Genomic DNA, 122,511 nt, shown 5'->3' on the forward strand with positions numbered 1-122,511 from the left:
ATCAGAAATAACATATTTCGTTAAGACCTTTTACAGCTACAAAAAGAATCTTCATTGGAACTTAGAAAAAAATGTGAGTTTTTTTCAGACAAAAATGTTTCAGACAAAAAACATTTGTCCAGATATTTGAACACATTTATATAGATTAAAAACTCCATGTCAGCTATTTTACAGCACCACTGATTACTGTCAGCTGAGAAAGAGCAACAGAATGTACATACATGTCCATCCTGATGGAGATATATATATATACATGTGATATATACTATATGTGATATATACTTGTGATACGATATATCAGCCCAGTTGCAAATTAGTAGAGCAACGTGCCATATTTATAATTCTTTTCATGACTAGTCTCACAACAGCACAATCCTTCACGTCAAAATCTAAAGCCCTAAAGTATATATTTTCAGTGTGAGCATAATCTGTATGCACCTTTCACATACTTTCTCTTGTCATTTTTAGCTACTGTGACTGCAGACATAGAGCTGCTTCCCAGGCGCTCATTTTGCTGCAGTATTGACATTTCTGTGAGGATGTCACCAGCAAGTGCTGCACAGTGAATGCTCACTTAAACCCTCGTCAGCTGAGGTTTACTGTCAGCTCATGCTAAAGGCGAAGTGGAAGCATGAAGGAATTATTAATGGCTCAGGTAACAATAGATTCAACACAGCCGGCAATGGCAAAAGTGGTGATTTTTGCAATTTTAAAATATTTTTAAAAATCAGTTTCTGTAAAGGGCTAAGGATTGCAATTTTAATCATTAAAACAGAAACAAACAAACCAAACCAAAAACAAAACAAAAAACCCCACAAAACTAAACAGGTTTAGATCAGATTCATGTCCTAACAGAACACAATAGCATGTGCCTAACTTTATGCATGAATAGTTCCACCAGTTTCAAGGAACCTGTTAAGTTTATTTAGTGTAAATATTTTTTTCTTCCAGAATAAATTTCACATTGCAGGGATTTTTAACATGAAATTATGTAAAACTAATGTGTTTTCAGCAATTCACATAAAGTGTATGTGTTCACACAGCTTTATCTCCTAAAATAGTAAAAATACAGGCATCAAACCTGCTGACATTATTGCAATTTTAAGGTTTAAGTGTGTAATTGTGTACATTAATTAATCAATATCTGTTATTTTAAAAGTTCAGACTGTTTAGTCACAACAGCTGCCTATCAGACAAAGTAAAACAGCCCAAGTTTTAAATTTTAAAGTATAATCATAAGAATATCTGTAATTTGAGATAAAGAAAACTTTCTGAGTAAAGAATTAATATGAAATTATTTTATAATTTTGCTTAGTGTGACATGAAGCCAACTGAAGGGCAATAAGCAGGTCACTCCACCTTGATCCCAGGACACACACCTTAAAAGCAACAGTGTCCCATCTCTCTTCCATCCTCCAGAGTGCAAACAATATGACTTGCTCTTAGCGATACCTGATAACAGATATTTATTATTTAGCATGAGCATACTTTTAAACATTTTGGTAGCAGTTTATTTCTGCTACTTTATCTTCAAAAATTTGTCCTCCTACCTCCCTCCTTTTGGCAGAACTGAGAGGGAATACAAGTGGGGCGTCCCCCAGATAACAGGCTGGATTCTACTTCTCTTTGCTTCAGAAGATAACGTGTCCCTGAAAGTTAGAGTAATAGCTGCTTCTAAATGTATTGCTGCCAGGGATTCAGTTATGGTGGTTTCAAACTCAATTTGTGATGCATCCACACTCCTCGCTTGTGAGCTTTTTGTTCTTGCTTTGCTTCAGGTGATTGTAATTTCTGTGTCAGGGCTGGCTGACACAGTCCAAGGACACGATCAAAATAATACAACTGCATCTAAAAAGAAAAAAACAACAGCAAGCAAACAGAAGGAAGCGGAAAAGAAAGGTAAGAGCACTTTCACCTTTATGGTCTTCTACTCCAATGAAAGAATTGTTAATAGTCTATGCCAATCAATATTTCTCAGGTCCCAAACAAATTTACGGTATGTATGCTCTTAATCAACAACAAATACAAAGTATGAATTGCCAGGTTACACCTCAGTGACAGAGATTTAAATCAACACTTTTAAATCACCTTTCCACTGGGCTGTGAGTTCTCACCCTGGCTTACCTGGCTGATGACAGTTTTTTAAGCCATAAAAAATACTTTCACATTTCTAAACGCAGAGGAAAGAACTCATAAGCCTGTAGGTATACACAGACGACATTATTTTCCGAAGTGAGACTCATTTCAGCATCTAGATGTTCCACACTTACTAAACATAAGGCCTTGTTAATTAAGGGACCCTAAATGCCAAAGTGTTTTAGAAAATCCTGGTCGTATAGCTATTCGAGATTAATCAATTATTTTCTCTTAGTTTTATGTTGATATTGAGTGGTAAAGTCGAAATTACAAGTGACCATTTTTTGTCCAATTTAGAGGAAGGGTGGAAAATGAAAAGCGCTCTGGTGATTCAGCATTCTTGTACATGACAGATTTTTAATGTTCTTTTAGACTCTTACTATATAATTGCTACTTGGACATTAATTTATTCTTCACAATCACAACTGCCTCATGTACAGCATTTTAGCTCCAAATAAGGCTTAAATTCCAACATTATCAGAACATCTGTTTTACATATTTTGCCTGAATATTTTTTGTTTGTATACAGAGTGTATACATGTTCTGTCATTGCTGACAGAACATTTTATGCTCTTATTCCCCTCCCCTTTCTGCTTCGAAGGTAAGAACAAATATTTAATTGCATTTCTTTCCTTTCTTGCCTTACTGGGATGGATAACCTAAACATTTTTGAGTAGTCCTGTATATGAGATGACTTATGTGAGAAACAATTATTTACATCCATAAATGTTTTGCAGGTTCTATCTCTTAATCTTTTTAATTAGAGACCATAAAGACTTGGGCTTGCTTTTGGTTCTGTAAAAAGTAGTGACTTTATTTGTGATACTGAATCTCTTTATACGGATATGTGAAGGGGAAAAGAACACGCTAAGATCCTAACCAATGTGAAAGCAAAATCTTACTCCATGTACTTCTGTGTTGCTGAGCATAGTAAATAGAAGACAAATTTTATTACTTCTCCTAAACCAGATTTTACTAAGCCACACATAGAAGCAACTATTGCTACAGAAGAGATACCTGATCCAAATGAAATCCCCCCTGTGGAAACAGAAAAGGATACAAAAAGCAACCAGCGAGCTGCAAAGAAGACTGACGGGAAGGCAGCAGTAGCAGAAAAGGTTCCACAGCCCACAGAAAGCTTGGAGAGGCAGGGAAAGCAACCACTGGAAAAAAAGCCTTGAGTAAACCCTGCTGTTCTCGAGTGAAGAGTGTGCTCTTGTTATGATCTGGATAATACGTTCAAGCTGAGATTTCGTGGGTGGTAGACTAGTCACAATATTTTAAAACAAAAGTTTATTAGTGTTTTATTTCATAACAGTTGTAATGCTTCATAACTTTAAATGCATGGTAGATGGGCACTTATGTCTCAGTACCAGATTAGGTGCACTGCAGTCACTTGAAAGTATCTTAATCATGATCTGTGATTTTAATTACTAAAAAATGTCCATGATAAGCAGAAGTTATTAAAGCAAATCGTGTCCAGAATGGATATATTTACTACTCTAAAAGAATGTTGATATCAGTTATGTGGATCTGTTAATTGATATTTTTAAGCCATCACAGCCTGAGGCAGACCCCACTTACTTTCTCAAGGAAACTGTACATTCAGTCCTCTTACTGCCATGTGAGCTGTACCTTTCACCATGGCCACAAGGGAAGATCTCCAGAAACAGAAACCATCTCCTATGGATGCAGGGCGCCATAAGCAGGGGTTTTTTTTTGATCCATCTTTCATGCATACCTGTTTCATCAGATGGATCAAGATGCCATCTCACCATTTCTTACCACCGACACTCACACGACTGCTTTTCACTCCTCTCCACTTCATCAGTTCCCTCCTGGCCTCGGTGAGGTACTATGGATATAACCCATAAATTATCAGCTGCCCCACATGCTCATTCCTCTCCACCCCTTTTTGCTACAGCAATCATATTTCTGCTTCCAAGACCTGCTAAACCCAGTTTCCTCCTTCCCCTCAGCAACTCAGCCCAATGTTATCCCTTCTTCCCCTTGCTAGGATCAGACTGTCTGGGTTCTTGTAAAAGGGTCTAGTTTCATGGTGCATGTAAGTGAGGAATACTTACAAGCCAAGAATCTCTGCTTTAAATCATTACTATGCTCATTCACATCCATTACTGTGTTCACTCACATGTTTATGTACTGAAGATATACAAAAATATAACTCCTTTGTGGATGCTTAGATACCTTGGAAGAACCAGAGTTTAAGCTGAAAAACAAACCAATAAAAATAAAGGTCAGAATTTATTTTGTCAATATGCAAGCTGAGTTCAACTTTTAAGTCACCAGAAATTATTAAATACATGAAATAAAAATAAGATAGTTTAATTACTAGCAAAATATTTTTATTGATTTCAGCTCTTGGAAGGCTCAATCTTATTATATTGGCTTTTTCCAGATGGATTATTTTTGAAAGATTACTAAACACTGCTGATATTTCTAGGGTGTTAGATCTATGAAAAATGTAGAAATAGTGAAAACACAAGAAATATCCGTTTCTAATCCATCTTTATAAAATTGTTAGCATTAGAAAACAAAGAATAATCTCATTGATGTTTCAATGTGTAGCACCTGAGGCACTGACATCTCTGATGGAAGAAACCCATTTAATTAATTAATTTAATTTAATTAAAAACCCAGTAGAATTCCAATACGGTTCCATTCGCCTCTTTAAAACCAACAGAAAGATTCCTGCTGCAGGAAGTACTACTTAGAGAGCTTATATGGAGGCCATTAGAGTAAAAACATTTCTGTAAACAAGGTAAAGGATTTATATAATTTGGATGGGCCACCCCGAGTGACAGAAATATGCATGATGCAATAGAGAAAAAAAATTATGCAAAGCAAAATACTTACTGCTACACAAAGAAGTGGTGGAAGAAAGTTAAAATACAGACTGAACTAAAACCATCCTACTAGACTAAGGTACGGTTTGACACAGAGAGCTTGATTCAGTACTATAATACATTACATCCTGTTCTACATCTGGTTGTTATAGATTAAATTAGTAGAAACCTGGAGTAGCACAGCAGCGAATGACGGAAGTGTAGGTCCTGTACATAAACGCAGGCAGGAGCATTTACATGGTAGGAATATTTTAAATGAGACCTTTAATACATGTAGGTTCTCATGCAACTGTTACAGAAAATTATAAAAATCTACAGATGGGCAACTACATCAGTCTGCTAGAGAGTAAGAGAGTCTAGCCTTTCAAAATGTTATGAAGCTGCAGGTTGTTTCACAGAACTCTTAACCGCACTTTGCCGTGGTGATTATTTCAACCTGCCTGACCTCTCTAAAAATCCATCACTTCTCGCTGCTTCTTCAGGTTGGGACCCTGTCTCCCACAAACTTCAATGGCAGCATGTAAGTTATGTATAGAACAGACGGCACCACTGAATGCCTGATCCAACTACTGCAAAATGCCACAGGGGTCTTTTCACTGGTTTTAATAGAAAACAAGCCAGATCTCAGAAGAACACTCTAAAAATGTCCCAAACCTCAGACTGCAAAGCCCATTTTGCTCACCATAAGGTCAACAGCAGATCTCTCTTTGATGTCATAGCAGAATCAGGCGGTAACTTTTTCTTAAAAGAAAAATTGGTATTTTCCTGATATTTCAGCTAAAACCTACTGGAAATACTTTTTAAAATTTAAACTAAAGTTTTAGTGTAGTTTTTTTAATTTTAAAATTTGGATGGTTCCTCAAAAGCTGGAAATGCAGTCATATCAGTATTGTTCTACTGAAAACTATTTGCTATCCAGAAGCATAATGTTGTTATACATGGTAAATGAAATACACAAACACACACATCAAAGATTTTAAAAAACCTTTCTTTTTTCCATTTTATTATTTAAGCTGTAATTGTTCACAAATGTATAACAAAATGTTCAAGATTAATATTAGCAGAATTGCTGAGTAAAGTTCATAATGCTACCATGTTTGAATTTTTTTTTACAATCTAAATGTATAATTTATATTCTATTGTTCCATGAGAACTATGAAAAATTGTTTCAGCCTCTATCCATTATATAATGCTAGAATGCAAATTCTTTCTGAAGCAACAAAATCTCCTATCAAACATACAGAATAATTTGACGACATTCAAAATCAGACACTGGTTGCAATGTTTATCTGAAGTACAACTTCTGGAGAGCATGTTCTTTCTTACCTACATAGTCCATTCTCGCATGCTTTACTCTTTATATTCAAATTTATAACTCTATTATAAATTCATATCCTGGTGTTATAACAGCTGTATTCAACAATGTGAGAAAATGTTGCATTAAGCTATAATTACAAAGGGTGATTTTTGAAGATGAAAGAAGATGTGGAAAATAGGCTTTGCTTTCCACTGTGGTAAAGGCATTGGGATTCCAGGTGTCCTTGAGTTCTTCTGAGAATCAGTTCTGGATTTGTTAGCCAACTGTTGAGGAAGACCTGTCTGTGGGCTGAGACTGATAAACTATAATTTGACAATATATAAAGCCATAATCTTTGAAGCAGCTAGTTGCAAACATCCTTAAACTAGCATAGAGTGCACCTCTGCTCTGGATGCCTGAACAGTAACTACAAGGTGAATGCATTAACTATACGAAACATCAGAAACAAATCTTTCCACACAAGTCTGGTGCTGTTAAAAGGATAGTAAGTTTTAAGAACTGAAGTAAAATGTTGGCCAGCTAAAAGGGCAACAAAAGCTGTAAAGAGAAAAATGTTAGAGAAACATCTCCATTCCATGAGGCCTTCTGGAGATGAAGGCACTGTGAGAGAGATGGTGAGGGGATGAGATCGATGGCAACGAGAGGAAGGAAGGAGGCACCAGATTTGGCTGCAATTTGCTGCTGACTTTTTCCCTTGTCTTATTTCCCATTCCATGATGCAAGATGTCTTTCCTGTAATCTTTTTCCTTCTGCACATTTTCAAATGCAACACCTTTCCTTCCCTCTTTCCCCACCTTGCATCTACTACCATCCATCCTATTTGATACAGTCATTTCCATTTGCTGGTTCATTACTCACACTAACAGGAGTGGAATAAAACCTCCTACTTAACTAGGCTGTGATTTTGGAAAGGATAAGGAACCTCTCAACAGGAGACCTGAAACCATATCATATCTATTATCAGAAGATGGTTTGTGAAGCACCTGCTAATGATTGACAAAAGATGAAGAAATATTGCTCACATGAGCCTTGATCTGAATGCGCTGACTTAACCAAATACCCTAAACCTACAGACAAGTCCATCAACTACAGTGAGACTATTGGTGTGCTTAAATATTTTGGTGGCTCAGCGTATAGTTCCTTACAGCTCTGAATCCTTGCTATTAACTTCCCTCATTTTTTTTTAACTGCTAAATGGGATTAAAAAGATAAACTAAACTAAATGCTTACATCCTGTCATAATGCTATTCTGATCTCAGAGAAGTTATTGTAACACTCCTGAGGACATGTGTTAGTCATGACTAAGATGCAGAGATAAGGAGTCTCTCAGGTTTACGAGGGGTAAGACAGAGTCTAAACAAGAATAATACAAAAAATAGCTTAAGGATATCCTGACTGCTGTAATACGAGCAGGGGTGGTGGTGGGTATGGAGTAAATGACTGCTCCAAACAATAGTTTCTGGGTGTTGTATGCACACAAAGAGGCAAAATGACATAACAATTTCTCATCACTGATGTCAGCTTTTTTTGCCATGCCTAGCACCCTGCATCCTCCCAAACCTGTGAATTACCCCATATCCTAACCTGCCGGAGACCCTTCGTCCTTTCTTGCCCAGCCCTAAGCAGGCTGCCTCTCCCACACACTATTGCTGCTAGACATGATCTGGCAGATGAACAGCTGGAGAGCCATCGATTTATGTATGGCACTAAGTAACACGCTTTCAAATTACCTCCACCTAAGGGAAAAAAAAAAGGGCAGTTGCTCTCATCATGCCCTCCCCTGTCCCTGATGGGGAAAATAATAGTGACGTTTGTGGTCAAAAGGCAAAAAGCATGCAAATGGGGTGGTAGCAGGTTTCCTGTGGCCTGGAGGCCCTCGTTTAACTACTGCTGAGTTGTGGTTCAACAAGGACTGTAAATTATGCACAGATGTAGGGAGATCTCAGCTATACTGCTGCGGTGTGTAACTCCACACAACCAGAATGGAAACAAATCTCATCTGATGTAGCTGTGGAAAACACAAGCCATATTTATAGCTTGATTATAATCTATGTTTAAGTGCAAAAGAGTAGAGAATACAAAGGGAAAATACTGAGGGCTATCTACTTCTGCAGCCTTCTGATTGTCTGGAGATGAAAATTTTGGAATGGAAAAGGTTACCTAAAGGGAAAATACTGTTTTCAAGCAAATGCTTTTTAATCAGAAGCGCCTATTCCAGGTCTGAAACAAGAAAGTGTGACATCAATTTATTATCCCTTTTCAAGTAAAGATTTTTCTGCCACCTAAGAAGCTAGCCTGCTTTCGGATTAGGCTTAATTTTATAATAGGATCTAGTTTAAAGTTGGTATTTGAGGACATATGATAGATTTAGCCCCTACCTCTTATCTCCCTGTAAACGGGGCTGTCTGGTTTTGGAAAGGAGAATCCCCTCGACTGAAAAAAAAAATGCTTGCTGTAATGACCAGCAAAGATAAGATCACAGGAACACAAATAAAAATATCTTGTTAGAGCAACCACTGATGTGGTTACCCTCAAAAACTAAGCAACTAAGATGCCAAATAAGGATCTCTGCAAAGGAGGGAAATGATCTATTAGCTGAAGGGCAGACTGTGTGTTTGTGACAGATGTTATGCTAACATGACTAGGTAATTATTATTACAACATTACATTCAAATGGGAGGCCTCTTCAGAAAACTGCTGCAACTGGAACATGGTTGTGCTGAAGGGCGGAAAACTGCTCCATTAGTCCCTGTTGCAGCCATGTATCCTGAGTCCTGGGAAGTGTTCCAAAATTGACTTGGAAATTCTGACAATAGCATCATCAAAATGTGCAGGCGTGAAATTCTTTTTACATACGTAAAATATAGTTGCCCTGAAATATATTTGCCCTGTCCATGTAATTCTGTGTTTGTGTCTTCTTCCATGAACTGCTTTCTTTGAAAATCCAGCCTGCATGTTATGCAGAGATAGATTTTTTTAGTTCCATGCTCAAAGGGATTTAAATATATTATTTGCAAATAAGCAAACCCAATGACTATAATCTTCTAGGCAGCTTGTCCCAGGAAGTATACATGAATAAACAGATCTTACCTCTTTGTAGGACTGGTACAAAAGATTGTCAAGGATCTTTTTAGAGTTAGATGGACTACCACAGTAAACTTTGTCTATACACTAACGTGCACGCTGGCATGTTTTTTGTCAGTTGCACTGAATACGCTGCAAACTACCCTGATTTCTTATACGACGATTATAAAAAACCTATAAGAAGGCCCAAAAATGGCTCTAACACCAAGCAGGGCAAAGCCAGCTTTTAACAAAACTCTTGTCAACAGATCGGCAGATGAAAAAATAATCGGTAGACAAATAAAAGTCCAGTAAAATAAAGAAGTAGCACAGACAGCGATAGAACACTTAATGCACATCCATGAAACCCAAACTGTATTTCCACGTATGCTACTTCTTTCTTCTTTTCCCCTTTTTATACTGCAAACCGTTTGGGGTGAGAATATTATCCTGTTTTAGTACACGTTATGTCTCAGTATCATCCGGAGCCCCTGAGCAGTAGTGTCACACAGGTAAATAATAACGCATCACGAAGCCAAGCTCAGCGAGCAGCGGCGTGAATCACACAGGCAATGGGCGATGATGCTGCAATGAAGCTGCCGACCCGGAACGCACACCCGGCCTGGTGGACTTGTTTTGATTTTGCAATCCTACACTTTCATTTTAAAAAAGAAATAAATACACAAATGATTTTCCTTCCACCTCTGGGTGGACGGGTAAGTTTCAGAAGCAGGGTGCAGTGACAGATGCGTAAAGGGGCAAACACGCTTTCGAAGCCATTCCGCCAGGAGGTGTCGATTCGCAGGCACGGCTCGGACTCGGGATATAAATAGCGCCCACGGGCGGGAGCCGCGTCACGGCGGGTGGCAGCCGGGATGCGTCACCCGCGCCGTGACCGCCCCGCGGGGCCGGACCCACAGCGTGCCGGGGGAAGAGGACGGGGGACGAAGGCAGGTCCGCCGCCCGTACCCCGCCACAGCCCCCCCCTGCCCCGCCCCGCCCCGCCCCCGCCGGCACCGCGCACACCGCGGCCGCCGCTACGCGCCCCGCAGCGCCCCCGGCCGCCCGCCCGCCCCGCGCACGCGCGTCCCTCCTCCTCTTTGTCGCCCCCCCCCTCCCCGCCCCCGCCGCGCCGCCCCAGAGGTCACGTGGCGCCCGGGGCGAGGCGGGACCGCGGCGCTGAGGTGGCGCGTGCGCGCGCCCGCCCGCCCTCCCACTCTCCCGCGCCGCGGCGGCGCGCTCCCGCAAGCCGGCGCCGGCGCGCGCGCGCGTGCGTGCACGCGGTACACCAACGGCCGGCGCTTGGCGCAGTTCGCACCCAGCACAGCGCCGCTCCCCCGCCTCATCCGCTTCCCCGCTCCGCGCCCCGGCTGTTCCCCTCCGCTCGTCCATCCGCCCCACCTGCCGCCGGCCCCGCCGGGCCTCCCTCGAGGTAAGCGGGAAGGGGCCGCTGGTGCCGAGTGGGCTTTTGGGGAGGGGGCGCGCACGGGGGCGGAGTGTCTGCCCGTGTGAGAGAGAGAAGTGCGGGAGGGCGGGGGAGGTGGGCGCCGAGCGATCCCGGACGGCTGCGGCGGAGGATGAGTGGTGGAGGGCCTGCCGCGCTGCCGGCCCGGCCTCGCTCCCCTCCCCGAAGGGGGCTCCGAGTAGGGCCCCGAGCAGCGACCGTTGAGCTCCCCCTGCGCCCCAGCCGTGGCTGGGCAGCGGGGCGGGCTGGCCCCTGCGCCCCCAGCCGCTGCCCTGGGTTCCCCGCAGCCCAGGCCGGCGGCAGCCGAGCTGTCCCGGTGTGCGTGGGGGGAAAGGGGAGGCATCCCCTCCCATCCATCCCCTGGCTGCCAGGTGTGCTGGGTAGGTCGGGGTGGGCGCTGCGGCTCTGCCTGCGCTCCCGGCCAGCGCGGGGTGACCCCTGAGCTGCCTTCCAGCCCGGCGGTGACAGGAGGGCGGCGTAACGGCTGAAACGGCGGTTGGACCGGCTCTGCTTGGCGGTGCTTCTCTTAAAATGTTAAAAATCGCGACACGTCCCTTGCTGCCCCATAGTTCCTTCCGTTTTACGGATGTGCGTTTCTTAAACTCCGGCTGTTAAGTTGCGTACCTGCGGGGCACCACTCCTTTGTGTTTTCGGCTCATCCCTGCTGGTGGAGGGAGTATGAAGTACCTGCATTTTTTGTGTATGTATTTCAGTTTTTGCCACCTTCTCGTCTCAGTTGTTTTGTATGAACTGCATTTTTCCTCCCGTTAAGTGGTTACTGAGTCCATGTAGCAGACTCAATGATTTTTAATAGAGCGAGACAATATGCTGTTTAAACGTGTGCATTTCCATCCAACAACATGATGTAATAGATATACCTGCGTTTTGGCTGCACTTTATATGTGCACATCATCTGAACGTTGTTGTTTTGGTTTTTTTTCCAAACAAAATTCCGTTGTTGTTACAAGAAGGAATTTGTTAGCCGTTTCCCATAATGATACATGGTATTATTTAAGATGTCATCAGAGAAGATGATAGACAATCCTACAGGACTCAGTTGTTTGTTTGATTTTTCTCTGTTTGGTTTTGGTTTTTTTATACTTCATAGTAGTATTTCTCAGGACAATTTTTAATACTGAGCTGTTAACATTTGCAAAATATATTGGAAGAGAAAAAATGTGTAGGAGTATACACATTTAAAAAATGTACAGATATTCATTAGTCAGAATGAAAAAATCATAAGTCACAAAATACCTTCACCTTGTGTTACTGAAAATGTGGACATGTCAGTCACTCAGTAGATGCGTAACCATTGTTTGTATACATACTAGGCAACTAGCTCCAGCCAGGGCCATCAGTTCTGCTTTCTCTCCTAGCCTCTGCTATAGTTTCTTTGCATCTCAGAACATACAAGAATGTAAACAATTTTCTCATCTCCTACAACATGAATCAAGGAAGATCTCTTTATTTTATTTAAGGGAATGATCTGTGAGGTGCTGTATAAAAATATATTACTATTATATAGTAGAATATTTGACTGATAAGCTAAAGCTAAAAAGTTTCCAAATGAATTCAGGATGTCAGGAACTTTGAATGAAATTATGTATTATCTAGTAGTAATCTTAATTACAATAGTAATAAATAGATAGTGCTGAAATGCTCTTGTAGCGTAACTTCTCAGGTAAGTATATAAAAATGTTTGTGTTTTAAATGGCCTGTAAAAGAGGTGGTGTTTGAACTTGTCTTTAATCAACACTTTGGTTTGTTACAAAATTAAGTTTAGGTCTTCGTTTTTTATTTACTTGGAAGACATACATGTAAAATGTTCCAGTTCTGCAGTACAAAGAACTTTTTATCCTTCCTACCTACTTCTAGCATTTCTTTCCACTAGTGTGAAGTCATGATCAATTATGGGGAAATATAAATTGCACTTATTGCACTTGACACCTCCTTATGTGGTGCTGCAGAATAGGCTGCCTCTGCGCTACATTCTTTATGGCTTGGTCTCTGCCCCAGAGAACCTGCAATCTAGATCAGATAAAGCTGAAAGGATTTTGTTCAAGATCACATTGGGAACCTCTGTCAAAGCTAGATGTTAGATTGGTTGCATTTGTTTCTTCTTGAAAGATGCTTACATGATTAATACTCCAGATCACAGTTTTCTTTAGCAGTCTTTTACATCTTAAGTGCAAGACATTTAAGAAAACAGACAGTTCTTCATGATCTGTGTGTAATCATAGAATATCTGTGCTACTTTTTTTTGTAAAGTAGCTTTGGCTTATATATAAAGCAGCTTTTAATCATTGCTAATATAATGAATTGCAAATGCATTGCACGTAACTGTCTGAAAAGGGCTGCATGTTACATATATTCACAGTGAAAAAGCTTTTCCCAAAACAGTCATCGATATGTTTGTGATCAAATTCAGGTCTAAAGCATATGCATGAGATGTCTTCATCCCATACTGGGCAAATGCTGAGAACATACTATAGTAGCATACTATATCTCAGCGATTTTTGCATCTGACAGTGCTGACCAGGAGTACTTTCTTCATGAACCTTTGATGTCATTGAAGTTGCATTTTAAGGATCTACAGTGACACAAAGGTTGTCACCTCTGCAAATATCTCACTGTTGTATAGGTTAGCAGAGATTTTTTTTTTAATTGTAAATAAAATTATCCGGTTCAAGCATAGTAAAAATGTCGCTACTGTTGCAAAGAATGTTTTACTTAAAAACAAGTTTATTCCACTTAGCTGCCATCTCATCTTGGTTGTTACAAACACTCTAGTATGTAGTAATATTAGTGCTTACATTTCATTTTGTACAGGTAAGCTGATTTAATGTGAAACTGTCACACCAAGTCAACCCAGATTGTGTCTGAGGACGGAACTTAAGCACACTTTTGGGGGATTTTTTTTTTTTTTTAATTTTGATAGAAATCTGATTTTTGTGTATATGTGTCTGTACTTCAAGGGAATTTCCAAGGAAAGGTTGCTAGCTTCCCCTTCCTAGTTATGTATTTTATTGTTACCAGTTTCTTTAAGCTTTGCAGTAATTTGACAACATCCATGAACTGCTAGAAGTTGTCCTGAGTGACTCTTTTCCTAAAACTGAGGGACACTTCCTCATTGCTGCTATCTGTACTCAGTGAACGGATAAGTTCTTAATTGAGGAACTGGTTCATTTCTTTATCCAAAGTGATTAAGTTCAATACCAGAAATATAAATATGCGAAATAATAATAGAAAAGTCTCCAGTGGACCAAGTGACATTTTTGTGTTGGTCTATGTGGCTGAACTCAACGCATGGTAAGCCAGTCTGAGGCCACATCTTTTGGTTTACTTGTCTTTTTTTAGACTGCACAACTGTCTCCTCAAGAAATGTGCTGCTGCTTGATTGATAGTTGTGAAAGGCCTTTTAAAGGAAATATGTAAAGGATTCTTTGCAAAATTATTTCAAAGAGGTGCTTCCAATAATGAATTGTAGCTGAGATTCCATCATAAGTGGAAGTAATTGTCCCTCACTTGGCTAAAAATAGAGTTTAGTTTGTGATGTAAACTGAAATATGTTTAAAAAAACTCACAAACAACTTAGTGATAACTTAAAGCCATTCATTCTCCAAATGAAAAGTGTGCATATTAACCCAAACAAGAAATCTGTGATGCTGCTTTACAGGATTGTCATGTCCTGTATAGATGGTGCAGATGTGCTATTGTGTGCTAGGGCTGAACAGATAGATCCTTCAGGCAGATGTGGTCTTCATGTTCATTAAAACTCAATAATGCAAGTAAATTGTGTTTGATGAATAAGTAAGCATATGCGAATTTGCTCAGCTATATTTAACTTTCCCCTTTCCAACATCTAGTGCTATGAATACCTTTATGTGGAAATTCTGTAAAACTAGTGGTTTTACCTTATTTTCTAATAAAATAGGCAAATCTTATATGCAAATTAAATTTATGGATAATGTTCTATTTTGGTACATGTTCATCAATTCAACAATATGGAGAGTCTATCAAATAAAAAGAGATTTCTTGTTTACGTAAACGGTATTTAAAACTTTTTGTGTATTCCATATATACATTTCTCAGAATAAGTATATTTCTGTTTTTTCTTGTCAATCTGAGGATATGTAGTAGTCTCAGATCTTTTATTCATGTATCCATTCTAAAGGTAACCAAATTATTCGCCACTAATAGATCAGGATGCATTTCACACTTAAATATATTACTGTGTTCTTTAACTTTTAAATCCTGGAAGGTTGTAAGAAAATATAAATACACCTGAGGCAGATTGGTACCCGGAAAGAAACTTTTCTTAAATGGAGAAAACAGACAGATAAGGATTTCTTATTAGAGAAATGGTTAGTGCTTTCTAGAAACATGGAGAAAAAGCTTCATCTGCTTTCTGTCATCTTATGTAAAAATGAGATAGATGGAATTTCTGTTCAGAAACTTTGGTTTCTGTGGTATGTGTCTAGAAATAAGATCAACCAAGGATGATGTGGCTGTAGAAGAGTCTGTGCTGCTGGAAATAGACATGGCAGGCACATGTGTGGGATATACCCATGCCAGTTCCAAAGGGGCGTGCTCTTGGATTAGCCAGTTACTTCTTTTCAGTACCTTGAATGAAGTTAAGGTTTTCACGTGTATAAAAACTCAAATTAGTACAAGGAAAGATGCCATCATATCGGAATCAGATGATTCATAATAGATCATACAGAACTGTTGAGACATTACAAAGGGGCCAAGTCCAAGTAAACTGCGGATTTCCTTTCTTGCTTTTTTTTTTTTTGATATTAAAAAAATGCTTAAGCTGCCTGGAAAATATTCTAATTTGAATGGCTTTTGACTTCACCTGGCAGGAGATATTAAAAACATTGAATTTACCATGTTATACCATAGATGGAAAGCTGGATATTTGATTTTATTAATTTTTAAGCACCAGTTTAGTGGGCAATTCATTGCTTTTGTATTGCTGGTGTTTCTCTAATACTGGTTAACTGCATGGATTCTCGTACTAGGCTATTATTACTTGTGATAAGGTTTTTTGCATTATTTTTCTTTTTTTGGACAGCTGGGAATTGCAGATAAAAGCAGGTAACACTGTCTTTTAGTCTTTTTCAGCATTTTTTGAGCAGAATTTCATTTTTACATGCACATAACTTTGCTAAAATGGAAAATTTAATTCCAAGTTATATGTTATTCACCTTCAGCCTTTATACGGAAAATTTTAGCAAGTGTATTCATTGTTTTATAAGGAGTGAAACTTGATGGTGTTTCCACTGTACTAGAGGAAAAACTAGCTGTTTTCTCTCAGAAAAGTTCTTGTATCTCTTTCAGAAGGGATCTGAGGCAGATGGCCTTCATTCAGTATGTCATCTGTTATTTGTTTGTAAATTTGTTTTAATTCAGCAAAGTTGTTAGCCTTTGTATTAGGTTTAAAAGTCTATATTGAGAATGAATAGACTTTTGCAGTTAAAAGTAACTAAGATGCTGTATTGAATGTATTTTACCACAAGCTGGGATGAGCAGAACTTTATTTCCAGTTTCAGTAAGCAGATGCCTCAGACCAGGGCTAAGATCAAGAACTTGAGCACAAGAAAGCATTTTCAGTCCCACTCTGATTTTTGTAATTTCCATAGCAGAATTTGGAACTCTTCCCCTTTGTTTGCACCCAATAAACAAAGTGTGAAAAGTGCATGAAAATAAAGAAGTGTAGTGAAATTTAGGAATTGCAGTTGAGGCTTGGGGAGAAAGGGCCTTTTCCAGTGTCAGGATGGGGTGTAAGACTGAGAATTGTGGTGTTTAGGTCTTAGTTGATAATAAATAAAATTATTTGGGGCAGGATGGAGTGAAGGAGACATATGGGACATGAACAAAGGTTGTCCCATACTTGGCTGTATCTATTAGGATGTGTCAATTGGAGAAGGCTTTGTCTCATTCATTAGTCTTACCAAATTTATCCTGATCCCTGAGTGAATTGTGAAATCGTGATTGTATACTGATAGCAGCTCATGTCTATAGGATATCTGCTTCTTTCCTTGCAGAACTTAGAATGACGTGCTGATGAAAGCTGGGGAAATGTCCTGTAGCTGTGTTCTGTCCATGCTTGTTCTATGGTTCCTATACAGTACAATCGAATCACTTAAATGTAATTATCACAGGCAATCAGGCATTTTTTTTTTTCTAATGACGATCTGAGATAAGTAAATCTGATCAGCAGCTATGAATGTAGCCTATGGAAGCAATGTTTTGAATATGCAAAGAGGTAAAAAATGGAGGGAAACTCTGCAAAATCAAGTTTTAACTGTGCTAAAACCTCCTAATCTCCTGCTCTGAGTTTTCCATTACATAGGTGAAAAAATAAAACAGCATCTCTGGGATGCTGTAAAACTAAATGAATGCAATCAAGTATATTGCAAAGGTTACTATAGAAGAGTGTCATTCAAAAATGGAATCATGCTTCCCATCAGGGATTTTGACTAAAGAACAATGGGATAAAACATGTAGACCCACAAAGAGCAGAGGAAAAAAACCAGAACATATGATGATGACTGATCTTTGCAGTATTAACTTGCATGAAGCTACTGAAAAAATTCATGCTCTTTTTGAGGCTACACTACAGTGAAATCTACCCACACCAAAGAACTGGATTAAGGTTGCATGAAAAACATTGCTTCTAATACTTCCAAATTTGGGGTGTTTTGATTTTCAAAACTAAAGCTAATTTTCCTGTGTAAATTGCAAGTAAATGACATAGTACTTAAACTTACTCAGATGGAATTACATGTTATTTAACTTATTAATATTGAGAAATAAAAGACAAGGAGGCTTACTAAATGTGCAATGCTTGTTACCTGTCTAAATCTTACCTTACTGCCTGTGCAGTGACCACAGTTTTATCTGTATTCTAGAAAGGCTGTCTTCTAAAATGCGTTCAGAAGCTTGGAAGAAAATAATATCATTTGAAATGATGAACAATACTGAAATAGAATATGTATAACAGAAAATTATACACAACCCCTCCCCCCATAAAGCTAAGTCAAAAGTGTTTGAACAGAAGCAGTGTCTTACAAAGCTAGCTATGAACTGTGCTCATAACTGTATTTTTTTTTACCATATTTTAATGGAACATGCATGATAAAGGCATGATGAACAAGCAGAGGAAAACTGAGTGTCTAGTAGTTCTTTATTCTCTGAAAACACTTGTCATGTCTGCTAACAAAACCAGTAATTTTTCCTGTGAAGAGCCACATTAAATATGATTTTTTTTCGGTGTATAGAAAAGGGCCCAGAGATAGTAGCAACTTATTTCAACCTTACTCCAGATGTAGCAATCCCAACACTCAATTTAGGAGTTGATCAAGACTGACTTAGTTTTGGCCTCAAATGTGGTTCATTAATTATTTTGGAAACCTACGAGCCATTTGGTTGCATCCAATAATTTGATTGATTGTCCTTGCATCAGAGCCTAATGCATAAATTCACGAAACTTTGAGGACGATAGTGTGTAGAATCCTAGATTATTTTTTAGTTTGTAATTCAAGCAGTAGTCCTTCACAAGCTTCAGTAGCAGACACAAAGTAACACTGTGGGGATGGGGAAGAGATGCATGGGTTTAAGGGAATGAGAATGTGAATGTCTCTCCCAGTCAGGGATAGAATTATTTCCTTACACTATTACGGTTCCTCAGTTATTTCACCCAGCCATGATGCTGTGTAGAGAAGTAAGGACATTTCAGAATTCCTCTGATCAAAAATTAATTCTTATTTTTAGTCATGAAGCTGGGTATACAATAAGCTTGTATGCGTTGTCCACACACCCAAATTTTATTGCTTTAACAATTCAGTTTAAAGAAAGTAGAAAAATTTCCGCAGGAAAATATGTTTATTTTGATGTGTGGTGTTTTTGTGTGGTTGTCTGTTGTCTCTTTACTGTTATAATGCAATTTCAAGAAGGATGGTGCGAATAGCCCACAAATACTAGACCCTGAAATGTCATCAGATTTGTCCTATCAAATGTGACTAGCTAGCCCAGCGAACTATCAGCAGAGGGAGCAGGCATATGGAGTGGCAGGAGCCATTCCTGAATTGTGTGTGCACTGGCTGAACTGGGACTTTGAATGCTGCTACAGGTGGTAGAGTTGCAACAGTGGGCAAAAAGTCTCTGAGTGAGCTAATGTAGACTTTGCTTAAGAATCATTAACTAAATCCCTGTTTCTTTTCGTGGGAGCTTCAGCTAAAGTCACGTGACCAGATGTAAAACAAGATCACTACCTATCTGTGCAAACATATTGCAAAGTCTGCCCATGTTATTGCTTATCTCAAAGAGCGCAAGGGGGCTGTGACATTTCAAGCAAAGCTTATTGGTGAGGGAGTTTCTGTGTGAGGTTTCTTAAAGCAGCACTTCCTTTTTAATCATAATACTGCGTGGGAAAGTATACCAAACATTCTGCTCTTAGAGACCAGAAGATTTTACGTGATTCTTCTGCTTCTATGGAAAGAGAAGAAATGCTGATACAACATTCTGTTATGGCTCTAAGCTTTGCCTTTACCTGTGCTTTGGAAAGTTAGTTTCCCGTTTTCTGAGATGCATTTCTCAGAAAAGGATGGTTTTGAAGATGACTTCAATAGAAGTGTTGTTGCTGCCCATGAAAGGGTTCCTTCTGGAATCTTGGTGAGTTTGACAGATGTATTACTACATATGGGTTATATAATTTCTTATAGCATAGTTAAAATACGTTAACATTGACTGCCTGTATTTAATAGTACATGGAAGACTTTAATTAGGCATTCAACAGACTGACTTTGTTTTCTGGTTTTATTCCATAAGTGCTCTGGGCAGTACTAGGAGCCATCCTAAACCCCAATTAAAATCTTTACTTAGGAGCAAAGATGTTTTCGTTTGCTTGTTTTTGCTTATTAGACCTGATGCTACAGTGGTCCTGTTTCACAAGCTCATTTTTTTTCCTATGAGTCTTTTCAGGGTACAAAATAGAAACTAGTAAAACACTTGCTGAAGATTTTCTCTGGCTAAGCAAAGCTCCTGCCTCATAAATATATGTACATGCAAATATAGGCAAGATGAGATAAATTGAGGGAAACCATTGCTATGCATGTTTTTATTTTGCATTTCTACCTAATTTTTTGAAACAAATGCAGGTTCTTTACTGCTACATCATGTGGCATTAGACTGTCTTTTAGTCCTATAAACATGCCTCAAAATAAATGAGATGTATATCTATTCTCTTGTAAGCTAAGATCTACATTTAAGTAACTTTTTTTTTCTGCAGTGATAGTTAAAATTCATGCCCTCTAAAGCTGTATCTCTCTAGAGCAATCTAATAGCTTGCCTTTGAGTAACTTACATTCTTCTTTTTCTGTTGTTCAACTGGGCATTTGTAGTGTTAATGTTCATATGGGTGCACTATATAAAAGAGGTTGGCTTTAAGAATGCAAAAAACACAGTTTACCCTTGCTAAAGCAGTACTCCAAATGCACAGAAAACACAAATTTCTGGACAATCTTTTGATTATATCTTGCATTTGCCTATTGATATTACTGAATAACATTAAAAAACTGTTCAAGAAAACGTGTTGGTTTTGTAGCAGCCAAAATAACATCTTTGTTAATGATACATAGATATAATTCCTGCCCACAAAATCTCCTGCTCAGGTTTTGCTAATGTAAGCATTTCCTGGTGATGGGCTTTGAAAATTTGGCTATATATCATGTAGACCATATTAGATACTTAATCTGAGCTGTAGTACTGTTCAATCATTATTTCTGAGGGTCATTCTATTCCTCATTGCTGTAAAATGAGGAGGTCAATATGCAGGGCAAATTTTAGTTTAATTGATTTGAGTATTTTGTAGATGGAGGCACAGAATCTTAGACATCCAAAGTAGATATTTTCTTGTTTTGAATTTACCTTTATGCTGTCTCTCTCAAATTTCAGTTTCTGTCTTTTGCCACGTAATGGCTTCTTGCCAGAAAAAATCTTTTTTATGATAGAGAACAGAGAGATCTTTTCCCCCATTCCAGTTACAGTTGCACTTAGCTTAGTAGTGTTGATATAGTCAGCTATAAGAATTCTTGCACACTAGGTAGTATCGCATAAACATTCAAAACCCAATCTCTCTGGAGCCTCAAAAATGACAAAAAGTGTTTTTCTGCTGGGAGACCTTGGGTACGGATAGCCTTTTAATTTGCTATCCTGGAAGAATAAGCAGTCGTGAGCTACATTAGCTTTTATGCAGAGTTCTGGAATTTGACTGCATTTGAGATAAATTAAACATCTCATGTTTCTCAGATATGGATTGAACTTTATTTCTATTTGATCTTTTGCTTGCTACAGTTTGAACCTTCTTAAATAACATGTTTATCTTACAAAGTGAACCATTATGTTGAAAGCTGAACTACAGCCTGATAAACAATAATGTGAACTAGTTTCTGATATACAATTTTGTTTCCTTACAATGCACGAAACAATGTTTGTGTTAAGACTTGGATCATAAAAAGCTTCTTTCCTTATAAACATTATTTTTAATACTCAGTAGGTTCAAAAGTTCTTAACTTTTTCACATGTAAGAAGTTATTCTGTTTGTGTATGATTGTAAAAGTGGCTGTGCTGCAAACTACAGAAATTAACTTTTGCTACAGGAAAGCAAGGATACATGTAAAATAGGTTAATATTTCAGTCTTGTGGGGTTTTTTTGATGATTTTCTGTGATTAAACAAGGTCAGTTAGCATGTATGTGAGAAAAACTAGATTATTTGTCAACTGAACTCAACTCTTAGCAGTTGGTGTGAAACTCTGATCTTTTAAGCAGTCACTACTTAAATGGTAGAGAATTCCTTGCTAATGTCGGCTTTTCAAGTCCTGTTCACTGAAGTGAAATACATGAAATGGAGACTCTCTTAAGGACTTCTATTCTTGGTTGTACCAAACATTTCTTTTAACAAATTCAGTCTCCTTGGTGACATGAAATCAACTTTTCTTTGTAAGCCAATACCAGAGACTTCTCTTGGAAGTGGCCAAGGTACAGCCATGAATGATAATTACTGTGTGTTAGAGAATTTTTCCTGAGATTGAGAATAAAAATTGAGTGTCTTTGTAAGGGAAGACTAATTGCTTAGACAGTAAAGCAGAGATATTGCTGTCTTTCTGTCTTGGGTTAGAGTTCCATGAGATGCAGCAAATATCTCACTTGTTAGAAGGAAGATGTTCAGTTCCCTGCTCTAGCTGTTTTTTCCCTAGCTCTTTGGTGCTGCTGTGTGCCTCATGGTCTCTGGTGTTTGTCATGTTCTTCTTCATGAGCTAATGTAATTTACTAACCCACTGAAAGAAACAACAACAACAAAATAGGTAGACTTCTGCCAGTTGTCAGTGAGCTAAAATCAGCTCATTAAGAGGCTCAGATGAGGAAGGGTTGAAGTGAGACCTCCCCTTTTTAGCAAGAGTGAGCTATTATTTCATTAGCAAGCAGTTGATTTTATAGTTACACATGACACTACTTAAAGATGAAACTGAGTTTTATTGATCACTAATGTTGATAGGGAGTCCATTCTGATAATCTCATTAGTTACTTAATGACAGTCTGTTCTTTTTGTCTTCATCAACCATATTGTACAAAAGCTACGGGAGAAGATTCTCTAGCATGTTACCTAGTATAGTAATTCTGTGGATAATTTCTACACGGTTTTAAATCTGGATTGGAAACCCCCCATTTTCCTTTTTAAGTCTTATGGAGAAGAAGGAATTTTTTTCAAAAATCTTATATGATTAGGTAATCTATGTTAGGCATGAGAAACCTGAAATGGAGAAAATACTTCTGCAGCAGTTCTAAGTCTCTGAAAGTAGTTTTAGATTTCCTGCAGGTTTAGCACTATATTGGTACTGTTAGATACTACAAAAGTAGCTTCCTCTTGAATAAATGCAATATATCCCATATTACTGTAAGGAAAACTTCGAAGGCTCAGAACAGAAATAATTGATTAATTACCAAAATAATGGAAGCAGAATCAGGAGGAAGAACTCTTGTGCCATATGGTTTTGTTCAGAGGTATTAAGAAAAATCCTAAACCTTGTTCAGAGGCTAATAAAAATAGATTAGCAAATAGATAAAGAAATTCACTGTAGACTTTTTTTGGTAGAAATATTATCCCAAAATAGATTTTTTACAATTTAAGCCTCGTTACGTGTGCGGTGTTGTGTGTTCTGCTTGTTTGCTGTGGCTCTTTGTTCTCCCAAATAATACACTTACCTTCAGAGGCCTGCAATTGCTTGGATGTATTGGAAATGAGTTGGTAGCAGTCTTTTGGGTGGGAGGCAGGAGGCAGCAGAATGAGGAAGGGTTGCACTTCAGTTTCCATTAGGACACCTTAATGGTTTTTCGTCCTCTTTCTATTAAAGCTCAGATGTTCTGAGAAATCTTTGGACTTCATTTCTTGTTGACAATCATAGTTCACATTGTATTCTCAGTCTGAAAGACATGGAGTCATTCAAAATTCGTTCATTTAAGTATTTTTTAAGGATTAGACAATTACAGTGTTTGGTAAGTGGTGCAGTGTGTTCTTTGCTTATCTCGTTTGACTGTAGCATGATCTTCTTGTGTCCATCTTCCTTTCCTTGTATTCTGTCCTGGACTCCCCACTCTCTTATAGTAAAATTGCTTCACCTAGACTACATATTGTTCTTTTTAAATTTTCTGATGTCAGGAGTATGAACAACAACAAAAAACCCGTAAAAGATTTGTCTTGTCTTGACAGAAACTTGGTGAAATTTGGGGAAAGTAGTTAGTGGGTAAGATAATTCTTTACACTAAGCCAAGTTTACACATTCTTCCAATATATTAAGACTTGTTTTTCACATATGTAAATGTACTATTTGGAATTTAGTGTTTATTCTTTAGGTATAATTTCTGTGAAAATAAGGGTTGTTAGCTGGTAAGTCATCTGCTTCTCATGGAGAAGCGTGTTCAGGACAAGGTCATGATGCTAGTTACATTGTGTTTTCATAGAGCAAACTTTACTTCAACAGCTGTTTTAAATCTAGGTACCTACAAGCTTCATTAAGCTGTTTAGAGAAGTATACATAACTATAGATGATACTTATTGTAGTTTTAATTAATAAAAAGTTAATGGGAGAGTCTCAGTAACTTTTGAGTAGCTGGCATCACCTACCACAGGTAAATCTTGCCTCAGTTTTAACTTCTGAAGATCAGTGGCAGTTGTTTTGAAGAAAAGTTTTTACAGACTTGTTACTTGTATGTTGCAGGAGGTTTTAGTACTTATTTAATAGCAAATAAATTCACTAGTGGTGTGCTTTCCTTACATGGGAAGAAAACTGGATTTCTTCCATGTTTGTTTTCTTCACACTCATTCTCAAACTCCTCTGTCTTCCATTAGAACTTTCGGTAATTTCTTTAGGTGACTCAGCCATTTTTAAAACATACAGCTAAGAAGGAAGAGTTACATGTAGTACAGTCTACATAACTTTTCCTGACTTTTAAGAATTTTTTTTGGCCTCCCTCTTCAGTAGAGAATCAGGTATATTAAATAAGCAGTATTCAGAGAATTCATTTGTCTTTTTAGCTTATCTGAGTTATCACTTGAATCTAGGCTTTGAGGTTTAAAAATGACATGCTTCAAAAGTTGCTTTAATATGCTTAAATACTCATAGATTCAAGTTAAACTATTAAGAATATGTTTTATAACTCTAGAGACTATTAGCAATATAAGAATTGGCTCAAAATGCTTGACTCTTGAAGGCATTTGTGTAAAGCTTATTACAATAATCAGAGTAATTGATAAAAGACATTGCATATCTATTTAGATTTTTTTAAAATCAATTTTTAAAACTTTCAAGTTTTAAAAATGTATTTACTTTTTTTTCTTTTTCTCTTTTCTTTCCCTTAGTCTCAGACTATGAACTACGTAGGACAACTTGCAGGGCAAGTCCTGGTTACTGTGAAGGAGCTGTACAAAGGCATTAATCAGGCCACCCTTTCAGGATGCATTGATGTCATTGTGGTCCGGCAGCAGGATGGTACATACCAGTGTTCTCCTTTTCATGTCCGATTTGGGAAGCTTGGTGTCTTGCGCTCTAAAGAAAAAGTGGTAAGTTCAGAAAGCGGGCCAAACCAAAGTTTTGAATACCAATGCATTCTATTTTTCCCTCCCCCGCTTCCTTCCTTTCCCAGCACCCCACATACCCAGTTAGCAGGCTGATTTAGTACAGAGCAGTTTCTCATATATGCTGTACAGAGTGATAGTTTTGGAATGCAAAACAGAACTTCCTGTGGTAAACTCTGCATAAAAAATATTGTGAAAGAAAAACTTTGACAGCTCTTAAGCTATGCAAAAGAGTAATACAAACATATAGCCTTCACAGTCTTAAAATGTTTACATGGCTATTTATTTACTCATTTAAGTATGCTGGGAAATAAATGCATAATGCCATTTATCTGATCTCTGAAGTTGCAAGCAACTATTTTTAGAATGTCTGGAGGACAAATAGAGCATGTGTTAAGGGCTGGTGACTTATCATAAATATTATTCCTTGTTAGTTCTGTTCAAGGCTGATATGCAGTAGAAAATACAGTTATTGATATCTATAAGCAAAGAAAAACTGAGAGTGAAGATTCATTCCTGTGTGGGTGTATTTGAAAAAGAACCTAGTACAATTCCCTGTCCAGCCAGTGTGAAACTGTGGCACTGCCAGAGCAGATTGTCCTGCTGTCCCCTTTCCATTGGCTTTAATAATTGTGCTTAGGGGAGTGAAGTGAATTGAGCTGTAAATTTGACTGAAAAAGGAACCTGTTGTGAGGGGACTTTACTCTTAATAAGGGAGTACTGTGTATGGCAGTGTTACCTGTGGATGTGATACTAAAAGATGGATTGATTTAAACAGAGCATAAAAACTCAGGATTATAGGCTGCTTTTCTAAGAAGTGAAAGGACACTGCAGGAAACTACCCCATCTTTATATTTTGATTGTAAAAGGATAATAAAGTACAACTAAAAGAGAGTTAAGGTTTTTTTTTTTTGCTAACAGTCATACTGGGAGTTACATGCACTAAAGTTGTAAGTTTATCATAGCAACACAGGCTAGCAGCAGTTTTCTTATTTCTTTTTTTGTTTTGATTTCCCACTTGCTAGTGTTTTTCATAATGAGCATGCTGATGACAGAAAGTTGATTTTTTTTTTTTTTTTCCTTAACAATTCTGCAACAGCCCACATTACAGTTTTTCAGTGAGGTACAAGAGGGACGGTATAGCTGTACTTTTTAATGTCTAAGCAAGCAAGATACACTTCCAAGAGGAGTGGTCGGAAACTTGAGCTTGCTAAATGTCTTTAATGACACTTCTGAGAAGGTGAGCTAAATTTTAGTGGATTTCAGCTTCTGGTTACCTCTAAAGAGCTGTTGAATAGTAGAGACATGTACTCTTGGTACCTGTTGTACTAGGCTGTCAGTGTAGTTCTCAGCTTTTGCTTGGGTAGATGGCTGCTGCTTCATGCTCCCTTCGTCCCTGGAGTTGCCATTCTGCATTTAAATATTCTCTTAATAGTCAGTTGAATGCTTATTACTGTGTTCCGTACACATTTTTCTCTGGCATATTATGAGGCTAAGATCAATTGGTAGTCTCAAGATGTATGGGAACACAGAATATGTATGTCTGTGCTTCAACTCGATACTTAAGATATATACTGAAGTCTCCAGAAACCAGCATGAGGTATAGGTACGAAAATTAGAGATTTTTGTCTGACTAAATCAGCATAAAGGGAAGGTTGAAAAAAAGAAACACTAAAGTTGTTTTGTTTTCTTTTTTTGAAAACTCATGTTACAGAATTGGAAATTCAAGAAAATATTTTAAGAATGAACTGTGTTCAACGGTGAAATAAATATGATTTTCAGATCAAAACCATTCAGGTTTGTGGGGAAAAAGAAAAGCTGTTATCATAAGGATTTGGGTATAGTCTCCATGCGTGTTTGGTTACCTACCTGTAATTTATCATCTCCTATGACTGGGTTTCCTTGGCTAATGGTTTTATTCTCATAAATGGGCAAATAGCAGAGTGGATTAGAATACTGTGGATACTGTCTTTCTTAGCACTGTGTTGGTGTTGTTTTTCTTGACACTCAATGTGCTCATCTTAAAATCAGTCCTCTTTCCTTTTTGACTGGACATTTCATATTATGATAATTATGAATAACTTGGCATATTCATATGATAATATTAGCTGTATAGCTTCAGGTGTCATTTTTTTAATTTTCTCTTGGCGGGAAACTAGAACTTGAGTAATATATATATATTGCATATCTGATAGCAAGTACAGAATTTAACTTGGTCTCCTTTTGACAAAATATCTAAACTATATGTAACCTGAAACATCATTGGCATTGTCTGCAGTGAGGCAAGTCCATTGTGTTTCTAGCTGATATTTGTTAGATTAATTAGCTAGGCTAAATGCAAATATACAGATACCATTACATAAGCAGATTTACTGAAAAATAAGGTAACTTTATCTGAATATTGAACAGATTTTGGTTGGAAAAAAATGAGATGGAACTTAACTGGATGCCTAAGATTTCACAAAAAGGAGGAAGTAAAATAGTTGTATCTTGATTTTAGAAACACATTTGTTTTTTCCTTTGATTTTGTACTTGTGGGGAAGGGTAATCTCTCCCTCCTGTGCAGTGTAACTGAAATTAAAGTTCCTTTTTATGATAATAAAAACATTCTTCCTCTGAAAGCACTATGGTTGCAGAACGGTTGTGGTCCTATATAACCATAAACTCACAAGCAGGAAAATCTGAAACGTTGATTGAGTTGCAGAAATAATCGTGGTAAATCTCTGTCCCACTGAACCAAAGGCAGCCTTCTGGAGGCTTCCAGTTTGTTGTCTTGAACTTTTGGTATTCGGGACTCAGATTTGTACCAGGCCCCAAATCAGGCTGAGCTTTAAACATATGAACATGAACAGTCTCGATCACTCATGAATCTTCCAGGAAATAAAGACTAGATCAATGGTTATTATTTTGCTTCTAGCTCTCCAAATTAGTTGAACAAGATTCCGTCTTCAGATGCTTTTTTTCCTGTAGGTGTTAGAGTGTCTGCCAGGAGCATGATGTATTTTGGAGATTAACGAAGTAAAGAACATTGTTATAACAGACTTCATTCAAAAAGCAAAGGGAGGAGAAAGACATGGTTATACAATGGAACAAAGTTTACTCTCAGAGCAAAGTGAGGTCAGCGTTTTCCCCTATGATTAATTATTTACAGCTATTTATTGTCTCTTTTCACAGATTGATATAGAAATTAATGGCGATGCTGTTGATCTTCATATGAAACTGGGTGACAATGGAGAAGCTTTCTTTGTACAGGAAACTGAGGAAGAAAATGTAAGGGACTCGTGCTTCATGATGGCTACAATGCAGTATTAACAGAATAATGTCTTAAAATTGCTTAATATAGTGTTGTCAATATTGTAAATTTCATGTAAGCTAGATTTTCTGTGACTGAATCTTAACCTCACTTTCATTTGCTGCCAAGATGCTTCGTGTTTTGTACAATTCTGCTACCAGTGATAGTAAAGTAACTAAATATTTTTTTCAAATTAGGGCATTATTTGAAAGATTTACTGTTGGTTTTGGTTTTTTTTTTAATGTGTTTTAGTATATTCATTTTTCTTGACTACAGTTATACAGATTGCACTGCCTTATAATAATTTTTGCCTTAAGTTCTTATAACTTGTGTTACTGACCTCTGTACTAATACAGGTTGTCTATTTTGGCATATTTTTAATTTGTCGTATAATTTTTAGCATAGTTTTTCACTATTTTAGCTATGAAACTTTCACCAGTTAGCAGTAACTTCTTTGGCTTGGGAATACTTCTTGTATTCTAATACAGTAATTAATTTCCCAAGAACCTATTCCAGCTGGAAGCTAATGAGTCTCTGATAAACAGGAATAATGTTTCATTTCTAGTCTGATTTCCTAAGGATATGGCACCTATGTAATCATAATATTTATCAGTCTTGAACTTTGTTTTTGATCACTTTTGAATCTTTTGGCATTTTTCAGCAAGGCAGAAGGAAATAAGTTCTAAATACAAAGTTCCAAAAGTTTTGAGGAAAATAGCCAGAGAAGAGAGAAAAATATTTTGTTTGAGTGAAGTAAAAGACAAAGTGTTAATTTCCTGTTGCTCTTAGGAATCAGAATGTTTCAAGGAAGTGAGCTTAATCTACTTTTTAGTTTAAGGCACTACTTGTTTACTGTGATGGATCAGAAGCTGCTCTGATTTTGAAAGGAATTAAATATTATTCAAACTGGAAGGAGAAAATAAGCATTAAGACCTTAAGTGATAATTGGGTGAGAGAATCATAACATTTAAGAGGAAGGAAGGTTGGGTTCTGTTTTAGCATACACAGTGATTAAAATCAAAACTGAAAGCAGTTTTCTATAAGTGTAGGCTGTGTCAGCCATTGATGAGAACTGATCAGTCTTAAGACTTTCAGAAAGCAAGGATGATAACCACTACCTTTGTCCCCAGTACAATGTTTTAAAGAAGCTATTGCACTTGCTTAGATATATTTTTATAACAGGAGTGCCTTATCTGTGTGTAATGTGTTCTGGAAAGCTGGTAGTTCATACTGAAACTATAGATCGAGTTGGCTACAAAGCAAAGGGCTAAGTTTGTGCTTTTAGACACTTTTTCTCAGTATTTCTGCTACTGATCAACATGTCCTTGTGGTCACCTCTTGAAGCTACACTTAAGATATAAACGATAAAGCTCTCATCAAGTTCTTGATGCATCCAGAAAGGTTCTTTCAGGTGGTCAGTTTTTGCTGTCTTCACATCTTGACATTGAAAGGTAACACTGCATGCCTCAATTCATGTAAATCAAGCCTATTATAATGTAACTTTCAGGCATAATTTTTCAGCCAGTTTCCTTTAAACTTTTCCTCCTTTTTTTTTCTTTTTAATTTTATTTTATGTTCTTATTCTGGATTATTTATGACTAATTGTATAGGATATTAACTTTATTTTAGGTGCTATGATTTTATTTGGAGGTTTTTCCCAATGCAAAATCTGTGTGTCATTAGTGCTGCGTAAGGCCGTATTTTGTTCTCCTTTCTTCACTTTACTTAAAACCAGTGGAACAAAACTTGGTCTGTAACTCTTAACTCAAAGGATAAATTGAATTTACTCTTAAATAGTAGCAGTTCAGACTTTGAATGCACTAAAAGCAGTATCATTGCTCTGGCTCTTTCTGATAACAGTGCGGTTCCTGACTAATCTCCTGCATAAGAGTCCTGTAAAATAACGGATATCTTGTATTTAGTTCTGTTCTTACCATGAAATCAAGCCCATAACTTTTTCTCCCTGCTATGCAAATACCGTTCTCTTCAACTTCATTGTCGTCCCTTCACAATGTGTTTGTTTCAGTCCAGGTGTCAATGTCTTTAAGTTCCCTGTTATGATGTAAATAAACAGTAGGCAGTTGATTGATAAAGCTTTTCTTTCATTTGAATTGTTCATTCAAAGGGCAGTGAGTTGTAATTGATTGAGGGTTGTTTGGGTTTTTGTTCATTTTAACTTGAGTAAATTATAGTTGAGGTTTTTTTTGAAAGATACTTTACAGAAATAGTGTCTGACATGGATGACAAGACTGAATGCACCCTCACAAATTTTGCGGATAACTCTGAACTGAGAGGAGAAGTAGACAGGACAGAAAAAGAGCCACCACATAGAGCCACCTTGGCAGGCTGGGAGACTGGACTAACAAGATTCGCACAAGGTTTAACCAAGATACATGTGAAGTCCCGTGTCTGGGTTGGAAGAATCCCACACAGCAGTACAGGCTGGAGTCCAGCAGGATGAAACACAGCTCTGTTGTAAAGGCTGGCAGCGTGCCCTGGCAGCAATAAAAGCAAATGTGCCCTAGGCTGCATCAGCAAGAGTAAAGCCAGCAGATGGAGGGATGTGGGATGGTCTCACTCAATCTAGTATTTTGTTAGGCCAAATGTGGAACGCAGTTCTGGTCTACCAAATTCTGGTCTCCCCAGTTCAGGAGAGACATGAAAAATTGGAGGGAGTCAAGTGGAAAGCCACAAAGATGATCAGAGTGTTGGAGAAGTTGACATAGGAGGAAAGATTGCTGGAATTGGCTGTGATCAGCCTGAAGAAGGCTCAGGGAGATCTAACCAGTCTTGCAATACCCACAAGGTAGTTATAGAGCAGACAGAGGTGCTCTCTTCACAAGGATGCCTGGTGATAAGACAAGAGACAAAGGGCACAAGGGGGAAATTCCAGCTGGATATGAGAAAAATCCTTCACTATGAGAACAATATGGCACAGCAGCAGGTTGTCTAGAGAAGTGGTAGATTCTCTCTCACTGGAAATACTCAACCTTTGGCTTGACAAGGCCCTGGATAACCTAACCTGGGGCTCTGCTTTCAACAGAAGATTGGACCAGATGATCTCTGGATGTCCGTTCCAATCTACACCTTTCTGTGAATCTGTTTTGACATAAATATGACAGCAGTGGATTTAATTTAGCCTACTTTTATTACCATATTTACTAAGCATGGATAGAGAAGGCATGCTCAAGGGCAGATAATTTCAAAACATTCCTCTGAGTGGGTATTTGTTTTGCTAGCAAAATCAATTGTTTATGTCTGAATCTGTGAAAATACTAACGTTCATTTTTCTGAACTTTTTGTAATTCCTCTAGTGAACTTGCTTCCTTTCTGGATATCAGCTTTATACCACTGGGCTATTCTATAGTTCTTTGTCTAAATATAGATGCAAAGATTAATCTGTAGCCAACAACTATACTATATGCACAAAACAGAATTAAAAAATGATCTTTTTTTTTTGTTTTTTAGGAAAAAGTTCCTGCACATTTAGCAACATCTCCAATACCCACTGAAGACCAGTTTTTTAAAGACACTGACAATCATTTGAAATCAGGTGAAAATGAGAGGACATGTGCAAACTCAGAAATTCCGCACACTGTGGAAACAGAGATTGTATTCACCCCAGGTTCTGTGAAAAAGAAAAAAAGAAGAAGAAAGAAATATAAACAAGATAGCAGGAAGGAAGATCAGATCTCTTCTACTGGGACAGAAGAGATTTTTGAAATGGAAATAAGCTCAGATGATGAAAAAAGTGTTCAGCCCCTAAGGTAAACCCTCAAATACAAGCTGACTGCTTTCACTGTTACCACTGAAAATGTAAAAGGTGACTTGTACCTTTCCCCTATGAAAATAATGCATAAGTTTCCATAGGCTTTTCCTCAAACAAAACTCCAAAGCATTATCTTCCACATCTTTACAGAATCCTTCAAGTTTGGCCATTTTTGTCATCAACATGAAATCCAATTAAGCCCATTCTGGTTAAGAAGTGGTGTCATGAACTGCTGTGTGACTGAGAAGTTGTTTCTGTGTAATTTCTCTGAGGCAGAGGGGTCTTGTAGTGTGTTTGGTAACCTCTATGTAAACGGCAGTGTGGAATGCCTGTAGTACACCACATCTGCATTTGACTTCTCTGTAACTTGGTGTTTAGTAACTGAAAACTACATAAATGAATGCTCCTTCACATTAGTAAAGAGAAGTCTTTACATTTTTATAATCATAAAGAGAGAAAAAAAGTCAGTCCTGCATTTTGAAGTGGATAAACTATTTAGTAAAATGGAGCTTGTGGTAAAGTGGTAGCATATACTAATAAGCTGAAGGAGCTTATATGCCTAATAGGAAAGATTATAGTAATAGAAGAAAGCCATCAAGCTTAAAATCCAGGAAAGGCTTACGCATCAGTTTTATGTGGAAGTTTCTTAGGCTGCTTAACAAAAGAAGTAGACTTAGGTTTTAGACAAAGCTAACTGCTTTATTGAACAGCATTGCTGTTAAATGTAGTACTGTCTGAATAAATTCAGGATCTGGTCCGGGAATTTGAAGAATGGTTTAGTATAAGATAATAAAGTATAACTGAAAAAACTCCTTCAGTATAGGTCTTCAAGGGAGTCTCAAATTTAATAACTACCAGTCAAAAAGGTTAGTCCAACGGAAGAACATGAATCTGTTATCACACCTATGACCAATAAAATGCACACCAAAAAAAAGGGATTTTAAAGTGTTTTCTAGAATCTGTCGCTTTCTTAGTTCATTTGTCTTATTTTTTCTCTGTCGTATTTATGTCAATGAATTGTCCTTTAGATATTCACTGCACTGTTTAACTGTGGGAATTGGCATTTTGTTTTACTTGAGATTTTTCTTTTTTTCTTCTTTTTTTCCAGTCTAAGAAAAGCAAGATCTTTGTTCAGTCTTCAGTATGAGAGTATTAAGACAATGATAATTTGTCATAGTGAAACTATCAAAACCAAAAATAACCATCAAGTACAGGAAGAAAGAAAACATAACCAATTAATTATTTATTCTTTAGTACATTATTACAAATGTATGAAGAATTTAGGAGTGTCACACCAATAATGGCTGTTTTCATCCAGTGTTTAGAATTCAAATTGCTATTTTAGCAATTATCTTAATTTGACTAGAGATGAATAAAAAATTGTAGGCTTGACTGAAATGTCAAATGTGTAGTCATAGCTGAGCTGACCGTAGTGTTTCCATAGAGGTTATCCTGGTTTTATTTTTTGTACCCTTAGAATGAAAGATAGAAAAGGCTATTTATAAATATAGAAACAGAAACAGCAGTAGAAATGATTTCTCAGTCAGAGAAGAGCGTTATGAAAGGAAAAAGGTTTTGTAAAAGAATTTTGTTTTCTTGTGAATAGCAAGTAAATGTAGGACTGAAAAAATACATTGTAGTGGAAGCCCAGAGACAGTAGCTTTGTAGCTGTGTGTCTCTTAGTGGAGTTCATAGACAGTCTTACAAAAGGCTTACACTGTTTTCTTCCCAGCTAAATATATGGTTGTGAAAAAATGTTCATAAGCTTTCTTTTCACATCCTGTGGGGATGTAAGTTGATATGAGCAGGTTTGATTTGGTTTGAGTTGTTGGTTTTTGGTTTTTTTCCAGTTATAAATGTGTAGCCCTGAGAGAAAAAAAAAAAAAAAGGAACTCAACTAACTGTTACTAGACGTAGCTTCAGATTTCAAAGTGAAACTGGGGAAGGAAAAGGGAGGCTAATGTTCTAACAGGAAGGTCAAAAATTCAGCCACAGATACCAGCATGTAATGTCTTATCTAGTTCTATTCTTATGAAGTGGAAAACAAGCAGTTTCCTCCTCCTTGGGAAATCCATTTCCAAGTGTTTATGCAACTTTTTAAAAAATGTCCTTTGTCTTTCCTATTAATAGCTATGATTTAGATATGTTAGTAGTGCTTGACTTCCCTAAAATAATATCAGAGGGCCTGAGGTGTTACAGTGTGTACACTCAGACATAGAGGGCTTTATTTCTACAGTGCTAAGGGTTTTAAAGAGTTAAAGAAGTTATCTGTTTCTCAAATCTTGTATATTTATTTAGACCATGTATGAAGTGGATAAGGATGAGAAGAAGCGGTAGCACTGTTTATAAATGTTGCAAAATAAATAGAATTGATAGTGGAACTCAAAGTTGCAAGTTGATGCGTACTGATTTTCCCCTCTTATTTTCAATAATCTTTGGCTGCATTTGGATTTTTAACCTTAGAGATCAGATTTATCCAATTTTGGATGAAATTAAATGAAATTTTTGTAGTCTTCATATGAATTTATTTGGTGGCTAATTCCCAGTGAATAAAATCTGTTCAGTACAACTAGTGTGTCATCCTGCCCCACTCTGAAGTCATAATATTGAGGACCTCTCTCTAAGAATTTTCTAGTGTGATTACTTAATTTTTCAGTAATACCTTTCTCCTCTTTTGGAGATACTTAACACTGGATACAAGCAAAGATAGTATGAAATGTATTTCTAGCACAGCTTGGTTTATGAATACAAAGGATGTACAGTCTCTGTGGCTCTCATCTCAATGCAAGCTGTCATCATTGAGTTTCATAAGAATAATAATACTAAATAAGAAGTGGAGCTATTAAGATATTTTAGGGTTTAGCATAGTCTAGATGGTCTTCTAAATGAAAGGCTCGTGTAAATGAAGTTGATTAGTGTAACTGCTTAGGGTCTGAGTAAGCGTGTAAATTCTAAATAATTATGTATTTTAATAGATAATGTTAAAATATTTTCTTTTCTCCATCCATAAGAGAAATTAGCATTAGCATTCCAAAAGAAGTCCAGTGCAACCGTGCTGCTAATGGAGGAAAAAACCTTTTCTTTTTTCTTTCATAATAATGGCTTAAAATAATTTGTATCGCATTTTACATTCAAATTCCAGGCTTATCTTCATTGTATTCTATCCAATGCATAGCTGTGATGCCCTTGATCTAACCTCAAGCAAGTTAGTTGTATCCTGAGAATAGCTATTTATTCAATTAAAGTCAGAAAGTTGTAAAAAGGTCTGAAATGCTTATGGTGGAAATATTTAAAAGGGAATTCTGTGTAAAATACAGTGCATGCCTGCTTAATGGGTCTTACTGTTGGTTGGGACAAACCCCTCGGTTCAGAAAATCAGCAGCACTTCTACTTAATTGTTGTTGGTTTATGTCAATTTGTAAACCCTTGGTTAAATTTTGAGGCTAGTACCTGCCCCTGTTTTCTTACTGGTTTTAATCTGTAAAATGTGAGGTCATAAAGTGCATTGTCAAAACTACATTTTCGATTGAACTTTTTCAGTGATTCTAATGTTTATGTTGTAAAGGTTATGTGTAAATCTTTATGTTCATCTTTGGAGTTTGGTAATATTAGCATAAATGGCATCACTCTATACAGATAGCTATTGTGACTTCTTCAATATTAACTTACTACATGTCAAGAGTAGTAGACTTCTAAATTTGCAATATTTTCAAGTATTAATAATAGTTTTTATATGCATTTTAAGTTATATACAAGTGTGTTGCAAACAATGAATTCTTTAAGTTGTATACTCCTTTCTTTTGGTCTTTGATTTTTAGTAACATATAAGTAACTTTTCTAAATGAATTAGTAATGAAGATTTCTTAAAGCTGACTTAATGTCTCATGTATCTCCACAGAGGATCCTCAAATTCATCACCAAAGAATGAAGAGCAGAAAGAATCTTTGATCTATCACTCGAAGGATCATTACCCCTTATCTGATGGAGATTGGTCCCCCCTGGAGAAGTAAGTCACTTAGTAATGTCATAATATGTATAACTATGAATAATTATAAGTAAAAAATAATGTGCCTTTTTATTTATTTTTCCCCCTGATCTGTAAAACTATCGAACATGCCTAACTTCTGTGATATCGAATGCAGCATTTGATACTTACTTAGAACTTTGGGAACTTTCTTCTCTACTGTATGTGTTAAACAAAATCTGTGTCTTTTTCTCCTGTTTTTTTGGTCACTCAAATGAAAAAAACAAACAAACAAACAAAAAAAGCTTTCTTATTAAAATTCACAGCTGAAGAAAGAAAATGCTGTTAATAAGATTTTCATAGGTTGAGACGGGTATGGAAAATGCATGAATATGTTCCCTACAAGTCACCCTAACATAAGGAGCACTTGATATGCCATAAAGCAGAAGTTAGAATTTGCCAGGTGAAATTACTCGGGGTAAAGCTACGTCCTAGACTTGAATCATATTCCACTTCAGAACAGAAGATTTGCTAGTTACTGGTGTTCTTGATATGCCTGGTTACCCAGACATACCAGAAACAGTGTCATTTGAGTGTGGATTCTTAGAAATGACATAGTATAGCTCACCAGTCAGTTTTCAGTTACAGGGACTAGGGCATTTCTGTTTATACATTCAAACTCTTCTGTTTCTGATCTTCATACTCTTGCATTCAGTTCCTACATTTTTCAAGGCTTACCCTTTGGATTTCACCACTCTAACATCAATCTCTATTTGCATAAAAAATCATTCTGTCCATATGTGGTGGCACTTTGAGGCAAGTTTTCTTCTTTTCCTGAACATCCCATAGGGAAAGGCATATATATAGCGCATGGCATGCTGAGCAGCATCTTGATGCATCTTCTCTCTTTGAGTGTCTAGTTTTACCGCTTTTCTCTTTACCGAGGATTCCACGTCATAGCAGATACATTCACAGTGTCAGTGAGGGTTACTGTTCAGCCTTGTGTGATATCCATTGTTGCATGTCAACTATTCAGTGCACAGGTACCTGTTCTTCTGTATCAATAGATGGTAGTGCAGAATAAAAGAGATGAAGCTTCAGAAAGTACTTTTTGAAGTGCATATAATCTCTGCTTTGGGTGTTTCCAGGGCTGTGACCTCAATAGAGTCTGAATGTACCACACCATGCTCAGTGCTGCTAACCCCAGTGCACAGCTTGGTAATGAACAGAAGCAGTTGGACAGGAAATCCCATTATCATTCCTTTTTATGTTTTGGGCTGACAACCACATCCTCAATTGTACTTGATGAGAGGCAGTCTTCAAATGTTCCCCAAAGGCTTGTGGTTTGTGACTGAAAAGCAGTCACTCTGTTTGACCTTGAGGATTGACATGGTATTGTGTAGATTATATCAGCTAGATAACTGTAACATAGAGGCTGATGTTACCTGGAGTTTTATAAACTGAAAAGGAGCATAGATTAGCAGGCTGTATCCGAAGAGATATGATTCATGCCTCTCTTCTTGTTTACATATTTAGGCGATAGTCTGCTCTAAGAACTTGTTTGTGTGTCATGTAAGATACCTAGGCTCTTTATAGTTTGGGGTTGTTTTTTAGCAAGGAGCTCTCCAGTATAGACTCAGTGTAACAGAAATTAGCGATTTTTCCTTTCCTTCTTTGGAGGTGGGGAGTTGAGTGAGGGATTCTGTCTCACATGAGCCAACTAGGAGAAGAGAAATTTTGCATGAAATTACTCCTCTTAAACCACCAAAGAACGTTTCTATAGTGTAGCCATTGTACAGTGGAAGAGTAATAACCTCCCTTTTGGAGACCTGGAAAAAACTAACTGCCTTTTAGTTGAGTTTGGTCGTCTTGCTCTTCAGAGTCCTTGCAGGGAGCTAAGAGAAGCCCAAGTCTTTTCAGTGAGGCCAGGTTGGAAGGAACTCAAAAGATGATTGGTCCAACCTTTCATGGGAAAGGGAGACTAGATGAGACTATCTAGCACCCTGTCCAGTCACAAACTGAAAACGTCTTGTGACGGGGGCTACATCCCTGGGAAAGTTGTTCCAGTGAATGGTTAGTCTCATTATAAAAAAATTTATTTCTTATATCAAGATGAAACCTACCCTGCTGCAACATGTGCAAAGACAAGTGGAAAGTCCTGCATATTGAATGACGTAACTAAAGACCTCAGTACAGGCTCGGATCTGTGCGGCTGGAGAGCAGCCTTGCTGAAAGGGACCTGGGGCTCCTGGTGGAAGAAGCTGAACATGAGGCAGCAGAGCGCTGCTGCAGCACCAAAGGCAAACTGGATCCTGGGCTGCATCCGCAGGAGCGTTACCAGCAGAGATAGAGATGTGACCATTCCACTTTACTCAGCACTGGTCAGGCTGCACCTGGAGTGCTGTGTCCAGTTCTAGTCCCTACAATTCAAATCCAAATATTGAGGTTAATATCTACATTAAAAAAAACCCAAAACAACAACCAAACAAACAAAAAAAACCCCAAACACCAAAAACCAACACACACGTATACAAAAAAATCCAGTCTGAATGTCAAAATGTAAAAAGAGCCGCATTTCTATAATGTGCCCTGTTTAAGAAAGGATAGACTTGGACCTGTCCTGACACTAAATGCTATTTCAAAACAAGCTCTTGTGTTTCCTCCCTAAGATTGTAAGATCAAAATGATTTTGAAATCACACCTTTCTAGCATTTTGTAGAGTGAGTTCTTCTGGCTTAAAAGTAGTCTTGGCTAAAATAAATTTCAGAGGTCTGTTTGTGAATTATGGATAATAACTGCTGTAGGAAAAACAGGCTGGAACTTTAAAAGGTGATGTAGTCCAAACATATCTGAAGGATGTTTTCAAGCAATCTTTCTTCCTTCTCATAAGCTATCTTGTTAATGTTGTTTTCCCCACATTGGGAATTTGTGTTGTTTCGTGCTTTTGTGATTTATGTCTGCAGGACTTTTATTACTCAAGTCTTGGCATAGCAAGCTTAAATGCTATGTTTTTAAAGAGGAAAGGAACTTAAAGCTCATTTCTGTCATACCTTCAGATAAACTTTTTACTTTGTTCTGTTTTGTTTGAAAAATGGAACATGGGCTGAGTGGAGAGCTATACCTACACTGCAGATATAGTGAAGGAATCTGTTTAGGGTGATTGCTGTTTAAGTCCTTTAATGTGATTTTGGTTTTAACCTAATTTCTCACTGTCTGAAGACCCTCTGGGCTTCTTGCCATGTTGCCGAATAATTGAAGCTCTGTTAAGCTGTAGAAAACTCTACAATAGCTGCACAACAAATGCATTTTAAACACTGTAGCTTTCTTTTTTTGTTGTTGTTGTTCTTGTTGATTTGCTAGCCCTTTCTCTGAGCCAGTCTGCCCTAAAAGTGATTCAGAACTAGAAGTTAAACCTGCTGAGAGCTTGCTCAGATCTGAATCTCACATGGAATGGACATGGGGAGGATTCCCAGAATCAACCAAGGTAAATTTATTTATTGTCTCTAACTTTACAAACTGAGTTTTGGCATATCTAAAATAGTGTCCGAAGAGAGAACTGGAAATCTGCTGCTGTTCTTCAGAATAATTCAGCTGAAATAGGAAAGTAGCACCCCCTTGTGGCTGGCTGGTAGTCGGATTTGGTGAGTTCAAAAGCTGGTCAGCAAAGTAATTCCAGAAAAGCTAGCAGTAAAAATCTGAAATGTTTGAATTTTTAGTTTGAAACTGAAGAAAGCAACTTTAGAAATTAATTTCCTTTATTTTTGGCTAAGTTCTAGTTCATTCCAGAGGAATTGTGGCCTTAATATAGTAAATTTGTTATCTAATAGGACAGCTGGTGACAAAAGCCCTCGTATGTGCACATTTATGCTTTTTTCTTGCCATGGTTTGGTCAAGTCAGAGCTTCCTCTATGCCAGTTTCTTTACTGAACTTGTAAATAAGCTAGTATAAAGCTCCTGTTGCAGGGAACTTTGCAAATAAGGTAAGACACGTTCTGTGTTGCTAAAATACATGTTTAATTTCTTACTCAGTTTGCTTGTGACCAGGACTTGTACCATGAGTAAAAGTTCAATGTTTAGAACAGAATAAAACAAACATGTGAATTGAAAGGATTGACAAGAGTTTTGTTTTTCAGATAAGCAAGAAAGAGAAACTGGAACATCCCAGAACAGCTACCATTACTCCATCAGAGAAGACTCATTTTAGGGTCATCCTCAGGTCTGACGAAGTTGAAGATTATGATAATGTGAAAGATTCTGTCTGTACAGTGCTGAAACCTGAGCCAAGAACTCATCCTCTTCTTAAGCAGATGGATGTTAAAGATTCTCTTGCTTCTGCAATCACAGAACCGCAAGATCCCTTGCCATTAGATGCTGATCATAATTCTAGACTGTTGGTGGACCCTTTACCAGAAACAAAGTCAATAGCAAAAATTGACTCTCCTTCAAAAAAGAAAGGTATATAATAAAGTGATTCTTTCCTTCAGTGTGATCTACCAAATTTGAAGCCATAATGGAAAAAGTATAAATATGCTTTTTCATTTTTTCCTATTTGAAGACTTATATGAGTAAAGCTATAATTAAAATCTTGGATTTATAAATGCCACAAGTGAATCTGAATATTTTACAATTATGTTTGTACTTAATGTATCTGGATAGCTTCATTTTAGGAATTTTAATTGTTAAAATTAACAGGTGTGCACAAGCGAAGTCATCATCAGGGGCCTGATGATATTTACTTGGACGACCTAAAGGCTTTGGAACCTGAAGTTGCAGCGCTCTACTTTCCCAAAAGGTAATTTTGAATTAAGGTTCTGCTATATTGCAGTTGCATTATATGAGTTATGTGTATGATTTAGTTGTTTATGAACCAGTTCTAGTAAAGAGAATTGGACTTCCAGTTTCTAGGCTTTTGTGGAGTAATCGGTACTGATGTCATTGTGCAAATCTGTTTCTGGTTTGACAAGAAACACATTGAAAGATCACATGGGAGATCATTACTGAGAGGTTTCATCTTTGTGCAACCTGTATGTTCTGCAAATGTAGAGGGAGGGGAAGTTTAAACTGCACACTCCTTTTGCACCATTACTCTATTTTGTTGTGTTGCTATGTCTAGAAAAGCACACATCAGTTTGTTTTTTTCATGCCCTGTTGTAGTGGTTTAACCCATCAGGCAACCAAACACCACACAGCCACTTCCTCACTCCTGTCCCCAGTGGAATGGGAAAGACAGCTGAAAAAAAAAGTAAAACTCATGGGTTAAAATAAAGACAGTTTAATAGGACAGAAAGGGAAAATACTGCTATTACTACTACTACTAATACAACTACTGCTAATAAAGAATTTACAAAATAAGTGATACACAATGCAATTGCTCACTACCTGCTGATGGATGCCCAGCCCAGCCCTGAGCAGTGATCACCCCTACCCCAGCCAGCTCCTCCAAGTTTATATACTGAGCATGACGTCATATGGGGTGGAATATCCTTTTGGCCAGTTTGGGTCAGCTGTCCTGGCTGTGTCCCCTCCCAGCTTGTGCATCTCCTTGCTGGCAGAGCATGGGAAGCTGAAAAGTCCCTGACTTAATATAAGCACTACTTAGTAACAACTAAAAATAAATGTCTGTTATCCACATTATTCTCATTCTAAATCCAAAACACAGCACTGTACCAGCTGCTAGGAAGAAAATTATCTCTGTCCTAGCTGAAACCAGGACAGTGTGCGCCCCTTACTCGAAACCATCTAGGTCATGCCCAGGTCCCGCACTCTCCAATATATTCCAATTAATCACCACCACTTTGCCTTTCTTTTGATATACACACACATATCATTCCATCAGTCCATGGGCCATCCCTCTAAAATGGCCGTTGAGTTCATTTCGTCCATGACTTTGGGCTCCATCTGTCATGAGTCTTTCAGGGCAGGAGAGATGGTGTGTGGTATTGGATTGTTGTATGCTGAAACCAGCTCTGGTTCCATCACTGCTGCACTTGTGTGGTTCTGTCATCAGTGCTCTTTGCTCGGTTTCATCAAAGTTCATTCTTTGTTAATCTGGGTGATTCTTACCATAATACCATTGATATGGCATATAGCAGCCATAGTAATGATGACATACAGTATTATGTAGCAATTAACATTATACAATTCAAATTATTGGCTATTCTCACCCCAAATCAAATCCCCTTAAGGTTCATACACATTGGACTTCCCCATCCTTCAGCATTACCCACCAAGTGCACCCAGGTTCTTGAGCAAAAGCAATCCCATGGATGAGTTTGCCGTTGCCTGAGGCAGGAGTCAGCCAGACTGTCGTCTTCAACATATTTTTTTATGTGCATTACAGGGACTTTATCCCCTTCTACAGTACATAAAAGTTTTGATAGGGCATGGCCAGCTCAATTGGCAGATCCCCTAGTGTTGATTAACCAAGTGGCCTTTGCTAAATTTGTATCCCAATGTTTGAAGGTCCCACTACCCATTGCTCTCAGTGTAGTCTTTAACAATCCATTGCATCGTTCGATATTCTTGGAGGCAGGTGCATGACAGGGGATGTGATACACCCACTTAATGCCATGCTCTTTGGCCCAAGTTTCTATGAGGTTGTTTCAGAAATGATTCCTGTTGTCTGACTCAATTCTCTCTGGGGTGCCATGTTGCCATAGGACTTGCTTTTCAAGGCCCATGATAGTGTTCAGGGTGGTGACATGGGCATGGCGTATGTTTCCAGCCATCCAGTGGTTGCTTCCAGCATTGTAAGCACACAGTGCTTGGCTTGGTGGGTTTGTGGGAGTGTGATATAGTCAATCCACCAGTCCTCCCCATATTTATATTTCAGCCATCATCCTCTATGCCACAGAGGCTTTAACTGCTTGGCTTATTTGATTGGATGGATGTACTCTTCAATGGATAAAGAGCTGGCTGGATGGCTGTACCCAAAGAGTTGTGGTGAATGGAGCTAAATCCAGTTGGTGGCAGGTCAGGAGTGGTGTTCCCCAGGGCTCAGTATTGGGACCAGTTCTGTTTAATCTCTTTATCAATGCTCTGGATGAGGGGATTGAGTGCAGCCTCAGTAAGTTTGCAGATGACACCGAATTAGGTGGGAGTGTTGATCTGCTGGAGAGTAGGAAGGCCATACAGAGAGATCTGGACCAACTGGATCGTTGGGCTGAGGCCAGTTATATGAGGTTTAATAAGGCCAAATGCCGGGTCCTGCACTTGGGTCACAACAACCCCAGGCAGTGCTACAGAAGAGTGGCTGGAAAGCTGCGTGGCAGAAAGGGATCTGAGGGTGTTGACTGACAGCCGGCTAAACATGAGCCAGCAGTGTGCCCAGGTGGCCAAAAAGGCCAACAGCATCCTGGCTTGTATCAGGAATAGTGTGGCCAGCTGGACTAGAGAAGTGATTGTTCCCCTGTACTTGGCACTGGTGAGGCCCTACCTCGAATACTGTGTTCAGTTTTGGGCCCCTCATCGTGAGAAAGACATTGAGATGCTGGAGAGAGTGCAGAGAAGGGCAGCAAAGCTGGTGAAGGGTCTGGAGAACAAGCTTGATGAGGAGCGGTTGAGGGAGCTGGGGCTGTTTAGCCTGGAGAAAAGGAGGCTGAGGGGGGACCTTACCGCTGTCTACAGCTACCTCAAAGGAGGTTGGAGCATGGAGAGTGTTGGGCTCTTCTCCCAAGTAGCAAGTGATAGGGTGAGGGGAAATGGCCTCAAGTTGTGCCAAGGGAGGATTAGATATTAGGAAAAAAAATTCTTCACAGAAAGGGTTGCCAGGCATTGGAACAGGCTGCCCAGGGAAGTACTGGAGTCACCATCCCTGGAGGTGTTCAAAAGGCATTTAGATGAGGTTCTTAGGGACATGGTTTAGTGCTAGAGTTAGGTTATGGTTGGACTCAATCCTGAGGGTCTCTTCCAACCAAAATGATTCTATGATTGCAGCACGTTTCACATTCATGGATAACCTGTCCAGTAGCAGCTATGGTCAAGTCCCCTCCTCAATCACAAGTCTATCTACATTTTGCATCCCTTCCTTGATGGCCTGAGGTGTAATGGGCCCACTGAGCTATAAATAATTTACTGTTATGTTGCCAGTCCAAATCCACCTGAGCCACTTCAGTCTTGGCAGCCTGATCCACTTGCTTTTTGTTTTGATGTTCTCCAGTGGCCCAGCTCTTGGGTACACGAGCATGTACATAATGAACTTTTACAACCAGGTTTTCTACCTGGACAGTAATATCTTGCCGCAGTGGGGCAGCCCAGATGGGTTTGCCTCTATGCTGCCAGTTGCTCAGCTTTCATTGCTGTAACTACTCCCACAGGGCATTTGCAACTGTCCGCAAGTCAGTGTAGAGAGAAAGCACTGGGCATTTTTCTCGGTCAGCAGTGTCTGAAGCCAGGTAGATGGCTTTCACTTCTGCAAGTTGGCTCAATTCACCTTCTCCTTCAACAGGTTCTACAACTTGTCTTACAGGACTCCATACAGCAGCTTTCCATCTCCAGTAGTATTGTGCTATACAACAGGATCCATCAATGAACAGGGCATTTTTTTTTGGCTTTTTCTGGTAGTTTATTATACAGCGGGATTTCTTCAGCCTCTTCAGCACCTCATCCTCCAGCAATATTCCAAAATCTTTGCCTTCTGGCCAATCTGTGATCCAATTCCATGATTCCTGGGTGACTGGGGTTTCCTGTTCAAGCCTGTTGTGTGATCAGTGTGACCTATTACTCCATGTAGCATGTGTTGCATGGTGTATAGAGGGGACGCTACTTTTGAACATCCAGCCCAGCGCCAGCATTTGGGGTGCCAGGAGGAGCTATGCTTCAGTACCAACCACTTCTGAAGCAGCTCAAACCTCTTCTATGCTGCTGATATCTATTTTATTTATTTATTTATTTATTTTTTGGTTGGAGTATAGCGAGCCTCAGATCCTCTGTATCCCTGACTCTGAAACCCGAGGGGTCAACCTCGAGCCTCCCCTGAGGTTTTCTGCTAGAGGCTCCAGGAAAGGCCATTCTCCACAGCCTTGGTGTGGAGCATGTTTTTTACATCTTGCCTGACTGGGACTGGCCCAAGGGCTACTGCATGAACTACCTCCTGTTTAACTTGTTCAAAGGCTTGTTGTTGCTCAGGGCCCCATTTGAAATTGTTCTTCGGTGCTTGTTGCAGGGGCTGGAGTAGCTGCAGTGCCTTGTCACCGGGATTTGAGTAGCCACAGTGCCTGTCTCCTAAAATACACCCCAAAAGAATGACTGTCTAGGAGGACCTTTGTAAAAGTACAGCTTAATAAGGAAGAAGGGTCTATTGGTTTATGTTAAAACTAAAATTTTAAACTTTTCAGTACTTATTGGTTACATTACTTGGGGTCAAACTAATAACTCTAACCTTAGATGACAACAAGATAATTTTATTTTAAAATGTTTTTCTATTGTATTTTTTCCAAACAGTGTTCTAAAAGCATCGGGCAATGTCCTTTTTCCTTTTATTCTTATCCTACAGCTTTCTGGTGAAGATTGAGGAGCACAGCATTGTGCAAAAATAGAATGTACGGGATCTTCTCCTCATTTAAATCAATTTTGCTGAAAGCAAGAGAAATGTAATTATTTCCCAGGTTAGGTGAATGTTAGGAGAACTGGAAACTGCCAATCTGCCAGTATTATGAAGGGTTGGGAGTGTGTGTGTGTTTGTGTCTGTTCTTTGTTTTGAATTTATGTTGTAAAATGACATAGTACTTAAATGCAACAGCAAGATGATTTTTTTTTTTTAGTAGCGTGTTATGTAACTTAAAAGTCTATACATTTTTTGGAAGTGAAATACTTAGTGAAAATGTGGACTTCTTTTCTTTAGTGATTCCGATCCAGGCTTCAGGCAGTGGACAGAGTCAGATACCCTTTCTGGTTCCCAGTCACCCCAGTCAGTAGGAAGTGCTGCTGCTGATAGTGGTACAGAGTGCATGTCTGATTCTGCTATGGACTTGCCTGATGTTACGCTTTCGCTTTGTGGAGGTCTCAATGAAAATGGAGAGATTTCTAAAGGTATGTGAAAGACTAAAACATAAACGGTAATCAAGCTCAGGCAGCTAAACAAAGTGGCTTGAATGATCAATTTCCACCTTGCAAACCTTTGGCTTATTATTAGCTCACGTTGACAAAAGGGAATGGATAATCTTTCGTTTTCTAAAATTCTCAAGCATCTGCCAAGCAGAGATAGCAGAACTTAACCTCAAATTAATCAAAAGCATTTGATGTCTTGAGAAGCTTTCTGTCTCCTTTTTTGCACTACACATTGCATATCTGACCAATTACTCTTCTTTCTGGCTGGAATTACTTGCTTAGTCCTATATAAATATTCATAATGCGTATTCTTTCCAATTGCCTGATAATTTTTCTTTATTAGTTGTTTGGGGGTTTTTTGGTTGGGTTTTTTTGTTGTTTTTTTTTTTTAAAGTGATTAAAAAAACTTTTACTATTGTGTTGGACTATCTTTTCCTGTGTTCTTTGTTTCCTATCCTAAACATTTGTTAACCTTTAGCTTTTTTACCAGCTGATTCTTCTGATTTAATGCTCTGGTTAATTTTAATATTGGAGTTCTATGCATTTTTGAGGGAACTTCTAGGAGCACCTAATTTTCATGAACATGTACTGCAAATTTTTTTTTTAATGGTCATCCAGTCTCTAATGCATCAAGTGAAATTTAAATGCCTCAAGTCAAATTTAAATGAAATAAAGGCTCAGAACAGCTCTCTTGGTAATGCAGTAGTAATACTGAATGTGATTAAAAAAATGATGTCTTCCTTGCAGGGGTCTTGTACTAAATAATGAATTTCTGCAAACCTGTATATTCTGTAGTCATGAAAATGCTATTAATAGTTGGTGATTTAAAAAACCCCGAAAAGTTGACAACATCCTTCTCCCTCCTCTTTTAATTTAGTATGTAGGCCCCTTACCTGTCATAATAATAATAAAAAAAACTTGCTTAGACAAGCATGGCTCTCTTTTTCTAGCCTGCAAGCTGAATTAGTTCCTTCCTTCCTCCTCCTTATCCTCCCTCTTCTAATTTTCTAATTCTCGTTAATGTGACTGTTGAAGTAAGTGGTATGAGGCCTTCCCTGTCACTGAGGAAGCAGCCACAAGGCTCTTGATGGGCCGTATTAGCGTATCTTGAGTGATGCCACAAGATCAGCAATGATTCTAAAGTGACAGAAGGCATTTTCCTAGATACAAACTAATCAAACATCTTGGGATTTTATAGTATTATTTTTAACTAAAATCTGCTTCTATTGCAGAAAAATTCATGGAACATATTATTACTTATCATGAATTTGCTGAAAACCCTGGACTCATAGACAATCCCAATTTGGTAATAAGGATTTATAACAGGTAAACTCTCTATATCATGTAATTAGGTCAGATCATCTCATTTAAAATCCATCCTTTAGATCGAGTGCGTTTCTCAGCTTCCATTGCAATTTGTGTTTCTGGTGGATCTGTGTCTCAGTCTCAAAGAGAATGATTTTGAACTGAAGATTTGCATTGAATTTAGTTTTAGCTGAAGTGAGATTTTTTTTTTTCCAGCAATTACCACCGGTGTTGAATTGTTTAAAGTCTGCTTGCAGAAAACTCTAATATTAGTTGTTGGCAGCAAATATGTATTTTCATCAACGAAAGGGTAGTTTGCACACTGATATTTATTGACCTCTAGTCAGATTTTGTAATATCTTATCAATAACGTGTTTTAAAACAGGTATTATAACTGGGCGTTGGCTGCTCCAATGATTCTGAGTTTGCAGGTGTTTCAGAAGAGTTTGCCCAAGGTAAATAGATACACGTATAGTTTTTAAAAAATATATTGCGCGTAGTAACACATTGTATCTTTATGTTGTTTTTCTATACAAATTAAAAACATGGCTAATTTTTCAGGCAACTGTTGAGTCTTGGGTCAAAGAAAAGATGCCAAAGAAGTCTGGAAGGTGGTGGTTCTGGCGCAAGAGAGAAAGCATGACTAAACAGGTAACTGAGACCTATTTTTCCTCTCAGCTGTTAAAAAAATGAAAAAGCTTTTATTTGCCAGAAGTGCCTCAGAATGCCACCGTTGTAGCTCTGTGTCTCTGGCAGCTGAGAGTTACTCAGTGTTGCAGTAGCCGTAGCTACTTCTGTATGTTTAGTCTTAAATACCACTTCTTTATTTGCTGTTACTAGTTGCTTCAACAAAATTTATTGTATTCATCTGTTGCACAATATTCTTAAAATACTTTCTTCTAAGCCATAAGCAGTTGTCAGAGCCTACTCTTCAGTCACTGCTGTATGTTTTAAGAATGTATAAACAAATATTATAAATCTGTACTGCATCATAGATGTTATGCTGAGGCACCCCATTTTAGACTAAACTAAGTTTTCTAAACCTCAAGTATGTGCCTTAAATTTACTTTTCCCCAAAAAAAGTGAGTTTTACAAGCCTAGAGGTTGACAGCTCCTTTAATGCTAAATTAATTGTATTAAACTAGTACTTCTCAATTTCAAGCATGCAGAGTTTTGTTTCCTGAAATAATAAAAAGCTTTAATAGATCAATTATTCATAAGCATCCTTTTCTTAAATCATTTACAGAATGAGCGGTTTTGAGACTTTATAATATACAGGGTATTTCAAAAAGATGGACGCAATTTGAAATCACTATATCTCTACAACCGTGAACCGCCCATGAATGAAACTCTCACAGTCCGTACAGCAGGTGGATGGAACACAGAGCATTTATAAAAAGGTTACCAAAACTTGATAACTCATGAAACTGTTTGTAAATTTTTGTGTAATTGTAACATGTTGGGTCCATCTTTTTGAAACACCCTGTAGTTTATGTACTGTACTGATAGGTATTTGCTTAAGCGTGAACTGTGAATTAACTCGGATCAGTTTAAAATGCTTAAAATGTCTATATGTTTTTATTATCATGTTGCTTTAGATACCGGAGGCAAAAGAGGGGAAAACTGAGACACAAAGAGCACATGAACTGCCAGCAACTATAAAAGAGCAAGTTAATAGTAGGTGTGTTCCTGCCTGAAGACTATTTTGAGGACTGAATAAGGCCCTTCTTTTTATCTTTTTTTTTCCTTTTTTCCTTTTTTTTTTTTTTTTTGGGTTGAATAATTCAGTAGGAATTTGCAATGGGAAGAAACATTTTCCTCTAAGCTACTGAAGAGAAACCAGATGTGTCTGGCAAACAATTCAGCAAAATAATGTGGCAGCAAACATTGTAGGAACTACAAATACACTACAATTACTTCCTACATCCTATTGTGTTTACTTCTTAAATTGTAACATAACTGACAGAGTAACAAAGACATATATGGTAACCTTTAGCAATGGGCCAGTACTCTGTAAGTATAGTGGTATTGTTTCTGATATACTGTTTGTCATTCCTTTTTTTTTTTGTAAAAGCCTAATATTGTATGAATAATTTAAACCATGTGGATTTTTTGTAACATTAAATAATTGAAACAATAAAATAGCATTATTTACAGTGCACAAGTTGCCCAAGATTGTGGTTGAAAACTAGCAGTGTTTAGCACAAAACTGTCCTAGTCTAGATAATTTAATCCCCATACTCATATTCTCCCATGATTTTACAAAGATACTTCTAAGTGTTGTTGGTGTCTTAAGGATTTAAGAAACTAAACATATCGTGATTGAATACTTCAGAGAAATTAAACGTTGCTTTTAATCTTGAAATCTCTAATCAGCAGAGAAATAAATCTGTGAATAAGCTTAAAAGGTGAGCTACTCCACTAACTTATCACCCACAGTTTAAATTATACAGTAGCCATGGCAGCTTTTTTAAAAAACAAAACAGTTACTCATTCAGTATCCCTTTTCATCTGCAGTTTACCCCATTCATCAACATGGGATTAGTGATCACTTGACACTGTGTCTGTACTAAACTCCTCATGCATGGAGCCATCTAGTAATAGTACTATTTAGAGCTACCCCAATACTAGCATGCATTACAAGTCTGATTTGTTTGTTGGCATAGACGGGCTTTATCTGGGCATTCACTAGACCATGGACTTTGTTAATCTGTGCTATCAGGCTAGTAGCAAATCTTCAACATAAGCAGAAATTACTCTTGCATAAGAATCTTGCACCATTAAGGGAAGATGTTTTGTACCTTACGTTTGTTCTGTTTGATGTCATGTTAGGCCTCCAGAAGATGATTCTTCTAGTGATGAAGCATCACAGGAGTTGAAGGAATCCCTGAAAATAGATTCTGCCCCAGCAGAGCATCCAAGCCATGGGAACATTACGTCGTATAAGAAGTCACTTAGGCTGTCTTCAGACCAAATAGTAAGTGGCACGCCTTTCCTGTACATAGGGTGCTTCATAATTCCACTCTGATTCTAAAAGTTGGACATTTTATACTTTTTAGAAATTATGTATAGGTACATTTCACAAATTGAAAAGTGATCTTCAGGTTACTTTTCTAGCAGTAGAAGGAAGGAAGGGGGAAATCTAAAATTTTAAAAGGAATTAAAAGTATTTTCCAGTGCTACTGTGGGCAGCTTCAGGGAATTTTTTATTTTACTTTTTTCTGTTGTGTTTTTTAGGAATCTCTGTTTGGATTAAAAAAAAATAATTTCTCACAAAGTTCTATAATTAAACTTCTATATTAAGGTGCTGCCAAAAAAGTGACATTGACTTCTGTAGTTTGGATATCCTGGCATCTTAACAGTCTAATAATATACATTTAAATTGGTATGCAGTTTATTCACTGCAGTCTAACTTAAAAGTTAGATCTGCAGATGTCTAAGTATGTGGTCTTCATCAGGGAAGAATTTTGAGGAAAGCATCCACGAAGTAGAAGATACTGTTGCATACTATAACAAAGTGGGAGTTACATTTGATAGTACTGTAAGTCACTGTAACTGCAAGAATTAAAGTAGCAGAGAGTCAAATATCTTTTATTAACTCTGCAGTCAGTGCTGCTGTGAGCAGATACAGGAGCTATGGACAAATACATGTACTCAGACAACCAGACAGACTTTACCAGCAAAACTGTGCCAGTGTTAAACCATGGTTCACTTTTTGATGAGTTAATCAAAATAAGATGAGGTAGAATATACCAGCCATTTTCTGTAGCTTGTTTATAATTCTAAAAATTTTATAGTGAGGGCAACTTATATTTTCAATTATTTTCATTTATTCTAAAGGCAAAGTTGAAACTCAGAGATGGCCCTAACGATGTTGTATTTAGTATTACAACCCAGTATCAAGGGACTTGTCGTTGTGCGGGTACAATATATCTCTGGAACTGGAATGATAAAATCATCATATCGGACATTGATGGAACGATAACCAAGTAAGTATCACTGGCTTTTTTAAAATTTCCTTTGATATTTTTATCTTGCTTATCCTATCCTTTTCAAAATAAGATAAACTTGATTTAAGAAGACTATTAAGGGATGTTCATTAGGCGTCATGAAAAACATTTGATGCTTTGATTTTTTTTTTTAATTTAATATTTTTATATATATATAATACATATATTATATATTTTATATATGTAATATATATTATATATTTTTAATATTTTTTATTTTATTTATTACTTGAATTTACAACAAACTAGAAAAGGTCTTTTAAAAGAACAATGTTTACCATATGACTGTTGCCCTTTCAGTGAGACTTCTCCAGATTTCGCAGTCACAGGTTAACTTGGAAACTGACTTGTGCTGTATGGCCCCACTAATTGCTCTGTCTGGAGCAGTTACAAATTCTCTTTTGAAATGGTTAGGACCTTCTCTAGAGATATTTCTGTAAATACTCGTTACAAATTGTATATTCATTAGTGGTTGTCTTTAACAAAACTCATATACTTAGTATGGGCTAACTCTGATTTTGCTTTTAGGTCTGATGCTTTAGGACACATCCTCCCTCAGTTTGGCAAGGACTGGACTCATCAGGGCATTGCAAAACTCTATCATTCCATAAATGAGTGAGTATGTGATCTATGAAGCAATTAGGGTTTTCTGGAATTTGGTTATTAACGGGCAGGTAACTGGATTGTTGTTAATAATTACGCAATCTATTACAATTCGTTGGTCTCAATGTTGGGAAGTGAGCTACTTCCATCATTCACAAACAAAACTAAGTGTTTTCCCCAGATATATACCTTCACAGGAGTGGAAGCCACCACTTTTATTAGTTCCCTTCTCAAATGTTTGATTCTGCATTTTAGTTCTTAAACAATGTGTGTAATATTGTGAATACACAAGAGAACCATAATATCAGTAATTTCTTAGTCATGCATATGTCTGTTTCCACCAGCTTAGGTTGATCATAGAGCCTATTACCAACATGGTGCAGTGTAAGTTCAAGCCTAAATAGTATCCTTACAATGCACAAATATTTTGTGTTTTAAGAAGTTTGCTACCAAACTCGAGCGAGTGCTCCTTAGGATAGATTTCATGTTCTGAAACAAGCCCAATGAACAACTTGCCACTGCCACAAAGGGAAGGTTGGTGGCCTGGCTCAAGCTTTCTGTCACTTGGTTGTGCTTCTGACGTAAGCTGATGCAGTTCAGTAAAACAGTAGAAAAGTAATTCAGCAAAACGGCAGTTTCCCCATCCCTTCTCTGGGTTAGTCGACTGACCACGCTTACCTTGTGATATGCAAGAACCTGCAGAGGCAGCCCCTGTACCTATGAGAGGGCAGGAAGGAGAGGAAAGATGACTTCCCCCTCGCAGCAGTTGGCTTAGTTCAAAAGTGCTGTGAACAGCACCCTTATAAATGTATTGTTCATCTAAGAGGTATATAGCCTTGGAATATTTATATCCAGTAACTTCAGGCAGAACAAACCTATGTATTTCCCCCCCTTTCAAATTTGGTCCTTCATTTAGCAAACTGTTTTTCAGAAGCATAGTGATGACAGAAATATAATACTTGCTACTGAGGAATACAGGATGATCACTATTAAACAATTCATGATCCATTTAAAATAATCAACTTTTATCTTTGGTTTTAAATTTAGAAGTCTTCCTAAAAATATTGGGTCTTGGAGTCTTTTGTTGACCTTCACTTTGTTACATAGAGCTAAGTTTCATCTGTGGCCCCTTGCAGTCTATGGGAGAGAACTTGAATGTTCTGTATTCAGTGCATAATAGAAAAGTAGATTTGCAAGTATTTGCCAAATTGAATCAAATCTTTGAAAATACACATAAACACTCAAGCCTTTTGTGCAGGCAGTAACTGTGTACAAATCTGTATAACAGACGAACATACAAATGTCTGCAGGAACAATTTAGGGGCTTGAGGAATGCGGCTTGGTATCCATTCTTCACTCTGCGCTGCAAATTCTGCCAGCAACCTGAAAAAATCCAACAACCAAGACGAGATCTGGCATCCAGTATTATGTGATGCAAATAATTTAAGTCATTGCTATCATCTTACAGGTGGTCTGAAAGAAGCTGGATAAAACGAACGTGGCCCTTAGTTAAACACAGTCTAATCCATCTAATTGTGTCATTTTAGTATTGCCATCCCTGTTCTTTTTGTACTTCCTGTTTCTCAGTTTTGGTTGACTCATGTATTTAAGCTACTATGTGCCTTGCAGATTTTTTACCAGTGGAAAAGTCTTTGTGTGCGCAACGCACTGCAACAAGTCAATACCTAAGCTGGTGCCTCTGGACGTTGCTATAACTGTATACTTACATTTGCAAAGGAAGTCTTCAGCAGGAATATGAACTAAGTTGACAATTATTTTCTAGAAATGGCTACAAGTTTCTGTACTGTTCCGCCCGTGCCATTGGGATGGCAGATATGACCAGAGGATACCTGCACTGGGTGAATGACAAAGGAACGATTCTCCCCAGGGGCCCTCTCATGTTGTCCCCCAGCAGTTTGTTTTCTGCCTTTCATAGGTAAGCATGTGGGATTTCATACATCCATTCCCTCCCCATCTCAGAGAAAGCAGCACATGAAAAAGATTTGGGATGCTGACCATTACAGCTGTAACCAAACGTTCCACTCTATGCTAGGTTTGCTACTGAGACTTGGCGTCCCTCTAGCATTCATTTATAAGCTATTTATTTTGTCTGAATTTCACTTGTAGTATTCTTCTGTTTCTGTGGGCACGTTAGAAGTGGCTACAAAACCCAAAATATCAGTCATAGAGCAGCTCATTTTCTCTTTTCATCATTCCTCTCTAGTCCATGACTGATTACTATTAAGTTCTGTTTGTATCAGTACAATTTCGTCTTTTCAAGTCTAGCTGCAAGGATTGTAGTGCAGTGCTACTATGCAAGATAGAGGGAAAAGAAGAAGAGCTGGGGAATATAGACTGTCGTAGTAAATGATCTTGCGATATTGAGAGTACTCCATACGTGACTACTTAAAAAGCAATGTGGAGTTTTGCTGTGGCTCAACTCAGGTCATCTTTTGAACCAGCCATAGTCTACCTGTTCTTGATGGACAGAGCTAATAGTGAAAAAGTCTTTTTGGTTTCGCTTGTTGTTTAGTAAAAACAACTGATTCATGGCTAGCAATGGCAGCAACTTCCCTTAAGGTCACTAATAGGCCTTCTGCACTCTTTTGTCAGAGGCAGGAGTTGTAACAAGCTTAGGTGTACTTGATTCGGTCTTCTGATTCAGATGGTCATCTACAATAAAAGCAGTTCACAAGCTGCATTCACAACAAGGAATTTCATCCCATTTACTTAGCCTAGGCACAAGTTATTCACCTATCTTTTTACCATGGATGTTGGAAAACAGCAATTGTTTTACTCTTTTTATTGTCTCTTGTATCATTCTTGGAAAACTACTGACCAATGTCTATATACTATTAATGCTAGCAACAGGAAGCAACAAGAATGTAAATATCAGATAAATGGGGGAAGGACGACACCCTCTATCAAATCATGATTTAGAATTTGACTGTTGAAATTTTATTTTAGGGAAGTAATAGAAAAGAAGCCTGAAAAGTTCAAAATTGAATGTTTGAACGATATCAAGAATTTGTTTGCTCCCAGTAAACAGCCTTTCTATGCTGCTTTTGGAAACAGGCCCAATGTAAGTAGCCCCTTTCTAAGTAAAGGTTAAAATGCATGAAGTACACGAGAAGCAAAAGAAATAGGCTTTTCTTTTTGTGTCTACTTAAATCTGAATAAGGAAATAGGACACTGGTGCTTTTATGGGTTTGGTCAGGAAAATCCACATGCAACCTTAAATAAAAGCTGCTAGAACTACTTCTATGAGAAAGGTTACAAAGATGTGTTAGTATTCTCAGGATTTTATTAAATATGTGCCACCTCTCCATATTGTTTTTCAGCATTTTTGACAGCTTTATAACCTAAGGGTGTTAATTCAATGCTCCTCAGTCTCGAATCCCTTTTTGTATCATATGGTTCCTGTATTTTCTCTGCAGATAAATGCTATTGTAATTGAGCTAGAGAGAGAGGGTATTCTAAGAGGAATATTGTCACAAGGAATAGTATTTTATGGTATAGATTTTTTGCATGTTTGTGGTCCCAGGCTTGGGAACAGGAATTAAGGGGCTGGGAGTGGGGGAATGTTTTGTTATGGTGTGCTTGGTTTTTGTTTGGTTGGTTTTGTTTGTTTTTTTTTTTTTTTTTTAAGAGGCAGTTTTACTGTACCCTTTTTGGATCAGCTTTTCTAACTCATTCAAGGAATTGTTTGTTATGTCACATTCAATAAGGAAATGTTGAAGCATATGCTTTTGTTCATGCTTTTTGCAGGATGTATATGCCTACATGCAAGTGGGAGTTCCAGACTGCAGAATATTTACTGTGAATCCAAAGGGTGAACTGATCCAAGAACGGACTAAGGGAAACAAATCTTCGTAAGATCATTTTTGTTATTTCAGCTAAAGAAAGTATTTAGGAATGAGATTACAAAATAATTGCAATTGTGACCATGATTCAATCTCCTATTACATACAACACATGAAAATCTTACTTGCCAGAGACTTACAGCTTTGGATACTTAACCGAAACTTTTCAAAAAGAAAAGTAAACTGGTGAAATAAAATTGAAAATAGCTTCTGCAGTAGTGATGCCCTATGTGACTATACCTTTCTGGTCTAGACTTCTAAAGCTCCTTTTGGCTGCAGTTGAACAGTGACTAGACTGCTAAATAATGGTCTTTCTTCTTTTTTAATATAGGTATTACAGACTAAGTGAGCTCGTGGAACATGTGTTCCCATTGCTTAATAAAGAACAGAGTTCTGCATTTCCATGCCCAGAATTCAGCTCCTTTTGCTATTGGAGAGAGCCTCTTCCTGACCTGAACATGGATGACCTGATCTGAAACGTACGTCTCACCCAGAGTTGGAATTTCGTATTCAGCTACTCAACTTCAGTTTAAATGTGAAGAACTTTCTTAACAAAGATGCTAGTTTATATACTGGTACCATAAGTCTTACTAAAGAAATCACTTTAACTCTGTTGGTTTAAAACAAAGAAAATGCAAAGCTACTGTCTGTTATTTTTTACGTGTGGGGTTGGTTGGTTTGTTTGTTTCTTTATTGCTTGTCTTCATATACCTGTGCTAAGGCACTTGAGATTGGCCTGTCATTGATGGTCCTGGTACCCAAGTGCTTCAAGGCAACTAAATGCTGAGGTAAACTATGACTTTGCATTTTCATCAATATTGACCTTATTGTAAACATAGATTTTTTTTTTTTTTTTTTAATTAGTCTTAATAGTATATTTTCTAAAATGAAGCCAAAAAGTGTATGGAAACTGCCAAATAGAATGTCAGACCTGTTAATTAAAAACATGGCCTAATGTTCAGATGGGCAATTAGGCCATTTTTAAAGAGCCAGAACCGAAGACCAGTGTGCTCTTTCTTAGCTAGAATACAGAAAATGTGGAGACTTTACTAGCCTGACAGACTCTGAAGACATAAAATTCCTCTTCAAATGTAAATACACCTTTTGTTACATGTACAAGTCTGTACTTGTACAATTCACACTCTAACTCTGTTTATTATTTTTTTACATAAAATGCTTAAATGTGTTAAATTTCCATCAAGAAGAATCTTGAACATTTCTGTAAGAGTTGGGGAGTTGGCATTTTTATTTCCTTTTTCAACACAGAGATGATGCATATGTGTATGCTGTGTAGGCCAGTAAAACGTATGTACAGATTATATTCAGGGAATTGTAATACTAAAAAAACTATGTATTTAATTTTTTAATTGTCTACTGCAGGTCTTTCCAGAATTCTGTATTGCAGGTTTTCAGTATCTGGAAGGAAATGCAGCTCAATAGTGAGATTCCAGGTGTGAGAATGGTTAAATGCTGCAGAGCAGAATAATTTTTTTTTTTTCTTTTTTCCTTTTTATTTTTTTCTTGTTAAATTTTGGGTTATTCATAAACATTATGCTGGTCATTCCTCAGGTTAAGATCTGAGCTTGTGAACAAATTGCATTCCAAGTCTAGTGTTTATCAGCTGTAAAAGCAGCTAGTATTTCTCTCTCCAAAAATACTTGAAGGCAAAGGTAGTTCTGCTTTTTGAGTTAGTGACTTTAACCTCCTTTGGACAAATCTATGGTGAGAATGTATTATTCCACCAGCCCAGAGGGCTTAAGGAATGCAGTCATTTCAACATCAGTCCTGGGCTTTCTGGGCGCATAGTCTTTTCTGTCACTCCTTAAGCAAGTTCCTGGGGCCATGCACTAAAGACCCTTCCAGGGGCAACATCCAGAATTTCCACCAGGCTCCAGGGCGAGCTCTCCCCCACACCACTCCCAGTGGGGACAGGGACGTCTGCAGGGAAGCGTGAGTGATCTTCAGAAGGCGTTGGTACCTACTACCCGGCATTCCACCTGCTGAAGTGCCTATGCCGGGGCTGCTTTTCTCAGAAACGCCTCGGGCAGGCCCTTCTGCTGCAGCTTACTTGGGCTGAGTGTAGCTCAGGAGCTCTGTGTCTCACTAGCTGCAAAACAGGGTTTTACACCCCCTCTCCAGGAATATTTTCTTTATCAGGCTGAGTGTCTTAACCCACAGTTCAGGTTAACACCAGCTAACGCTAGAGAGCTGGTGAACTGCTGGGGGGGGATAACTTTTACATTACTACGTAAATGAAATGACTTTTTCTAGGGTATTCCTGTGTTTATAAGACATTAAATAAAGAGTGGGGGCACGTAAAATCAGCATGGAACCTGTCTTTCGAAGCAGGAGTGTTAGAGTGGAAAGAAAACACACCTGTCTTTCATGGTGTGCCATGCGTGTCAGTGAACTGAAGGGCATCCTTGCTCTTTTACAGAGAGAACGATACTTTCTGTGACTGTTTCAGCAGATTCTTGGTCTTGTCAACAATCTACTCAGTATTCCAGTGGATTTCACAGGGTGCAACTCAAAGGATGTTTTGCTCATGCTGCTTTTTTTCTTCTTTTTTTTTTTTTTTTACTGTCAGAAGCTTACAAACATAATTCCATGTATTTTTGGTTCCTTTTATTCCACAGATTTCATTAGAAGCTGAAATTTTCATGATCACCAAGTGCTTTGAATATCAATGGGATTTGAGCTTTTAAGTAACTTCAAGACTTTAAAATAAATAAGAATCCAACATGACAAAGTATTTTTAATTACAAGATGAAATATTCTATCTCAAGATTTTATTTTACATAAAGGGAGTGAAGCTGCCTTTCCTGAAACAGTCCTTTGTGGATGTCAAAATTTTCTTTACCATGCTCAACTTATTCTTGGTGGCCTCGGTATTACACAGGTTTTTCTTAAAAAAAAAAAAAGCACTTCATGTAACTGGGATGAGTTTCCAAATGGGGGAGAGATTGTTGCCAAGGTTTGGCTCTATCTTTCTTAGTTGTTTTTTGGTGGTTTTGTTTTGTTTAACTTAGTTAATTTTTTCTTCCATTCCATTAATTTTTTCAGATTGTCATAAAGATAAGCTGTGGATTTTAAGGTGGTGACTTGAGTAAATGAGCAGTGTGGAAAAATAGTATTAAGTATATCTCCAAATGCATATACTTTAAGCTGGTATGAATGTGGGGAACAGCTCCTCATTCTGCTGACCTGTTATTTTGCATTATAGAGATGCCCAAAAAGTTGCTTAGCTTAAAATTTTGCTTTTTTTGCTCTGTAACAGCTACAGTTTGGGTTTTTTGATAAAATGTGAAAGTGTTTATGAGTATTTCTGATATGAGTAGGGCGAGGTTTTTGTTTAGTTTTTCTTTTCTAAATCTGGCCTGTATTTGAAGCTTTTCACATTGTTTGTTAAACCTGTTTAGGGACAGAATATGGGGGCACTGTACCTGTCACTGCATACCAATGGAATTTGGACTGCTGGGCACTTTAGAAAAAATATCTCATTACTATCAAACCTGTAGGCTTGTGCTGCAATATTAATATGAAGTGGAGTAAATAAGAATTATGCATTGGCCTGTCCTTTGTTACCTTAGTCAAGAGAAGTGGCCTGAAACTAATGTCTGAGAACAAGCTGTGCTGTACTTATTTAAAATTAGCGCAAGCTAAATCATTCTTTCTGTGAAAGAGGAACTTCTAAGTGTGTGTGTCTGTAGGCGCACGCACACCCCTGTTAAGACTGTGTTGTTGAAGATGCAGATCCTCTTAGCATTGGAACCGTGTCAGAGGCTGAGTCAATGATACTTATCTGGGAGTACACAAGGAATATTGCAATTCAAAACTTGTCAGTGACTTGGACATTACCCATTTCTATAACGATATAAAGATCAGTAACTTCAGTGGTACACATTTCTGGATTTTTCTTTTTTTTTTTCTTTTTTTTTTTTTTTTTACTGTACCAAGCATGTTTGTACTTCAAAAGGATGGGCACTCATCCCTAACAGTACACAATGGCATGTGCAATCTTGGCTCGTGTATCCTTAGCTTCCTGTCATCGGTATACTCCTTCTAAAATTTTTTTTTTTCAACTGGAAAAGTTTTAACACTTGTGTCAACTCTGTTGTGGAACTTCTGAAGCAAACTCTGAATCTGCTTATGGTGAAGACAAAAGAGATGAGATTTCATGTTAATATTTCATACAAGTCTTCTAGAAAATGCTGTTGTATGAATGCAAGTTGTTTAAATTACTGTAATGGTAATTCAGAATGAAACATCAAAAATACATAAGGAATTTGAGATGCCTTTAAGTGTCACTTTTGCCTGAAGAAGTTTTAGTTTCCAAAGTTAAATTCTGCTGAATAGAATGGAATTGTTGTTTCGGATTTTTTTACAGTGTTAATTACTTCCAGATGAAAGTTAAAATGCTGGTTTATTTTGAGGGTGGGAAAACTCTCTTCAATAATTTGTTTCGTTTTTTTGTTGAAGATGTGAAATACTTGATTGTTAAACAACTCAATCACTAATAAGGTAGTGTGTTTAAAATTGTCAAATCTGTGATAGACCAATACAGTGGTTTTTGTTAAGACTGGACTATCTTGGGTACAGTAACCCACACTTCAGTGCAATGTTTATGGATGTTCAGAACAATGTTATCACAATAAACAAACTTAAACTAATAGGTTTCTTCAATTTGTACTTGGAGATTCCATTCTTGTATTGCTAATTTAGTAAATGTGGGTTTATTTAAATTGTACTCATATTTTATGTGGAATTCAAGTTGCTGTTCTGAGGACTATGATACCTTTGCTTTCTCTCACACTTGGTTTATTTTTTTCAGAGTATTTATACAACTGATAAATAATTGCTGTTATTGAACTTACATTGTGTGCCAGTACCAATATTGGGTTACAACTATAGTGAAGAGCAAACATGGATTAATAATATAGAAAATCAAGTTACAGATGCATGACTTGGGAATACACAAGCTGCCTTGAAGAAAATCTTGTAATGGTATACTTTGAGCCCTTCTAAATCTGCCCTAATTTGGAGTTTTGTCCTAATTCCACTCAAGTTTACTTTTTAAGGACAAGAGTATTGTCTTTCATGACAGCTGTTAAATTGCTTGAGGCAATTATTGTAAGACCATCATGAAAAAGGGGCCTCAAGCTTTCAGTAGAAACTTATTGTTCCTAGGCTCTTGCTGATTTTGGTAAATGCAACTAACTAGCAGCTTACTGTAGAAAATCCAGCCGTTTCAGCCAGGTATAAAAGCGTGACAGATCTGCGTGAAAAGTGTAAACGATGTTGCACCTTTTGATCCTCCCTTTCTGTTGGGTGTCCCCTGCAATGCTGCTCACACGTTACACCCTTCTCCTCACAGCTGGGGCACTTCACTCCTCGCACTGCGCTCTTCACTGCCCGTCTTTCTTTCACACCCAGGTCTCAGTACTTGTTTGTTGTGCGCAGTGAGCGACTGTGCCAGTGCAAGCTGACAGCAGGGTGGTGTCTCCTATGTATGCCACGTATTCCCATCTGTTGCAAAAGCCATTTCTGAGGTAGTGGTGTTTCTCTTGTGTCCATCGTACCGTAGTGGACTCCTGATGGAGTAATCTTGTTCTTGGTGGATGGATTTTTTCTGTCTTGGAGCAATGTTCTCAGGCATGTAAAGAATAGAAAAAAAGAATCTCGGTTTCCATGAGCAAGCGCTTTCCTGTGTGTGTGCAGGGCACCGTTTCTAGAGTTCGGTCACGCAGTTTGTGCACTGAGGGCCCTGCTGTGTGTGCAGCCTGCACCATCCTGGTTGGGAAGCACGTGTGTGCTCCCACCTGCAGCTGCCGGCTGAGCTCTTAGACCAGGGGTGAGCCAAGCTGTGAGGCAGCCGGCTGCACAGAAGGGTGTTCTGGGCAGGTGACAGTTCAGAGCTTCTGGAGGTTTCACTGTGGAGCACAGCAAGGGCTTGTCAGGGTCTCCTGTCTGACAGGGGCGGCCACTGTTGTGCAACACATTTTCTAAACATGATGATACCCTCTGCTTTTTCTCCTCTCCCCTTGCCCGAAACAAATTAATAAAACCACGGTGATGTTTCTGCCCCACACCAGAGATGCCCTGGTGCGTGGTGGGAGCAGCGTGGCTCCATGGGAGAACAGATGTTGAGCTGCACAAGAGCGAGCACTTGAGTTAATGGCTTTCATGTTTAGTACTTGGAACACAACTATCAGTGAGATAATTACAAGCGATGCTAAGCCACCTCCTTGGGAGTGCTGCAAGAAGCCTTTCCTTGTAAGAAAGGATACCAGATAGATACGGTTTTGACTAAATATTCATCTTTAGTCTGAATTCATCCGAATTCTACTCTAAGGACTGGGTGGCTGCTGGTCTTCCCCCAGCACTGAGAGCTGGTGCACCTCATTTTCTTCATAGTCGGTTCTTTTGTTCCAGTCTTTCCCTGCTTTCTCCTTTTCCTTCTTTCTACCTCACTGTTCTGTAATCTTATGTTCCCCACTTCTGCTACTTCATGTGTACATGTTCTGGTGAGAATAAGAAACTCAGCCTGAACTGTTCAGCCTAGAACTGGCTTAAAGGGTTGTGGTGAATGGGGCAACATCTGGCTGGTGACCGGTCAGCAGCACTGTTCCTTGGGTTTCAATTTTGTTCAGGATTTTTATCAGCTATCTGGATGCAGGAGTTGAATGCGCCATGAGCAAGTTTGCTGATTTTACCAGACTGGGGGGTGCTGTTGACTCTCCTGAGGGACAAGAGGCCTTGCAGAGGGGTCTGGATAGATTGGAGCATCGGGCAATTATCAACAGCATGAAATTTAACAGGAACAAATGACAGATTCTATGCCTGGGATGGAGTAATGCCCAGCACAAGTATAAACTGGGAGAGGAGTGGCTGGAGATCTGCCCTGCAGAAAGAGACCTGGGGGTGCTGCTCAACATGAGTCACCAGTGTGTGCCCTGGCAGCCAGGAGGGCAAACCCCATCCTGGGGTGCATCAAACACGGCATCACCAGCTGGCCAGAAAAGGTGATTATCCTGCTGTATTCAGCACTGGTGCGGCCTCACCTGCAGTACTGGGTGCAGCTTGGGGCCCTACCGTTTAAGAAGGATGTGCAAGTCCTTGAACGTGTCCAGAGTAGGACAAGAAAGCTGGTGCAAGGGCTGGAAGGAATGTCCTCTGAGGAGCAGCTGAGGACTTTGGGCTTATCTAGTTTGGAGAAAAGGAGGCTGAGGGGTGATCTGATGGCTCTCTGAAGCTTCCTGAGGAAGGGATGCAGAGAGGGAGGTGCTGAGCTCTTCTCCCTGGGATCCAGTGATAGAATATGGTTCAAACCTGCACCAGGGGAGGTTTAGACTGGACATTTGGAAACATCTCTTTACTGAGAGGGTAGTCAAACACTGAACAGGCTTCCTAAAGAGGTGGGCAATGACCATCCCTGTCAGTGTTTAAGAGGCATTTGGACAATGGCCTTAATAATTTGCTTCAGCTTTTGGTCAGATCTGAATTGGTCAGATGGTTGGACTAGATCATTGTTGTAGGTCCCTTCCAACTGAAAGCCAGAAATCAGGGCACTGAACAAGCAACTAAGATGGGTAAGAACTGTATTGGCAGAACGTCTGTGTACTACAAAGCCTATGTAACAGTGATTGATGCTGAATAAACACTTAAAAATACACAGGCAAACTTGAGTGAAAAGCCAAAAACTGCAGTTTTAAAGGTGGTGGAAGAGAGAGCAAAAATTTTGGCTTACATTTGGTTTGTTCACTTGGAAGTGAAAGAGCATCAAGACATCACACAACAGGTGGGCTTTATTTGGACATATCTGCAGTGTTCCATCACACAGTTTTCTTCATGCTCCTGGATCTCTCTCTCTCTATACATGAATATATGTATACACATGCATACATAAAGCATGCTCTCAGATGTGCTGTTCTTTGCTGAAAATGTAATGTTCCTTTTTTTCACAATCAGGATAGCGAAAGTGGATAAATGCCAAAACCTGCTTATGCAGTAACATGTTACAAGATGTTCTTTGAAGTCTCCCATCACTTTTTCTGCATCTTTCTCACGCCTGCAGGGCATGTTGCAGGAAGGTTGGTGCTTGCTCAAGTGCAAGCCTGTCTTGTGATGACAGGACGCAGCTCCCAGGTATTCCTGGTAACTTGACAATTTGAACTCTATTCCAGTACCTGGGAGCAACGAGCAGCCAGAGCGTTACTTCTGCTCCAGTTTCAGTGGAGAGCAGCACATTCCTCCCATCTCCACACTAAGACTGTAAATGCATTTGTTGTTTGGTGAAAAAAGATCTGTATCCACTACTCTGCCATAACCTAAGGACTGACTTATTCAGCAGATAAAACTCACTTTAAACCTGCATGGGGTGGTGAGGGGCATTTTTATTTCCAGTTGCCTTCCTGTGCTTTCCACTTACAGCTCGCTCTCTTTCCTATTTCAAATTTTTCTTGAATGGCTGGTTGCCTTCACCAAGCTGACTAGAGTTGCTCAGCTAAACTGCACAAAGCTGCTGCAAGTAACCTGAAGTCCCTTGAAAGGATACATGGTGAAATACCACAGAAAATCCTCATTGCTTTGAGTGGTCAATATAGAAATGTCTCCAGTGTTCCCAAAGTCTTAATAGCAAATTAAAATGATGAGGTAGTTTTTTTGCGTGTTTTGTGGTGAAAATTGGCATTCCTGCTTTGCTCCAAGCTTTCCTGGGGACAGGACCGATTTGTAAGTTGCTTCGTAGCCTTTCCCCAATACCTGTTCTAGGATACACTTTCCATGTTTGGCCAGTGTCTTGCTGGCTGCCAGCATACTGGCACGTTCTCCAGATGTTCTGCTGTTAATGACCTGGCTGTGGAAATTTACTTTTCTCACAAAGGATGCTGCCTTGGGGGTTCTGCTGGTTTTGATATTTGGACAGTCCCTGAGACTCCACATTGGTATCATAGAGTAGAATAGTTTGGGTTGGAAGGGACCTTCAAAGGTCATCTAGTCCAACCCCCCTGTAATGAGCAGGGGCATCTTCAACCAGATCAGGTTGCTTGTGCCTGGCTAAGGGGCTGTCAGACATGTCTGTACAGCTTCACCTTGTACAGTTTGGTTTTCTTCCTGTTTTGATGTGAAATGGGAGCACCTGGCACAACAGATACTGTTTTACCAAAGAATCCCATAATCCCTGTATGCTGCATTACAAAGCTACCTACAAAACGGATCTAAAAGGCAGTGCTGTGATTTATGAAACAGGCACCATACCTGCCTTACAGCTCCCACCTACAGGATTTTTTTTTAAAGGCTTTCTTGGTTAACAGATGCTTCCTATTTGAACTTTGTGGGTGCTCTTGGGTGTGATAGTCAAATCAGGAACCCACAGTGTGAAATGTTCCTTTCAGTGCAGGTATTTCCTTGTTCTGCTGCCGATTCTCACTGAGGATGCAAATGCTTTGTCAGTGGGTTCAGGGTATTCTGGAGCAGGGCTCCTGCTCCTTCCTTTGAAGCTGAGCTGTTCTGTATGGAGCAAACCCTCAGGGGGCCCATGAATACATCTGTGCTTGAGACTCTTCCAGCTGCTGCTTTAATGAGTGTTTCATTCAAGCACTCACTAAAGCAGAGACTGGGACTCAAGTTCTCCCATTTCTTTGCTACTCAGGGGCTACAGCCTTGTGGTCTTCCCAGCTGGGTGAATATTCCACCTTGTAAGCTCCAGGAAAATAACTTATCAGGAGGAACCGAGCCACCTACCCTGATTACAGCAATTACCAAGGAAGTGGAAGTGAAGGGCCAAGTCTCCCTCAACAAAAGCAGGAATCCAAGACAGACGTTCCTTATCAAAGGTCATGCTTTTGCCACCACACTGCTAGAAATGGTGGATTGGAAACTATCCCTTAAAGTTCTAAAAGGTGTCCTCAAAATATGCCACTGAGATTGGGCCCTACTGTGACATCGTTTCAGGAACACTGTACCTGTGCACAGATACAAGTTCTGCTGAACTTGAGGGCTTGACCAATCTCAGCACTAGCAGCCACAGATCCTGGGTACCAGGAGAAACTTCCTGGTAGAAAACAGCCCTGTCCCAGGAGCAGAACTGGGCTGGTGAAGATTTGTGGCTTGGATTTAGAAATCTATGGGAGCGGTTAAGGCGATAGAGGATAGAACTTTTGCAACTCTTGCACTGCTGATTCTTAAAAATGTCTTACTTGGAGGAGGGTGGGGGAAAAAAAGGTTGTGTTTGCCAGCTAGGTCTCCCTAAGCACTCAGCTCATTTTGTTTGTTTCTATGAGTCATTTTTAGAACAGGCAACAATAATCTAACAGTACTTGAGTCATACATAAGTCTGGAGCCAACTTCTTAGAGAACACAGTTTTCTTGAGAGTGAAAAATATCCTAAAAGGAAAAGTGCCTCTTCGCCTTTTGAACATAACAAGAAACTATGTTTTTAAAATAAAAAAAAAAAAAGTGCTTGATGTAATTGCCTTTGAAAATGCAAAAAACAATCTTTCCTGTCTGCCCCTTCAATTTTGAGACCCAGAAAGGCATGGGACAGAAAGGGGGTGTTGATTTAGGACAAAAGAAAACTAAGTGCCTCTTGAACAAGCACGTGGCCTCACGCTCCAGCACAGGTCAAGACAAAAGCGCAGGGAAATGAGACCGGGTGGGACCTTTTATCATGCTGTGAAGTGCAAGTTCGCTGTATGTCTTTGGCTACTGACTAACAGCTGCTCTTCCAGAAACAGCCTTCCTGCTACAAAACACACCCAGGCTTAGATTCTGCTTATCGGTAACACCATCATTTCTGAAAATCAGGTGCCAAGAGACCTTCCTAAACCAGGTGCTTCAAAACTCCACTCGCAATTTCCTTCCCGTTCTCACAGCTCCCCCAGTGCAACCCGAGCTGCACAGGGACTGGCTCAGAGTTCCTCCCGGGAAGGAAAGATTTCCTTTTCTCAAAAGCAGCTCAACTTCCAGGATGTGACAGTTTGTTGTGGGAAGGCCCCATCTCATCGCCTGGAAACAGAGTTATGAGGGAGTATCTATTCCAAAACTAAGCAACAAAGGCCTAAGTCTTCATCTGACCTCCTCAGAAGGGAAGGGCTTCAGCTACACCGTACTGTGCTGCTTACAGCACAGGGAATTCTTCCTTCACCTACAGGAATTGTTTGTTCTGAGGCTACAGACAGCTGTTCTGGAGTTGTTAAGAAGGAAAATATACTACACAAACCACTATGATAAATACAACTCTACGCAGAGTAAAAAGGATCAGTTTATATAACAATATATAAGTGACAGCTGAACAGTCCTGCTCTCAGTAAAGCACGGCTGGATTATTTTTTTTTTTTAGCCATGAAAGAGAACAAAACACTAACTCTAAAGAGCCAAAACACATTTGTTACCTTCACTGAGAAGTGAAGTGTCTAGTATGAGAAATAAAATATTACTGCCTCGAATGTGTTTATATGTTCAAGCTAAGAAAGTTGCTTCATCCATATAAACAGATGCTGAGTGTTAAACCTCACTCAAAAGCACCAATGCAGGAAGCTGTTGCAACAAAGACTCAGTGCAGACGGTTGGTTTGTGCATTTGACAGTACTGGCTAAAATCCTGTATCAATAGTTTTTCCTCTGATTTGTCTTCTACAATGCAAAAAAGAATAAAACTTCCTTGCTAATGCAAATACTGTAGGAGTGCCAGAAACAAACTTTGGAAAAGTTTTTAAACTTTTCAAGAAAATTGCCATTTTTCTAGCTAAGCACAGACAATTCAGATTTTTCTAACCTGTTTTATTCTTTCCAAGAAGCAAGCTTTAATCTCAAGACCATCAGCCTTGACTGATCATCTTTTTTACCGTATCAATTGAAAGTACCTGTTCTAAATCTCTCAGTAGCAGCAACTGTACCTTGCACTCATGTCTGCCCAGTGAAAAGCTGAGCCAAGTTTCTCCCTGCACAGCTGCTCCCACTTGGCTGGAATGAGTCGCTCATCTCCTAGCACCCTGTTTGGCCCTTAATGGGAAAAAGAAAACTGATGCAGATGACTATCGTTTGGCTTTGCACCACCATGGTTAAAAACTGCCTTGAACAAATTGTTCACGTGAATGCACTTGACCCAACATATTATTAAATAACACAAGGACCGAGAAGTCATCAACCACGACCAATACAACCACACTTTCTTGCCCCTGCTTTACTGAAAACATGAAAATAGCTGAGCACAGCTGTAAACTTCAGCAAAGATGTAAACTTTGATACACTAGGGACAGCTTGATAAACTAGGAAGAAGACTGTAAAGGCAATTTAATGGGGAATAGCAAGAGCATAGTGGAGAAGTATCTATGGAGAACATATTTGATGTTTAAACAGTTGTTCTGCCTGTACAGGTAAACAAGGGCTTGGGGAGGAGTTAATTTAGCTACAGAAACAAGTCTTTCATAGCTACCTCTGGAAACAGGGGACAAAGAAAAGGTCTCAGTATAGACTATAAACCCACCACTGAAATCAAATATATAAACTGAATATATTAAAGCTTTGAATTTTATTACACTTAATTTCTTCTGAATATCTTACCCTTCTCTCCTGTTCAAGGTAAACCTAAACATGAGAAATGGAAGGATAAAGGAGAACTCCGCTAAACGTGGAGTACATTTCATCAGAGTCTGTGTAGGCCAGTTTGCCTCCCGTCACGACGACGTTTACTTCATCTCCTGCTTTGAGGTGAAGAACAAGGTGGAAGGTCCCAGGACCACCACAGGTCCGTTTCCCCGAGTAGGGTTTGTGGTACTCCAGCAGTTCCCTTCTGTACCCGGCCGTGTGGAGCTGAGCCACGCTCGCGTTGGAGACGGACAGCACCGCTTCCACGTACTCATCCCTCTCCGGCGCCAGCACAGCGGTGATCAGGTAGCGCCCTTCATAGGGTGACGTGAAGATGCCTGCAGGAGACAGTTACTCCAAATGGAGAGACCTGAGCTCTCAAAAGCACCACGACAAACATAAAGCGATGTGCGTTACTCATCGCTACCTACAGATAACGGTGATAAGGTCAGCCTGGGCAGCTGACCAAATGACAGCAGTCACGAAGGCAAAGGGTTGCTGCTTTTGTGTCAGAGCCCACCAGTCCTGCAGGATATCAGCAGGTCTTGTCCACATTTGGAACCCTCCTGGGCTAAGCAGCTGCCATAACTCAGAGCTGGGTGAAGAGGTGAGAGGCACCCACACGCTGTGCATGTCCCCAGAAGGTGAAGGCACACCTGACACCCCCAAGTGACACAACACTTTGGTTGAGAAGGAGGCAGCCAGCAGTTACCATCATCAGAGAGGCTGTACCCATCACCTCCCTCCCTCCTCTGCCCCGGGTAACCCAGCTGGCCAAGCTGCAGCAAAGCAGGGTAGCAAGGAACGTCACCTCTGTTCCCCAAGCTCAGCTGGCCAGAGGTGGGGTGAGGAGCACAACCAGCTGTGCTGGCAGAGCAGAGGCAGTGGTGAGCCTCAGTATTGCTGGGCACATCTGCCACAACCACAGGAAGCTTTTAACCTGATGGGTCTGGTTTAGATTGACTTATTTTGTTTGTCCAATGCACCAGCAAGGCCTGAGATAGCATCAACCACTAATAACCCAAGCTACTGCATCTCTGTGGTTCTATTCTTTGGCCATTACCTGTATTTGGGTTATAATAGTCCCCGTCATTCACAAGCACTTTGTTAAAGTGAACCACGCCAACGTCACTGGAGAAAGGCTTCTGGGTGAGTCCAGCAGAAAATGACACCAACGAGGGCGCAGCGGCAGCAGGTCCTAAAATGGGTAACGACATGAGTCAGAGCCACAACAGGATGACAACACAGCCTCTCTCTGTGATGCTTTATAATCCAGCGTCTCTGTTCCTGCACTTACTCCACTTGAACTATCCCTGTCACTTGAGGGATGCCAGAACTAGCAGAATACATATTGCTGGCACAGGTCCCAGGTGTCTCACCATAAAATTTACTGAAAACCATAAAATTCCACCCTTGGCCACAGCCTCTTTTTTTTTTTTTCTTCTAAGGAAAAGGTACATGGCTTGTAAATGCTGGCAGTGGAAATCCTGCCACCCCTCAATCCAACAATGCTTCTGCCACAGACCTTCTTCAGGATTGAGGCTGCCCTTGGACATCTCCGCCCTCTGTCCCTATCATGATGGCAACAGGAGTGATAAGGTGTTCCAGCTCGTGAAAAGTTCCAGCAAGCGATAAGCTCGTTCCAACTTTCCTAGTTATGCTGAGAAGCTGCGTGCAGCTTAGATCTCCTACCTTCACTGCCACAGGGTAGTGAAAATAGGTACAAGAAGTAACATGTTGGTATTAAAGCAAAGAGAACCATCACTGGGGCATAGCTCTCTTGCACCTCCGTTTTGGAGGACTTTTTGCTCCACGAATTTTTCTTCTTTTCTCAGCAGATCAAACAGACACTTAGGTATTTCATAGAGGCTATCTGCTTACAGGCTAAACATTGCTGTTAGTAGACATAATACAATTTGGATAATTAAGACAAATTTTTACGTTTAACAGACTGACTTAATGGCAAGTGTTAACTGACCAACCACTTGTTAGTCCCATCTTAGTTCCCTTCCCTCTAAACATTTCCTGTAAGGTGGGAACACTGCTAGACGTAGTCAGCTCTTGTTGCTCTTCGGCTGGACAATTAGGTCAACAACAAATATACTTAAGTTGTCCTCAGCTGCTCTTTCTGTTCTACCCTGTTCAGATTAGGATCTGTGTCTTCTCTGTGCTGTTTCACCCCTGCTCCTTCTTCTGCCTTCCTCAAAATAAACGTTTACTCTTCCTCTCAATATGAGATGCCCATCAGTAACCAATGTTCAATACAGACTATATCCCTTAAAAACTGAAGTTAAAGAGTGACAAAACCTCACCTAAAATGTGGATATACACAAATGCTCTGCTATCCTTTTTTTTCTCCTAAATAACGTAGCATGGGAGGGCTGGCGGGAGGGGAAGGCCAGGGCAAGACATGACTGCAACTTCAGAAATGGCAAATAACAACCCTGATTTCCCTCAGGGGCTAGTAACCTGCTGCCTCATGTATCTTTGAAAATCTCCTTATTCAGTATTTTGTCTCATGCTCAGAAAACATTACTCCTACCTGCCAGTGTGCCTGCAGGTGCTCCTGTGAGCTAAAATGAGGTTATATGAACGGACCAAAATTAATCGCAGGAAGTCTACTTACTTAAGCAGCTCTGCCACCTCAACACCACACCACTTACAGAAAGCATTGCTTTGTATTCTCAGCTTAGCCTGAGACTCGAATCAACTGAAAATGCACCTTAACTAAGTTCTTGTTGTCTCACTTGGAAAGGTTTCTCTCCCCCGGAGCCATACGGCACAGACGGCAGAAACTACTTGCCACCTGCCCAGAAACTCTGTCCTCTCCATTTGCAGGAGCTACAATTCTGTTCAGGTTGGTGTCACCTGGACAAGGGAGAAACTCCTACCCTGGGTCACCATGCTTCCTTCACGATTTTCCTGCACTAATTGCTAGAATAGTTATTAGAGTTTGCTGCTGAAATTGCTTCAAATCCACAGCCCAGCTTAGCAAACCATCTGTGTTTGTCCACAGGATAAAACTTAAGTCCCTCTAAATAATCTGTGGATCAGCCTAGTGAGCAACCTGATCTGGTTGGAGATGTCCCTGCTCATGGCAGGGTGGTTGGACTAGATGACCTTTGAAGGTCCCTTCCAACCCAAACTGTTCTATGATTTGATAAAGAGGTGCAGGGAAGACACGACGTGTCTATGCTCTCTTACCCTCCTCCCCTGCTCCCAGCTGGAACTGCGCATTTGCAGCTTTCACAAGTCCTACTGACAGCTTTTGCAGAACCTTATAGAGGTCAACCACCTTCTCTTACATGTCTCCACCTGCAAACACTCTTCTTCATGCAAAGACCAAAGTTCTGCTTCGCTACAAGGTCCAGTCTTGGAAACTGCTTTCACTTAAGCAGTTACTGTTGTGGAATTGTAAAAATCAGGAAGAAAAGTTTTAAAGCTTTTAAAAGCTGGGAACAACATGCACGACTGACAAAGAAACTGCTAGTCAGACAAAAAGTTTCTCTAAATATTTAACCACAGTTTTAAAGCTTCTGGGGAAGGAAATAACTCAACTTCAGATGTATTCAAGAAGGTTCCACTTGAGAGAGATATATATATGTGTAAGCAGGAGCAGGTATGTGTGTTCACGGCAATCTAAGCTATTAATAGTATAGCGCATCCTGGGGCCCACAAGAGATACATGGGTGGTCTTTGTTAGGTTACATCTACTTCCACCCATCTGCTAGTTGTATTTCTGGTTCTCCACCTCTCTTTTGACTTCCCAGCACAGTTCATGCCTCCCACAGAGCCCGAGGGTCAGAAGGGGAAAAAGAAGAAAAAAAAAAAAGCAAAACAAGACAGTGCACAGCAAAAGCATTTTCTATCAAGATGAAAGGAGAAACAAATAAGATGGTGCCGCTGACAATTGCTCAGCAACTGGAATGAGGACTCTTCAAGAGTCTACACAGAAGAGAGACCATAAGTATGTAATTCATTGTCAGTACGCACTTATGACTCCTTTGCATTTGGCAGGAGTAAGGAGGGTATGTCAGATTTCCTCTGCTTGGCCAATACTCTTAAATCTAAATGAGAGCAACGTGCATCATTTCAGTTAGAGCAAATGGGACAAAAATATCAGCTATTTATCACCTCCCTGCCTTTTTTTTTTTTTTTAACTCTTCGGTTTTACCCTAATACAACTCATTTTCAGGAACGTTCCCTCTGCTCATGGGATGTCCATGCAGCACAGCACAGTGCCACGCTGATTTCATGAGCCAGTGCCCAACAAAGCTGCACCCATTAGTTCTGCTCTGCTACGCCACAGCGCATCTGAGGCGGATGACAACTCACTCGGTGCCTTACAAGGACACAGCTACTTTTCTCCTGAGTCTGTTAGCAATGGCTCTTACAACTCCTGCCTTTCACACCACAGCGAGAGAAGGTTTGCGCCAGCACATACCTACCGCTCCTTACGCAAATAACCATCTCCTGCCCATCCTTCAGCGTGCTCCTGTGAACTGTGCCGTTCTTTCACATGAACAGCAGCAAAACACAACCACTGGTGCAACTGCAGGTGATCACACGTTCTTTACCTCAAAGTCAGCAAACACACTTTCCCCTGTGCTAGATCACTGGTGTGTACTACTGAGAATACTGCTCCCTGCCCACGGATCAAAAGAAAGAGCTTAAACGTGCAGCAGAACCATAACAAGCACGGCAGGGTAATTTATGTATTCAGTAAACTCTTTCTTCAAATCAAGGACAACCTACAACAACATAAACCTTACAATAAACCTCATGCCTTCAAATTTGAAACATGTCCTATGGGTTTGCTGCCTGGAGTGACACAGAGAAAGTAAAGATGGCTGAGCATCAGACAAGTTAAGAAGAATTAAAAAGCCCAAAGCAAAATTAGCCCCTTTACCTGCACAGATACCTACAGCAGTGTTCCCACAGTGGCAGGGCTCCCTAGCTCAGCTGTTCTTTATTACATGGTTTCTTTTAAAGAGGAGCGACCACCCTGCCTTGGAGCTGCTGGTTAAGGACACAAGCAACACTGCAGACTGCAACAAGGGGGAGGGTGGGGAAACCAATCTGTGCTTCTAGTGAATTTTTTTCACCGTGACCCTCTCTGTACACTGATCAGAACATTCAAATCCTCCTCTTGGCTTTGTCCTTGCCTAGTTGTATGACTTGTGGATCATACAAGCATTTTCTCATCAGTTCCCAGACCAGTTTATCAGCCAATTCATTATTTCTGCCTCTGCGATTTTCTTTGCTCCAGCAAACAAAAGTTCACGTAGTTCTAAAATTGCCATGCTTCAATAACATTCGCTGCTGATGTTTCTTTAATAACAATTGGTTCAACACGTCATGTATTAAAAGGGATTAGGTGGATTCTCCTAGGTCCCGACACTTAACTCACCTTTCTCACAAACTCCTTGCCTGTAAAAATAGAGCTAATATGCAATATGGTGCCTCATACTTCAAAGTCCTGAAAGATCTTTTCCTAAAAAGTTATATTGTAAGACACAGGCAAACAGATAGCTAACGAATCTGAACAACTCAAGAAATTCTTCAGCATTGTAAGTATGTGAATCATGCCTCAGCCTTCAAGAAGAGCACTAAAGTGCTGGTTTAAGCGCAGAGGACAGAGCTGGAGCTTCTTCCTGAGCAGCACTTTCATAGAATAGAAGCTATTCAGAAACAGAAACGAAAGGGAGTACCCAGAAAGCCAATTTAATAATACTAGCTTCTTACATTAGGAATTACAGCACAAGAAGGTCTGATCTTTCAAATTTGAATTTCAGTGCCAAAAAAAGTACTGCGTGAAGACTGGCAAAAACACCCTAAAACTGTGGCCCTAAACGAATTAGATATTAGGGATTCCTTGATGCCTTATTTAAGCTCTTCCAACAAGCCAAAAACCTTCCCTTCCCCAGCTGTTAGTTTCTACAACACTGCTAACTGCTGAATTCTGCCCCAGAATGCTCTTTCTTTGCTGTTTATGAGCAGCCACTGACGATGAGGGGCAGTGGGTGCAGATGCTCTGACTCCACACAAGTCTAACTACTATTTGCACCACGCTTAGCTCTCTGTTTTCTAGGACTACCTGACATCAGGGTTTGCAAAGCCTTTGGGGGAAATTATAGGACAGATCAGCAGGTATATCTTATATCTTACATACGTCCTCAGGGGCATGGAACAGGAAAAGGAATCCCTTGGTCAAGCCTCACCTCTCTCTGGATCCCAGGGTAATATTGTTTCTTACGTGTTCCACCAAGCAGCGCACTGCCTGCCACATCTTGCCTTTGCATCGCTTCTAACATCCACCTACTCTTTCACACAGTTTTAGCATAAACTTATTAAAATACTGCTGTCTGTAAATGGCAATAGGCTGTACAAAGCGGAAGAAAACCCCCCGGGGAAATCAGTTTATCACAGAAATCTAGACATCGATGTTGGCTTTACTGGCATCAAGAAAAAGGAACATTTCTTCTCATCCTCTTCCAGAAGCCTCAACTATTGCTGCTTGTTCTCACCACCACAATCCTCAAATGCAAAAAGATTGCTTTAAGGCTATGTCAGATTTTTAATTAGAAAGTATAAATATCAGAATTACAGAGTGGTCTCTTTAGAACTCTTTTTGTCAGTCTCCAGACCAGTCTTCAGGACTTGTATGTGTATGTGTGATTTTGTTAGGGCCATCAAACTAAGTGCAAGGGTAGGACTTCAGATGCCATAAAGCCGTTACGGTTTATTTTCATCTATTTCTCATATTTCCTCAAACAAATTTAGATTAAATCATTCTTCCTGAAGAGGGTGTGGGAATATTCACTTTCATCCCAGATATGATTCCCCAGGATTTGATAAAATCTTGAGTACGAGGTTGTAGGGCAGGCAGCACCCAATCAACATATTTATCAAGGCCAAATAGCATGTCCCACACAAGATTTATACTTGTTTATCATACAAATCTATAAACGCACTGATATTAACAATTATAAAACCAAGAAAATGCATTTTGAATTTTTTTAAACTGTGGTTGTCAGTGGGAGCACTCCTGCTTTCACTGAAGTCAAAAACATGAGCCCTCGTGATTCTAACAAAGCCAGAAACTTCCTCAGGAGGAGGAACAATTCATGCACTAGCTCAGATACTAACAGTGCTTCAAGATCTTAGTCTTGGCCTTATTCATTTCTCATTAAAGAAATATTAAAATTGTCTGAGATAAATATATTTTTTCATTTAAAAAGAAAAAAAGGTCAGTACTGACATTTGTTAGCAAATAGAAACCCTTTGTTTTGTTTTTAAACACCAAAGTAAGTAAGAATAACCCCGAATTAATTATTTTTCAAAACCTAAAAAACCTCATATTTTCAAAGGATGTAGATTATGTTTTAATGCTTAGGTATAGCAAAAATCTGTCGGATTTTCCTCAATGCTAAACTTAAATACTGAAAATCAACACTTGGTTCTCTCAACCATAACTTTCAGGGACTGAAATAAAGATTAAGTACCTGTGTAAAGAATTTCTAGGAAACAACAGCCTTACCTTTTGAGTCTGTGGTAGGAGGAGATAACTTTGGATATCCTACAAAGGAAAAGCATGAGGTGTGATATAGTACATAATGGAGTACATTATGACAAAGTATCACTGCAGTCTTCTAAAAAGCATCCTTTGTTACCGAACAGCAACACACCATAGAATCATAGAATAATTTGGGTTGGAAGGGACCTTCAAAGGGCATCTAGTCCAACCCCCTGCCATCAGCAGGGACATCTTCAACCAGATCAGGTTTCTCAGAGCCCCGTCCAGCCTGGCCTGGAATGTCTCCAGAGATGGGGCATCTACCACCTCTCTGGGTAACCTGTGCCAGTGTTTCACCACCCCCAGTGTAAAAAATTTCTTCCTCATGTCAGTTCATCGTGGTGCTGCAAGGAACAAAGGCACAACTTTGTAGGTGAAGGAGAAGGTTTCAGAGCACAGCTGGAGGCTGCAAAGCCTCCTTCACAAACCGTCACTGCTGTAAGCCCATTCCAACCGGCTACAGCTCTAAGGGGCACCCACGAAAGGCTGAAAAGGTGGCTGGTGAAGCACAACAGATCTCAGCATCACCCCTCAAGCAAGACCTGGCATGCCCACTGCGCTTAGGAGTGACTCACTATTAGTCTGTCTCTCTCACCTGGTGCTCCAGCGTACCCTTCAGCAATGGGCACGGTGCTTTGACCAGCCTGACCATCCACGCTCCGAAGCCGCCCTCTTCCCGACATCAGAACAGTGCCAGGAGGCCCTGCCTCTCCGGTCTCCAGGATGATCCCGGTTGTCCCGGGCAGAAATGGCGCAGCTGCTGACCCGGGCAGCGCCGGGCGCGGAAGGGGTCTGGGCTGCGGTGGCTGGAGGGGGATCCTCTGTCGCGGGGGTTGTACCCTCGGCCGCGACGGCAGCAGGGAGATGCCGGGCTGGGGCTGCAGAGGGGGTCTGGGCAGCAACGGCTGCCGTGGTCCTTCTGGTCGCCCTTCGAAATGATGAAAGAAGAGGAAAGATATAGAATTAGTCGCCTATAGTAACATATGCAATTGCACATTTTTGTAAAAAAAAAAAAAAACAAACCCAACAAAACACAAACAAAAACCCACAACTAAATCAAACTTTGAAATAGAACAGGACTCAATTTGAGGCCAACTTTCCCCTCAGACCCAAGCCTGCGCTGGCAAAGCTCCGTTCCACTCTTGCAGTACCACAGACTCGCCTCTTTCCCATTCTGTGGCACAGCGAAAGGGGTGAAGGCAGCCTGGAGGCAGGACACGCAGCAGTCAAAATAACCCATGAGCGTTCACCCACTAGTCCAGCTTTGGCTTTCAGCACAAGCGGGGTGTGTATCACACCCGTTCCCACCGCTGCCTTCATCTCCATCGCGTGCTCTCCCTCCACCTTCAGTTCAGTTCTCCTGAACCCCTCACACCCGTCTCTCCTTCTTTCAACTCTGTACTCGCACGACACCCAGCACGAGGCAGTCTTGTTCTCATCTGACTACCATAAAGAAAAGCATCCACAGCAAAAAACCTGATTAAGTGAACACTGACTTAAAGAATTTTTCCCCTACTTTGCAAATGCAATGATTTTAAAATTCCAAGTACTCCCATTACTAATATTTTCTGGCAACAAACGTAGAACCCTAGGATATAATCTACCAGAAAAGCCTTTATTGTTTAAAGGGAAGAGATACCATTAAAAGACTTTTCCAGAAGGGCGGCCAACACATATGACATCAGGGCTGAACAGCACTAACACTGTTACATTTGTGTATCTGGTCCAGTTCTAAGCCCCATACAGGAATGATGGCTTATTCATAAAAATGAAGTCCTAAATGACATTTAAGGATGCAATGTCCTCCTAAGAATGAAGGTAAATTACATCAACGTTAAGAACAGGAATTTACAAATGTGTGGATTTCAGGAGGTGCAATGACAGCTTTTACACAGATTAATTCCAATTTCATTCCATATTAAACATTAGCATTGGTTATTTTGGTTGCATTTTGAGACCAAAGCATGGCCTTAAATGCAGGGATGGAAGTGAGTTTCTGGTGAAATCAACAAACATCCTGTTCCAAATTTATCTGGTGCAACTCGTCACCACCAGAGATGCTCCCCATGGTCCACAGTGGAGACCACCGCTCTGAGGTCTCAGTGGTCACAATGAAGTTCTTAAATTCATCACAGTCCAAAATCAGCCTGGGTAAATTTATTAGTGGCCAGGGCTAAACCAAACAGCTATGCCCAGAAGCAGACCTGGTGTGAGGCATCCCCTGGCTCTGTTGAACAACTGGGGACCCCCAAGAGGACCTTAAGCTGAGCCTTTGGGTGAGAACTTACGGCCACGTCATGCAGGTATCGGCCGTGATGCCCAGTCAGGGTCCACACGGTGTCACTGACAACCCATGTGCTGTTTCGTGACTACTCAGCACCTGCGCTTTATCCCTGTGAATCTCGTTTCTGGTTTTCAGTCTCATATAAAGTCCACATAAGCCTTCCAGAGCACTGGGAGACCTGTCTGAAGTCACAGTCTCGCACCACCTGCATTCCTTTGCTAGATACGCCTACCAGAAAAAAATAATCTTCTTGAGCTTTGCTGGCTGACTTTAACTGTCATGAGAATTGAAACTTACACGAACAGTGCACCACGAAGCTGGACTGAAGCTCACTCAGTAACTCTATCCACGAGGCAGAGGACTAAGGAGTGAAAAGTTCACTTTACTCCAATTAAAATTATCTTTGTAAAAATACCACGATTAAAAAAAATTATAATTTCTTTTTTTAAAAAAAGGCTTAAAGTATCAAAGTGAATTGTTTAACAGAGTTAACTTAGTGAGACACCTTCTGTCCACAGTGGCACAGATTTAGACCTTCAACTGAAGATCTTCATATTAGCCTCATTCAAACCACAAATTGACAAAATACGTTACCTTGGGATGCACATATTTGTCATTTCTCGAGTCTCTTGAGCTGAGCTTATTAAGACAGTGACTTGAGCTGACACATGGAAAATGAATACGGTTGTCTGCTTGCTTTTCTAATCCTTTAAGTAACAATCAACAGCTCAAATCCTGTATCCTGTGCAAACTGCTTCCTTGCATGCAGCATCAACATGGCAATATTCAGAATTATCCAACTACATCTTTAAAAAGCTAAATCCAAAATTATCTGCCTAAAGCTCAACTTAAAGTGCCAGAAGTCAGATAAGTGTGGGTTGAGAGGGATCTGGTCTTCCATCTTTGCCAACTTGTTTGGCCTCTTCTACCGATATGCAGCATAGCAAGACAAAATACCAATAAATCACTAGACAAAGATGGTAACACTGGAGCCACCCTGTCCTGATGCTGAATTCCATAACATATGTTTTCAGTTCACATGGCAGCGAGAAAATGAACCCCCAATGAAGGCTGGGCTGAATATCACTTTGCTGAGCAGTGGACAACACAGAAATCTTCCCCATCATCTTCCCATCTATCTGGGAAGGCAAAGAGCAGAGCTGAGATCCTCAAACAGTGGCCTTGCTGCTCTGGTTGTCATCACCGGTGTCAGTGACAACTTGGTTACCATGTCAGACAAGCGCTTCAGCTCTCAGATTCCCATCTGCAACTGAAACAGAAGGAAAGGTTTCCCTCCTCGGCTGAAAATAAGAATGCTTTTGTCTTCCTCTCCCTTTTAAATATATTTTATTTTATTGTATTTTATACAGTTTGTTCAGCCAGGCAGCCTTAACCTGCAATTTACTTCACTGAAGCTGAAATGATTTGCTGGGAAGGAAGACAAGCAGCGACCTGGAGGGATGAGGCGGGTGGATCTTTGGGGTGTAGCTGTTTCTAGGATCGTTTTGCCCCAGCCACATGCTCCTCAAACCCCAAAACATACAGAAACAAAGTGTGTAAAACAAACTAGCAAGTAAAGGAATCTGTCACTGCACTCACAAGACGCCAAAAGGATCTGACTGGAATTTTCTTATAGATGCCAAAGGGATTTGCAATTAAGTTACAAATTACCCTTTTGCACAAGCTCACAGGGAGCCTAGAGGAACCGACTATATGACTCACTTATTCACTACTACACTAAGATTTAATGTTGCCCTTTATCGATGCTGTAATGTAGAGTACACATTTGGGTTCTTAGACCACAACTCCAGCAGACGACATCTAGCTGTTGCTTTTGAAACCCTGCAACAGAGACAATTACCGGAGGAACCGGAGTTTGGGTCAAATAACTGTAACCAAAGCAAACTGCATTCCCAGCACAGCATCTGGCTGCAAGACCACACTTCTGACCCCTGGAAAACTTCATTAATTTGTAAGAATAGGCAGCAGGTTAAAAGAGGCCGCTAACTTTAACATCACTTTCAATTTTGTGCCACGCGAAGAGCAAACGTGCCCGCAGAGATGCAGAGAGCGCAGCGAGAACAAGAAATCGCCCCACGAGACGTGGCGCTGGGGGCAGTCACCATTCAAGGTGGACGAAGAGCTGCTGGATTGCGTGACCTTGGCGAGCACATGGTGTGTGGTCCCCCTGGAGCTCAGAGCAGACCCACCGCCTGCCCTCGCCAACACCTTGGGTATGGAAAACAGCAGGATGCTGCGCTACCTTCACCAGAAGCCATAACAATACACGGGTTTGGCCTCAGGGTCCGTATCTGAAACACAATCATTCACTAACCTGGCTTGTTTGTTTGGCCTGAGGCACTTGAAACTCCCTAATAAAAAATTTGGAAGAAAACACAGCCGCATTCCTAATATCAGGGTCATTTGACTTTGCTCAGGTTTACCGTGCAATGGGCTCACACTGCCTGATAAGATTTACACATTGCATTTCTTGCAACATATCCTTGCCTTACTGCCCTCAACAACTGTTACTAGTAACAACTTGTTTCTGTTTCAGCCCTTCCAAAGTCAAATTACATCATATGAATGCTATGACACGCTGGCAAATAGTAGGTAAGAAACTCAAGACAAATTTATGGCCAGGACCGAAATTCTCCTTTTCAAACAATGTCAGTATCACAGACAATGCTGCGGATCACAGACATAAAAACAGTTAAAGCCATACCAAATTCACATAATGGGGCTCTCAAACTACTGACAAAAAAGGCTCTTTTGCCAAAATCTTTCTGCTACTCCAGCCATTGAAACATACTCAGGCTGCTGTGCCAGACAGCGTTATTGTAATTGGAAACATTTGGGGACTGGAGTCTGTGCTGCATGAACCCTTCGGAGGCCAGAGGCACCCCACGGCAGGGAGGGATGCTCAGCACCCGTGGCACCGTCCTTCCCCAGGCTTTAACACCCGACAGTGGATGGAGAACTCTGCCCTGAACGGGTGTTATGTGTGGAAACCCAGGCGCGCTGAGGCTTTCTCATGATTTACAACGTTGTAATAGTGGTTGATAAATACAACCACTCGAATACCTGCTTTAAATAGCAGGAGAAAGATTACTGCGTGTATCTTGGAGCTTTCTCCAGTGTTGGTCCCTAGGGCAAATTTATTTTGGGCAAGATGGATGAGAAACAGGAGTATCTAGATACATCATAATGGGGACCTCATCTGCAAGATCTAGGGGTGAAAGTCCTAACCTTGTTGAATTGAAGTCAAGATTTCACCAAAAGAATTACCTGAGAATTACCACCTCCCCTCCATTGTCCTTCACTTCTTCCTTTAAAGGAAGAAAAACATTTTTTTTTTCAATTTCACACAAGAGCTTCTCATGTCAGGAGGATTTTTGTGTCAAGTACTGCAATACATTTGGTTTTGAACAATTAAACCATCAAAAGAAACACATCTATCACAGGCTTTCAAGTCTCCGCCTTGGAGCGTGAAGGATATTCTTCCCCACAGAAATACTTTCAGACCCTTCATGAAGCAAAACTTCTCCACGCAAGCAAGAGTGCTCACAGTCCTGCACCTGATCTCACCCGACCACCATCAGCTGCCACAGCCCACAGGCTCATCCCTCAGCACCTCTTCATCTGATTTAGGGCCAGTGACAAAAATCACTCTTATTTTCTCTCACTTGTACACAGAATTAAAACCAGAAGCATCGACCAGCTGAAGAGTGCAATTTCAAATAGCCTCCAATTCCTATGTTTTTGCATCATGCTAACAGAAACAGGAACTTGGCTTCCTTCTGTAAACTTTGACTACCTCAGAAAAACAACCCGCTGCTGAAATTTGGAGCAAGAAAAACAGAGGGAACAGAGTGGCATTTGGCAAGGTCTCTAAACCTTGGTTCACCAAGACACTGACATTACCATTTCATGGCATTTTGATCCAAAGGGAATGCGCCTCTGCTTCTCAGCTGCTCCAGTGCAAACTTTAAACCACCTGTGGAGGTAGATTTGAGCTGACATGAACAGAAGCGGCTGAGATGTAAAAACTCTGCCAGCTGGGGTTTGCACCTACTGCCAACTTGATAACTGCATTGTGGGAATGCAAACTTCTGGGAGAGCCAGAGCTTGTTTGCCAAAGTCCTGAATCAAAGAGTTGGTGCTGAATTATAATCATTAATTCATGCTAACAACAAAACTTATAAGGAATCTTTCTTATCATAAATTTGAATTCCTTTGACTTAGTTTTTCTCCATTCACTTTTCGATTTCCCTTGAGGAATCAAGAATAATCCCGCCCAACAAAATAAAACAAAACAAAAAAATCAAATGAAATGAAATGGAATAACACCCACTGATAATTATTACTTAAAATTCACTCTAAATGCACCATCCAAAAATATTAGTTTTCCCACTCTCTTTATTCTGGCTCAAAGTAAACATGAAAGCAATTAAGACTTCTTTTTTTTTAGATTCTTCTCTTGTGAAAATACTTTAAAAAGCACTCAAAGTTCTCGATGGTGTTCTAGAGCAAAGAGCCAAAATTAGAGTCACTGTAAAAACAAAGTAGAAATTGTGTAATATTAAATTTTTCCTCCCTTGTTTAGCTCCTTTATAATTGATTCATAAAAGAAAGCCAGTTGAAAAAACAAACCAAAGAAATCCTTTAAAAAAGAAAAAAAAACTTACTTGTGTCAGACTGAGATTTCATCATGCCTTCAATGTCTGTGGTGATTTTGGAGACCTGACTATAAAACTGTTGGACAGAATTCTTGAGGCCAGAAATATCAGTGGAATGAGATGATATAGTTCCATTCATTTCACGGACACAGTTCCATAAGCTGCTCACGTGCTTATTCAGACCTTCTTTTATCTTCTGCAAGCTCCCTGAGACAGAGTCCAGCTTGCCACAAACTTTTTCAACATGCGAGACTCTGCTCTCAACATCCGAAACACCCTCCTGGATACCTTGGGTCTTTTCTTTGCACTTGCCCAGATCATTCAGGATATGGTGATTTAGTTCTTCTAGTCTCTCTTTCACTTCACCACAGCAATGATCACTGGGATGAGCAGTTTGATTTGCAAATGACCTCTGCATTTGATCGATTTTTCGGAAGACGCCTCGTTGAGTTTTTCTACAGGTAGAATTGATACCCAGAAGCTGCTCCTTGCAGCTATTTAAGCCATCTTGAAGATTCTTCATATCTTTATCCATGACATTCAGGCTATATCGGAATACACGTACATCTCTCTGCATTTTCTGGATGTCACGTTGGTTGCCCTTAATTAAGTCGAGTTTCTCATTAAGAGAGCTATTTAGAGACTGCAGGAGAACGGAGTTGTTCTCTGTTTTCAAAAGCAAGTGATTGGATTTGTTGTTACAATTTTCTAGCTCTTTCTGAAGGTCTTCTGCACCTTGTGGTGCAGACTGACATTTCTGCCCACAGAGGTGTTCAAGCGACAGTAGCTTGTTCCTCAGGAAATTCATCTCTGCTGTAAACTGCTCATTTGCAAATCCTGCGTCACTGGGCAAGACGGGCCCCGGATTAATAAACATTCCATCTGGGTCTGTGGTATTAGCGATCTCTAAAATCGTGCCACCCAGCCTGTCTTCTAGCGCCCGTAGCTTTTGGTCAAACACATCTCTCAATTCATCTACCTCAGTAGCTATAGCACTGCGGAGAGTTTCCTCAACATAAAAGCAATGTTCTTCAGCATTTCGTTCCGTAACATTCATCCTCGCATCTAGCTCTTCCAGCCTCTCACCAAACATGTCTTCTAGATCTGGAGTTGACAGTCGACTGATTTCGTTATCTATTCTGACATTCAGGATCCTGTGTGCTTCCACAACTCTGTCAATTTTCCTATCTAAATCCTTCATCTGTTGGTCAAAGTCATTTCTCCCACCCTCCTTGCAACAACTGGATTTGTTCGATGGAATCTGAGTTCGGAGAGTATTTATTTCTTTCCTCAAGTCATTCTCTTTTCCTTTTATAACATCTATTAGTCCTGAACAGTTATTTTCATTCTCATCACAATGTACCTGGATGTCCTGTTGTTTGTATTCACAGGAGTTCTTCAGATCTGCCATTTTCTTTTCAAATCCATCCAGTATTTCCTGTCGCAGGGACTCAAATTTTGAGTCTATATATTCCTGATATATATTGTCACTGGGCATTGTTATTGTAGGTCCTTGTGCTGCCTCCTGCAGTTGTTTTAATTGTCCTTCATAGCCTTTTACTTTTCCATTCAGTTCCTCCAGCTCGTCATTCCTCATCTTCAAGGCTTCTTTGACCTCAGCTAGCTCAGACTTTATATCTTCCATTTCAAAATCAATAAAAGGGTCTTTTTGATCTTTATTGCTGAAGAGTCCAGGCAGATGAATAGTGTCTGTTTCACCACCAACTGCACTATCAGGCTCTGGGCGGTCATAAAGGTTGTTCAGCCAAGTGACCAGCATCTTACTAGCATCTTCTTGGACAGTCAACTTTAGGTTTTCATTCACACCTGCCACAGCAGACTGAAGTTCAAGCACTGATCGTGTAAGTCTAAACAATTCGTCCTCAAGAAACTGCATTTTCTTTTCATATGGTGGAGGTTCTGGCACTTCTGTTGGTTCTGCGTCTGTTTCATGGAAATAACAGACAAAGACTGGATGTAAATATTTCCAGTGGTCATCTGGTTTAATGAGCAGAGGCTAATTTAACTTTTCTTTAAAGGCCAATAATGCTTTAAAATGTATAAAGGCTGTTCCCTTTTCTATTCTTGCTTTCAGTTGTTTATAATTAAAACCTTATCAAAACACTCCAAACTAAATGTTTTAGCACCTTGACCAAGTATACTTGGCAGTATCCTGCCAAGATACTATGATGGCAATAAATAAATAAATTAGGAAGCAGAAACACCCTCCTTGTTCAGCAATGAATCTAAGCTATGGCACATTTGACAGAACATTATCAATCCATACACATCACAACACAATCACCTTAGAGCCACAGCATGTCCTATGACAATAATTTGGGAGGTGCTGCTCCTATTCTCTTTGAATGAAAAAAAAAAAAAGTAGAAGCAGACTTCTCGCTGCAATCTACTTTTTACTTAGCACAAATCAAGTAATTAATCTGAAACCATTCTTCCAACATTGTCCACATGAACAGCAGAATTTCCACCACTGGAGGCTGGACAGACACAGCTGATCCTGCCTTAGGGCTTGGATAAACAGACCCCTCAAGATCCCTGTAGTCCTGTTTTCTGGGGTTCTCAGCAACAAGACACTAGTTATTCAAGATACTGAGTGTGATCCTGAATAATCATCTAATATTAATCAAACCTGCAGCTAAACCACAAATTATTTAACAAACATTTAATACCACTTTAATGTGTAGATCCACATAACCATATTTATTTGCATATTCTCATGTATCTTTGCCATTATACACAGTGGGGTAAATTCTATAAATACATAATGTATATTCCTAATTGTGATTTTGCATATCTTTTATGCAATTTACAACCCAAAGACCTTTGCGCAGTTAAGGCATACTATTATAGACATTAAAAACAAACAAACAAAAAACCAAACTATAACAATGAAGTTAAGAAGCAGAAGTTAAGAAAATATACTGCTTTAAATGCAATAGAAAATAGACACACAAATTGTTAGCATTAGAATAACTCTTTCAGATGACAAGTAAACAACTAAAGGTAAGAAAAGTTCCCTGTCAAATTGTGACTATATTGTGTTAGAGTGGTGTTAATAGTTAAATCTTCAGATGAAAGAATTTTAGCACTGGTTCCAAGCTATGCATCATAGATATACAGTGGGGAGCAACACTGAGATAGGGTCTGAAGGACACACAGCTGGGATTTTTCTTAGCTTTAAACTGGATTTCAGCTTAAAGACATTACAAAGAAGGAGGAAGTCACAAATGTACTCTTCAAGACTGGCAGGGTGGCAGATTCCTTTAATAATAAAAAAGTATGCACACACGGAGTGTAGCTATTACATACATGCTGGTCTATTTTTGCTTTGAATTACAGTTATTTAAGGACTAGAGCAGAAAGAAAAATCTCTAGACGTTAGCATTGTGCAAGTTACCTAAAGATATCACTGTTTTAATATAATCTTTTGGAAATAATATTTTCGGTGGGCTAACAAAATATTTCAAAAGCTTATTTTTAAAGCAGGGATATAATCTATAGGACTGGTTTAAAACCATGTATTCAGTCCCAGCCCACTCCACTACACAAAAAAACACAAGTGAAAATCTAAGCACTATACATGATACTAATCTCCAATGATGTTGGGAAAAAGTCCTTCAGAAGGAAACATGTCTTTATCATTTTTTGTTAATGCAGAAAAGGCACAGTAGTGCAGGAACAGCACTTCTCTTACCCTTTCAGAAGACACTATCTCATACAAACAAGCGTCATTCATTCTTTAAGGTATTTTTTTCAGCAACTGAGCCTTATCACTCCCTTATCCTTTAATCCTAAAGGCAGGTAATCTAATGTGAATCTGTAAAATCTGCACAAGCCCTTAAGCAAACAAAACACTGTGAAACTTGTAGGGAGCATTATATATCATTAACATTAGTACCTGTTCTTTTTTGTTTTAACCACCGTTCCTCTCAAATTTATCTTTTTTTTTTCCCCTGAACATTGAAGAAACCACAAAAAACTTAACATTTATGGCCAGTCTTCTATATCCAGCCGTCTTATTCTTTAGGAAATTCTCTGTATCAAGACCCTTATTGCCTGGCTATTATTTGCCCACCACACAGTGTCTTCCATATGGATTTTGTACCTGCCACTGGTCAGGTTTAATAGAAACCATAATGGTTCTCGTACTTAAAAGACAAAACAAGAACCCAGACGTGATCACGCATACCAAAATTCAAACAAAAAGTTACCCAAGCCTTTCTTCACGACAGCCTTTGCTGGTGTTGCAGGACGACGGGCAGCGTTTGGCTTGTCTGCTGGACCTTCTCTGCAGTCTTCCCCTTTGTAGCCAGGACAACATCTCCATTCCAGCTCTGTTACCGTCTTATAAGCAATTGTGTACCGAGGTCTGAAACTCATTCGGTATCTGCCAAAAAAGACAGCATTTTAAGCGATCTGTAACCTAATCTGCTATTTAGATTAAACCTAAAATTAGATCTTTTTTTTTTTAATGAAAATCAATTAATTTCATACATGCTTCATTTTCTCCTTCAAACATCAAAGGAACAAATATTTCTGCCTTGGTTTTAAAGTTGCCTGCACTCAACACAGCCATGCCAGGGACAGCAAATATGGCCATAGCAACAAGGGCTTTCCTGCGTGAGCAGAGGGATAACGTGTTGTGGGAAATGAAGGTTTGTCTCATCAGACACTGCTGAGTGTAGCAATGACCGCCAGTGGATGACTCTATAAATAGAAAACGTTTTCCCTCTTACTGCCTTTTCCTTACAAACCCACCCATGGGGCTGCGCTGGCAGCAGCTCTTCTTGACATCAAAAAATGTTTCTGCCTGCTTTGTCCCACTTGTCTTCCCACAGTCTCCACTTGAACCATTCCTCAGAATCTGTGTGTGCGGAGCAGCCAAAGCTAGGAGGGATATTCCAGGGAAGGACAAAGTGCTGAAAGCATGAGTCAGATAAGAACATGAAAGGATTCAGATAAGGACATGAAAGGAGGAGTCAGGTGAAAGGCTATGACCAACGAAGGAATCAACTTTTTCCTACTTCACTGCCCCACTTAAGATGAGGGTCTTACAGACAAACCTACGTGTACGTTATGTACATACAACCTTATGTTTCCATGATTAATCACTCAAAAGTTAATAAATGACAAACTGATTCTGGTAGTGCAACTTTCTTTAACCACAGACTTCTTCCACAACTTCCCTTCAGCACACGTACTCCATGTCCAACTGCAGCCAAACATCATGCTACCCCGCCAGAGCACACACAGTTTTTATTTTATAAAAACTAAATCAATTTAAGGTACAGTTCATTTTGGATTGAGAGATGAGGAAAATAAATAAAACACAGAATTGTCACCTGAGCTCTGTAAATTGGTATACTTGGAACACATACTGCAATAGAAGCAAAAAGGTTACCTCAATTTCTACTTCAAAGTGAATTCCTTTCTCTTAATAAAACTAGTATCATAGTGCTAACCTCACTATAACCTATCACACTTATAGATCTTTTTCTCTTAAGATTATTTCAGATTAGAACAACAATTTGCATTCATTACTGAAGGACAGACTCACTTCACAGCTGATGTGTCCCCAAAGTAGTGATACAAGCTGAAGAAATACAAGATGGTAAGGAAGGACTCAACAGGAGCTCTGCAACAGATTTCATTCGTAGCCTGGCTGGGCTCACAGGGAGCATATTTTGGGACAGAGAGGACACACTGCAGAATGGGCACCAGGAGCAGCCATGCTATTACAGAAAAAAAATCAACTATGTGTTTCAGTAAACATTTTCTTGTATTAATAGGTAAAAAACATTATTGTTTAAAAATAATCAGTAACCAGCTACCAAATGGAAAGAGTTAAATCATACACTGACTGTGAAAGAGTTTCTATTGAAAGTCACAGAGTAAGAGTTGAACTGCTACTCTCCGAAGCTTCTCTTGCCATGCATGCAAATAATTGCTGAAATAATTCTGTGGGGTTTTTTTATTCAGCATCTTTCACCTTCAGAAACATAGTTTTAATATAGCATCCCACATCTGATAGCCATTTACTGTCTCTGTTCTGGTAAGCTGCTTAGCAAACTCAGGGCAAGGGGATTAAAACGCTAACTACTAATTATGAACTTGTTTCTTTTCCAACCACATCTTTCCCAATTCTGCCAACAATATATTCTAATTTTTGCATTCGGGAAATACTCAGTGTTCTTTTGCGTTATTACTTTATCCACAACTTCTCATTTAAGGGGAAAAAGCTACTTTGACTAAAGACAATGTCATATTCTTTCCAACTATTTTGGGGGCAGAGAGTAGTTTCTTCTAATAAGATTCTCTGGATTCTCTTCTCCTGTGAGTCTTCGTAGGAAGGCAGGGGCAGACTAGGCTATAAATCTTCTAGCTGCCCATAACTGAAGTGGTTTGCTGTAGTTTTCAGCTTTTCGGTTCTGCTTGGAGCACGTAAACTCAGAGTAGGTTTCCACTCGCTTTTTACCTTCACAACAGCGTATATGAAACAGCTGTAGGCTGCACTCCAGCTCATAATTTTCTTTTACAATTTTCACTGAAACATCTGCTGAATCCTGCTTACAAATGTAAAGTACAGACATCCCCAAGGTCAAGTGCTTTAAAAATTAAATAGAAGAGTGCAATTTAGATGGTACAACTGGAAAAGACGACATCCTGGCCACCCAGGAATGTCCTTTTCCTTCTCCCTTATCTGAAGTATTAAACCATATCTCTTGTAGGTAATTTCAGTTTGATTCCTGTCCTTCCAGTTAGCTGCTACAGTGAGAGGAGTGACAGGATTAGCGAGATACTTGAGTGTTTTGAGGTGGTTTGGGAGTCATTACAACCTCTCTCACAACCACCACATTACTGAAATGGGAGCTTTGGACTTCCAGATCAATTTCCACATGTGGCAAATGGTTGTACATACTTTTATCTGATTTCTATCAAACACTTGACTGCTCCAAGCTTTGTGTGTGTTCCTCTCTAGGCTTTCAGGGCCAAACTCCTTCCTGAAAATTGCAGTATTTTCAGTGCCTTCAAACACCATTAAGATATATTTATCTGTTTTCTCCTAACTAAGTTTTAAGAACACAGCTGAAACAAATTTTCTAAAAGGATAAGAACAACTTTTGCAAATACTGTGTGCAAATTCTGTACTTCTTTGCTCAAATTACAGAACGAGGATTTTCTGTGTACTGTTTCTGCCACTCCTATCACACTTTTGAGCAGTTTCTCTTTGCATACTTTCTTTGTAGTCATGTCCATCAATGCTGACACCTTCGGATGACTTCAACATTCGGACAAAAATAAATCACAAGACACAGCCAAATACAAAAGAAGAATATAAACAAATTAAAAGAAACCAAGCGTAGTATTTCTCATAGGGGCAAATTATAAAACTTTCCAAAACTCCATCTTAAAAAAATAGAATAAGCAAGTTCAAAACTTTTGTTCCTTTTTACTTCATAGTTTCATGATCCCAATAGGCATAAAATGTTTTAATATGATTTAATACAAAAATTATCTGAAATGCAGAAGATTCTTCCCATTCTAAATTATAAAATACAAACACTGTGTACCTACGATTTTTAAAATGTTGTAGCAGTCTATTCCTTACAAATTCTTGTGTGTCTGAGAGGTCAAGCAAATATATGAATTGGATCTGTTTTCGTTTCAGCGATGGTACATTAAATATAGACTAACCTGAATCCTAAACCACAATTCTCCCAGAGTAAAAACGAGTTAGAACCACAATGCCTCAAAATCTGGATGTAGAACAACTTTCATATTTTACATCTTGAACTATGGTAACAAAACAGATATACTCGTCGTTGGCTCTGAAATTAAACTCAGATTTATAATAATATAATTATTATAATTTGAGATTATAAAATTTTAATATTTAGCAAGAACTATTGCTCTTCTACGCTGCCAGTCCAGCTGAAGGAATCACAGAGCTGCTCCCATTTCCTTCAGCAAGAGTAGTCATGTAAGGCTGGGAACTTATCCTCACGCTTTGCTAATTTGAATCCAGTCACATAAAAGTTTCTCGAAAATCACAGCTTCATTGCCACAGCTTCTCTACCAGTGCTCTGCTTCATACACAGGTGTGGATGTTGCCCGTGCAAGGAATGGTGTCACTGTGCAGGCACCCTCCAGGTGCACCGATAAATGACAGTCGGTGGCATCCATCCAGCTCAAGGGAGATTCTCGATCATACAACAGTTTTTTTAAAGTGGTATTCTGGCTCCAGTTGCTCATTCACAGTCACAGCAAACATAGAACATGCAAACACAAACATACAGAACACACAAAACGCACTCAGTGTAGCAGGATAGAGGAAATGTTGCTTCTCTGTGCAGCTGGGTAGAGTTACATGGTTAGAACTCAACATGCCCAAGTTTCACATCTTTTATCTTGTAGGTGTGACTCTTCAGACAGTTACCTAGGGAGGCAATTTGGTCAAAAGAATTCATGAAAGTTTTTAGGTCTCATAAAGAATTGAGGCTCTTCTTTAATGCCTGTATGTGCTGGAATATAACTAAAAATATTAAACCATTAAATCTTCCTCCACTTGATTTGGATGTCTGTTACGCAAGTAAGCATTAATAACCACTATTATTTTTACGAGTGTCGCAAAGACAGCAAAACCAAATTTCTTATGTGCTTAAAAGTTACATACAACACACCAGCATTTATTGTGCCAAATCACCCCATCCTCTCGTGGGCTTCCAGCCCAAGATGATGGTCATATCCTTCTGCTGAATTGAGCTAAATACTATGAATTAAATCATTCTTTTAGAAAGCATGAATAAAGGGGTCATTTCAACAGTCTCTAATCTTGCCTCGCAACAGAGAAAATAGGAACAGCTGTTTTTTAGGAGTCTTTCCACAACAAGTCTGTAACTACCAACGCCTACTACCTTCACTATGAATTCAACATGCTGAAAAAATGAGAAAACATTCAGAATACTCATGTAAATATCCACTTTTAATACCTAAGTATTTCACAGTTGAAATAAAGTCGTACAGTGTGGCAACAGTATTCAAATATTCTCCCTCTTTGAGAGAAAATCATTTTCTCAGGAAAACACTTAATTAAAAATACATGTTTGCTGCAAATGCTAGACATTTTGACTGGGGAACGACCTATACTTTTCTCATGGTGCTAAACCACAGAAGGAAGCAGTTAGCACTGATACTTGGAATGTCACCTAATAGCGATAAAACAAATCAGAAACATTCGGACAAAATTGGTGGGAAAACATATGGCTTGGTTCTGTAACTAGATATTAACATTCAACCTTTAGGGAAATGCACGGAGATAAGTGCCACCGCATCCTCACTGTGAGGAAGGGACTGCAGAGTCAGCATATGTTTCAACATAAGCAGCGTATAAAATGTTTATTCTGAGCACAAAACTTCAAGGCTGGTCCAAAATTCTGTAGTTATTGGCATAGGTCCCATAACTTCAGCAGCCTGCAAATCATGGTCTTATTGAATAGAAGATAACGAATCTGCACTATTTAATGCTTTTATTGAATGTAGATCCATTCTTTGTAAATCATATACTCTGTTCTTGCATGTCCAAATCTCCAATATATTGTAATGGGAGTGCTGAAGTAACACATAGACACCCCCACTCCCTACCCAGAAAAAATACTACCTAGGGTATACAATTAAATGCAATTATATTTTGACCAAGTGTGGGGTTTTTTAAAATTTTATAGGCTGCAAAGGCTTCTGCTGAAAATATACCTAAATTGGCCATTTATACCATTTCATCACTACACTAGAATCAGTTGATCCCAAGTTTTCTGTTTCCCACAAGTGCAGGCCTAATTGCAGCCCCTACAAATGGTGGCAGAAATCCCAGTTCCACTGAAACCACAGAGACTTTTAGCAATTGTCTGTACCAGTGATTTTCAACACGCCTGAATTTCAGGTGCCTACTCTGTAGGTATGGACAGGTGCTAATTGTCTGTATTTCCCTTACTGCCAACAGAAGTACAGCCAATACAACCAGCAGAGTCGAAATGGGGCTGCATCTCGTCCTAAAGTCATTACTTACATCTGATTACCCAAAGAGCATGTTGGACACTGTCGACTTGCACTTGAGCCACCTCTCCTGCAGGTGTCTAAGCTCCCCTGCTCACGTTCATCCCCCTGTAGGGCAGATAGCTGAAGCCAGGGCAAGTCAAATCCCACCTCTGGATTTTTTTCTTTTATAACCTTGCTACTGCATGGCAGCATTGGCAGCTAGCTTGTGTTCCAGCCCACGGATGAGCTTAATTTGACAAAAATATGTCTTACTAAGAATTTATCCTAAGGCATTTATGGCAAGCAGCGAAAAGACGTTTTGACAGTAGATTAGCCTACAGAAGCCTAGACGTTAAATGAAAGCAAACCATGGAGTCGGTAATAAATCTCAATTATATGTTGCAGCAAAAATCTATTTTAAAAGAATCCTACTGAACCCTAAAATTGTTTTTGGTTTTCATCTGGCATTAGAGACACTAAGCTGCTTCTCACAGATGGACTTAAGTCTTATCTTTCCACTGCTACTCTTCCTTTAGCTGGCTTTTTTGCTTTCCAAAATTTATATAAAAAAGGTCAGTACATGTGTTTGCAAATGTTGGGGTCTGGGGAACTACTTTTCCTCAAAAAAACATGCCAATGACTTTAACCACTAGCCCAATGCCTGCACCAGCCACAAACATCTCAACTGAAATTCCAGAAAGGCCACGGTCAGGTCTTTTATATAATATAATAATCAGGCCCTAATATACATTATCAAAGGCAAGCAGACAGTGTTTCAAAATTGTTTGCGCTCTGGCACCCTCAAAGTAAAGAAGTTTCTCCTCATATTCAGATGGAACCTCCTGTGCTTCAGCCTGTGTCTGTTGCCCCTCATCCTATCGTTGGGCACCACTGAAAGGAGTCTGGTCCCATCCTCTTGACACCCACCCTTGAGATATTTATAAACATTGATGAGATCCCCTCTCAGCCTTCTCTTCTCCAGGCTGAACAGACCCAGGTCTCTCAGTCTCTCCTCATAGGAAAGATGCTCCAGACCCCTAATCATCTTTGTATCCCACTGACAGACTCCTTCCAGTAATTCCTTGTCCTTCTTAAACTGGGAGCCCAGAACTGGATGCAGTACTGCAGATGTGGCCTCATCAGAGCAGAGTAGAGGGGGAGGAGAACCTCCCTCAACCTGCTGGTCACACTCTTCCTAATGCACCCTTTCAGAAGAACTTTGTAGAGCAGCACTGTGATTTAGTCTAAAAGTGATGGAGCAGAAAGTAACTCTGCAACAGGTGATGTTTTAACAACACCCTCACCCACCTCTCCCAGCAGCAGGGACCAAGTTTCTCATCTTACGTCAGTGGGAAAGTTGAGTGAGGATGCAGAGCACTGCTTCTGAGAAACTGAGCTCCAGTGGTATCTCTTCTGCTTCTCTGCCCATGAAAGAAGCTTACTGCTAGGATCACGCCAAGAAAGAGCTACTGCTGACAGAATATGTGAAAACATGCACAGCATAAGATAACCAATATTTCGATGAATGCAAAAGCTAACGTGTGGTCTTAACTAGGACCTTAACTTTATGAATAAAATGCTGCATTGCTCTGAGAGTTGATACTTTTCAAGACACCAGGTCAAAAGTGAACCACGGGAGAGAGAAAGATGAGATGTGAATGCAAAAAAGAAGTCAGATGGGAGTAATAATCTACAACGTGTAAAACTGGCATTGCCCTCTTTCTAATGGTGCAGAATACTCCCTGGTTATTTGGGTGACTGAAGACAGAATAAGCCAGGTCAGCAGGTCAGAATAGAACAGGTCAGCAGCTCCCTAAGATTAATAATTTGCTGTTTTGGCAACAGTTTGGTGCTTAACAGAAGAGACCCCAAACCTCCAGGTCACACATTTCTCAAACAATAAAAGCAAAAAAACTCCATTTATTTACATTAACAGGAACTGAGAAGCAGTTTTTTTGAATTATTGCAGCAAACTCGAATGATGTGTGAAATGAAAATTCTGTGTCCAGCTCCCAGAGGAGAAAGACTCTGTTGCGTTCAGTACATGGAGGCAGAGATAGATGCACAATTTCAGGCTTGAGGAGACAGCCAGGAAAGTTTACCACACCCAGCAGGCGCTCAAAGATTTTCAAACAAGCACTCCAGGAAACTGAAGCACGTTCTGAAGTTAAGTTTCCTTACTGTTTTCAATGCAGAACCCCTTAGGCTAACCTCCCTATGTAGTCAGCTAGCTGGAGCCTGTACAAAGAAATTCTGCATACTAAGTTGGAAAAAAAAAAATCCTAAAGATCTTTCTAGATATTTGGAGGGGAAACATTAAACAACCCTCACTTTCCCATCAAGTTTCTGTGCATCCTGAAAGTTTTTCTCATGACACATGCATTGCTAGAATCCAGTGACAAACAGGCTCTGACCTGTGCTGACTTGTGTATCTTAGGTTTGATCCTGCCTGGTGCTGAGCACTCTCACACTGCTCTGTATGCTTAATTCCTAGCAACTGAACGGTCTCAGAGAAAAATACATTGAGACTGTTGAAGGGTTGAAAACCACATGTGGATATCCTACATGTGGATTTCCTACATGCTCTTAGTCTGAGGCTGATGTGTTCCACTCAGGTCGTTCTGGGGTTGCCAGAAAATGGAAAAAAAAAAAAAAAAAAAAAAAAATCGATGAAGCCATTTAGCTTGAACTGGAAGACTGATACGCTGTTTTTCAGTAATAAAATCCCCACTTTTATTCAATATTATTTTATTAATAAACATTTAACACTGCTTATTAAAAGTTGTGTTACATAGTATAGTCATATATCTTGATATTTATGATTGCAGAAAATGAGCAGTAACAGTCTCTAAAGTTACTTCAATCTTTTGCCTTAAATCTTCCTCTTGGCAATGATTAAAACCTTGATTAGTTTGGCAGTGGGCTTATTTATGGTCATTTGAAAGTACTAAATGTCAAGAAGTTGGAAAACATTGCTCAATGAGAGGTTTGGAAATGCTTGCTAATTTAGCTATTGATTCATTCATCATTTCCTTGATCACTTTCTAAGTACATGCAACCTGGTGAAATAATGAGTTTGCTTATTATGCGTTTATCATTAGTGTTGAGAAGCTCACACTAAATCATGAAATCCGCTCCCCACAAGCTAAGGACAGGTGACCTGACTCGTTATACACTTAAGCACACAAACGCCTTCACTCACATGAGCAGAATTAATGAGGAGAACTGATAAAACCATCGTTCTTCAAGACCCTGAGCAACCTGATCTAACTTTGAAGCTTGCTCTGCTGTTAGCTGGGGGCTATGGGGGGATTGCGTGACCTCCAGAGGTTCCTGCCAGTCTAAATTTTTCACTATTTGATTTCCTACCTTGTACGGGGAAGTCCCATTTGCCAGTTCTGTAGCAAAGATGGAAAGCCAGAAAACATCGCTCTGCTTCGGCGCTTCAGTTCACTCCAAAATTTAAAATGAAAGCAGGTTTGCCCCAAAATGGGCCATAATTGGAGCACCTATGGTACAGCCCAGTGTCCCAACACACTCTACAGCGCAAGAGGCAAACCACTGATGTAACAACATCCTACCTTGAAGCAGATACATTGACTAGAGGATGCCCCAGAGAAGCCACAAGCCTAAAGAGTGTGTAGGATATAGCCAGAAGGGCAACACATTTTTGTTTTAGAATCTGACAACACAATTAGAATTATTAGAAATTTGTAACTAATAAAGTTACTAATCCATTCATAAGAAAGCTAGGAAAGGAAATTCACAACAAAAGAAGTGGGGAAGGAGTCAGTTATTTATGAAGCTATATTAAATTCCAAAACATACAAGCTCTTTTTCAGTGGGTAAAAACACTAATATTTTTGTATAAGTATCTTTCAGTCCAATGGCCCACTAATAACAAAGTTACTCCCTCCTTTGCTAGCTGCAGTTTCAAGAAAAATAAATCAGGAGCCCCCCATACTACAAAGGGAATATACTTCAAAGGGCCCTTCTGCTTTTTCTTTCTACTCTCTCTCTTCCTATCTCTTGAGCAGCCACACTTCAACTCACATTTATCCTTGGCACCTTAATCAGCCAAAGCATTCACTAATTTTTCAGTGAGGAAACGCACTACCAAGCCTAAATACCTATAAAGCACTTAAACAATGAAGTGTAATAATTTCCTTAATTTCAACTTAACATTTCAGGAAATAAACCCTGTAGCCAAACTCCAATTACAGTTAACACTCCCAGAAGTGCAGTCATTCCGACAGCGTATATTTTTCCAGACAAATGATATTTTAATGGGCCTAAAGGGTAGATAAAAAGGGTTCATGTACGCATATGATTTTTATGCTTAATCAACAGAGCTTTCTGTTTCTAAATAGAAATACACACTTTCTTGTATGTGAAGAACACATGGAATTCAGGAATACACTGTATGTTTAAGGCAGTGAAACACACTCATATAAAATGCAGTGAGCTTTTTAATTTAAGTAAATGTTATGCATAACCTAGACTGCACCTAAACACTAGAAGGACTCTTTAAACCTAGTCTTAAACTAATTTAAATCAATAGTAAATCCAGTGACTGACAAAAAAAAAGCCCTAATAGTACTTAAGTACTAATAAAACCCATACAGCTATGATATAGTTAACAAATCCTTTGTTTGATTTGGATCTCACTGTGCCCACTGTTTGCAGCAGAATGAGCTCTCAGATGAACCTTGGGTATCGGAAGGAGATGACACAGGGACTGTAGTTTATTCTGATGAATATCTCCTATTTAGTTCATTTTTAACTTCTCTATGTAAGAGTATAAAGGAAAAAAAGATAATTTCAGTAAAGTCCTCACAGTCATTTCTTTGTTGCCTTTATAGCTCTTTCCTGTCCTATTTTTGTCAACATTAGCTAACAAACATACATAAACACGTTTTGTTATTCAGACCACTACTCCTACTGAGTATTTTTCACAGGAATGAAGTTACTCCTGGTCACAGGAGTTTGCAGGATTTAAACCGGGTATTTCAAATGCTTTGGATTCGTTACTTTCTTACTCTGCCACTAAGAGAATGCATGTATCAGCAACAGACAGAAAAATAAAAGTCAGAGTCTATGAACAGAGAGTTTTGGACATAATAAGATTTCAAGATTTTGATATTCCAGCTGCTTTCAGTGTTAATCAGCTGGTGCTGTGGTAAGTAGTTAAAATGTTATATGTTAAGAATAAGGAATTAACTTTGCAGTTGCAGTTATGAACAAAATAACAGGGATGTTCACGAAAGAAAGTCAAATTAAGGAAACAAAGACTTATGATAAGTATCTAATTCCATTCTCAAAAGAACAAAAAAAAACCCCATGAGATGGGCCACAGCAAGCGAGACCAAATGTCTGTTTAGCCCCATATTCTCGCCCTGACATCAGCCAACTCCAGATGTTTAGGAGAAGCACAAGGACAGACAATGCCACTTCAAAGAGTCATCTGGAAGAGATGGGACTTCTGGAGGTCACCCAGTCCAGCCCCCTGCTCGAGCTGGGCTTCCCCTTCTGACTCCTGCCAAAGATCTCACCCACTCCAGCAGTTCTCAGTTCAGGAATTTTCTGAGCTGGAAGCAACGCCTTTGCACTTTCTTCATTATCTACTAGCAGATAGTTCAAGAAAATCTTAATTTACTGCCTCTGACATTCCTTATCTTAATGTTTAGTGATTTATGTGTTCAAAGAGCTCGGTTTCAACCACTCCTCACTCCTCCAGGGCTCCACTACCGAGACTCCACAAGACAGAGGGCAAACCCCATTACGCAGCCCATAAGATCAGTCAGAAGTCCAAAACTGCCAGTTCAACACTCCAAAGAGAAACAAGCGAAATTACACAAGATGGTGTTACTCAGCTGTCTGCTGCCTTTGTTATTTCCCTCAAACTCTAGTGTTTATGTACTCCAATAGAGAAAAGCTATTTTTTAAACATAAAATAACAACCCAAACAGAAAACAGTGCATTCGAATGCCATACGCCCAATACCTATTGTCACAGGCCCCCGGGCGGCAGTGCCATTGATGTCTGCAGTCTGTTTCAGTAGCACCTGGGACCTCGCAGCATCAGTCTCACCCTCACTGCTTCATGTCAAAATAGAAACTAGTTATTCTTTGTTGTAAAAGAATCCTCAGTCCAACTCTGAGCCTAACCCCATGAAAATCTATGAGTGTCTTTCCACTGACTTCTGGGCAAGGTAAAATGGTTTCACGGAGTGCTTATCACCTACAGCTTTCAAACAGAAGTGTGTAAATACTACTGCTTTTAAAGTGGGGAAACTGAGGAAAGGGGATTTGCCTGGGCTCAGCCAGGAGATAAGCGACACACAGCTGTTCCGTGACTCCTGCTGTACCTGCGGGCTCACACGGCCTCACTCCAGCACACTGTGCTGTAGGTGGTCACTCTGCCGGCTACCACATGGTCACACTCAAGAGCAGGAAGCTGAAAATCAAACAAGTGACTTTGTGCTACCCCCTGCAGAAACCCCTGCGCTGGCTGCTCTCCTCGCTGGACAGCTGACAGGGATACGCACACAGGCTGCAAACGCGCTGGCTCGCGTTCCTGGCTCTCCCTCGCCGCTACGCACCGACCCAGCAACACCGAGCAACCACAAAACCGGCTCTGAGCACCGCGGCACCCTGGCAAACCCGGGGCAGGGTGCGGAGGTGTGTTCCCAGCAGGTGCTGGCGTTCCCGCCGCCCATGCTCAGCCTGGGTGCTCCCCCTGCTGCAGCGCGGCCAGGCGAGGGGTGCCAGCCCAGCGGCCCCCGGGCTGCGCGCAGCGGACCGGCTGCTCGGACCAGCGAGGCGCTCAGTCTGGCTCTAATTAGCTTCGGCAGCCTGATGTTCGCAACAAGAGTCAGCGCTTTGTCCGGGGCGCGCTGGGGACCAGAGGGCGGTACGCGTCCTCCTGCCTTGGCCATACGCTCTTTGGGGAGCCGGGAACAGCCCGAGGCAAGCGGCAGCGACCGCTTCTCCGCCGGGACTCAGCAGCGGGTGGCCGAGCGCTTTCCCTCCCGAGGTCGCACCCTCGGCTACTTACACCGGGGTGGGCTGGCAGGGGAACTGGTTCCAGGCGCACTTGTACTGGGCCTGGACGTAGCTCTCCGTCCCGTCCAGCACCGAGCAGCTCACGTTCTTGTTCACTATGTAGGCGCACCAGTTCCTGGGGGTGAAAAGGCAAGGGCCGTCAGGGACGGGCAGCGGCAGGAGGGGGCCCGCCCGCCCCGGGCCCCCGGCTGCCCCAGCCCGCAAGCCCACCCGCCTCAGCCCGCCCCGGCTCGCCCCGCCGCCGGCAGCGGCTCCCGCGGCCCCCTCCGGGGCGGGCGGTACTCACTTGCTGCGGGAGCCCGGCCGGCTGTACCGCAGGTGCGGGGTGGCGTGGCTGAGCCCGGCGCCCAGGGCGAGGAGGAGCGGCAGCGCCCAGCCCGTGGGCGCCGGGAACCCCGGGCACAGCTCCATGGGGCGAGCGGGGAGGGCCGCTGCCTCTCCGCGGGCTCCCTCCGTCCGTCTGTCCCTCCGTCCGTCCCGCCCGCTCCCAGCTCCCTGACTGACGCAAATCCCCCCCACCCCGTTTCCGCCCTCCGCGGCGGCTCCGCACCCCGCTCCGGCCGAGGCGCCGCTCCCCCCCACGCCCGGCCGGCCGGCCCCGGCCCCTGCCGCGGCCCCGCTCGCTCCCGGCCCCCCGCCCCGCTCTCGCCCCCGGCCGCGGAGGAGCGGCGCTACGCGCAGGGGCAGCCGCAGGCCCCAGGCGCTTGAGCGGGACCCCCCGGGGGCAGCCCTAGCGCCCCGTCCCCTGCCCGAGACGGCCGGTGGGCGCCCCCGAGCCCGTTTTTCCCACTGGAAAGCTGATGTGGGGAGAGTCGGGCCCCTGGGAAAGAGCGGGGCAGGCAGGGGGCCATGCCTTCTCCCCCACGGGCAGCTCCCGAGCCACGGGCAAGTGGGGCTGTTTCGGGCCCCGTGGACTCACGGCGCGTGTGAGGAGGTTCTGGCGGGCTCGCTGCTCCTGTGGTCCCGCTCGACGCCGCTGGCTCCGCAGGGTTGGTGTTACTTTGCGTGGCCCAACAGCTCGTTCCGACCCTTGGAGCTGGGGGGGCTGCTGGTGGCTACACCTGCAAGGGACATGCCGTAGGCCATTGTTCACAAAGGGAACCATTCGCTGGGCCACGAGAGCGATGGCTGTTCAAATTCACTCAGGTGTTACAGTCTAACTCGGGCACCTTGAGTGGGTGACCTGCTCATGCAAGGGCGGCTTGCCCGTGCAAGGCCATCTGTGATGGGTCCCACTATGGTCCAGACCACAGGGAGGCTCCTCTGTCCTCCTCAGCTCCTGCTCTTTTGGAGCGATTGGTTTGGATTCAGGCAAAACTGAAAAAAGCATCAAGGCTGGGCCAGGGCAGGCTGCTCCTGCCAGAGGAGAGGAAAGGAAGGGAGAGAGCCGTCCTTGGGTGGAGCAGAGGTTGGGTAGGAGATTTGGGAGCAGTGCCTGCTGCTGCCGAGCCTGACCAGTCCCAACCCAGCCCACTTGTTCCAGGGCCTCCCATGGCCACAGCAGCCACTCGAGCTTTCTAGGTCTCACATGCAGGCAGCAGGGCTAAGCCTTTTCTTCTGCTGTAGGCAGCAGCCTGCCTGAGCTGAACCTGGTCCTCATCATCTGCCCCGACCTGCTGAAACAGGCAGGTTTCATCTGCCAGTCTTGCAGTGGGTCTCACCCGATGCCTTCACTCAGCCCCTGAGTCTGACAGGGAAATTAGCTTTAAATGCCGAGGTCAAAATTATGCTTTCAGACTGCTTTTTAGTAATTGTTTCGCTGGAAATGTGCACTAAAGCTTTCTGCCCCCAAGAGAAATGTGCCCTGTTACAGATGGGTAGGAACACTTTGCTGGTGATAAGTAGCAACGGGAAAAAAAGAGATTATTATTGTCGCTTCAATCTGTCCTGTTTCACTTGAAAAAATTGCACCCTTCTAACACTCTACAGCTGCTTTGGAGAGGGTAGCACCTCACTGTCTAAGAAATTATGCTTCAGGCAAAGATTAAACAATTTGCTGTGCCACTGTTTACATTTGCAAGAACATGCCATTCAGGCATCATTATTTGTGCTGGCAGAAATTATTTGGAGTTTCTCCAACCTGAAGAAAGCAAGACTACAGCCCTTAAAAAGCAATGAAGAAGGCTCACTCTTCCTTTTTACCCTCCTCGTCCAGTCAAGGAACTCATGAAGTTGGTCCTTTTCCAAAAGTGATGAGCAACATGGAAGAGCTGTACATTGTCCCACAACGGGAAAGTTGTTAAATAATGAAGGACTGAGGTCATACCCATCTTGAGAATGACTGCATAGTACAAAAATTAATAGGCTGATTTAAACAAAATGAGCATGAAACAACAGTCCATTTCCGTACGCAAAGCATTGAGCTTATACTTCGGTGAGGGGAGATAAAGCAGATGTTGTCTGATTTGCCATAAGGGCACCTTTCTCATCTGTGAACCGCAGACTCGATTGCATGGTCAAACGTAACATGGGGCTCTGTTAGAAGGAGAGTTGCTACAGCCTTTGCTTACCCCATGGATATGGCAGATAACGAGTCAGGAGCTGCCTGTAGCTTCAGGACTCTGTCCTTGGAAAAATGTTTACTCAAGAGCTGTGCAAGAAAGTCTCTCTCTTGATTTCTGATGTAAAGGCATTGTCCATTTACTGTCTGGATCAACTGCTTTGTAAATATTATGAAAAAGGACTTTAATAGTATTTGCTGCCATTACATTAAAAGGGTGCATGAGACTTCTTCCACTGCAAAGCACAGTGTATTTTTGAGTTAATTTCATTTAAAATAATCCATAAAAATGAAAAGCAAAATCCTGTAGGACCATTCACTTCTCCTCGCTGAAACCAGAGCTCTGTGGGAAGTTGAATGCAGGTGCTGTTGCAGGGAGTGAAGTTTTATACGTGGCTGTGTGACAGCTCGGTAAGGAGTAACAGCAGAGGATGACTTGTGCTGAGAAGTATTGAGCTGAACAGAGATGGATGAATTTGGGCTGATGCACACAGCTGACCTCAACTCCTCTGATACTCACACTGGGCCTGTGATATCAGCTGATCCAACAACAACCAGGACAGAAACTGGGCTCTGCAGGGAGGATCTTCAGCTCAGGTGCACACTGGACATGTGGTCCAAGCTCTGCTCATGGCTGCATTTTTTCTATGGGTGTAACTAGTTTTATTTCAGAGTGTAAGTATGAAGTTTAATAGTGCTCTCAAGGAGACAGCAATGCTCACACTTTATTTTTCTGTCTTGTAGCCTCTTGTCTCTAAAATTCACAGAAATCCCAAGACAGATGATTCTTGCAGTACATGGAAAGCATCCCTCCACCCCTCCCTCCAAATGGAGTGTGTAGTCTGTGATTGCACTGAGGAGCGCTTCGATGGCTGGCGAGGTCAGTTCACGTGTCGCTGGGAGACGGAGATCACAGACGTGAGTCCATAAATCCTTTTAAATTGTTTTAGAGTTCTTGTTTCTTTACTAAGCGATCTGGGTGTGTTTTCAGCACCAAGATAACCGCGCTTTCATACTTCCTAACAGGATAATGACGGGGAAACGGCGGGAGCCACCACGTGCAAGGGTCTGCCAGAGAGAGAAAGGTGCACAGAGTGGGTGAGCAGAATAAATACCAAAAACATTATGAGAGTGTTTACTGCAGAACTCCAAAAGAGAAATGTGTCTTTGATGGCGTGGTGCTTGGAAAGACTGCCTGTTCTCCCTGCAATTTACTCTTCTTTGGTATCAGCTATTTCTGTGGATTTCAGCAATAAATTGATTTTTGAATTCTGGGTTCCTTTTCTTCAGGATCACTGCCTCAAAAAAATCACCATAATAACTTGAGATGAGGGGGTTTTTTAGAGGGGTGTTTGTACTCCATTGACACTTCTCCTTAATAAAAAAGCTCTCTTGTCTAGAAACATTCTCCATGGCAGAGAAGGTCTTTCAGGTACTTCTCACATGGCCATCAGACGTGAGAAGCCAACCTGCAGCTGTGTGTGGTCTGGCTTTACATTTGGTGCTGTATTAACTCTGTCCGTGGGTCAAAGCAGGTCACAGTGTCCCTCTGGAAAGATGAAACTGGTATAAGTGAACAAAGAAAAGTCTGAAAGGAAGCTGTAGGAAACTCCAGGCTAACAGAGGAAGGCTGGATTGAGGAGTATGACACATGCTGGTTTGGATATACCAGGAAATGCACTCCGTGGGGAAAGAGGAGTTTGAATAGTGTTTTGCAAAGGCATGATACAGCCCTGTCCCATTCATTTGGCCTGATGTGTATGTCGCTACATAATAATCTTAAAACTAACATTTCTAATTCAAGTCTAGGATTGGTGTCTTCCAAGTTCTCCCCTCTCAGCTCAGATCATGAGCTTTTTTTGCAGTATCTTTTCAAAAATTATTCCCCACTGCAACGGTCAGGTTTCAACTTTGAAATGTTTATGCATACTCACCTCTCTAAACTCAGCCAGACACATACCTAGCTGTGAATGCTTAATGAAAATTAATGGCCGAATGAAAAGTAACAGACGTTAATAAAATTACTATCTATAAACATGTTAAATTAAAGAAAAAAAACCAAGCCCTAGTCAGGGGTGAATAAATAAACAAAGGAGAGGAGGGAAAGCAGAAGATTTTGGTTTTCTTTTTGCTGCAGAGCCACCTTGGAGGGCCACAACAGTTACACAACTATCAAGATTTTGTTAATTCCACCAAAAAAAGCCTGTAGCAGAGACCCACTCTAGCAGCTTTGGAGGTTGCAGACAAATAGCCCATGTGGTCCTGACCAGCGCCCAGGCCACATCCTCACCGAGCTGAAGGGCCGTGTTTGCCTAACCAGGTGCTGACGGTGTAGGGTTGTCTGAGCTCTGTGGAACAGGCTGGAGGATGTTCCAGTGCATGGGTGGGCAACCTGGCAGCTCCAGCCTTTCTTCCTTGGTGTTATTTCCTTTCTGAGGGAAAACATTTGTGCTGAGATTACTTATTTAAGTAGAAAAACAAATCAGTGTACTACAAACAGCACAAACATTGCCCAGCGTTGCATTAAATGTTTGTATTAAAACTGATGCTTTTTTATTGCCGTAGTTATCGTTTTGGCTAGAGAACAAAATAAACAAAGACTAGACCCTGGGAACAGCTATATGAGCATACTGCTGCAATCTGCTCTGGGCTTCAAGGCAGGACAGCAGAGATCAATATACATTATTCTCCACCAGGAAGAATGATCTGCCTGAGTGTTGGAGCGTCATAAACCACAAGTGTGTCACATTTTTGGAACGTCCTGTCTGCTTTGTACTGAATAGACATGACAACTAAAGAAATAGGGATTAAGGTCTACACTGCTTCCACAGGAAAGATAAGCGCTCTCTCAATATTACTTACTATACAAGGTGAGAGGACTGAGTGACACATCATCCACTGTTACCACAGATTTCCAAGCACAGCAAGTCTGGAGCCTGTGCAGAGAGAAGACATCAGAGTGTAGGATGACAATCAGAAGAAAATATTTTAATGCTCTGTGAGATCTTTCAGTGAAGGGCCCAAGGCTGGGTGACACATGCACAAGGGTGGAAGAAGTTAAGGAGCACTGGAAAAAAGATGAGAGGAGGTCAGCATTGCTTGGCAGATGGGTTTGGGGTCAGGGGAATAGAGGAGGTTTGACGAAGAGGTTTCTTTTGTGTCTGCTTATCTTTGATTTAGTGGAATCGCCAAATGACTTCAATGGAGAGGATGCATAATGTTCTTTTGATCTTTCCACAGCTTCTACTGCTCTAACCTGCACACACCGTAGGACAGAGTTGGTTCACACAGCACTACATCTGCTACCTGTGCACAGATGCCTCAAAAAACCTGCAGGCAAATTGCTGAAACATAAAGACTGAGTCTGAAACTCTTTGCATTGCTTACCCTTGCTGTAAAGAGTTTATTCCAGTCTTGCTTGTTATGAAATCAAGAATTGTCGTGTTGGTTTTGATATCTCACCTTTGGTGGCAGTGCAATATTTCAGGATAAAGAATAAAACCGAGGACATTAATTATTGTGCAGTCCTTACCTCCAATACAGAGCAGTTTCCAGAGGCGTGCATGGCCCTTCTTCATGTGCCTCTCTCTGATTGAATGTGTCAGATCTCAGCTTTTTTAGAGATGAGCTGGAAAGGAGAGAAAGGGAGCGGCACATTACTTTACAGTGTTTTGGACAAAGTTGTCAACAGATTTTTTAAAAATTACATTGTTCCTGATTGAAAATTACATGATTCTGAAGCTTTAATTCCTTGTCTGTCAGTTTATCCAGTCTATCACTGAAGTTCCTGGTGTAACTAAGCAAGAAAGTTACATGAGTTTAACCACAACGGGTTCGAGTTTCTATGCACACATTATAGTCTCAGTTTAGGCATAATAGATGTTGGTTTATTCCCATGAATTGATTAAAAATGCAATAAGTCCACTTAAAATAAGAAGCTCTTCCTGAAAACAAGAGGTGGAAATTCTTAGTGGCATTAAGATCTAATACTGTAATTCACAACATCGTTCTTGCTTCCTTGGAAAAAATAACTCCTAGCTTAATTACTTCCCAATCAAAAAAAAAAAAAAGGCCGCTATTTTTAAGGAAACCTTCTGTACAGTTCCTCTGATTCTTATCTATTTTGAATTCAAAAGCAAGGTTAAATTTAACTTGTGTTCAACTTGCACTCTATAAAGAAGACTTATGCTTCTTAAGAAAAATTTGTGTTTCAAAGTGAGCTAACCAAACACAAAAATGCCAGGAATATTTTAAATAAGACCTCTTTAGGTAAAGACCATGACCACAAATATTTCATGCCTCTCTGCAGTCGCATCATGTTTTTAGAAGAGGATTTATATAGGCTAGTTAATTTTTCTAATTCAGCCATTTGGACACTGAGCAAATTTCTTCAGCTTCTCTAGTTTCTCCCTGGTAGAAGATGCTGCTCATTATTTGTCCTGTAAATTCTCATTGAGCTTACAGCAGCTTGAAGGTGCAAAACCCCAAATAAAAGACAAACCCCAAATCTTTTTTTCATCTTCCTTCTCCAATGTTATATTTTCGCTGGATGATGATGGTATGTGGCTGTCCTCAATCTCAAAAACTACAACTTGAAATGTATGACTGCAGCTCCTGGTGAACAAAGCGAAGTGGCAGCTCCAGGCCCCGGTTCCTGCAGGCAGTGAGGCTGCTCACCAGAAATGCAGAACTATGGGGGAGAAAGGGGGAGGAGAGTCCCTTTTAGCAGATCACTCTCTTCACCCTTCCCCAAGACACTTCTCTCCCCCTGCTCAGTCCCAAAGGTGCTTTCGTTTGGATGGACACTGGCAACCGCCTACAAATATGGGCTGTAATACTTCCATGTGCACAGACCTACCTAAGGAGCAGGACATCCTAGATAATACTAAGGCTATCGCAAGGCAATTCATAAAAATGAACCCGTAGCTTCTACCCAAAAGAGTTTACAGTCAAATCAGACTCAGGCAGCACATGATATTTTGTCTGTTTCTCAGCACACCTGTGAGCTCCAGTATTGTACTGTGACAAATCATTCCTGGTTTTGTCCTAATGTAATATGCAAAGCAAACTATCTGGTCATTTTTTGCAGTTATTTTTGATTCTCTATTTCTCATTCGAGAGTTTCAAAGGAGGTGGCAATTTCAAAAATAAGAAGTTAAACAAAAGAAGAAAGAAAAAGTAAAATTTAAGAGGCTGCACAAGAGTGTAACTGGGGATAAGACACAAAAAGGCATTGGAGATAAGGTGTGGAAAGAGGAGGTGGTGAGCTCCATGGTGTAAGGATGCACAGCATCTTGCTCTGATCGTATGCTCAAATCCTGTGAAACCTCATTATTCACACGTTTGCCTTATTGTATTGTACTTTCTTGTACTTCATGTACTCTGACATGAATTTCTGTTAATTGGGGCTGAGGGGAAAGTGTTCTTCCTCAGACCCCCTGTATGTTGGGGAGGGTCTGGCTGTAAATGCTCCACTAGTGAACCCTAAACACCTGAAGGGATGTATGGTTGCAAAAAAAGTATACCAAGAAGCAAATTAAACTGGAAAAAAAAGAAGAGAGTTTGTATCTCATTTCGTTCAGTTTACAAAAAAAAATTATCTGTGATTATTCTAGTAATTAACTTCAAGAAATTATTCTCCAGAAATGTTTCACATTGTGTCGTAATTGTGTGTCTAATTGTGTGTTAATCAGACTGTGCAAACCATTTGTATTAAATTTCTCAGGGCTGCGAATAAATAAATAAATAAAGCGGTGATAACAGTGCTTTGGTATGATCAGTTAGGCAATATCTAAATACGAGAAGGGCAACATCCTTACAGTAGGTAAATACTTCACTCCCACCAGTTTTTATGAGAGTTAACAGCCCTCACCTCCATGAAAACCAGAGATTAAGCACCTAAGGTTTGTTTCAATCAAACCTCCGCTAGGTAACATCACTGGATACCATGTGGGTGCATAGTGTGCCTCACTGTCTCGCCTCCTCTTGAAAATCTGAAGGCAAGAATCAGGAGTTTAATTAAAACCAAACATTCTTCAGTTCAGACATGCTGGGTTAAAGCAATTCCATGAAGTGTTTCCAACAGACAATGGCCTTGTTGGTTGTTTCTTTCTGGTACTGGGAGAGGTGGTGAGGTAGGTTTAAATACATGCCTCCTAACAAGCAATAATTGTGCAGTTGATTGCAATTTGTAGATTGTGAGGAATATTTAAATATGCATTTAAACTCTCTCACCACTGACATTTCCATTCTGCATCGTAATATCCTTTAGCTGAGGAAGTATTTAGAAATGTTGATAAATATTTAGATTTTAGGATGTCTCAGCGATTTCAGCAGTATCTGCAAGTTGTCTGTGAGATGAGTCCAGCTCAGTCTTGAATTTCCTTTTTTCCCACCTGAGATCAAAAACTCCTGGTGACGCAATTTCCTCTGATTCTTTTGAACACATCCTATGCTTCGGCACCCTTCCTGCTGCAGCCTGCATGGATGAGCCTTCTTGATCAGCCACAGTCTTGTGTCCTCTTTAATTTGTCTTTTATTGTTAAAAGGAAATATCCATTGCCAAAAGAGGGTGTGTCTTTTGCATCATTTTGGAAGAGCAACATCTACAGGGGTGATGGCTGATGGAGCAGAAGTTAAAAATGATGAACGTTGCTGATGTGTTTCCTGTGTGGTGGGCTGAAAAATCGGTGGATCAAATGACTGTAATACTTTCACTGAACAACAAGGCTGTATGCAGTAGTGGTAAAATGAACTCATGTTTTCAGAATTTACTTAAGAGAACATAAGATACGAAGAATTTATGTATAGCAGCATGTGTTCAAGAATGAACTCAGTCATGGACTCAGTTCAGGGCATCTGGCATTATTTACAGCATTCCCTTTTACTTTTAGGAGCACAGAATTTCAGGCTTGTAGAGCGTTATTTGAAATATTTTAAAAATTACAGTTAGAATCAAATCCAAACGGATTGTTAACACTTTCTGTACCTGTTGATGTTAGGCTTTTTGTTTTATTCCCTTTTACCTTTTACAGAAAAACACCACGGGTTCATTACTGCTCTAGGACGAGAAATAATTAAGGAGGGAATTCTGTTGTTTTATATGTACCTGGCAGTGATGCTAGAGGATCTGAACAAAATCAGAGCTGTGTTGTCTTCAGTGTTACGCAGTCTCAAGCTTTGTGCCAAGGCCTGGTCGCTACAGAGAGTTTTGCCACTTCAGTTACACTAGCAGCGTTAAAGCCAGAAAAAGATCTGTAGATATATATGTGGTTATCGTGCATAAACCGGCATCGCCTGTTTCAGTTTGGGAAGTGGTTAAACCCTGTGCCAGATGAAATTCCCCGTGTCCCAGCAATAACAGCGCCCACACCGAGCGGTGTAGTCCAGCCGAGGCTGGGGTGGAGGGGGAGGCGGCGGGAAAGAAGCAGAGCTAGGGAGATTTAGTCTTTTTCTTTTACGTTATGTAGCTCTTTCTGAAGGAAACGAAAAGCTTACATTTGTCATTGCTGTTTAGAAATACACTGGATAGTGTTTCTCTTGTTTCAAATTCCAGTGTGGAGAAACAGGACGATCTCTGCTGCGAAATGCGGCCCTACTTCATGTCAGTCTACACACTGTTAGAACAGTCTTCCAGTGTTGCCAACAACAGGGCACTTGAAGGCAAACATTCAGTTAATAAGTCATGCCACCTCCCTCCTACTCTTTCCCTGAAATTTGTCATTAATAATGAAATAACATCACAGCGGCTGTAACCGTAGATGTATTTTTAACCTGCGCTAGGGGGTAATAAATTTTTCCCTAATTGGAGGTCAAGGAAGCTACTGCAAATAGTGTACTACAGAAGATTAGCACGAATTATGAGGACGGTTCTCTTTCACAGAAGATGATTGTATCTAGAGCAAATAAAGTAAGCCAAATGTCTAGAAACATCAACTGCATACAACTGAAGTAGTTTAGATTAGTTTTAGATAACTCATAAGAGCCACTCACTGACTGTATCATGAGACAGCCAAAACTTCGCTGCCTCATGCATGAGTTGTCCTTTTTTCCCTGAAAGAGTGGGAATGCTCCCAAGACCTTTATTTCTAGAGAAGTCTGATCAGTTCAACGGACTTTACAAGTTACAGCACTGAAACCCTGATGGAGGAGGAATGTCTTATCATTGTTAGATTATGGGACATATTTTGTTTCATCGGTCTTCTCTTTAAAAGAATAAGGTGCAAAAAATAATCTCTGCAACTACCGTGTTTCGTCTTTACTTTTTTTTTTTTTTTTTTTTGGTACTGCAGCTTCTACATTTTGCTTTTTCATTCAAGCTCCAGTTCCTGGAATTCCAGCGTGATTTGAGCACTTCAGATTGTATTGCAAGAAAAAGTTAGTTCTGGCATTCGTTTGCAGAGAGTAATTTGAAAACCTGACTCGAAACCATCCTACAGACTCAGAAACAAAAAGTACAAAGAATTGTATACTTTTAAAATCTCATTACTTTTAAGCCAGTCTCCTGATGGTTTTTATTGCTAGAGCTCTGCAGTAACTTACTGTCTCTATCCAACTGCTCCTGATTTTCAGCAGTCCTCTAGAGTCACTATTCTGGAGTTGGCAATGCAGATTATCTTAAAGCACTATTTGCCATGTGGCATACTAAAAGACCACAAAGACTTTAATTAACTTCTCTATCCCATATGGAATCAGAGTGCTTCACTCTTCCATCTTACAGTTCAGCCTTCCTTTACGATTACTTTATTCCATTTTCCTCGCGTGTAAGCTTTCTCTGGTAAAGGTCGTTTATCTGGGTTGAGTTATTGGTGTGAAACTTATAGAATACAGTAAATTAGAGTAAAAGACACTCTCCCTTTTTTCCCTCAATTCAGTCTGTGATAACTGGGTGTTTATTTTTCAGCTGCCTCCTGAATCTACAAACAGCACTTCATGCCTGACTCATTTCTTAGTGACTTGCAAAAGTCTTCTGAGACAAGTAAGTGTTCACAATCGTTTCCAAGCTAAAGTGATTCTGAGCACGAGGAGCTCAGCTTAAAATTCAAGCCTGGATCCTTTGCGTGGATATATACTCTTTTGTTTTTAGGCAATTAACAAAAAAACCAAACCAAACCAAAAAAATTACAAAGGTCCACAGCCAAACATTGCAACATAGGTTGGACACACATCCAGGGATGGAAACAAAACAATCCTCTTCTACAGACCGTCTCTAGGGTCTGGTCCTGTTTTGCAATTGGCAAAAAATGGTTATAAAAGATATTACACTGACAACAAAACCTCATTGCTGTTGAGGACAAGGTTGGCTTGGGCCTTTTGAAGGTGAGGGGCCTCTGTAGGTTCCACACTCTGTGTGAATCCTGCGCGGTCCGTGAAAGTGAGTGCCGGACCAGTAAGTACAAAGTTGCTCAGTGCATGTGCAGTTGGTGCTGTAGCCAAGATTGTTGATAACACACAATATATCCATTTGTGGCTCTTAGACCACTAGCAGACTGGTCTGTGGGGCACTGAGAAAAGTGTGCAGTTGCTGTGAAACTAGGCAAAATACCAACAAAAAATTTGGGGTTTTTGCTTTTCCTACCAGACATTGCATTTGATTGTACAATACAGGGTATGGGTTTGTACAGAGTACATCTTGGCTGGTAGATCCCAGGAGCCGTTTCAGATGGGCATCCTGAATTCTGGCCACCTCTGTCTGTGTACCTGATGCAGCTGCATGGACCTGCTGCTGACAAAAATGCGGACTTTTGGAACATTCGACATTGTATGCATGTAAATGAATGATGGCTTCTGCCTCTGTTCAAAACATTCATCCAGTGTAGCAGGGGACCAGATTGTTGAAAAAGATAAGACCCATCCACAACTGCTCTCCTGTAATTATTAGAACCTTGGTTCTTTTTCTGATATTTTAAACAAAGAAAAAGGGAGAAAACATTTGGTTTTAAAACATTAACTTCGAGTGCAGATTACTAAATGACAGATCATTCAAACCAGCCAGATTTTGTGGCTATAACAGTCAATTGTCATCACCATCTTGTACACAAATGGGTACCGAAAAAGAACCAGCGTATTGTATTCCAAGGATGGAAATCCAATGGCTTGATTTTCAGTAGTACTGAATAGCCAGCAGCTCCCACAGAAGTCTACTGCATCCCTACCTACAGGAATGAATCCTATTTAATCATTAATTTTCATTCTGGAAGAATTTATACCAGCAGACTTAATCTGAAGTTTAGGAAAGAAAAAAATTAATCACATGAAGTGACATCCAGCATTTCATCTGCAAAGCCTTTTGGACTCTTTGGCAGAGATAATGTGACAGTTCTTTTTCATCCTAAAGATTCTCGTTTTCCTTTTTTCTTTTGAGAGGAAATTTACATTTACCACTCACAAATCTTTCTCAGTCTTTACTAAATATACATATGCAGAGGATTAGAAAAAAAAAAAATTAAAAGGCAGAAGAAATTGTGCAGACGAAAGCTCTCAATGTTATGGATTCTGAGATGGTATTATTTCTTTTTCACCTAAGTGAATTTTAAGGTGATTTGACTACTTCTGTATCTCTCTCTTTGTGTAGTTGCTTTGTCAGAGCGTTCCAAGAGCAATAATGAGCATTGCCTAAAACCTGAGGAATGTTCTCACAAATTTCCTTCTTTCCCAGGAATCAGGAGTGCTGCTGGAAGGAGTGAAGGGAGATATACCATTAGCATGCATGCAAAATATGGCAATTGGGTTCCAAAGACAGAGCAGACTTAAAATTGACAGCTGTGATTTTGAGATTCAGAAACATTCTGAAAGCTGAGAACAACAGAACAAGGTAACAATTAATAAACTTGCAGATTTCCAAAGTTTCAACTGCATTGTGTTTTGCGAAATTGCATTTTAATGCAGAACACTGAACTGCTTTCTGCTTTGCCAACTCAGGAAAAAGAGCCCAGATTTCTTTCCAGTTCTTACCCCCCAGGAAGATGGCATAGTTTTCATTATTATTTTTCACATATGATCTCTGCACATGCAGGAGAGTTTTTCAACAAAGGCTCGGCTCACATTTCAAGCAGTGCTGTGGAAAATGCTCCATATCATCAGGTCCTTGACACACTACATAGATGTGTCAGCATGTCTTTATAAGGATCTGGAACAGTCAGTCTTGGCAACAGAGCTAACCAGCAAACTCTTTGACCCCAAATTCCTCTATTTTGATAGTGTTATCATGCACCATGTATTTGACACAGGGTCACCGTTACTCTCTTACATACCGGCAACTTTCAGAAGAGAAACTGGGTAACGCTTATTCAAGAGGAATCAAGTTTGAAGTGATAATCTGGACCCCAAAACAAATAAGTCGCAAATATCCTTTGTTTTACGGCTATGCTAGTTTTCTTATCTGCTGAGGGCAAGAAGATTTAAAATATGAAACAATTCTGAAGGATCACGTGAAAACATGGTTCTGCTGTTGAGCAGATACATCTGAAAAAGCAAAAAGAAAAAAAATAGTGTGAAAATACACCGTTAGATTAAACATCATGAATCATAAATGAGGTTTAAATTTCTTTGGTATCATCCTGAATGTAAAAGTTGGAATATCAACAAATCTGAATAAACCATGTTAATTCCCATTAATTCTATTGCCAAAATTCTAACAAAAGCATCCATGTCCTGCTCTTTATCCAAGTCTGGCAGAGACACCTCTAGACCCTCGGAGAATACAGAAGAGTTCAAAAGTTCACTTGCTATTTGCACTTCAACACATTTGGTTAAAATAACATTTCCGTTCTTTCTTTACACCAGAAGTCATATATATTACCATTCTAAGAGCACTTCAGGAAAAAAAAAATCAACACAAACATTTAAAATGTATTTATGGGATTTAAGAATCAGCGTATCAACATGTAAGGAAGGACTCTTCTCCAGAATACCTGGAATTTTGTATGTAAAGCGCACAAAGTATATCTGCATATATCCATAGTTATTTCTCTTTCTTGAAGTCCACTTAATTTTCTAGAGAATACTGTTTACACTTCTGAAATATTAACATAAAAATATGCCTCGGACTTGCATAGCCTAGAACCTATGTTCCCACGCTGTGATTCAGTGGGTGGTTGAGTAATTGGGGATTAGATGGCTCTGGCTCAGAGAGTCACAAAAATCCCCACAAGGAGGACAGGAAATCTTTAAAAAAAAAAAAGAGTGTTTTCTTTCCCATAAGAAAAACAGCTTCTTATACCACTAAACATTGTTTAAAATTGATTCTCTCTCTGTGATCTTTCAGTGACTCAGGGAAGTTATGTGATCACAAATGTGAGGAAAAGTAGGCCATAAAAAGTCTTTTGGAATAGGGTATTTGGCATAAGTAAGTTGAAAATCCACTGCATTGAGGGTTTGCAATGTGTAATCACTGGAATCCTGAAACCGTGCCTACCTGTCCATGTCAGGAATCTCACTGGTGAGCTCATCCGTAGATCTACCACAGTAACTCTCTCAAGTGTTGATAGATGTGTCCATCTCTCAGTTCAGATTTCCATGTTACTTTCCTGTTACCTGGGATTTTATTTTCAGGAACTCCAGCAGTTTCTTGTTTTCTGCTCATCTTCTCTATTGCCTTCAGCATTTACTTGTGGAAAACTTCTACCGCCGAGCTGAGTCTCTTGAGGGCTCTCAAAGTCATCTGTCAGTAACCCCCATGGCTGGTTCATCTCTAACCCCAAGCCACTTCAGTCTTTGAAGCATCCAGCCATAGAAGCCTAACAAACTGCGAGGTCTTCTTTTGGGAGATGTGAAACTTCAGACCCAAATTTCAAAGCCACTGATGTCTGGTTCCTTGTGCCTTCTCCATCACTTCTGCACTTCCCCTCTCCCTGCCACACACTCCTCTGTTCAGACTTCTCTGAGGGCTGTTGTCTATATTTGAAATATCTTGGCCACATGTGGGCAGCAAAGTTTGGTAGAGCAGAAGGGACTCTACCAGCATCACAGGTTTACTCTCAATCACAGGTCAGAGGGAAAAGTAAAATCCCTTTTGGCTTTGTGCAGTGTGAGACAAGTACAGCCCTCCTCCAGTGCTCCTGCTGGGCTCACAGTGTTTGCAGAATAAGAAGGAGGACAAGAATGGTCAAATCTCCTACAGGTTGGATGCTCCGATACTGACTCCCAGATGGGCTCAGTTCTGCAGGTAGATAAAATCTCCATCCGGAGATGAATAAGTCAGTCTTGGCCTGACCACCCACTTTCAGAGGGACTTTTTTCCTCTCAAGCTGTGCATGACAATAAACTGCCTTTGGCATCTGAAGGCTCTCCACTCAGAATGGAATTACAAACTTCAAAACGGTGCTTAAAATGCCAATGAAGGACGTGGTTACTTGCAAGCTTGCACAAGTCTGCCTAACAGCACACTGCAACAGCAACACACCAGAATGTAGTTAACTGATCTAACCCATCCCCCTTTTTACCACACTGTTGCAGCGGTTCGACTCGACGAGCCTTGTTGTGTTACCTTCAGGTCAATTCAGGCGCGGATGACGGAAGATAAAGTTGCTATACTGAAGGCGGCTCTCTGTAGCCAATTTATCTGGCAAAATTACCATTTGCAACAGAGGCAGGCTCAATTTCAGCATGCGAGGCTTCTCGCTTGTCTACCAGTCTTCAGTCTGCTTCCACTTCAGCAGCTCCGCTTTGATTTCCCATCACCGAGCTGGCTCTGGTATGCATTACTGAAACTACTCAGGACTGCTTCTGCCAGAAATCCCTAACATTATGAGGACTTCTAACCATCCCTTCTCACTCTTCACAGGACATCCTCTGTCCTAGAATTGCCCCAGGACCCTGCTGAAGAAAAGAAGCTCTTGAGCAACTCGCAGGATGGCCTCCTCCATTGTTTCGGAAGAATTCACTGCATTCCTCAGGCTGTCAGGAATCTTCCTCTTGCACAACCAGCTCTTCCAGTTTGAGCGGAGCTGGACCCGCGATCTGTATCTTCCTACGGAGCAGTCATTAATTTAGGTCATTACTATATACGCACGTGTTAAAAGATCCTGAGAGTTAAAAAGACAGGTTCTTGAAAGTAAGACAAACCTTGCCTGTTTATTATGAGGCAGTCTTTAATCATGTACTAATTTTATGATACCGCCATTTCAGTTCTCTACTCTAATTTGGATCTAGTTGTAAGAACATGATAAAAGGAGGACCTGTGTAAAGTATGAAATACTTGTTTTCACTAGCCATTTACTGGAGAAAGTTAATGTTTAGCTTTTTTTGGTATAATTTCCATTAAATAAAGTAGTAGCAGCTTTTAATTCAATAATCCAGTTTTTTTATTCAGTAAGTTTTTAACCTACCAATTTTTTTGGTGAAAAATGATAAATGAGAGATTCCCACAGTTAGTTAATTGGTTCACTATTCTTCCAAAAATATAAGCACATTGGGGGAAAACAAAGTATTTTTCCCATTCTAGAAATTAGGCTTGAGTGCAACCATCTGTGTATTTCTTGCATGATTTGGTTAGTTGGTTGGCCAAATTTATAGGATGAGAGAGATAAAGAGGGCATAAATAATAAGAAATGATAGTCCACTAAATGTCCTTCAAGCAGCTAGAATGTAACATTCCTTTGCTAAAAAGAGTGAATGTTATATAGTTTAGGTAAAAATTCGTGGACTATGTTACTGCATGAAAAAGAAAATTAATCTTACATAATTTGTTCTTGTGCAAGACTGGTAAAGAAATAGTTCTGGTGTTGTAAAATATTTTCAATTTTGGCAAATTGAAGAAAGGTCTATCCTTTGTGACCCATTTCTGTTGCAAACTACATATGTGCTTGATTGTATGCATACAAACAGGGCCTAAATATTGTAGTTATAAACAGCTAGCTGCTAGTGCACTATAAAATAATTACACGCAAAGTAATTGGTGGGGATTTCTCTAGAAAGAAAATAATTAGTCTTATAAAAACTAGTGAGAGTTGTAAGAACCCGTCAACATACACTAAACATACAGGAAAAATTGTGGAATTAATATATTTGCAAATTGAAGGTGCTTGTTGTTTCCCTCTAATATCTGAAAATTTTCCTTAGTTTTATATGTAGGTTGGTTTAAAATAAAATTGCATTCAGTTATGTGCACACATGTATAAGTAATTTTTCTTTGCTAAAGCTGAGACTGCTCTATTCCTTGGAACCATTTTGTTGCAGAGGAGACATGCAACACAGGCAGCGATGGAGTATCTGTGCAGCTCAAGTGCGTCCGGTCAACACAATAGCTCTGTTGCAATTTTATGCATTTGCACGGTCACAGTGGGTGTGGGAGAGCCCATTTATGGAAATATCATAGAATAGTAGAGGAATTATACGTATAGATGCACATATATATCTGTGTGTATGCACATATACGCCTATACATTTTATGAAACAAAAATGATCCCTCTTGCTGAAGCCTGGGAAGATGATCTGGTGTGGCAGGAATGTCAAAATCACTGGATACACCCTTTCCAGAAACAGGCAGAAAGGGAGGCTAAGAGCTACTTCACACTGAAAGATACTGTTACTGCTTCCATCAGGAAAATGTGTTTTAATTCCTAGAGGATGAGCAAACAGACTTTTTAAAAAAAGAAAATACTAAAACCAATTTGGGCTTCTCCCATACCGATCTGCATCCTGGCAAGTGACAAGGAATTGACTGCAGATCTGTCTGGTGATGGTTGCCTCAGTGGAAACGATTATACTTGCTGTGTGCTAATCAAATGCAATCTTACCCGGCTTTGTTTCCTAAATATGAAAAAAGCTTGGGAGTAGAATTTATTGGCAGAAAATGTTGATGCATGAAGGAAGACAAAATTTTAATGACAGTTCCTTACTAATGCTTCATTAAATGTCCATAAAACGACACCACCACAACCCCAGCCCCATTCTACAGGGTGTTTCAAAAAGATGGACCCAAATTGAAATCACTGTATCTCTGCAACCTCAAACTGCCCATAAATGAAACTCTTACTACTTGAAAGGGCATGGCATAGGGTTTCAAATGATTATTGTTTGATAACTCATTAAACTGTTTGTAAATTTTTGTGTAATTATAACATGTTGCCATCGTGAAGTATACTGTGATCTTCCCAGACACAGAGGTGAGGCTGACAGGTCAGTAGTACCCAGGGTCCTCATTTCTACCCTTTTTAGAAATAGGTGTGATGTTTCCCTTTCTCCAGTCACCAGGGAATTCACCTGACTGCCCTGACTTCTCAAATATCATGGAGGATTGCTTTTTCTGTATCACCAAACGTACATGCCTCAGTGAGCTAGACCTGCTTTGCATGCTCACGACTTGAGTTGTGCTTCATTCACCAAGAAGGCCAACTGAGTTTGTTTCCTTTCCCTCTCAACTGAACTACTGGATCCCAGTTATCTAAAAATACACAGCCAAAGGGATGGAGAAATAACTGTAAAATGAACCTGTAGACACTGTATACCTGAAAAAAACAGGCAACTTACCTGTGTGGCTGTTGTGAGCTATTGACAGCATGGACCTCTCATCGATGATTACTGCAAATCTCTTGACCAGCTTATTTGAAATGGAGTTCAGAATAGCCATATAAACCAAGCTTCATCAAATATGCACCTACTTTGGAGGCTTCGGAGAAAAACGCTCAGTAATTACACTGATCAAGTCTCACAAGGTGTCTCAATGGACATTTGGAAGGGCTGCGTTTTTCATCCAGGCTACTGAGGCAGTGATAGCAGAGCATCACCCTGCAGCGCTTCGCTGCCTCGCTTACTGCTCTGCCTTCCTTTCACCACCCTGGGCATCATTTCCTCCTTCCTCCTCACTGCTCCTTCCCTGAACTGGAGCCCTGGCTGACAACAGGATTCAGAGAGGTCCTGGAGGAGCCAGAAGGAAGTCCTGGATGAGATGCATGTGGCTGGAGAAGTACCAGGGAAGATGGCAATACTGGGATGGTAGAGTTGTGGAGCCAGGGCCATGGTACTGATGGTGGGGCTGTAAAGGAAGGACTTGTCACTGACTGACATCACTGGGTTATGGAAGAAAAGCAGAAAGCACAGAAGTACACACCAGCCTAGAGGAAACAGAACTTAAGCACCGAGTCAAGCTATGGTCCTTCAGTGGTGGGTGAAAGAGAAGAAAAAAGCCTTGCCATTAACATTTACTCCTCTGCTGAAGGGAGGGAGATGACTGGGAAGAACATAAGTACAGTTGTGAGACAAGCCCAGGCACAGGACTCATGTTAGGTTTCCTCTTGATACCCTTTTACCAGAGGTTCCTTGTCGCAGAGGAGAACTCAGCATCTTATACCACAGAGCTGCTGCTCCATGTCTCTCCTTGCTGAAGTGACAGGTTCTCTAGTTTCTATCTTCACTGACGAGCCCAGCATACACCATCATGATACTGGGCTCTGATGGGGTGGGGAGCAACAAAAGCTGCAAGCTGGTGTTAGAGCAAGGTCTCAGGTCTTTCAATGGGGGAAATCTATTCTACCTTCTGAGCAGGAAAACTGCTGTGAGAGGTGGGGTACAAAGCCCACTGCATGGAACGTGGTCACCTGGCACAGAAATGGGCCCCCTACATGACAGGGTACAGTGACTGGCCCTTGTACACTAGTGCCTACCGCAGACACCACCACCATGCAAGTGTCTCTGGGAATCTCTGTTGGAGAAAAAGGGAGAAGGTGCAGTCTGGAGGAGGCACTCTTACTTCCATCCCCATTCCCCCTGCTAGCAAAGTTCCCTCTGTGCTCAGGTTCCCTTCTAACCAGCTGAGCCAAAGAAACCCAACTCGCTCTGCCTGCCCACACCCAGGAGGTGCTGCCAGTCCTGCCTGGCTCTGCCAGCTGCTCCTGCCTCCCTGGGTCTCGGGGGACTCCAGGCCAGCCCTGCTCTGCGGCTGGTGCCACTGGCAGCAGCACAGCCGGGGCCTGGCCTGGTGTGCCTGCAGCCCGCTGCTCCATCCCATCACCGCCCAGCCCTCCTGAGCTCCTGCTCCATCTCCCTGTGGTGGAGCAGCAGCTCTTTCCCACCCAGAGCTGTTTCCAGCCTCCATCAGACACCAGCTCCTTGTTCCCATGAGCTGGCCCAGGCGCCAGCCAGAACCATCGTCTCTTGCATTCCCTGCGCCACTCTCCACCAGCCCCTCGTGAAGTCAGCGAGGACAACACACGCACACTCTAGTTTTTGGTCCCTAGTTTGCTGTCATAGAGTAAAGAAAGGGTAAAGAAAAGAAATTGACACCTTTAGAGCTTGAGTGTTTTGTCAGGACCAAATTAGCTGCCCTGAACAGCTATGGGAAGCAGTAACTTGCACTGCAATAACCCGCAATCATGGCTGAAAAATCCTGAAAATTCCCTGGTGAGATTTCCTGAAATCTCTGATAGCTATTGCACAACTCTGGACTTCATCCTTGATTTCCTGTTTGCTTCTTCCAGCAGGGAGATACATGATGCTGACAGTGCCTATACTGACCACTGGATTTCCGAGAGAAACATTTCTGCTAGAATAGGTGTTTAACCAAACAAGATTCAGGGTCATCCAGAGGTTGGAGGTGGAGGCTAGGCAGACGTCCGAACTCAAACAAATGCATTTAAAAGAAGTACTACTGAGTAGCTTGGTGTGGTGGAACAATTTCTTAAGTGGTTAACCGTCCAATATGGCTGCCTGGTTCAACTCTTGATGTCTAAATTTAGCGCTGAAAAACAGGAAAAAGGGCTGAGGCAGGGCTAGCATAGTTTTGGGCAGATGCCACATGTTATACTTGAATATATTTATTTTCTTTAAGAATAGGACAAATTGAAGTATAAATTATTAAGGCTATCTTTAAGATAAAAAGTTTGAGAGAACCTTCCACCAGAGACAGAATGCACTGCTTAAATCCTCCTTAATTTGGCTAAATTTCATTTTATTAGAAATGTCACAGAGATGTGCACCAGCAACTGGCACTCTGCAACTGCCAGCAGGATGCCATCATGCCTTTTCACATTTGAAGTCCCTTTTCAGAAAAGCTATACATAAAAAGCCTGTTACTGAGTGTGTATAAATCAGTAGGTTTGATATCAACTTCCACTCCAAAGCAGAAATTCTTTGAGGCCGGTGTGAACCAACATGTCCACATCCTTGAACACCATCATCTGCTATGTTCTTTCTTTACATAGCTTCAAATAATAGTTTTATACTGTCTCAAGTTTAGCTTCCTACTCTTGCCCTATCTCCTTCACCCAATCAAGCCTATTTCTAACTGCTCACTTTGAGCCTGGATGAAATTGTATCTGGTCCTTTTCTGCCTTGTACATTACTAAAATCCTTGTGATTCAGATCTTTAACTCTCTCTCTTTTTCTTTTTTGGTCTCATTTACCTGTTGAATACTTTCTCTAGCATGTTAAGACTTCTGTGTCTTAAACCATGGAAAACTTTAATTTTCTTTAGGTATATATGAAAGCCAACAGAATTTTTTCTTTTAAAGCTGGAGACAGCCTTATATAGTAAAATTCTCTCCAGGTACCGACAGTTTCCCAACACAGTTATTTTAGCTCCAGCTTAAGTGTCCATTTCCAACTCTTACGTGCATACACACAGTTGAGCTGTAAGGATTTTTCTTTTTCCTTCGTGACATTACTATTTCCCACTTAAATCCTTCTGTCGTGGTTACATTTTGGTATCAAGGACCAATTTTAGGATGAATTTTTGATCTACTTAAGCAGCAAGGCTCTTTTATGAGGGTCGTGGTAATAGAGATACTGGAAAGTGGTTAGCATTGGTACTATATGCATCTTATTTGCACGCATGAAGTATCTCTCCTCACCACTCTTCCAATCCATAAAAGAGCCTCCCGGTAAACATGTTACACTTTTCATACTTGCCAGGTAGTGCTTTGTTTTGTCCATTGGCACCGCCTGAAGGAGATGTAAATTCCCATGTGAACACCTTGGTCACAGCCTTAGATACTGTC

The 122,511-nt window shown here is 40.4% G+C and overlaps 2 protein-coding genes across 4 annotated transcripts; one reads left to right on the forward strand and one right to left on the reverse strand.

Annotated features, from left to right (window-relative positions):
• Nucleotides 1–10,695: 10,695 nt before the first annotated feature.
• On the forward strand, nt 10,696–60,447 carry LPIN2 (lipin 2). Of its 3 annotated transcripts, none has more exons than XM_065628768.1 (21): nt 10,696–10,813; nt 24,769–24,969; nt 28,159–28,254; nt 31,745–32,043; nt 35,944–36,051; nt 39,370–39,493; nt 40,143–40,464; nt 40,702–40,801; nt 45,851–46,038; nt 47,289–47,382; nt 47,747–47,816; nt 47,923–48,012; nt 48,960–49,042; nt 50,194–50,338; nt 51,202–51,350; nt 51,900–51,986; nt 53,758–53,910; nt 54,942–55,056; nt 55,743–55,846; nt 56,169–56,316; nt 58,474–60,447. In XM_065628768.1, the coding sequence occupies exons 2-20, from the start codon at nt 24,778–24,780 to the stop codon at nt 56,311–56,313; spliced, it is 2,664 nt and encodes an 887-aa protein (XP_065484840.1). In that variant the 5' UTR covers nt 10,696–10,813; nt 24,769–24,777; the 3' UTR covers nt 56,314–56,316; nt 58,474–60,447. The 3 variants fall into 3 exon arrangements, with proteins under 3 accessions (XP_065484840.1, XP_065484838.1, XP_065484839.1); XM_065628766.1 differs by lacking the exon at nt 10,696–10,813 and adding an exon at nt 19,474–19,525; XM_065628767.1 differs by lacking the exon at nt 10,696–10,813 and adding an exon at nt 19,474–19,525 and having other exon boundaries at nt 59,257–60,447.
• A 7,903-nt stretch (nt 60,448–68,350) lies between these two features.
• EMILIN2 (elastin microfibril interfacer 2) lies at nt 68,351–100,556 on the reverse strand. Its single transcript, XM_065628528.1, has 8 exons — nt 100,364–100,556; nt 100,070–100,192; nt 87,193–87,368; nt 82,970–84,904; nt 76,593–76,925; nt 75,962–76,000; nt 69,485–69,619; nt 68,351–68,759 (listed from the first exon to the last, which is right to left on the reverse strand). The coding sequence occupies exons 1-8, from the start codon at nt 100,486–100,488 to the stop codon at nt 68,422–68,424; spliced, it is 3,204 nt and encodes a 1,067-aa protein (XP_065484600.1). The 5' UTR covers nt 100,489–100,556; the 3' UTR covers nt 68,351–68,421.
• Between the last annotated feature and the right edge of the window lie 21,955 nt (nt 100,557–122,511).

The sequence above is a fragment of the Caloenas nicobarica genome, chromosome 2 (assembly GCF_036013445.1).
Source record: "Caloenas nicobarica isolate bCalNic1 chromosome 2, bCalNic1.hap1, whole genome shotgun sequence".
NCBI lineage: Eukaryota > Metazoa > Chordata > Aves > Columbiformes > Columbidae > Caloenas > Caloenas nicobarica.

Excerpts from the sequence above, each read along its gene's own strand:
- LPIN2 (XM_065628768.1), top strand. The coding sequence starts at position 24,778 with ATGAACTACGTAGGACAACTTGCAGGGCAAGTCCTGGTTACTGTGAAG. Across the intron at positions 48,013-48,959 it reads GAGAAAGCATGACTAAACAG|ATACCGGAGGCAAAAGAGGG; the intron begins GTAACTGAGACC and ends ATGTTGCTTTAG. Across the intron at positions 55,847-56,168 it reads ACTAAGGGAAACAAATCTTC|GTATTACAGACTAAGTGAGC; the intron begins GTAAGATCATTT and ends TTTTTAATATAG.
- EMILIN2 (XM_065628528.1), bottom strand. The coding sequence starts at position 100,488 with ATGGAGCTGTGCCCGGGGTTCCCGGCGCCCACGGGCTGGGCGCTGCCG. Across the intron at positions 76,926-82,969 it reads GAAATCTCAGTCTGACACAA|GGCGACCAGAAGGACCACGG; the intron begins GTAAGTTTTTTT and ends ATCATTTCGAAG. Across the intron at positions 68,760-69,484 it reads CTATTATAACCCAAATACAG|GCATCTTCACGTCACCCTAT; the intron begins GTAATGGCCAAA and ends TGTCTCCTGCAG.